Source organism: Gobio gobio (assembly GCF_949357685.1).
Source record: "Gobio gobio genome assembly, chromosome: 15".
Classification (NCBI taxonomy): domain Eukaryota; kingdom Metazoa; phylum Chordata; class Actinopteri; order Cypriniformes; family Gobionidae; genus Gobio; species Gobio gobio.
This window is the reverse complement of record NC_137108.1, coordinates 16,344,085-16,488,263: the sequence shown is the minus strand read 5'-3', so window position 1 is coordinate 16,488,263 and position 144,179 is coordinate 16,344,085. Positions and strand designations below refer to the sequence as shown.

At 37.6% G+C, this 144,179-nt stretch overlaps 4 protein-coding genes across 11 annotated transcripts; 1 reads left to right on the top strand and 3 right to left on the bottom strand.

Annotated features, from left to right (window-relative positions):
• Nucleotides 1-26,639: 26,639 nt before the first annotated feature.
• LOC307138282 (uncharacterized protein) lies at nt 26,640-30,279 on the bottom strand. The gene is made up of 2 exons (XM_079836504.1): nt 28,024-30,279; nt 26,640-27,926 (listed from the first exon to the last, which is right to left on the bottom strand). The coding sequence occupies exons 1-2, from the start codon at nt 28,221-28,223 to the stop codon at nt 26,933-26,935; spliced, it is 1,194 nt and encodes a 397-aa protein (XP_079692630.1). The 5' UTR covers nt 28,224-30,279; the 3' UTR covers nt 26,640-26,932.
• Nucleotides 30,280-31,234: 955 nt separating this feature from the next.
• LOC307138280 (putative ferric-chelate reductase 1) lies at nt 31,235-61,266 on the bottom strand. Of its 5 annotated transcripts, none has more exons than XM_079836499.1 (8): nt 60,920-61,266; nt 42,087-42,120; nt 40,403-40,497; nt 40,049-40,243; nt 36,173-36,268; nt 35,900-36,083; nt 32,011-32,232; nt 31,235-31,897 (listed from the first exon to the last, which is right to left on the bottom strand). In XM_079836499.1, exons 3-8 carry the CDS (start codon nt 40,493-40,495, stop codon nt 31,857-31,859), a joined length of 831 nt encoding a protein of 276 aa, XP_079692625.1. In that variant the 5' UTR covers nt 40,496-40,497; nt 42,087-42,120; nt 60,920-61,266; the 3' UTR covers nt 31,235-31,856. The 5 variants fall into 5 exon arrangements, with proteins under 5 accessions (XP_079692625.1, XP_079692624.1, XP_079692627.1 ...); XM_079836501.1 differs by having other exon boundaries at nt 31,454-31,878; XM_079836498.1 differs by lacking the exon at nt 60,920-61,266 and having other exon boundaries at nt 42,087-42,278.
• Nucleotides 61,267-62,142: 876 nt separating this feature from the next.
• On the top strand, nt 62,143-91,170 carry cnot10 (CCR4-NOT transcription complex, subunit 10). Of its 4 annotated transcripts, none has more exons than XM_079837478.1 (19): nt 62,143-62,386; nt 62,877-62,971; nt 63,070-63,231; nt 64,678-64,828; nt 64,995-65,134; nt 66,819-66,905; nt 67,463-67,546; nt 67,667-67,784; nt 68,100-68,249; nt 68,361-68,566; nt 71,404-71,525; nt 71,779-71,958; nt 72,123-72,203; nt 80,756-80,869; nt 89,017-89,147; nt 89,232-89,267; nt 90,291-90,418; nt 90,567-90,642; nt 90,804-91,170. In XM_079837478.1, the coding sequence occupies exons 1-19, from the start codon at nt 62,368-62,370 to the stop codon at nt 90,968-90,970; spliced, it is 2,247 nt and encodes a 748-aa protein (XP_079693604.1). In that variant the 5' UTR covers nt 62,143-62,367; the 3' UTR covers nt 90,971-91,170. The 4 variants fall into 4 exon arrangements, with proteins under 4 accessions (XP_079693604.1, XP_079693602.1, XP_079693603.1 ...); XM_079837476.1 differs by having other exon boundaries at nt 62,184-62,386; nt 72,084-72,203; XM_079837477.1 differs by having other exon boundaries at nt 62,197-62,386; nt 64,995-65,143.
• A 10,992-nt stretch (nt 91,171-102,162) lies between these two features.
• On the bottom strand, nt 102,163-138,643 carry trim71 (tripartite motif containing 71, E3 ubiquitin protein ligase). Its single transcript, XM_079837771.1, has 4 exons — nt 137,103-138,643; nt 114,867-115,034; nt 105,312-105,446; nt 102,163-105,199 (listed from the first exon to the last, which is right to left on the bottom strand). The coding sequence occupies exons 1-4, from the start codon at nt 137,823-137,825 to the stop codon at nt 103,748-103,750; spliced, it is 2,478 nt and encodes an 825-aa protein (XP_079693897.1). The 5' UTR covers nt 137,826-138,643; the 3' UTR covers nt 102,163-103,747.
• Between the last annotated feature and the right edge of the window lie 5,536 nt (nt 138,644-144,179).

Genomic DNA, 144,179 nt, shown 5'->3' with positions numbered 1-144,179 from the left:
TGCAAAATTAACCAGAATCACAAACAACGCAGTCATGGAAATAAAAATAATTAGCGCAAATCAAATATTTAAACAAGTTTAAAATTATATTGCTCAAAACTGAATCATGAATTCAAAATTATCCAAATCGCTCACAAAATCATGTTTTCTGCTCTTATTTAAATTTTTTGCATGTCCGTGCTCTTTTCTCCTTTGCTCTTGTTTCCACATTCTGTGCTTGCGGTTTCAAATGTTGCAGTTCAAGTTTCATGTAAATTAGGGGCGGGTCTTAGCATCACCATTGGTCCACTAGTTTTAGATTGACAGCTCATCCTCAAGCCAATCAATTGAAGAGAGAAGTTGACGTCACTCCAATGCGACTCATGCCGCAGTTCAGCCAGCCGCTGTTGAGCTATATAGGAGTATAACGTGTTCTATATCTGCAAGGAAATACATTATTGTATTGTTATAAATATAATCTTAGGACTCTCTCCTTTTGTATGATAGACGTTTTAGGGGGGTTTCCTCACAATTAAAGCAGTAAAATGAACATGATCACGACTGGGTGCTTAAAGCTTGGCTGTGAGCGAAACGCTTTCACTATCCGTGCGTCACTATGCACGGATGGGCTTTTATTTTATCCGCAACCTTATCACAAAATCCGTCGGCCCCAACGTTTTTTGACCAATGTTCAAAGCTGCACCCGCCCGCCATCCGCTGATTGTAGCTAAAGCCTTGTTGGGCGATGCAAGGCGATGCTGACGCCAGCAATCGTAATGCAAGGGACTGGCCTACATTAAACCTTTAACTAAAATAGTTATTGAGCTGTTTACACTGTCATATACAATAAAAGAGCCTGCACAGCGACAGGAAAGGAAAATAACGCAAAAAACCTGCCTACCATAGCCTATTAGAGCATTTGACTGAAGGAGCTCATGCACCGCTCACTGGTAACGACGTGCGCTCAAATCCCGCTCCAACATGACATTTCTCTGTAGGCTACTGTAGCCTACTTTACTTGTTTTAGTTTCATATGTTTAAATATTATAATGTTATTTTTTTCATTTCATTTAGCCTACGTTGATTATGAAATATTATTATGATATATGTGAGAAAACATGGGGGACAGAAATGATTTCGTTTTGTATAAATTGTTTCTTCATTTTAATCAACGTTTTGTCGACCAATTTCGAGGATTTAATAAATAATAAGCAAATATAGCAGACAATGGCATGGAGGCACCAGCGCAGCACGAACGGCTTAAATTAACAACTAGGAAAAATTAAAGCAGTAAAATTAACATTATCACTTACTGACGCTTGACTTACACTTACTGCAGCCTGTTGAGCTATAATGCGTTCGCTATCACCAGTGGTGGAAGTAATAGGCTACAAATAACCAGAGACATATTGACTTTAGTAAAAGTAGAAGTACCACAATGACAACCCTACTTAAGTAAAAGAGTACCTGATTTGAAAAGTAGCCTACTTTCATGACAATTTATTCTATTAATGTCTATTCTAATAATTTTAAAAAGTTTAATTAATTTAGTTTTGGGTTAATGTAATTGTGCTTACCATCTGTGGCCCAGTTTGCGTAGAAAGAGCGGTAATTTTCCTCCAGAGCGACTTTCTGAAGATTTATTTAATTTCTGAAGCTCATTCCGCTCGCAGCACCCTCAACCCAGAAAGCCCTTTGTGACATGCGCTGGTTCGAATATAGGCTATCTGAAATAGCTAGGACTGCCCCCAACTAAAAAAATAAATAAAATAAAAATTCTAGTAGCCTATTCATTCATTTAAGTCGTTGTTCACACAGCGCTGGCGCCTGTCATTGTCGGCTTACTCTGCTATATTTGCTTATTGTTTATTAAATCCAGGCAAATGGTTGATAAAACATTGATTAAAATTAAGATACAATTTATTTAAAACGAAATTCACTGAAAAGAAAGGCTTTCAACAAAACAAAACTTGTTTTGTCAAAAAAAAGTTGTGTCAAAATCAGTTCTGTCCCCCATGTCTTCTGACACATTGCGCATCTTATCCTGTTCACTTTCATAATCAACATAGATTAAATAAATAAAAAAAATTATAATATTTGAACATACGTGTTCTCGTTGTGCTTCATCGAGTTTTGACGTGTTTTATAGATCCGATAATGTTTATTATTCATATGTGGTTACATTCCACCACTGGCTGTGAAAAATATTTCTTTGGAATGAGAGTGGCACTAACCAACTATTTGGGGTCATGATTAACCCCTCTAAAATGTTGATTGTGTAAATTTATATATTTAATATATTCATGATTGTAAACAAATATATTTCCTTGAACAAACAGTGGGCCTTAGAGATGCGCGGTGGGTGGTTACAGCCGCGGACTCCGCGGATCGGGCGGATGACGTCACGAAAAATGATATTTTAATATTTTAAATTCGGGCGGGTGGTTCGACCATTCAAATTAATTATAAAAAAAAAACATAGGCCTACATTGTTAAATATTGTTGCAGCGCCTGGTAGGCCACTAAGCAAACCTGCAAGGGAGCCCGTACACTGCCTGGGTTTTGTTTCGATATTAGTTATATCTTAAAACAGCCAGTCATTGTAGTCACTCAGGGAATAGGCATTTAAAAGAGAGAACGCAAGAGCTAAACTTATACAAATTCAATAACATCCACAGCAGAAAACGAAAATATAGTCGGAAAACTTTGCCCATTAATTAGACGTGCAAGGCAAGCAGGCAAGTTTTGGAGTTGTTATGGACAATTAAAAATGTGAACATGCGTTGCACAGTTGTGCGGTGGACTTTCAGCGAATTTCAGTGAACGAATAGAGTCTGTTTTTTCTTTAATATCAAGGCTCCATTGTTTATTGATTGTTAGGCGAAGACGCGCTCTCTTCCCATGCAGTCAAAATAACGGTTTAATTTCTTCAGGCTCGTCCTACACTCTTAGAAGAAAAGGTTCTATATAGAACCTTAAAAGGTTCTATCAGGCGCTACGTATTTGGAACCCCTAAAAGGTTCTATATAGAACCCTTTTTAAGGGTTCAATCAAAAGAACCCTTTAGGGTTCTTTGTAACCAGGAAAAAGGTTCTATATGGAACCTTTTAGGGGTTCATTCATTATGGATTAAATATTTCCTATATTGACAAACATCAACCCCCTAAAATATAAAAATGTAATTCACATAAAAAAGTCACCCATGAATACTGAAAAAAACACACCCAAAGTGCATAGAACTAGTAATTTATTTATATTAACATAAATAATTATTACAGAAAAATGCTACTGTAATTTCAAGTATTCAAGGCTTTAAATGTACAAATCAACATTCAAACATCAACCATTTAAAAAAATTCATAAATAATGAAAATAGAGTTTCCTACATCTACATATTACAAAATAAGTAATAAAATGTACAAAATTACATTAATCTATCACTAAATAATGCAAATTTACAGATTCATCTAAGTTCCCATCAGTGTTAGAACAACATCAAGTCCCTCAAAACTACAAATCCATATTAATTTAACAATTCACAATGAAAATATACAGATATAGAAGTATTAAAAATCTACAAAATCATATTAATACCACTCATAAAGAATGTGAATACATAGATTAAAATTCAGATCAGCATTTCAAAACATCAAGTACTTAAAATCTACAAATTTACATTAATATCACTCATAAAGAATTGTAATTACAGATTCAAATTCAGATCAGCATTTCAGAATAACATCAATCGCCTCATATTTACAAATTTACATTAGCACTATTCATTACATATCAAAGTATTATGATAATTGATTGTACATTTTGAGCACTGGGACAGACAGTTTTTTTTGGCTGCTGGAGAGTTTAAACAGGTAGTGCTCAACAAAATTCATCGTGTGAGTGATGTGCTTGGGGTATTCCACACTGAATACGAAATAAGTAGCAAAGAGGCACTCCATTGCCTCCATCACATCCATTTCTGCGCTCACAATGTTGACACCCTCCATATTGATGCTGGCTCTTTTTGCATGGAGGGGGTTTGAAGCTTCATGAAAAACTATTGTCGGAGTTGACTTTACTGATTCCTGCAAGTTGGAAAAACATAAATTATTTGTGAAATAACTTAGACTAAATGATCATTTTTGATGGAATTTTAACTTTTGGGACTACTGTATTCTATGAAGGACGAGAAATTACTTAAGTATAAATAAATAAATATGTAAATGTATAATTAAATAAATCAAGAAATAAATTTATAAATAAATAATTAAATGCTGAAATAAATAAATACATGTATAAATAAATGTATAAATAAATAATTAAATGCTTAAACAATGTATCTGTTTTTGATTTAACTAAACGTGCAGCTTGATTATTGAAGAGACACTACACAAACATTATTCACACATGCAGTTTCTCACTTTCTCTCTGTTAATTTAAATAAATGCAATCTGTTCAAGCTACATCATTTCTGTATCTGATTCAAAGCATGCAGACTGCTAGAATGCTAGATCTAAAGGTCTGTTGCAAAAAAAAAATGCATCAGTGTTTTTTGCCTCCACGTCTTTCATTAAAATTGTGCAAATGTTTTTGTGAGAAACTGAGCAGCCCTCTCTCATTTTTAACATCTTTGTATTTCTCCTGATATTACAAAGCAACTGTCAATAAGAGTAAAACATTCTTTATTAATCTTCTACAAGAGCAAGACATTTTTATTTAACTTTGTTGTCACATTCACAGAGCTACATGCAATCAAGTGATCGTGGCTGTCACCCCCCACCAACACAAAAACATGACAAATCAAAACTTACATTGTCCAGACAGAAGAGAAACTTGCTGTTTTCTCTGAATAAAGATGGTAAGATTAGCAGTGCGGCATTTTTCTCCAGATCTGCAATATCAGTTTACACAAAAACAAAAAACAAAACAGGTTATTGGTACACACTCTATTTTAGCTGTGATGGTTGTCTCGGTTTACATTACATTCACAGTGTTTTTGGAAACCCCGTCAATTTGAATGTATAACAACATCTAAATAATAACATTATTATTTAGCTTATTTTTGAATTCAATTATTAATATAGAAAGACTGAAATATTACTGTAATTACTTTGTCAAATAAAATTTCTATAATTTATTTTACACTTCACTTTCAAACATTAATCATTAATTAGTATGTGAGCAGAGCAGCATCCAAAATCAAAGTACTTCTGCTGAGATTCTGAAGTATGCTTACAATGTATACTTTACTACTCCAGTAAACCACAGGAGAGGATTTATGAATGTCAGTGAAGCAATGCAACTGAGGTTGTAAAAAATGTAATGCAAAATGTCTCAGTTCACATTACTTTAATCTCCGACCTCTGCATGTATGTCATTGAAAAGCAGCACATTAAACTTTAATTGTAATTAAACGGACTGGAACTACCTGTGAAACAAATTATTTTAATGCACACCTTTTAGCCAATCAGAATCAAATATTCAGACAAACCATGGTATAAATAGATTTATTACAGTAACCGTTCAACAAACCAAGCAACTAATGGTAGTGTTAAGGAAAAAAAAGAACATACTTTTTGTGTTTGTGTCAATTTGCTGAAGTAAACTGTTCAGCACATCCCTCTGACTTCCATGTCTAGCCACATTTAAGATGTTTGGGGCCAGAACTTGAAGAGCAGTCTCTAGATTAAGATGAAGGTCCTTCCCAAACCGCATCTTCACTTCATGCAGCAGCTACCAAAAAAAGAAAGAAAGAAAGAAAGAAAGAAAGAAAGAAAGAAAAAAGAAAGAAAGACAAATTAATTAAAACAATTTTGACTGTTTTTATTCATACAAATTTTTGTTTAAATGCAGTGGAAATACTAAACTCAAAGGAAACAACACTAAAAACAAATACTCACAAGTTGTGGAACCCGAAGAAATGGGAACATGTCCATGACCTCTCGTGTTGATTTTGTCATTAAATCGACTCTTTTAAAAAGAGTGTATCTCATTCGATTTTTTATGTTGGTGTAGTCGGGTTGTCTTTTACGTAGTTCAGCATTTATCACAGTAATGTGCTCCTGAAAACTTAATTGATCTTCTCCAATATTTTCCAGGTTTAATATAATCTGAAAAAAATAGTAAATAACAAAATTCCTATTGTATATCTACCATCTCCTAGCATTACTGGTCAATAACCAAGCAATTTTAAGAAATTCTAGTGAATAAAGATAAAACAGACACACCTCCTGGGACTGGGTGGAAACTGGATTATCAGTACACAGGAGTACTGGAAAGGTTGCAGTCTTGCATCTTTTTGTTTGCTGAAATGAGCAAAAGACAGTTCATATAAGGAAAAATATATATATATTTTTTTGGTAAACTAAACCTTTAATTGTAAAGTGAAAGTTTAATGTATGCTTAGGAAATGACTGTTGTATACCTCCTCTTCAGAGACAAGGCCATCAGAGACTGCGAGATCCAGTGCATTTCTTTTAACACCAAATTTCTTCTTCATCTCTTGAACTGCTGATGAATGCACTAAAGGAATTCTCTCTTTTTTAAATTTGTTACGCAGACAATGCAGAAGGGTGTCCTGCAGACACATGCAAAAAAATTCAATTTATACCACAGTTCTGGTCCTCAAATATGTAATTCTAAAATTACATGTACACTTAAAGGGTTAGTTCACTCAAAAATGAAAATTCTGTCATTAATTACTCACCCTCATGTCGTTCGACACCCGTCAGACCTCCGTTCATCTTCGGAACACAAATGAAGATATTTTAGTGTAAAGCTGATGCTGAGAAAGGCTTCAGATAGGCCTCCATTGGCATTCAGCACATTCACACTCCCAAGACCCATAAAAGGCACTTAAAACGTCGTTACAAAGTCCATCTCACCACAGTGACTCTACAATAATTTTACGAAGCGACGACAATAGTTTTTGTGCACAAAAAAAAATCTAAATAACGACTTTATTCAACCTCTTCTTGTCTTCCGTGTGTGCCTCCACGACGCATGCACGAGAATATGACGTAGCGCCGGGGTTCGGGAATCCATTAAATGCACACTTTAGTCCCATTTTGAGCACTACGCTGAGACCTAAAGCACGATCAATGTAGAATTCAACAGCTGAGATACGCACGTCTTCCTCTGCTTGTACACAAATCTCTTCTGGGTCATGTGTCCGAACGCCGGATCTGCTCATATTCTCGCGCATGCGTCGTGGAGGCATACACGGAAGACAAGAACAAGCTGGATAAAGGTGTTATTTAGATTTTTTTTTTGCACACAAAAACTATTGTCGTCACATCGTAAAATGATTGTAGAGCCGCTGTGGTGAGATGGACTTTGTAACAACGTTTTTAGTGCCTTTTATGGGTCTTGGGAGTGTGAATGTGCTGAATGCCAATGGAGGCCTATCTGAAGCCTTTCTCAGCATCAGCTTTACACTAAAATATCTTCATTTGTGTCTGAAGATGAACGGAGGTCTGACGGGTGTCGAACGACATGAGGGTGAGGAATTAATGACAGAATTTTCATTTTTGGGTGAACTAACCCTTTAATAGATTTATTGCTGTCAATCTATTCAAAAATTAACTAATTAAATCACATTTTTCCATAATTATAACAAGTCACATTAATACATTTATATTGTCATAATTACCCATTATTTTCTAAATTAATGTAGAAAGATTATTAAGATGTTATGAATTATATTTGTTTTATCAAGCCAATTATTCACAATTACTACATTTATCTATATATTTATTTTTTATTACCTTTTGTTTGGGCTACCATAGAAAAGCACGGAGACTGTTTATTACCATGTTTCAGAAATTAACTTGCTCACTAATGAGGTGGAAATATGACAGAATCACAATGCAATAAAATTTGAAACCTGTGGACTTAAGCTTGTGAAATGTAACATTGTACTTACATGACCAGAGGGGCTAGTATCCTTCAGGAAAGGAAATCTTGTGATCAGACTTCCAAGAACATCCGTGTATATCTTATGGCTTGGATACCTAAGAAAAACGCATATATCAGTTAAGATGAACTATTTTGCTTATGCTTTTTAGGCAGTTTTTTTTTAATAATATGTATACCATGTGTACTTTGTGATGCTATCAAACAACACTTGAATTAGCAGAGATCGCAGATGTGATTTTTCCTTTTTCTTGAAAGATGGATCCTTCCTCTGTAATGATTCATTAAGTTCTGGTGGAAAATCAGGGAGGCTAAAAACTGCAGGCCACGGCTCACAGCACTTTTGCCTATACAAAACGGAAGTGTTAATTTTTCATCTAGGCCAAATGCATAAACTAATTTAAATTCAAGCCATTCTACTAACTGAGTGTGATGCATTTGAATCTCTGAAGAGGTTTCCACACCAGTTTCTTGTCTGTATTAAAAAAAAAAAAACATTATTTTGATTTTTGTATTTGCATACACATATTACAGCTGGGAGAATGGGTCCTGCTTACTCCATTGAAGACGATCTCTTCAGTCTTTCAAGTTCCTTTAAAAAGATCACTTGCTGTTTCATTGTGGGGAATAGTTTCTGCACCATCCTTTCTGTTAAGCCCAACAGGGTTTCTCCATCAATCTCTTGCTCTATTTAAAATAATCAGAACTGTTTTCAAACTTTGGTAATTCTGTCAGAAATAAGGACAAAGAAATTACAAAGAAAACTACCTTTATAAATTAACACTGTGATGGAGGGTGATAAATACGTCATCATCATGCTTATAGGTGTCCAGGGCATGATAGTCCTTTTCTTCCCCAGGGTGAATGACAACCCACTTTCTCTCCTCTTGTACAAGGAAGGCGTGATTATGATAATCAAACTTTTGGGGTATTAGGAGCTTTCCAAAAATCAACCAAATAGCCCTGAATTGGACAATTTTAGACACTTTCATGAAGACTGGAATGCCATCCTCGGCCACATCAATCACAAAGCTGTCTCCAATTTTGTATTTTTTGTCAAAAGAGAATTGACAACAGCCAGTGTCTCCTCGCTGGGGATGTCCTTAGTTCTACTTTTATTTCTGATGCCCTCTTTGAGATCACAAGGAAAGGACCTGAATGGAACTGAGCGTTCACCTTCAGTGTATGTCTTTTGTGGAAGTGCATCCAATGATGTTAACTCCCAACACTGCCTCAGCTGGTGTCTTTTAGAGAGGGTGTAACACAGGTTTCTAAAATTGCAAGTGTTGCGGGCTAGTCTTTTGAAATATTGGTGCTTGCCTTCAAACCTCATGCACCACAGGGACTTCAAAGGTCCAAAGTCTGAAATGAGGCGAGGATAGTGTGTGAGAAAGTGCAGTTTTGGTGGGAAAGTATCTGGAAACAGGGCTTGGAAATCTGAGATGAATTCTCCAATTAGAAGGCTGAGAAAAGGTATGACTGTTTTTTTTATGCGGGGGGACAAAATGATCTCACCAATTTCTCTGCACTTCAGATACACAGCCCAGTGTGCTTCGCCTTGTGGGATGTAATGTCCGATAAGGAATGGTAATATTCTGAAAAGGCACCAGTTTTGAGCTGCTGTTCCCAACAATCTGTTCTGTTTCAGAACACTTTGTGGTAACTTCTGTGGAATATTACGTTTGTCGTTCTTTCCAATCTGAAATGCTTCCAATTCAGCATTTATGTTACTGAGTGAAACTATTTCAGAAAAATGCAATGCTTTGATGACTTTGGTGATCACAAGGGGCACAATTCCCTCCAAGAAATCATGCATTAAGTCTGGAGGAAATGATTTGGTGACATCAAAGTACTCCAAGTCATTAAAGGGGCATTCATTTACTACACCGTATGTCTGTTTTGAGATCTCTCCAATCTCCCTGAGAGCACTTAGATGGTACTTGTGAACCTCTGAAGATCGAATGATGACGTTGTCTTCATTAACATGAGATTTTAAATCTTGGTAAGTGATCATACAAAATCTGCAAACTCGTCCACTGCTGAAACAGCAAGTAAATCCAGCCAATTTGTGAGCAGACAAATTATCAGCGGAGATTGTAGCCAAAGCACACTTTAAGTTGATTTCTTGTCCATTCACACTGACCAAAATTCCTTCTTTGACGAGTTTTCTCAGATCCTGAATGAGAGGATGCAGAATGTCCTTAAAACGATATCGTTGAAGAAGCTGATGTCTTACTAGTATACATAAATGTATGTGTCTCAATTGAGATTTGTAAGTTGGTTCAAGATTTCCAATAGTGAAATAGAATGCTGTGAGTTTATGCAAAGTCCGTTTGGAACCTAAAGGGTTAACCACTTCGAATTCGTCTGTGTAGAGATGTAACCTCACAACATTTGGATCACCAAAAAAGGGTTGTCCTTGGAAAATCTGTCCGTCTGAAAAATCTTCGAAAAATTCACTTGAAGCCTTTTCACTGCTTCTTTGAAAGGATTCAAAAATGTCTTGTTTCTCTAGCTGGACCTTTAATACATCAGAAATGGGTATATACAAAAATGTGTCCTCTTTCCCATTACTATTAACACCGAGCACATGTTGAACAGGCTCAACAAGATGCAGATGCTCTTTGCAGTATTGGGTTAGCTGATATTCTGTCAGTACAGACTCAAATACAGAGTCAAATAGGACCTCACTAGACAGCAAATTATTTAAATCCTCATTGTCTTCTAACCTAAATCCAGACTGGTCTAGATGGAATTTAATTATTTCAGCATACTCCTCTCGGACGAAATTAAGAATGAACTGAAGGCTGGCAATGACTGTGTCATGCGTAACTTTAGGGATGAGATGATTCTCCTGAAGATTCAAAATAAAAAGAGCAATATGATGTTTTAGACCACTCAATAGTGTATTCAGGTCGAAATGTGGGATGCAGTTATCATCGATGGGTGGCAAGCTCTCTGTCTCTGTGAGGTCGGGATCATTTATTTCAGATTCATGAGACCATCTTCCTGGATGGAGGGCAGTTGAATGTTTTCGGTAGATGTGGTTTCTAAAACTGGAGACATTCTTGTAGCTCCTCTTACAGCCCTCTATATTACATATTATTTTGAAGTCTCGCTGGTGTTGATGAAGTAGTTGCAGATGTTTAAGGTACTTGTGTATAGTAAACTTAATGACATCACAGAATGGGCATTTGTAGACATCCATTAAATACCTCTGAAGATTTCTTTGGAATCAATCAGGTTGATGGTTTGGAGCCATTTGCAGACATCATCTGTTGTCCATTTGTTTACCATTATGTAATCTTGAAAAGGAAAACAGAAAGTTACTATTAATTTCACATCATGCACATGTCACTACTTTATTAACCTCTTAGTCTACCATGAATAAAAGTAAAGTTGTATTCTGTAAGTGTAAATATTAATGTAAATATTAGTCGAATTTCTAAATAATTTATTGATGTTTCATATAAAAATCGCCTAAAACTTTAAAATGAACAATCATGATGCATATGTACATTTCTCAAAAACAAATCTTCTACAAAAAGCATTAAACAAATTTGCATTTGAACAGGCAATTTAAAAATGTCACAGAGGGAAAAAGGCTCCAGCCTCCCCACAACCCTGAAGAGGAAAAGTGATTTAGGTAATTAATGGAATTTAGGGGGATAAGAACAAGTGAACCTTTACCCGCCCTCAAGTTGTTTCAAACCTGTATGAATTTCTTTCTTGAGCTGAACACAAGGGAAGATTTTTTGAAGAATGTCAGTAACCAAACAGTTAACTGGAACCATTGACTTCCATAGTATTTTTTTGTCCTACTATGGAATGATTCCAGTTACGTTAACTGTTTGGTTACTGACATTCTTCAAAAAAAAATTCCCTTGTGTTCAGCTGAATAAATAAATTCATACAGGTTTGAAACAACTTGAGGGTGAGTAAAGGAAGACAGAATTTTCATTTTAAAGTGAACTATCCCTTTAAGCTGAGTGTGCTTTAGAAACAGCCCCCTGGCCTGCCTCCAGTTCCTTAGACACCACTTCACTTGACTTGAACATAAAATAATCATTCATAAAGTTTGAAAAGGTTGAAGTGAATCACAAGAGTGTTCACATTGGGCTGTTTACAATTATCTAGCATCATAAAAGCATTCTGAGCCGAAGTGCGAGTACATTTAACGTTAACCACTAACGCAGGGGCGGTTCTAGGATTTCACCTTTAGGGGGGTCGATCAGTAAACAAGAGAGAATGATAAACTTTACTGAAGAAGCTGCACTGGCCTGATCGTTCAGATAGATGATTATAGTTTTAGGGGGGCTGAGACGAAAAATATGGGGGTTGAAGCCCACCTAAACGGGTCTAGAACCGCCCCTAAGCTGAACGCAAAAGCGCTCCGTTCGGTTCTGTAACTTAGGGCTGTTCATCATGACCATTTGAGTGTGCGGTCAAAAACTAGCTTAGAGCACTATCTGCAGTTAAAAACTAAGCTTAGGATCAGAAAACACAAAATGTAACAGTTTGCAACAAGCACAACAAAACTTACCGATGTAACGTTAACGTTAAGGCAACTTGTGACACTGTCGCGGACTCGCGGCTCTTTCGTGTTAATGTAAATCCGCTGTAGAAACATTGACAACTTCATTACTAATGGGTTTAAAGCTTATAACAAGTAAATTACTTGAAAAAATCGATGTATTTCTATGACTTACCACAACAATATTTCCGTCAGACCATCAATTTAAATCAGCAGACGGGGATCAGTCTCTTCTCGACCGTTGGAATTCAAAAACATGCACTGCACTCGCGAGACAGCGCTGCGAGAATATGCTCGCGCAAATAAATTGTTTACTTGGTGAAATTAATGAAAATAATGAGTTTATTACTTCTTTTTGTTTATGTTTGCTGTTCAACAGATAAAAAATTAAAATCCATAATGCAAAATTGTTTAGTTGCGGTACAATAATTTCACATAAATGACAAAGAATGAAATGAAAGAGCAGCAAACAAGGCTAAGACAATACGAAAGCCTATTCAGCTATAAATGGCTTAGAATGAGCCCTTATGTTTGTTTTTGTACTGAGTGATTTCTTGTTATGATAATAATGATGATTATGATGATGATGACGACGATAAGGTCAGTAGGGCTCTCGTAAGATTTAGACATTCCCGCAACAACAACGTTTACATTCTGCCACCTACTTGTGGTTTAGTTTAATGTTTTCTTTCCAACATTTCTTATTTGTATATTCAAAAATATTTGAATATACAAAATGAAATAGAATTAGAAATGCAAGAATTAATACTATGCACACACACACACACACACACACACACACACACACACACACACACACACACACACACACACACACACACACACACACACACACACACACACACACACACACACAGAGAGAAATGTTGAATTAAATTAAAAAATATATATTATTTATTTCTTTATACACATTTTTCAGATCAGAACCTCATCCCCACCCAAACCCCTGCTGCCCTCGCCAAAATCTCACTCTGAACTCAGTTCAAAACTTGAGAGCCCTGTCAATATAGGGGTGTGCAATATAGCTAAATCGTCTGCGATAAAATCTTATTTTTTGTTTTAACGATGTGCGCTTTAACATTATCAAGTATATTTCAAAAACTAAACAAATCGTGCCTATAGAGTGGACGCATCTAGCTAATGTAAAGTTACATGATGAAGTCTAGTAATAGGCTAGGCTACTAGTGCGCGTGTGCATTTTGAGTGCGTTCTTTCACTGCATTATTCAGTGTATTCAAATGCATTTATGAATGCATGTGAATGATCACAAAATTCAAGATATGGGGTTTAGAAAATGTATATATTTATCTCATTTTATGTAGTTAATCAAAATCACACAAAGAGTGCCATTTCAGTTTTTTTCTTCCAAAAATCAGCACGATTAAAATGTGATATTAAGTTACTACACAGTTTAATAAACAATAAATTAATAACAACTACAAAATGTTGCAGAATAATGTAATATATGAATAAATAATAGCCTAAAGAACCTTTGTGCCAAAAGGGTTCTTTCTTGTCATTATAGAACCTTTTTAGCATAAAAGGTTCTTTGGAGTTGAGTAAAGAACCCTATGGTTCTATATAGAACCCCAATGAACCCTTTTTTCTAAGAGTGTAGTAGTCACCCTGACATGACAGTGCGTAGAGTTAATTAGCCTATAATGTGAATGACTTGTTATTTTATTCTTTTTGGAATAGGCATTAATTGGTAGTAGGATAAATAGCAGGATGTCGAAATGATGTGCCAAATTGCGTTTATTACAATGATAAAATTGTACAGTAACATTCAGGTAACGTCAGGTTTGCCGATGTGCGTTTTATTTATGGTGTCTATTTATTTTTGTCCCTGTGCGCCGATCGTTTCCCTGCTGATATTCTCTTGGCTATTCATTGGCTATTCATAGCCAATATAGGCTAGCAGCACGGGAAGTGGAGGTGCTGCAAATTTGAGTTAATTTACATGTATTTATTTTTAGCATTTAGTAATTTATTTGTTGGGGAGAGCGGGGCACAACCTAACGCTTTTTGACTTTCCCAGTTTGTGTAAATCCACTTGGGGTTCAGAGTAGGCTATTTATTTTTTCCCCACATTAATTGCAAACATGTCTAGTACAATTATGTGGTTTTGTTTCATTAATACAGTGTTTACTTTTTTCTTGATTTACCCCGAAAGAATGGAAGTGAAATGTGACAACATGCCCCATAGGTGGGGCACAATGTAACATGACCAAATAACTTCTTAAAATGTTACATGATCAAAAAAATATACAAGACAAACTAAAATATTTTGTCAACAAAATACAATTATTAACTTTTTAAAATAAAATAATGGCATTTTTTAATCATTAAAAATATAAGCATTTTTGAGTTTGACTATAAACACATCGCTAAATACAGCTATACAGCATAATTCAAAACAATAATAATGAATAATTTCTGAACATTAACTCTCAGACATTATTCACCCTTTTCTCATTCTCAAAAGAATTCATAAAAGTATATAATATATGGCATACTTCTAATAGGGGCTCATTGTAACGCAGTGTTAACACACACCCCATCTGCAACTGGATTTAAATCTTGGCTCGTGTCTTCTGCTGGTTAGATCAGCATTAAAGAACAATAGCAACTGTTAAATAACAGATAAGATTAAAATAATATCGGATTTGTCTTATTTTAAATAAACACAAAAAACAGAGATGAAAACTAAACTTAAGTAAGAAATGTACTTTTGCTATGGTTAAAAACATGTTCAGTAATATCTTCCAGAAATTTTTTAATTTTGGCGCTATTTTTTCTCTAAATAATGTTGATATGGCAACTAGTAAATACACTAAGTTTTGTAATTCTGGTATGTGTGGAAAGGGTTAAAACATGCGCGTTACAACTAACCCCGCATTAGGTTCTGCTCCCCTACACTTTACGTGGCCATTAAAAAAAGGCTTAATATTTATATGTTGAATTATGTTTTTAAAACATACATGAGGTCATATTGTGACCGTTGCGGTGTGCATACAGAATGCCTGAGCAGTAATATTTCCTATATATATATGAAATGTATAGCTAGGGCTGCCCCCAGCTAAAGTTTTTTTTCCTAGTTGTTAATTTAAGCCGTTCGTGCTGCGCTGGTGCCTCCATGCCATTGTCTGCTATATTTGCTTATTATTTATTAAATCCTCGAAATTGGTTGACAAAACGTTGATTAAAATGAAGAAACAATTTATACAAAACCAAATCATTTCTGTCCCCCATGTTCTCACATTTATCATAATAATATTTCATAATCAACGTAGGCTAAATGAAATGAAAAAAATAACATTATAATATTTAAACATATGAAACTAAAACAAGTAAAGTAGGCTACAGTAGCCTACAGAGAAATGTCATGTTGGAGCGGGTGTTATTGAATTTGTATAAGTTTAGCTCTTGCGTTCTCTCTTTTAAATGCCTATTCCCTGAGTGACTACAATGACTGGCTGTTTTAAGATATAACTAATATCGAAACAAAACCCAGGCAGTGTACGGGCTGGGCTCCCTTGCAGGTTTGCTTAGTGGCCTACCAGGCGCTGCAACAATATTTAACAATGTAGGCCTATGTTTTTTTTTTTATAATTAATTTGAATGGTCGAACCACCCGCCCGAATTTAAAATATTAAAATATCATTTTTCGTGACGTCATCCGCCCGATCCGCGGAGTCCGCGGCTGTAACCACCCACCGCGCATCTCTAAGGCCCACTGTTTGTTCAAGGAAATATATTTGTTTACAATCATGAATATATTAAATATATAAATTTACACAATCAACATTTTAGAGGGGTTAATCATGACCCCAAATAGTTGGTTAGTGCCACTCTCATTCCAAAGAAATATTTTTCACAGCCAGTGGTGGAATGTAACCACATATGAATAATAAACATTATCGGATCTATAAAACACGTCAAAACTCGATGAAGCACAACGAGAACACGTATGTTCAAATATTATACTTTTTTTTATTTATTTAATCTATGTTGATTATGAAAGTGAACAGGATAAGATGCGCAATGTGTCAGAAGACATGGGGGACAGAACTGATTTTGACACAACTTTTTTTTGACAAAACAAGTTTTGTTTTGTTGAAAGCCTTTCTTTTCAGTGAATTTCGTTTTAAATAAATTGTATCTTAATTTTAATCAATGTTTTATCAACCATTTGCCTGGATTTAATAAACAATAAGCAAATATAGCAGAGTAAGCCGACAATGACAGGCGCCAGCGCTGTGTGAACAACGACTTAAATGAATGAATAGGCTACTAGAATTTTTATTTTATTTATTTTTTTAGTTGGGAGCAGTCCTAGCTATTTCAGATAGCCTATATTCGAACCAGCGCATGTCACAAAGGGCTTTCTGGGTTGAGGGTGCTGCGAGCGGAATGAGCTTCAGAAATTAAATAAATCTTCAGAAAGTCGCTCTGGAGGAAAATTACCGCTCTTTCTACGCAAACTGGGCCACAGATGGTAAGCACAATTACATTAACCCAAAACTAAATTAATTAAACTTTTTAAAATTATTAGAATAGACATTAATAGAATAAATTGTCATGAAAGTAGGCTACTTTTCAAATCAGGTACTCTTTTACTTAAGTAGGGTTGTCATTGTGGTACTTCTACTTTTACTAAAGTCAATATGTCTCTGGTTATTTGTAGCCTATTACTTCCACCACTGGTGATAGCGAACGCATTATAGCTCAACAGGCTGCAGTAAGTGTAAGTCAAGCGTCAGTAAGTGATAATGTTAATTTTACTGCTTTAATTTTTCCTAGTTGTTAATTTAAGCCGTTCGTGCTGCGCTGGTGCCTCCATGCCATTGTCTGCTATATTTGCTTATTATTTATTAAATCCTCGAAATTGGTCGACAAAACGTTGATTAAAATGAAGAAACAATTTATACAAAACGAAATCATTTCTGTCCCCCATGTTTTCTCACATATATCATAATAATATTTCATAATCAACGTAGGCTAAATGAAATGAAAAAAATAACATTATAATATTTAAACATATGAAACTAAAACAAGTAAAGTAGGCTACAGTAGCCTACAGAGAAATGTCATGTTGGAGCGGGATTTGAGCGCACGTCGTTACCAGTGAGCGGTGCATGAGCTCCTTCAGTCAAATGCTCTAATAGGCTATGGTAGGCAGGTTTTTTGCGTTATTTTCCTTTCCTGTCGCTGTGCAGGCTCTTTTATTGTATATGACAGTGTAAACAGCTCAATAACTATTTTAGTTAAAGGTTTAATGTAGGCCAGTCCCTTGCATTACGATTGCTGGCGTCAGCATCGCCTTGCATCGCCCAACAAGGCTTTAGCTACAATCAGCGGATGGCGGGCGGGTGCAGCTTTGAACATTGGTCAAAAAACGTTGGAGCCGACGGATTTTGTGATAAGGTTGCGGATAAAATAAAAGCCCATCCGTGCATAGTGACGCACGGATAGTGAAAGCGTTTCGCTCACAGCCAAGCTTTAAGCACCCAGTCGTGATCATGTTCATTTTACTGCTTTAATTGTGAGGAAACCCCCCTAAAACGTCTATCATACAAAAGGAGAGAGTCCTAAGATTATATTTATAACAATACAATAATGTATTTCCTTGCAGATATAGAACACGTTATACTCCTATATAGCTCAACAGCGGCTGGCTGAACTGCGGCATGAGTCGCATTGGAGTGACGTCAACTTCTCTCTTCAATTGATTGGCTTGAGGATGAGCTGTCAATCTAAAACTAGTGGACCAATGGTGATGCTAAGACCCGCCCCTAATTTACATGAAACTTGAACTGCAACATTTGAAACCGCAAGCACAGAATGTGGAAACAAGAGCAAAGGAGAAAAGAGCACGGACATGCAAAAAATTTAAATAAGAGCAGAAAACATGATTTTGTGAGCGATTTGGATAATTTTGAATTCATGATTCAGTTTTGAGCAATATAATTTTAAACTTGTTTAAATATTTGATTTGCGCTTATTATTTTTATTTCCATGACTGCGTTGTTTGTGATTCTGGTTAATTTTGCATTGATTTTTCAGTTTTGTGCGTTATATTTTCACATGTGCTTTTAAATTTTTGATTCATGCTTATTATTTTTTTATGCGTGACTGCAATAAATTTGGCGGCATAGCTTTTATTTTGAAGTAAAAAGATAAAGTTAGACACTTGGGGTAAGATGACCCAGCCATATTTGGCACAGAAGGCCCCAAGTGGCTTGCAGTTACTGGTGTTATTGTTGTTAAAGCTACACTATGTAACTTTTCCGTCCACTAGAGGTCGCCTGTTCAAAACAAAGGCGTAGTTTGATGACGGCACGTTTGAGCGCAGAATCTCGGGACATGTGGTCTTCACTAGCCTGGGAAAACCCAGATAACTTCCGGCAAATTTAGATTTGCTCTGCAAGTAGTCTGGCAAAGAGCCCATTCAAACCCATTTCTAAGCCCCAGAAATCGAGGCACCAATCAGAAACGTTGAGGCGGGCTTTACACGATGACGACAGCGCAGCGACAGTGAAGCAGATTCTGTACACTGACTACAAAGATGGATGCAGCAGTGGAACATCACTATCAGCTATCGCGGCTGTTTTAAGCGATTTAAACTTTTCCATTCCGTTAAAACCAGAGCAAAGAACAACACAAGAAGCCTTCATATCTAAAAAAGATGTTATCGCTGTCTTACCGACTGGATTCGGCAAAAGTCTGATATACCAGCTTGCTTGTCTTAGCGAGAGCCCTCTGGTAGTGTTAATGTTTCACAAAATATAGTTTTAAGTCCTTTCAGGCGAGAATGTAGTTGTTTTTAAAGCCAAAATCTGTGGTTTATTTATGAAGAGAGTGCCTTTTTGAAAATTTGATCTGCCGTTTTTGGAGTTGTGATCTCCAGTGGACCAGCGGCGCTCAATTGCTCAACCTCACCGAGAGGCGCCTTTCCTCGGCCAGTCCTTCTGCCGTCTGCCGCTGGCTCTTATGTGAAGATATGATTCGTCTTGTGTAGATCTAACGGCTGATCTTTGCTCTCATTAATCTATAATTTGTTCCCTGACAGATCGTTTTGTCTGAGGGTAAAGTGAAGTTTCATAACTTTATATTTGTAAGCTATTAAACTTTACCGTTGTAGTCTCCTAGCGCTGACTTTCTTTGACTGAATTGCTTTATGTATTGTATAGCTTCTTATACCTTTTACTTATACTTTTAAAATGGATATTGATCACGCATTAAACTAACATTTAACAAAAAGAGACTGGGTTTTGTTTTATATCATATCTCATTGTATTACAGTGATAATCATAGGCTATATTATGAACACATGATATTACATGTTTTTATTTTTTAATGTAAACAAAAAGAGGCCGGGTTTTTTAAATATTTCGTTTTGTTATATACATGCATTGAAGATAATATGCATTGCCTTCACTACATTTGTGTGGCTATAATATGTTTAATATAATAACTATTACCGTCATCGGGAGTTCATTCTCCGGAGTCAAACTTGGTAAGTCACGGACGCAAGTTAGAAGTTCGCATACAAAATATGTCATAAAACACCACTGCCTCATTTCATAAAAAAAAAAAACTTAAACATATTAGCCACACACATGTGGTTCAGGCAACGCGTAGTTAGGCCTACATTCATTATCTTATATATTTATAATAAAACTAAGTATAAAACACCCTGCCTCTTTTTGTTTACATTTTAAAAATAATTAAACATTAATATGTGGTTTAGGTAAGGTGACCAGATTTCTGAAATGGAAACCGGGGACATTTCCTATTTGAGAACACAAGCACACACCATAGACAGTGGTACAGACAAGAACGCATATTGAGAAACGGCCAGAGTCTCAGATGTTTCTCCGTCGCTCTGCATACGTCATCTCCCTCATCGCTCTGATTGGTTTTAGGTCTATCCAATTGCGCCGAGAGGCATTTGAGCGACGCCCGTTGGTGACGCCCCTTTGGAAATGATTTGTCTATGAAGCTTTGCCAGACCATAACTCAGTTACTACTGAGAATGGTCTGGTTTTAACCAGGCTAGGTCTTCACCTCACAGCCGGTGGAAAACAGTCAGGATAGGACTTGGGCAGAAATCATGTTCATGGATGCGATTATTAACATTACTGTAGTGAAGCAGAGCAGGAGCGAGTGCTGTGGAGCTGAGCAAGGCCGCAGGAGCGATTGAAGAGCGGGACTGTTATTATGGCATAGTCGCTGGCGGGACTTTTATTATGACACAGTTGCCGGCGGCACTTCCTCTTCTCCAGTGCTGAGTGTGAGGTAACGCAGCTCTGTTTATCGTATTAGATATATCTGAGTGTGTTGAAAAGGAAGTTATGACGTTCGCTCGGCGGCTGCTTTGACACATGTTCTCACTGCAGTGAGAGTAAAGTGTTTCACTGAATAAAACCGGAGAGCGAGGGTGACGCAGATATGACGCAATCGACAGGCGACTCCCTCACACGCATAGCTCACACGTCCCGGCTCCTTGGTTAAAATAGCAATTTTCTCACGATTTACAAATAGTTGAAAACATTTGGGATATTCTAAGTACTCAACTGAACAAAATATATAATACTGGCCTAGTGGTTTCTGGATGTTTTACTGCAAAAATCCTACATAGTTCACCTTTAAATTTTAAATTGAAATTAACGGGTTTATTATTTAATATTTTCATGAATTAGATGTACATTTCAGGCATCTTCACTTTCATTCAAACCTATAGGATAATTGAGTGGATTCTATTATGACAAAATCTGTTATGTCTTTTTCTATGATGACATTTCTTCAATTAAAATATGGGCAATCAAATAAGTAAATATTCATATGCTTGTACATAAGTCATGAAACAATTTTACCTTTCAGATGAATCTCTTTTACTGGGATTCAGATTTTTCTGTTATCAGTTATTCAATTATTCTACTAAATTGTGAAATTAAAATGTAAGTAGAATATTTTATTTTGGATTTTACATTAATGACACACACACACACACACACACACACACATATATATATATATATATATATATATATATATATATATATATATATATATATATATATATATATATATATATATATATATATATATATATATATATATATATATATATATATAGTAATAAGAATTATATCAAAAGTAATTTATACATTCTGTAACAGTTTATGGGGTGGGGGTGGGGGATGGGTAAACATATGTGTTATTATATGAAATATATTTAAATATACAATTCTACAAAGTGTGCATCAACAGCAAATGTTGTGTTATTTATATTAGATCAGATCTAGTACAAAAATTTGATTAGACAAGAATTCTAGTTCTCTTTCAAACTTGAATTTTGTACAAGTTGTTAACACTATTAGAAGACCAGGAGCAAAATATTACAGACAGAAATACAAAAACAAACTAGTACAAAATTACTAATTCCACAGGGATCAACCACTGTCTGTAATGTGGATTCTAATGCATACTGTTAACGACATTCTGGAACTGTTGTCTCCGCTTTCCATATAGCGCATAGACTGAGTGAATCTTGAGGAGCGAGCGGGAAAACACGGAGCTGATTCACGGAATCGGCGGATTTTTAGCGGAGGAATAACAGAACGCTCGTATTTTGACCTCTCTTAGCAGAAGTTATGGCTGAGCTCAGAGATGATCACGTTTGTCTGATAAGAGGTAAAATAATAGCATAAATATTGAACCATTTGGAGCCCATTGAAGTCCATTATATGGAGAAAAATCCTTAATTTCTTTTCGACTGCAGAAAGAAAGACATGGACATCTTGGATGACATGGGGGTGAGTAAATTATCAGCAAAAGTTTATTTAAAAGTGAACTAATCCTTTTAAGAAAATCTAGTTCATTATTTTTCTATACATTGACTCACTAGGGGCACTAACCTGCAATATGCTCTTTAAATCTTAGATGGTGTCTGCATTTTTCTTTTCTTTTTTTCAGCCACAAGCCTCACAATGTTATCTTGCAACTTAGAGAGTGTTGGTTTAGCTTTCCCTTTCCCTTTCATTTTCACCTGCTTTAACAACTTCCATAACATCCTCAGTCAAATCTCTTTCTCCTGCAATGAATAAAAGCATCTTTGTCTTTTTACCTTGATCTATTGGTCATCTTTGATTTTTTTTTTAGCAATGTGTTTGAACATTTGGGGCCAGATTTACTAACAGGAAGTCAATTGGTGAGTTAAAAAACTACTGTTAGGATTTACTTTGCCCAGTTTAGTAAATCTGGCTCATAGTCTGTTCCATCAAAGGAAATATGCTGAAATATAATAAAATAATGGTTTATATTTTTAAAAACATATCGAGTTGCGTCACGTGATTTAAGTTTCACGTTTCAGAACTTAAAGCAGCACTAGGCAACTTTTCAACCTTTATAATATATTTTCAAGACTCTTGTGATGATACATCGACTTACAATAGGTTGAATGACACGTCTGCCATAGCCTGAATGGGTCTGTATCGTTTTTAATCGTACTTTTACACTTCGGGTTTCGGGTAGTAACCCGAGAAAAAAAAGAACTACAAAATTCAACTGCTTTACGGCATATACGTCACTTCCACCACCACCCCCACTTCCTTAAATTCGGACGTGCGAGCCCAACTATCATTTGTTTGCTGAATGTTATATTCATGGCCGAAGCAGCACAGAAAAATAAGAAAGCAAAGGTTTTGTCGGAGGAAAGCAAAAAGAGGAAACGAGAAAGTGATCGGATTAAAGGCAGGACGAGGATCAACATTGGGCCAGCGTTTCCTCGTTGGCGTGAGCTGAAGGAGGAGAGGCTACATTCTTACAAGTAAATAGATAAGACATACAAAATCATATTTTAGGACACCTAACATGTCTGTGATATTTGTTTATTTGTCTTGCCTCAAGCTATAATGCAAATCGATTTTTCAAATTTGCAGATTCATCTATGGTAGCTTGATATTATATAATATTGACGATATAAGGTTAGTACCTACCACTCAAACATTGAATTGAAGTATCATATAGATTCTGTAAAACGGGAACCAATAGACTAGGCTACTATAATGACGCTGGCTTGTAAACGTGAGCATCGCGATCATTTGGCATTTGAAAAAAAATAAAACCCATGGAATTATATTCATATGACATGCTGAAACATGTGCCACTGTAACGTTACCTGGGATGAAGACATTTCACACGCGACGCAAGCAGAACACCTGCATGTGAACTCCTCCTGCAGTGTTCAGGGCTATCATGGTTGTCATGTCAATAAATGCACGTGTGATGCATCCCCTGACGTAGAATGACAGAGTTTACGACAGTAGTAGAGGACAATACTGTTTCCCAACTGAAGGGGGACCCCGAGAGCAAAACCTACCTAGAGCTGCTTTAAGTGAAGGGAACATAGTGAGCATTGATGCACCCTGGGTTTTGCAGTGCACTGCTGAACAATTCAAGTCCACTGGAAGGATTCTGCGATTGAGACAGCCCTTAAAATGTCAGACTCCCTGATCACTTCCGTGTCGGAAACGAAACCCCCATTACCATAACTGAACTTCAGCTCTGATTGTACACACTGGAAAAGGCAGTAACAATGTTGTTGATGTTACCATATCAATCCGAGCGTGAGAACTAGTTATTCAACCCAGATGTTTCTCACAGACATTTCTCAGTAACACGCTACTCAGTTTGACGTACATTATGAGATGTTGCAACTGTAATTCTTCACCATCAGCATTAACAATAATATGTCCATCAACAAACCCATGTGTATATTTCTAATTTACTGAGGTGCACATGCGGGAACTGCATCATTACCTGTATCAATAACAGCGCATATACACTCTCAGAAAAAAAAGGTATAGCGGAGGTACAATTTTGTTCCTTGGGGAACAAAACGTATAACTGTACCTTTAAAGGTACACAATTGGTCCTTAGGGTATAATTACCCCTAATCATTGGCTGGCAAGTTCGGTCCTAGTGAGCCGCTGTCCAGCAGAGTTTGGCTCCAACCCTGAAAGACATCTATAGAAGCTCTAATGGGCTCCTTGCACATATCCGCATGACGTCATATCCGCAACGGGTAAATACGGCCCACCCTTTTCCGGTCTGGCGAAATATGGCGGCGTAAACAATGGAAAGTCATAGCGGAAAATGAGCCTTAAAAAAGATAGAGTTTTTTTCCAGAGGCAACAGAAAAAATATCATGAACATTGTTGTGTTCCCACATGCACGTCATCATCTAAATTCAATGGCGTTTTAAGCTACCACGGATTTCCCAGCGATGTTGAACTCAGAAAGCGGTGGCTGGTGAATATTCGTCGTGACAGGTTCGTTGTCACAGGACACAGCAAAGTCTGTAGTTTGCACTTCACACCGGAGCAGATCATTCAGCCGAAAACACCGGAGGGGAAAAGGCAACTAAAGAAAGGAGCTGTCCCGGTATTGTTCCAGTGGAATGATTACTCCATTCCATCACCAAGACTGAGCGTTTGGGACAGAGTAAGCAAACTTCAGCCGGAGCCGGCATCAGCAGAAGATGGGCAACATATGGACTACACTCCTGCTGCTGATCATGACTATTTATCTGTCCCAGAACCCGCTTTCGTGGACTCGGCAGTCGACGAAAACACGAAATTAAAAGAAGAAAATGACTCGTTAAAGAGAGAGATCCAGGAGCTGAAAATTAGCTGTACATTTGGATTACATAGATTTGCCCACTCTGACGACGATATTCGATTCTATACAAGGTAAGATACAAACAAGATACCCCTAACCTTAGTAACTTGGAGCATACGTGACCATATTGTAACGTTGTGTACTCTTTCTGTTATGTTTCTGTTCATAGATTTCCCAGTTACCATAATCTCATGCTTTTTTGGAGATTGATTGAACCATCGGTGCATAAAATGGTTCGTGCGTCGAGGGCCAAAGCTGCTGAAAAATTGAACGAGGCAGTAACATCTGTCCGTCCCACACACACGGTTGGTTTTTGCAGTTGTCATTACAGGTTTTTGGTATTACATTTTTAATACAGGCAATACATGGATGGATGTAGAAGGCTAGAGATAAGACAGTAAAGTAAGATCTACTCTAAATTCACAGTCTCAAGTGCCAGGTATAAATCAATAAATAAGGGGTCTGAATAGCCTATTGCAGTCATAGTACCAGGTATAAATAAATATTTAAATATATAAATACATTTTGTTGTTGTTGTATTTTTAATTATATAGTAATGATAATTTCACATCCTTTTATCTATTAGACTTGAGAGGTTACATTAGGTTTAAGGATATTTGTGTGTGTTTTCTCTCACCAGAGACAATCATTGCAACCCATCGATGAGCTACTCCTTTTCCTAATGTACTTGTCAGTTGGTTTAAAAGAGCAGGACTTGGCGAACCGTTTCAACATTCACATCTCTACTGTAAGCCGCATTATCACTTCATGGACCAACTACCTGTACACACTCTTGGGCTCGGTGTCTATCTGGATTGAGGCTGAACATGTTAAAGCTCACCTTCCTGATGATTTCAAAGACTTCCCCGATACTCAGATAATAGTTGACTGTACAGAGCTCAAGTGTCAGACGCCATCCTCGCCTCTCCTCCAAAGTGAGATGTTCTCAACATACAAATCTCACTGTACAATGAAAGGACTTATCGGGATTGCCCCCCATGGTCCAGTGACCTTCATTTCTTCACTCTATGATGGGTCAATAAGTGATAAAGAACTTTTTAGGCGGTCAGGGTTAGCTGACCTTTTAACTGATGACATGGCCGTGATGGTTGATAAAGGTTTCCTGATCAGTGACTGTGTGAAGTGTAAGGTGTACTGTCCACCTTTTCTCAAAAAGAAAAGCCAGATGCCAGCACCCAGTGTCCTCCAAACACAGAAAATTGCTCGTGTAAGAGTGCACGTTGAGCGAGTCATCCGAAGGGTGAAGGAGAATAAACTTTTTGATTCTGTTATACCGTTGTCAATTGCTGGAAGCATTAATGAAATTTTTGCTGTTGCTTGCCTGCTTAGCAATTATCAAAATAAACATCTTGTCACGGCATGGGCCAAGTAGTGCTGACAAGTTTACATCACAAAGTTGTAGGTTTCTGTAAGTATTAATCAATATTTATTTCTGAATTAATTCTGTTACAGTGACAACAGATGTGACCGCGCACAACAAACATTATAAACAATGATTTTTATTGTAAAATGATGCCATATTGTATGAAGTTCATGAATAAATCTGACATTACTTAATCAACCGGGTTTTTTTTTTTTTTTTTTTTTAAGCAACAAGCTAGAAGACTCATTTTATCACAATACATGTCATTTATCAATCATATTGAATTTCAGGCAAAAATATATATAGGTACGAGTAGGAAATGTAAAATAAAAGAAAAGCAGTGTACACAAAGTATGGTGTAATATTAAGTCAAAAACATATATTCCCATTTGAATTGAAATAAGAATAGGATTTCTTTACCTGCCAATCAGTTGTGATCTTCTCATTGAGAGATACTTTGGCATGTAAATGCTGAAGTAGAAATGATCACACTTCTGCCTAATTGTTTCTTGAACTTCTTTGTCTGAGTGCAGTCGCTGCACAAAGAAATCTTCCTCTGACCAGACAAAGAAGTCACACCACTGAAGTCCAGTAATTAAAAGCTGGCCTTGTATTTGCCAATAATAGGCATGGCTTTTCTTTAGTTTAAAAGCACCATTTGACATGTGTAAGTACTTGCAGTCAATGTAACTTTTAGCATTTGGACATTTAATTTCAACCAAACCGTAAGCAGGTGTTACACTGGAATCATAAACAAGGCCATCCGGCGAGGCCCCAAGCCATGGAGCCTGTGGGTGAACCACAAGTCCACAAGGGGAGTAATTTACATTGTTGTACTGGGCATATTCTTTTGCTGCCTCAAACTCCATTTCTGAACCTCTCCTCATTACCGCAGTTTGTCTGGTGCCTCTAATAATTCGCTCTGCAAGATGCTCAGCACTACTGTAACCTCTAACGTGGGAAACTTCCCTAAACCTTGAGGAGGTTATCCTCATTTGCCGCAGCATGTGCCACTCTGGATCTTTGCTCTGACCCCGTGTCGACGATTCAATTTTATGGGCCATCTCAATAGATAGCTGCAAACTTTGAATATGTAAATGTTCTTCCTCTGTGCATACCCACACACACTCTGTTGGTGACAGCTGATGAGTGATGAGGGGAAGACATGGAGGAACCGGGGCATTCTTATGCAGCTCTGTGCATTGTGTTAGAAGTTTCGGCTGCTGATAGGAGATTACACTTCCCCTCTGTACCAGTCCAAATTCAGAATCCACAAGGGGCTTGTCAATGCTCATCCCCATTGCTGTCACCAGGGGCATATCCAGTGGATCTAGGCCGTTGTACACCTCGGCCACACGAAGTACCGACAGGTCAGGAAGAGGGCCAGTCATTCCTCTGTAGAGGGTGCTCCTTGTATTAAAAAATATCATAAAGAGGTACTTAATTAATTAATTTGACATAATTATTTTCATGATTTGTTTTCCCCCATTGTTAAGTTAATATTTACCGTAATCCTCCTTTACCCATCCGACCCTGCACAGGTTTAACAACCACCATCTTCCCAACTGGACCTGGTTTTACACCCTGTGAAATTGTGACAAAATACAAAAGAGTCTCAGCTGTGATAAGGTTGTATGTGTAATGGTTAAGGTTGGATAGATTCCAGGTAAAGTTTGGGGAAAAACTCACTGAAAATACTACACTCATAATTTAAAAAATGTATTAAACAGGGGTTTAAGTTAGCAGCTACTGGTACATAATATTGCATGAAGTGAGCGGTCTGGAATAATAGGGCAACTGTGTGGTTGCATAGAGCTGTCCCCGCCACACACGAGCATTTGCACCGCACCATAATTACAGGAACGGTGTCCCTGAGGACCATCTGTTGATAGATCAGTCGTAATTACTCTATATGGTCATGGTAGACTTGTGAACTGTTGGCATGAATGTATCCTTTTAAACAAAAAAAACACAGAAATTGAGGTCTTTAAATGGGATTGAAATAAGTGGTGTGCAGCAAGTATGGCATTATATTAAGACATAAATAATGATATTTGACATCCAAAGCTGCACACTGTAAACACAATCCCATTCAAACACATCATAATAAAACAAACAGAAAGCAGTAACGAACAACTTAAGCAGCTTTTGGAAAAGTTAAGCACATGCAAGGCAGCAACAGTGGCCAGAGGCTTGAACAGCTTGAGCAGTTTTTTGGAAGTTGAGCACATACAAAGCGATAACAGAGGTCAAAATGTAACGTGACCATTTTAAGCGCAACACAAAATTTGAACTCGAACCTTTTGGAACTGCTGAACTCGGAACTCTGACATAAATTACAAGTGCAGCCCTACATTTACATAGTGAGGTTTTTCGTGCTTCTTCATGGATCTGAAACAGAAAGCCTGTACAGCGACTTCACTTGTGGCTCTGTCTTTGTTTGACACTAATGCCAATCACATATTAACACAATAATAAGTTAGGCACATACATGTAAGCGTACAGAACACAACGATAGAAATTTTCCGCCTAACACGAGAAAACCGTACTACATTACAACACGCATACTCTGTCAGACCGGGATTGTTTATTAGCCTAGCAAGCTAACGTAAGCCATAAAGTTTGAGAGATATAGACTTACCTTCATATCCGTGGATGTATGAAGATGCATACATCTTAAAGCCCTTCTCTAATTTGCTGGTAGGTGATTTGGAGGAGGACTTGCAAAGGCGATGTACGTCCGTTATCGAAAGTTTCGGCAACTCTTGTAAACATCTAGTGTAGAACAGCGCCATGTTTAGACCAGAAAAGACCAAGCCGCATTTCCGGTAAGGAAGTAGTTATGTGCAAAGAGCCCATTGAGAATTAACAGAGGTTTAGATGTTGGTTTTATTGAAAATATTTGGTCACCATTATGGGGATCGGTGTTTCCTTTAGTTGGGCAGTTTGACTCTTGGCTTTTTATGTGAGTTTGTGGTTTTTGTTACTGTGTTAACAAAACACATAATCTGTTTAAATCGAAAGAAGCCATAAACAAAAATTGTCATGAAGAAAAATGTTTGACTGAACTCATCACTGACTAAAACTATTAATAAATAATATTCACCAACAATACTTTCTTTCCACAGATCAGGCATTCTGAATTTAGATTTTTGAATACATCGTTAGGGGAAAAAAGTTTAGACGCACACAGATATCAAGAATCAGCATATGAATCTCAACAATGGTGACATACTTAATGCTACAATGCATGCTGGGAGCCATGCGTTTTATACTGTGGTGGCTTAATAAGGTTGGAGCTAAACTCAGCAGGACATCAGCTCTCTAGGGCCGAACTTGCCTACCCCTGACTTCCACCGAAATTACCCAGAACAATTTGTACCAGAAACTTTTTTTACAGGAACTTTTCCCCCCCAGACCTGCTACTGTCTGCATTTTCACTGCGGTCTAAAGTACCGTGAAGATTAGGCAAATTAAGCCGTGTTTCCACCGCAGGAACTTTCCCCAGGAACTAGGAACTTTGGGGTGGTACTCGGTATGTTTCGACCGCAGGAACCAGGGTCTAAATGAAGTGCCGGGTAAAAATTTCCCCCTCCAAACGGCCCTGCTCCCGAGGTAGTACTTTTTCAAAGTTCGAGAACTTGCAGGGGTGGGACATGCTGATTGGTTGAGCTCACGCAGCATTTTATTTAACATATACCGGCATTTTTAAAAGTCTTGCGAGGTTCGTTCTGCGTTCAGTAAATATCAGTCTTGCTCTTTCTATCCGATGGCACGCGTTCGTCTCAGCAATCGCACGGTCAATGTCCGTAATAGCTGATAATAACATTTGTTGTCTTATTTTAAATCTAGCTTTACGAGCTTTCAGAATACGCTTTAGTATCAGTGCTTGTCTCTTTTCCGCAGTTTTGTTAATGACCTCTTTAGTAAACCAATACATAAACAGTAAAAGCAGCGCTGCTTGCATCTCCTCCATACTTGTTATTGTTGCAGACAGTGTCGCGCAAAAATTATTACTGTCCGTCGCTGACTGGGAAGAGCAGCCGCGCGCAGTCCTACATCAGCCGTTTGGAGGGGGAAATATTTACCCGGAACTTCAAATGTACCCTTAAGGGTACCACCCCAGTGACGGCCACTTGTACCTTAAAAGGTACAATTTTGTACTCTTTTTTTTGAGAGTACATTAGCCGAGCATTAATGTGAGTGACTGATGAAACATGAAAGTTTGTAAAACAAATCTTGCTCAATCCTTTATCTTTACTCAAAGTAGTAAGAATGCATTAATGGACACAATTTTAGGGTGGCCCACAGCTGCTTAGCAGAACTATTTGAGTAAGACAGTAATAACGCGAGTTAGCTGGTTAGCCGGAAACTTACACAATATAAAAACACAAAACTACATATTTTGAACAGCCAGAAAATACATACATCAGTAATTAATAATACTTACAGGTTGTGATTCTGAGGAGCAAGGTCCTGACCCATCTTGAATGGATACGTTTACACCTCAGAGATTTGAAAAGCAATCATCAAAAGGTTGTACTGCTGTTGTGTCGCTTCACATCCTCACCCTTTGGAAGTGTTTACAAAAAGAGTTTGCTTTTCAAGAGCAGAAAACAGCGTCTTCGCTGCATGTACACAACATGAACCAGATACAGTGTTTGAGGGCAGGTCAAAGTAGACGTTGTTTGCGGGCAGCCAATGAAAACCATAGGCGGTCATTATAAGAATGTGTTTATCGTGTTACACAGGTCACGGAAGTTAGACAGGAATTCCTGACGACTCGTTTAGGTGGTTCAGAGTCGATTCTTTCTTTTGGGAGACAACTTTATTTATTGTGCACTTTTGACTTTGCAGACCGTTTACATTCACAGATGGTTATATTACACACTATGCACACTACAGGAGTACTTTAAAGAGACATCACAATAAACATACAAATTTCAAAGTTGTTTTTATTTATAGCAGGTACATATTAAGCCAAGATTAACTAACAAAAAATGTTAACATTTTAATAACATTGTATTTTAATTGTGTGTATAATATTTGTTATTCATGTATTATTTTAACAAACAATCTTTAATGTAACTACAAATCTCTTTCAAAATACAAGTGTACATTTTCATGATCATTCCTGCTGTCAGTAAATAATGTTAGAGGATCACTAAAACACATGTATACATCAAGCATACATGGGTTTCTTATATGTTGGTGAATAATCTTATAGAAAGAATCAGATAAAGAAAGAAGCCAATGGAAATAAGAGTATTTTTGGAAAACATGCCATATCCATATACTACTCTAAAGCATGATTAGTCCTCAGGTCTCTCTCGGGTCTCATCAAATCAGATGCAAGAAGATGCTGAAAAGGCAAATTGTAGCTGAAAAGAGAGAGTTATTTGAACTGTATGTATTGAGAAAAGAACATAAATGTTATTGTTGAATAAATTGTGATTTAACACGTCATTGGAGAACTTTTGAGAAATGTATTTACCGTGACTCAATAGGTTGGTGATTGAGATGCTGGCATTTGACTTAGCTGTGGTGCTAGCTGTGGTGCTAGCTGTGGTGCCAGCTGTGGTGCCAGCTGTGGTGTTAGCTGTGGTGCCAGCTGTGGTGTTAGCTGTGGTGCTTACAACATTAGTAGAATTGACATTCGCTAGATTAACCAGAGCAGAGGACTCGAGTACACTTGTTGGTGCTCCCAGCACAGTGCCTTTAAAACAAATTGCAAAATGGCAGTCTATAATCAGCACATAGTAGATGCATTGGGACTAAGGGCCCTACTTTAAACATCTACGGGCATGGTCTAAAGCGCATGGGGCAAGTGCACTTAGGGCGTGTTGCATCCGCTTTTGCTAGTTTAACGACAGGAAAAATGGTCACCCAGCGCAAGGTCTAAAATGGTAGTCCCTAGTCTCTTAATGAGTCATGAGTGTTTTTTGGGCATAACGTGCAATAAACCAATCAGAGTCTCATTTCCCATTCCCTTTAAAAGCCAGTTGCACTCTCGCCATGGTGGATTCGCTATTTACTAGTGGTGGACCGTTAACATGCTGCGTTAACGTGAGACTCTTATCGGGCAATACAATTTTTTTTGCCGTTAATCTATTCTCAAAGTTGGGTTGGGAGCTGGGTCTATACTACACAAGCTATGATGACTTTCACCTTTATATTTTAGCGCGGATACCTAGCCAAATTGCAATGTAGGGGCGAGAGAACGAGTCTTCGAACCTGTGTTTTGCCATAGGATAATCCAAATGGGCTTTTTTGATAGCATTTTTGTGCTCTGATACTCTCTCTTTAAGACGTCTCTTGGTCCGGCCTACATAAAATCTCATTGACCAAAGAGCTATATCTTGTAACAAAATAAGCCTGGTTTTGTATAGAAGATGATCGTTTTTTATTTTTCTGGAGTAGCTCTGATCTAGGAATGGACTGGGCTTTCCTATAGGCATTTCGTACAATTTCTGTGTGATAGCCCCTTTGTGAAAATCGATTGGCCATAACTTTTGCTTGAACTTCATATTCACTGTCGGTATTGCAAATACGTCTAAGACGTTGGAGTGGCCAAAAGGTATATTATTTTTGAGCCAATTTGGATGGAAGCTATCTGCTTTTAACATGGTGTTTCTATCTGTTGTTTTCTGATATACAGTAGTATGAAGTTTCCCATCTTTACTGTTAAAATGGTTAAGTCTAAAAAGTTAATGGTGGTTTTGGAGTGTTCCATGCACAGTTTTACATTCCTGTCATTGTTGTTCAAGTGATCATAAAACTGTATAAGTTCTTTATAAGAACCACTCCATATCAAGAAAATATCATCAATGTACCTCCTCTGCCAATCTTGTCACTGTAGTTGTTAGAATAGACAAAATCCTTCTCCCATAAACCTAATAAGAGGTTAGGGGCTAAGCATGCACCCATTGCAGGACCCCGAACCTGAATATACAATAGGTCTTGGAAAAGGAAGATCCTTTCTTGTGATCATTTTTTCTCTGTAAATGTATTGATTTGGGCTTGTAATGTAGCCACCTGGACTCTCTCTGTATGTGGACATTTCACGACATATGGCCACCTAGTGGATTGTTGTTCTTTATTTTCTTTATTTCTTTATTTGTTTTGCAACATTTACAGCCTGCCTCCTAGTGGATTGGTTTGGCATGATTCATATGGTAATTTACCATTTTACTATGTTTTTAATTAGTACACACAAAAGGGGAAATTGTTTGTTTGAGAAGCACACCCTGAAGAAGGCTGTCTGTGCCGCTATTGCGTGGGTTTTTCCCCCCATGTCTTTTAAATTTTCTATAATGAAATAGCCAGTAAAACAGGCACGTGCAGAGGGGGGGGCTTTGGGTGCTCGAGCCCCTGCCCTTTTTCAAAATGAATCAAAAGTGCCCCTCTCAGACAAATATCAATGATAATATCGTGGTCAATAAAACTAAATAAATGTGATTATTATAACATGACATTGATGACAATGTATACAATAGTAACGAACGGCTCAAAAGTCGGACAATTTCTGTTGAGGCGTTGCCATAACGCGTTGCTATGGGTTGCGTGCGTTTTGATTGACAGCTGATTTTCCTCTGTTCGGAAGCGGCTCTCGAGCCAAATATGGTCCTTTCAGAGAGTACGTGGCCTTACGGGAAAAATGTAAACCAATATTTTTTTTCAACCATAATCAGAGCTAATGTGTTGATTTAATTACAAATCTATATATTATATATTTTAAAGTATTACACAATTCACCAATGCCCGTTTGTCATGTATATACACCAACCAATCTGGCAAAGCAAGTTCAAATTCCATTGGGCATGTGAAGTGGAGCGGTAATTTTCTGTTCTTATTCATAAATCGGTTGAAAACTACATGGACAGACGAACTAACGTTTCGGGCTTTCGGTAGGGTGCGCGCGTGTACCGAACGGTTATGAATGTAATCTATAACAGTTAACAGTCGGCTTGTTTAAAGCGCGGAACACACTTCAATCCGAGTTCCCACACGAACATATTAAGTATTCAGTCCATTTTATCACGAAATTTAAACGATAAATGCCGTTTTAAAGCTCTATTTTGTGACGTGACAGATAGACGCGTATCAGTTCAACTTCAAGAGGCAGCGCGCGGCGCGCGAGTGAACGCGATCATCTCTTCCTAAAGAAATGAATATCTAAAGGTATGTTGAGGATACATTACAACTTACTGAAACGTATCATATGTTGTGTAATCGCTCCATCGGTGTTTCAACCGCGGAAAGACAATAAAACAGCTTGTAAACAAACAATGTCATGTAGAATCACATTTACCTCAGAAGTCATTCAGTGTCCACAGCTGTGAGTTCACTAGAGAGATTAACTCTTTCACTGAATACATGCACTATATTAGCCTATATATTCGTTATATTAGCCTATATATATTCATTATATACCACTTAGCCTCTTAGTGATGTCTTGTTTATTTAATGCATGTTTAAATAAACCGGTCATGAAAATTACAGCCACTAAATGATTATATTTCAACAAATAAATCAAAAAATAATAATTAGATTTACATATTAATGCAAAAACTGCTTTATGTGAAGCTTATGAGTGTTGATTATTATATCTAAAAATAAATAGCAAATTAATTTAGGCTAATAGTTTGGGCTCTGTTGTTAATCTTTAATAGCAATATGTAAGGGCTCCCTATATAGTTTACAGCATTATCTTTAAGAAACTTTTAGTTATAATTGAATTCATTTAAGGACAGACAAAATTTTTTGTATTAAACCACTGTTGAATAAAAATTAATAAAACGCAATTTTGTAAAACGTGACTTCAAAACCGAGATACGTACCGAACCGTCAGTTTTGTGTACCGTTACACCCCTAATATATATATATATATATATATATATATATATATATATATATATATATATATATATATATATATATATATATATATATATATATATATATATATATATATATATATTTACATATTGCCCCTTTTTTACATTTGAGCCCCTGCCTCTGAAGAACTCTCTGCACGGCCCTGCAGTAAAATAAAGGCTTTTTAATAATTTGAAGAAGAGTGCCTTGGATTTTCTTTTTTCCACATTCATTTGATTTCCCGACCCCAAAGAGCACCTTCAAACGACTTATTGAACTCCCTGAGCACCCTGGACTTCTTTGCCTTTTCATAACACCCAGATTGTTTTGCATTAGCCATAGCATATGGCCTAACTTGCTAACTAGAGACAGCTAGCATTTTCAGTGTCTTAGACATCTGGACCCCACTGTATTATTACAGATCTTTTTATGAGATATATTTCTTTCAGCATTAGCTACATATCCTATAACAACCTGTAATGTGTTTGAAAAATGAACAAACTCACCTTTGGTTGAACCCTTCAAGATGTCAAGGAATATGGAAATTTGGGAATTGGTATTGTTGCTGATGTTGAAATTTGTGCCGTTGACATTGCTTAGGAACCATGTGACGTTTCCATCAATGGGGATGCTGAAAACACACTGAATCAAGCTTGGTTGTATCAAACCCTGGATACTGCTTGCATTAAGCTGAAAAAAAGGATATTGATTCATATATCAAAATTATTTGATAAAAGAGTCAATATATCATACAATCTGCTCACAAATATTATCCTTACTATATCTGTGATCTCCAGTGTATTATTGTGGAGCATTGCAGTTCGGAAGAAAAATGTGGCATTATTATTGCCACACACAAAGATGAAATTAGGAGCCTGCAAAAAAAGGAGAAGGAGAAAATGGACGTAGCACCAAGCAAACTGTTGGTAATGTAAAAGCAGGATTAGGTGGTTGGCTTCCAGATAATCAGAAGAACTCTTCTCCATATGATACACACAAAAAAACAAAAACAAGATTGCAGCATAGTTTTATTAAAGTTGTGTTTCATAACTGGGTTGGACAAAACAAATAAACATGTTTTATTCACATGCAAATTTTCCCAACCAGCTTAGGGCAAACTAGTCCTGTCCGAATTGGTCTTAAAAAAGTAACTGGATTACGATCTTATAACTTCCTCTGTTAAAAATATTATAGCAAAAGGAGAAAACTTCACACTGTTACAGTTTACACCTTATTCTAGATAACTTTTATGACAGAAACAGGACACGTTATTTACAGACTACTCAATCTTAAAAACAGGCTGAATTGCCTGGTGATTACGTACACCGATCATATTATGACCACCTTCCTAATATTGTTTTTGCTGCCAAAACAGCCCTGATCTGTCAAGGCATGTGCTGTGGTATCTGGCACCAAGATGTTAGCAGCAGATCGTTTAAGTCCTGTAAGTTGCGAGGTGGGGCCTCAATGGATCGGACTTGTTTGTTCAGCACATCCCACAGATGCTCGATTGGATTGAGATCTGGGGAATTTGGAGGCCAAGTCAATACCTCAAACTCATTGTTGTGCTCCTCAAACCATTCCTCAACCATTTTTGATGTGTGGCAGGGCGCATTATCCTGCTGAAAGAGGCCACAGCCACTAGGGAATATCGTTTCCATGAAAGGGTGTAAATGGCCTGCAACAATGCTTAGGTTGGTGGTATGTGTCAAAGTAACATCCACATGGATGGCAGGACCCGAAGTTTCCCAGCAGAACATTGCCCAGAGCATCACACTGCCTCTGCCAGCTTGCCTTCTTCCCATAGTGCATCCTGTTGCCATGTGTTCCCCAGGTAAGTGACGCACCTGGCCATCCATGTGATGTAAAAGAAAATGTGATTCATCAGACCAGGACACCTTCTTCCATTGCACCGTGGTCCAGTTCTGATGCTCACATGCCCACTGTTGGCACTTTCAGCTGTGGACAGAGGTCAGCATGGGCAACCTGACTGGTCTGTGGCAATGCAACCCCATACGTAACAAACTTGCGATGTTTACACTGTGTATTTTGACACCTTTCTATTAGAACCAGCATTAAATTCTTGAGCAATTTGAGCTCGTCTGTTTAATCAGACCACACAGGCCAGCCTTCGCTCCCCACTTGCATCAATGAGCCTTGGCCGCCCATGACCCTGTCGTCGGTTCACCACTGTTCCTTCCTTGGACCACTTTTGATAGTTACTGACCACTGCAGACCGGGAACACCCCACAAGAGCAGCAGTTTTGGAGATGCTCTGAGCCAGTCGTCTAGCCATCACAATTGGCCTTTGTCAAACTGACTCAAATTCTTACTCTTGCCCATTTTTCCTGCTTTAGGGTTCCCGCCTTTTAGTTTTTCAAATCTCTAACTGTCAATGCCACCTCATTAGTGATTTTCTAGAGCTCAGCTATACAACTAAATAGACTGTCAACGCACTCTTGACAGGTAAATTAATTCTTTTTTAAAATGTCTATATATTTTATCTCTAAAATATTTTAACTGGTTTCTTACCAATCATGTCTTTTTCTCTTTTTAGCTTAACAGAATATGTAAGTGTGACTAGTTCTGTTCAGGTAAGGATACTTATCTTCTCTTCTCCACTACGCAAGTAATAGAGATATTGAATGTATGGTCCATATTGTTAGATTTTTTTTTTAATTACTTTATGCATAAACATACCCAGTCACAAAAAAAATAAAATAAAGCTATCCCATGCCTTTATCTCACTTTTTTCTTCTTCTCACTTTTAACATTTTAAACAGCTCACATACTGTCCCTTTTTTTCTAATTTTGGCCTTCCTAAATAATAGTTTTTACATAAACAACTGGAAAAGACGCACTGTAACTCTAAACTCAATTGCGTTGTCTGCAGAGAGAAAGTGCCACTCAGAATACACACACAATGAAGGACGTAAAGACACCATAGAGGATTAAGATATTTCACTCGAACTTGGTGTTCATTACATAGACCATATTCAACTTTGTATTGATAAGCCTGCCCCTCGAAGGCAAATCTCAAGAATGGCCTGTGGCGGGGTGCTATTTGAATGTGAAAGTAAGCATCTTTCAGATCCACTGAGAAAAACCAATCCCCTGGGCGAATTTGCACAAGGATTTGTTTCGTTGTCAGCATTCTGAACGAGCGCATCATAAGCGGTTTGTTCAGATCTAGGATGGGTCTGAGGCCGCCATCCTTCTCTGGAACAAGAAAGTAGCAACTGTAAAAGCCCAACTCGCTTATTGCTACGGGCACAGTTTCTACAGCCCCTTTTGCTAACAGTTTCGACACTTTGGTACGAAGCACATGACTCACATCGCTCTTCACCGATTCCTCGACCACGGCTTGAAAGCGCGGGGGTCTGCGAACAAACTGTAGCGAATAACCTCGTTTTATTATGTTCAACACCCTCTCTGATATACCGGGGATGGCCCGCATAGCAAGTGGTTGAGTTAAGTCTAGGAACGGGCCGCTTTGTAATAGGGACCCAGTCGCCCGGGGGTTTTGTGCTTGTGACACTATAGGGACAGCGCTTACACCACTGTGTAGTGGGCGCACGCTCTACATTTAGAACATGCTCGGCGCGAGCCAACAGGGCTCTGTGTGATTTTGTGGCGCAGTGTGAACAGGGCTTATGTGCAGGGGTGCATAATGTATAGTGGGCACACTGCCTACAGCCAGGACAGAGGAAAAACTCTTTTTGTGATTTATTAGGGTCGCTGTTAAAAGGGAGTTTGTGTGCTGGCGTGTGTGCTTTATAATCGGCTCGTTGACTGCAATATTGACATCTTGACATTCTTCCTGTGGTCAGGAAGGCTTTGGAGGCTCTGGGTTCAACACAATCTTGGGTCGAGGTCCCCCTCACTGCGGTCCATGGCGGCTCGCAGAACGTGAACGATGGTGATCTTCGCCACTGAGTGCAGCTGGAAGGTCAGCGGCGCTGTTTTTGAAGGCTGAGGGGGCGGCGCTGTCATGCGGGGGCCCGAGGCAGACGCCACCAGTGCTGTCTTGAACAGACCATTCCTCACTTCGGGATGCAGCGAGCAAAAGGCTGTCATCCTCGTCCTCCTCCGCTTCTGGTCCGCCGAAGGAAATAGGACCGGCCGCTAACTGAGAGGGGCGTTGGTCATCCTGGGTGAACAAGACCGGCGAAGGGGATTCTGAGAGCGAGACACGCGGGGAGTGCTCCGACATGGGCTCGCTCATCTGCTCTGATATTCTCTGTCCGTGGCGCCTCTTTCTGCGCGGCCCGAGCGAGAGAAGAGGGAGAGCAGAGGGAACAGCGTCCCCAAAATGCCCTTTAGACTGCCGTCTGCCAATTTATTGACGTGTGTTTATACGTTCTTCAGACACTGGTCACACTGATTGCGTCCCTATAGCGTCAAGTCCATGATGCCACGCTGAAGTTCTCCTTCAAAAGGGAACTTACTTACCCCAGACATACTGGTTTTCACAAAGACATTAAGCAGCAAAAACTGTTTTCAACATTGATAATAATAATAAATGTTTCTTGAACACCAAATCGGCTTTCAATTTTATGACTTTTGGTCAAAACAAGCTATCATCTTTGCTTTACAGTAGAATGGTCCACACAGAGGCATTAAAGTTTTTGTGTTGTAAAATGTGCTTTGTATACCTGAAACGTATTAGATGTCCCTCCAGCTGCTAAAGCGATGTAACCGGTAGAGTTGCCACTGAGCTCAACCGTGATGCTGATGTTGGATAAGGTAACTGAGGTGAAGTAACACTGAGAGCTACCCGAAGGATCACATCCTTTAGGGTTGTCCAAACATAGTTTGGTTTTTCCACACTCACTGTGGGTGATTTTTGACTATCAACAAGGAAAATCGGGGGGGAAAAAATTTGTTTCCTTTGTCAACATTAACAGCTCAAACAGCTTTCATAACAATAACATTTAGATTCTAAACAAATGATGATTGTTCTTTGTTCTTTGAACCAAATAATTGTGAAGCGTAAATGGTATTCTTACAGTCCGATCTGTTGGTGTTGATAGGTTGTCATCAGCCTGTGACACTGAACAGCAAATCACGCAAACCACCAAAAGCATCAGCTTACTCTCCATGTCTGAGGAATTATACAGTATATATTACATATATATATATATATATATATATATATATATATATATATATATATATATATATATATATATATATATATATATATATATATATATATATATATATATATATATATATATATATCTGTCAAGCATAGCGTTAGTTCTGGCGGGTCACGTTAGTCAAGCTTGCATCACCTGACTGTCAGACTGATCTATCAAAGCATACATATATAAGCTCCTTCAGTATTATCAGCAGTTATCGCGTTTCTCTGGAGCTAATTACCCTCCTCCATCCCCAGCTCCTCCTCTCATCAGTCAGGATTTAGCATTCTGATTCCCCTTCAATCAGACTAAATTCTCAAATTATGTTGAACTTTTAATATTGGTATTAATGATATATGCATTCATAATATATAATAATAATATATATTCAGAATAGAAGGGTTTGATTTAAAATATAATGTTTCTTTAATTTACATTTTTCAGAACCCTAAAACTTTAAAGTAAAATGAATAGTGCTGTCAAACGATTAATCGCATCCAAAATAAAAGATTGTGTTTACATAATGTGTGTGTGTACTGTGTATAATTATTATGTATTATGTAAATACACACACATGCATGTATATATTTAAGAAAACTTTTTTTATATAAAATATTTTTATTTTTATATATAAATGATATAAATATATATACCGTATACATACAAATATTTCTAAATACATGCATGTATGTGTATACATTCAAATATACATAATTATACACACACACACACACACATATATTATGTAAACACAAACTTTTATTTTGGATGCAATCAATCCTGATTAATCGTTTGACAGCCCTAAAAAAAATATATATATATATATATATAGGTTGTGCACTCTTTCTAGGAAACTAAGCTCTCAGATTTTGTTCCTTCCAATGACACAAGATCTTGCACAAGCATGTGGTATTCATGCCAAATTCTCTGAAGTTATAATCTTGTACACTTTCAGTTCAATACCTCAAATAATTTTTCTGTTTTTTTTGTTATGAAAAATATATTTATTACAATTATATATTATATAATCATATCACAGACAATGGCCTATTTTAATAAATATCGGTGCAAGTTGTTTTCATTTAAAATAGCTCAAAAATGCATTTTAGTCTATGACTAGCTTAAGCCCAATATAACTACACTTATATATTATTATTACAAACAAAAAAAATACATATATATATATATATATATATATATACATATTTTTACTATAGTAAAGTAAACTAGATTTTAATGTGTTCCAACTGATTTATCCAAAGCATTTTAATTTACAAATTTAAAAATAATCTTAACTTTTAGAGGTAAAATAATAAAAAAGCCCATGCAAAAAAAAAAAAAAAAAACAAAGGAAAAGGAAAAGAAAAAAGAAAGAAAGAAGAAGAGTTGAGTTAATTTACAGTGTGGTCGCAGACTTTTGAATCTATTAACTTGAATAATTGGCATGGATTAAACTAATGGGTTAAATAAACATCAAAATACAGACAAAATTAAATCAATTACAAATCCTTAATCAAAATCTTTGCATTAGATATGGTTCTTCTTCTACCTGTAGATGTCTTCACCACGTTGATCTTCCCACCCTTTGAAAATGAGTAAAGAATTATTTCATGTTTATACTTTAAATAGAAGTCAAAGCCAACAGAACCGGATTGGAAATGAACACTCCCAATTGAATGCATGAGGAAATACAATTCTGGTCAGATTATGTTTTTACATAATCTTGCTCATTTTGGTATGTAGCATATTGTGGTGTTGGTCAGTGGTTTTTATACCTACTTTAGAACGCTTATTGCCAAAAAAAGAAAAGAAAAGTTGAACAAGTCGAGGTTTAGTTGAGATTTTTTTTTTCACAGTGTATCGATCTCAGACTTTTGAATCTATTAACTTGAATAATTAGCATGGTTTAATTAATGGATTAAATAAACATTAAAATACAGACAAAAATCAATCAATCATGCAAACCTATCAAAATCATAATCTTTACATAATGCCCAGTGTTAAATGAACTCCCATCAGTGTACATATGTGGCCACACTATGGGTGTTAAAATGTTAATAAAAGTTAATGAGATAATTAAGTGATTAATCAAGTGAGGATTGACAATTAGTAGTGACACCTGATGCTAATAAGTAGAATCATTGAAGGAAAGAGAAACAAGAAGAACAGAAAAAGAGACACAGGGAAACAAAACCACTGCAACATGGCTTCCAGCCATTACACATTATTGCATTTATTATTATTAATATATATATTTTTTAACTTTATTTCTGTCATACATCTACCACCGCTCTTATTGAGAATTAACTGAAGTTTATATGTTAAGGAAATGTAATGAAAGTTTCACTTGAAGTTATCATTATGGTTATCAGTATTTGCTTCAGTTGCATTATTGACCCTTGACTTTTTAACATTAGTTTTTCTTTGGCTGCTGCAATTTTGTGTTTATAAAGCAAAGTTTGTTATGGCAAGAGAAATGATGTGTATTCTAGAAAGCAGTTTATGTGACACACCCGGGTATGTTTAAGGGTAAGTAAGCGGATGACCTCAACTTTCGGTTCTAAAAACTGAGGTTACTTTCAGGGTGTGTAATAGCCACTAACTCTCTGAACATAAGCAGGTTCTGATGGTCATAATGGTTCTAATGATTTGATGATGACATTATCATTACGTAGTAGCCTGATTCACTGATCTCATTCAGCGTTATTAGCTGGTTATATATAAATAATGTGTTATTAATGTTTTATAACAGTAAACGATGTTACAGCTTGAGATCCAGCAGTGCTGTAAAGTTTTTTTTAAAACACACACAGACATCAAGACTCAACATACAAACATCAACAATGGTGACAACCAAAATGCTTCATGTTGCAGTACATTATGGAAGCCTTAGCCACCAATCAAAACTCATCCATGGCTCCCATTGCAACATTAATATATGCAGCTGAATTGCCCTATTATTTTCATTAATTGTTCCTGTTTGCTTTTATTTTGCCATTGTTTTGTTGTGACTTTAGCTTGTTTTGTGATTCAGAGTTGATCTGTTTGTCAGTATTTTGTTTATTGTCACCATTGTTGAGATTTGTATGCTGATTTCTTGATGTCTGTGTATCTAAACACAGTAGCTTCAATATTAAAGTTACACATCAAGCATATAGTCAGAGATTTAAACTGACTTTCCACGGCAGTTTTTTTCCCCAGGAACTATGGACTTTAGGGGTGGTACTCGGTGTGTTTTAACCACAGGAACCAGGGTCTAAATGATGTTCTGGGGAAAATTTCCCACTCTAAAAGCCCCTGCTTGCAAAGTAGTACTTTTTCAAAGTTCAGGAACTTTCGGGGATGGGAATTGGGCGCTAAACATGCTCAGTGGTGGAGTTCACGTAGCATTTTGATTGGTTGACTTTTATTTCAACCGCCATTTTTAAAAGTCTGTTGCAGTGCGTGCAGTAAGAGTTGTTTGCTATTCGAATCAATGGAGTTTAAAAAATACAACCAATGGACCAACGATGAGATTCAGGCTTTATTAAGCTTATATGCCAACCCGTTTTCACTCCCACTGTGTAAAGGAAATCCCCAAAAGCGATCAGCGTCTCCATCCGCAGAAGATCACGAACACATTAAATTTCAAATATTGCCACCCGTTACGTCAGTTTTCATAGTGAAATTGCATTGGCTCTCGTAAGTCTCATGACCAATTGCGTCATTACGTCAGCTTTGATTGTAAAATGTCATTGGTTCTCGTGTGTCTTGTGACCGAATGCGTCATGCTAAAGAGGCGTGTGTATTATTTGAATGAGATATGAATGAGTGCGTTCACGGAGTGGCGGGATCATCATCTCAGCGATTAAAACATTAAGATCAACTCTGTTCTTTACATAAAGACATCGTGGGACTTCAGAAGACTTGGAATGCAACATGAGTTAATACTTTTATACTGTTTTGGGTCAGTTTTTGCAATAAATAGATGTGACTGTATTTGTATTTGCCTGTTATGTGTTTTATATTGTTTAGAAGTGGGTAGGTTTAGGGTAGGAGTTGGGTTAGCAGCTCCAAAATATAAAAGTAACCTTTAAAGGTGAACTATGTAGGATTTTTGCAGTAAAACATCCAGAAATCACTAGGCCAGTGTTATATATTTTGTTCAGTTGAGTACTTAGAATATCCCAAATGTTTTCAACTATTTGTAAATCGTGAGAAAATTGCTATTTTAACCAAGGAGCCGGGACGTGTGAGCTATGCGTGTGAGGGAGTCGCCTGTCGATTGCGTCATATCTGTGTCACCCTCGGTCTCCGGTTTTATTCAGTGAAACACTTTACTCTCACTGCATTGTGAACAAGTGTCATAGCAGCCGCCGAGCGAACGTCATAACTTCCTTTTCAACACACTCAGATATATCTAATACGATAAACAGAGCTGCGTTACCTCACACTCAGCACTGGAGAAGAGGAAGTGCCGCCGGCAACTGTGTCATAATAAAAGTCCCGCCGGCGACTATGCCATAATAACAGTCCCGCTCTTCAATCGCTCCTGCGGCCTTGCTCAGCTCCACAACACTCGGTCCTGCTCTGCTTCACTACAGTAATGTTAATAATCGCATCCATGAACATGATTTCTGCCCGAGTCCTATCCTGACTGTTTCCCACCGGCTGTGAGGTGAAGACCACATGTCCCGAGATTCTGCGCTCAAACGTGGCGTCATCAAACTACGCCTTTGTTTTGAACAGGCGACCTCTAGTGGACGGAAAAGTTACATAGTGTAGCTTTAAATATGAATAAAATATGAATAAAATCATGTCTGCTTTTACAAATGCAAAGAATAACATGCATCTTGATCTGACGCATTGGGTAAACAACTGAAATGAATGGAGCACCCAGCGCGTCGATATAGTGACGCCTAGGGGTGACTTTAGCGTCTTCGATGTGACGCGGAAGGCACTTGACCATGCTTCGGAATTTGACGCCTTGGGAGTGAGAATGGGTTGCATATGCAGAGGATGAAATCCAGCAGGAACTGGAGAGTCGTGCGCAGTCCTACGTCACTAGACTTTGCCTAATCTTCACAGTACTTCAGACTCGGATGGAAACACAGACATGCAGCAACAGGTCTGGGGGGAAAACGTTTCTGGGAAACAAGTTCCTGGGACAAATTGTCCTGGCTAATTTCGGTGAAAATGCTCTAAATGAATGACTTCAGAGTAAATCAGGTTATTACTTGATGATAATATCAACATCAAAAAAATAACCATTAAGGTCATATTTTCTCTTGCCATAACAAATGTGCTTCATAAACACATAGTTGGAACAGCCAGAGGAAAACTAATATTAAAAAAGTCAAGGGTCAAGAGTCCAACTAAGGCAAATACTGATCACTATCATGGTGGCTTGAAACGAAACATACCTCTGTTAATTATCAATAAGAACTTTTGTAGATGTATAACAGAAATAAAGTCAAACTTGTAGTTTTTGTGTCTCTTTTATATCGGTTCATTATGTTTCTCTTCCTTCAATGATTCTGCTTATTGGCATCAGGTGTTACCCCTAGTGGTCAATCATAAATTAATCACTTTATTATCTCACACTGCTTCACTGTTATTTTAACACAGTAGTGTGGACACATACACTATATTGCCAAAAGTTTTGGGACGCCTACTTTTACATGCACATGAACTCTAATGACATCCCATTCTTAATCCGTAGATACGTAGTTTAATATGGAGTTGGCCCACCCTTTGCAGCTATAACAGCTTTAACTCTTCTGGGAAGGCTCTCCACAAGGTTTAGGAGTGTGTTTATGGGAATTGTTTACCATTCTTCTAGAAGCGCATTTGTGAAGTCAGGCACTGATGTTGGATTAGAAGGCCTGGCTCACAGTCTCCGCTCAAATTCATCCCAAAGGTGTTCTGGTGGGTTAAGGTCAGGACTCTGTGCAGGCCAGTCAAGTTCCTCCACACCAAACTCGCTCATTAATGTCTTTATGGGCCTTGCTTTGTGCACTGGTGCGCAGTCATGTTGGAACAAACTGTTCCCGCAAAGTTGGGAGCATGAAATTGTCCAAAATGTCTTGGTATGCTGAAACATTAAGAGTTTATTTCACTGGAACTAAGGGGCCAAACCCAACCCCTAAAAAAACAACCCCACACCATAATCCCCCCTCCACCAAACTTTACACTTGGCTCAATGCAGTCAGACAAGTACCGTTCTCCTGGCAACTGCCAAACCCAGACTCATCCATCGGATTGCCAAACAGAGAAGTGTGATTGGTCACTCCAGAGAACACGTCTCCACTGCTCTAGAGTCCTGTGGCAGTATGCACCACTGCATCCGACACTTTTCATTGCACTTGGTGATGTAAGGCTTGGAATGGATGCAGATGCTCGGCCATGGAAACCCATTCCATGAAGCTCTCTACGCACTGTTCTTGAACTAATCTAAAGGCCACATGAAGTTTGGAGGTAGTTATTGACAGAAAGTTGGCAACTTCTGCACACAGTGCACCTCAGTACGGCTGACCCCGCTCTATGATTTTTACGTGGCCTACCACTTCGTGACTGAGTTGCTGTTGTTCCCAATTGCTTCCACTTTGTTATAATACCATAAAACGCACGAGGAGTCTCTGAGAGTTGTGGCAATGGAGATTCAGGAGCTTTAAAAAAGCAAATAAAACCCTGAAGGAAGAGGTCGGAGAGTGCAAACGTTACAGCTGGAAATGGACATTAAATCTACATGGTGTGAGAGAGAAAGATGGTGAGGATGTTCAGTTGTTATCGATGTTTAGGAGTGTGGAGCAACTTAGTGCCTGGTATCAGTGATGACCGTGGGGATGCCGTGGACATTGCACATCGTCTTGGCCCGCAAAGAAGGGATGGTTCCCACAGATCCATCATCATTCTGTTTTTGCTACACCATTTGGCTAGCTGCCAGAGGCTGTAAATTTCTTCTTGACAACAAGTGGAGATTCACGGAAGCCCTTTCACCAGAAGATAGGGTTGCCAGATAAAAACTTGTAAAAAAAAAAGCTCGGAATCAGGGCAAAAAGGATTGTTCGCCTTAATCGACGGGAAAAGATTCAGTTACGCTGATAGACCCGGGGTCCGTTCTTTGTACCTCGCTTAATACATCTGAGATGATTTGACAGATCCCAGATCTTCTAATCATTATAACTGCATGATCTTTGTCTAATTTTGGTTCTTCAAACGAATTTGCGGATTGGATTAAAATATCCAGATTAAATTGTCTTAGATTACTGCGCGTTCCTGTGTTCCCTGAAGAGGGCAGATGCATCAATCCTCGAAACCACGATCAGCAATGCAGCGATTGGCTGGCGGCAAGACAGCGACGTAATGACATTATATAATTAAAAAGACACCTAAATTCTGGACCTTATAAGGAAACACCATAAACGTTATAATAGATCAATTAAATTTCTATTATTAGCTCAGTTTTCCTCTGTTTTTAATCTAAATCGTGTCTCTCTTTGTCCCAACACTACTGTTGAAGATGTGTGGTGGTTTTAACGCTGCTTGCCAAGCAGCAGTAGACACTGTAGCCCCCGTAAAAACCAGGCTGTCCAAACCGAGACCTGATCCTTGGTTGAACGATGTTACCCGCGCTGCCAGACGCGAGTGCAGAAGGGCGGAAAGAAAATGGAAGAGGGATAAATTCGAAGTGTCTTTTCAGATACTTAGAGAGAGTTGGCGTTCTTATCAAAAAAATTGTAAAAGCTGAAAAGACCAAGCATGTTTCTAACATTATTTCTTCTAATGGTCACAATCCCCAAGTTCTTTTTAATACTCTCAAAACTGTTCTTAATGTCCCACAACTCCAGTGCCTGGAGAACCCATCAAAAGTGTGTGAGTGTCACGGATTTCTACTGACGAGGCAAGTTGTTGGACCCAAGTGCAGTTTAATCAAAAATATAAAAACATAAAACAAAGACTTGGCAATACTCAAAACAAAGACTTGACATGGCTAAACATAAACCTCACCTACACAGCAGGTAACGACATCATAACAGACAAGGACACACGGCAAACATGAGGGCTTAAATACACAGACTGAATGACAAGACAAGTGACACCTGTGAACAGTGATGAGACAATTAGCCAATGACATGACACAACACAACACATGAGGGCATAGGAATCACATGACAATGAAACACATGACAAAACCAGGAAACTGAAAGGACAAGACAAACTTAGAAACATGACAGTAAACGTGATGAACTAAACACATGAAAAATGAACCAACACCAAAACACCATGTGACAGTGAGGAGTTTCTTCACTTTTTTATTCACATGGTGGAGAGCATTAGGGCCCTTATCGGTCCACATTTGTATGACCCTGGCAGTTCTGTAACCTGTTCTGCTGTTTTGAACCAGTTTGAGCCTGTTAGCTTGCCTTTTTTAGAAAAGATTATCGGTTAAATGAAGATCACTGGCTCCCCAAATGATGTGATTCCCCCTCATCTTTTTAAAGAGGTTCTTCCTACAGTGGCGCCCTGCATACTTGATATTGTTAATGTCAGCTTAATTACTGGAGTTGTACCTATGAGTTTTAAACATGCAGTTGTTCAACCCTTGCTAAAGAAACCTGGTCTGGACCAACTTGAGCTCTCTAATTATCGGCCTATTTCTAAGCTTCCCCTGCTTTCCAAAATTATGGAGAAAGTTGTTTATCTGCAGCTGAGCACATTTTTGAATGAATATGGTATAACTGAAATTTTCCAGTCTGGGTTTAAGTCAGCCCACAGCACTGAGACAGCTCTGCTGAGGGTTTTTAATGAAATTCTTCTGGCTTCAGGCTCTGGTGATACTGTTGCTCTGCTGCTACTGGACCTTACGGCTGCATTCGATACAGTCGACCACAAAATTTTATTGTATCGACTGGAGAACTGTGTGGGCATTAAGGGGTTGGCCTTGGCCTGGATTATGTCCTATTTGCAAGACAGAAGTTTTTCAGTTCAGGTCAGTGATGCTGTGTCCTCTTCAGCTCCTCTGTCGTGCGGAGTTCCTTAAGGGTCTGTCCTTGGGCCGCTGCTCTTTTCAATGTACCTGCTGCCTCTTGGGTCAATCCTTAGAAGTCACAATGTTTCGTTCCATTTTTATGCCAACGACCAGTGTTGGGAATAACGGCGTTATAGATAAACGGCGTTACTAACGGAATTATTTTTTTCAGTAACGAATAATCAAACGAATTACTGTTTCTTCTGTTACAACGCCGTTAGCGTTACTGAGAAAAAAAAATGCGGCGTTACTATAATTGAGCTCACTGAAGCGTTTTTCATCCCAACAGGCTCTCTGTCAGTCGGACCTGCAACGTGTGTGTGTGTGTGTGTGTGTGTGTGTGCGTGTGCGCGCGCGCCAGCCGTTGGGGGTGGCAAGCGATGGCAAGTCCAACGACTTCAAAGGTAGTTTTCGCAAACTGGAAGTATAAGCGCTACTTTTCCCTCGTTGAGGTGAAAGGTAAGACTGTTTATGTAACCTGCAGCTTATGCCCAGGAAGAAAGAGTCTCTCCCCGTCGGTGGCCAGTAATTCTAATCTAATAAAGCCTCACATCATCACAGCCACAACATTAGTGGCTAAAAACCCAGGTGATAACGTGAGCTCCACTACCAGAGGAGTAGTAAAGAAGTACTGATACTATTTACACAATATTTACACTATAGTAGTGATACTACTGATAGGCCTAATATTTACAATAATATATTGAATTTGATAGGTGTCTCTCACATTGTCCCTCAGCAACATTACAATAGTGTACATTTAATGTACAATGTTTTATAATAGCAATTTATTCTATTTAGTGTCCAATTCATTAATTTAACATATTTAAAATTGGGAGCATCCAAGTTATTTGACATATTTGAACATTTGAAAAAAAATAAAAAAATAACACAGTAGTTACTTTCCCGGGTAATTAGTTACTTTTATAATGACGTAACTCAGTTACTAACTCAGTTACTATTTGTAAGAAGTAACTAGTAACTATAACTAATTACTTTTTTAAAGTAACGTGCCCAACACTGCCAACGACTGCCAAATATATGTGCCGCTAAGTCAGTCAAAAACCCTTTTAGAGTGTCTGAATGAAGTGAGAGCATGGATGGCTATGAATTTTTTGTTTTTAAATGAGAGCAAAACTGAGTTTGTGTTATTTGCTCCTAGTGACTCAGCTGCTGCGGTTCCTGTTGACCTGGGTTATCTAGCCCGAGCCATTAGCCCTGTGGTTACAAACGTGGGAGTCAAGTTGGACGGTCGTTTAAAACTTGATGCACAGATTAGTGCAGTGGTGAAGACCAGCTTCTTCCAGCTGAGGCAACTAGCCAAAGTAAAACCGTTTTTATCTCGACATGATTATGAAATTGTAATCCATGCTTTTAATCACCACTCGTTTAGATTATTGCAATGCACTTTACACTGGTCTTTGCAAATCACTTATGGCAAGATTAAAACTAGTCCAAAAATGCAGCTGCTCGTCTTTTAACTGGAACTCGAAAATTTGACCATATCTCACCCATCCTCCAATCCCTCCACTGGCTCCCTGTGCATTTTCGCACTGATTTTAAAAATCTTTTATTTGTTTTTAAATGTCTGCATGGCCTGGCCCCCCAGTACCTGTCTGATCTGCTTGTGCCCTACACCCCCTTACGTTCACTCCGGTCGGCTGACCAGGCTCTGCTGGTCGTCCCCAAGACCAAACGTAAATTCAGAGGTGACCGTGCGTTTGCCTCTGTAACGTACTGCTCCGAGACAGAGGTTGAGAATCCAAATGCAGCTTTATTTGTAAGGGGTAATCCACAATCGTAGTCAAAAACAGGCAACAGGTCATACACAGGCAAGCAGTCCAAACAGGCAAACAAGGCAGGAGAGACAGGCAAACGGGTAATCCATGGAAACCGGTAAGAAATCCAAAACCAGAGACATGAAACCAGGGAAACGCTCAGAAATGCAGTTTACAACAAAACAAGACTTCGCAGTTGATGATAGAGTGAACATGGTTTATATAGGCTGGGGTAATGGGGTAATGAGGTGATGAGACACAGGTGCAAACAATGAATGATGATGAGTCCGGGCACAGGATTATGGGTAATGTAGTTTGTGATGGAGTGACAGTCCGGGGTGGAGTGCCCTCAGGTGGTAATCAGGGGCACTCTCACTTGTGATTGTGACAGCCATGGCAGCTCCGAGACTCTGGAATGAGCTGCCTCTGCACATCAGACTGACTGAGTCTCTTCCTGTTTTTAAATCCCGTCTAAAAAAACTCATTTTCTTTGGCTTTTAACTCAGTCTGAGGGTTGACTTTTTAGTTTTATATTACTGTTGTATTTACTTTTATTGCTATTGATTGTTTTATTATTTTTTGTTGCGCCTTTGTTGTATGATATTGTTTATTTATAGATTGTGTTCTGGGGTCCGTTCTTCGTACCTCGCTTAATACATCTGAGATGATTTGACAGATCCCAGATCGTTTCATCGTGATAACTGATGTCTGGCTAATTTGGTTCTTCAAACTAATTTGCGGATTGGATTCAAATATCTGGATTAAATGATCTAAGATCACTGCGCGTTCTTGTTTCTCTTCTTTCACTATTGTAAGTTAATGTTGTTAAATAGAGTCAAAGTAGCCTAATGTGTAGCGTGTTTTTAACCTCATTATTGAAACGCAAAATAACAAATAAAGTCTCAAGCACCAAAATTTCATTTATTCATACATGGTTGCAACAACATTTAGTTCAAATGTTTTATTGGCTGAAATTTCCATGTTCAGTTATTATGCTTTCAAATGTTATGCCATCTATGTATCTTCCTGACAAACCTTCTAAGTTTATCATTTTTGAATAGAGGTTGATGATATTTAATATCCTTTGGTGTAGAAAATAAATAGTAATATATTTGAGCATGCAACATTATATCTATACGACTGAACCATAGGGCCTTTAAAATTAAGGTTACAAAAGAAGTTAATTAAGAATGAGAATATAGAAGGATATTGAGATATATTTAATACTTTTAGAGTTACAGGCACAATATGGGAAAAATAGCATTGATGGCACTCAGACAGGAATGTTCAAAAAAAATGTTTCAACATTATTTGTTGTTCAGAAAATGTGTGAACATTGAAAATGTGAACCAATTTACTCATGGAGCCACATTGAGATCCCTATATCTCTGTAAATTATTGGGCCTTAAAATATAAGAAACTAAAAGTATTTTTTTTTTTAAGAATTAGAATCTAAAAGGATATTGAGTTATCTTCAAAATGAGTTACAGGTGTGCAAACTTTGATCAAAAAACACAAGAAATGCTTTGTTCCAATTTTTGAACTGTCACCGTTGGCATTTAAAGCAACAAAGATAGCTAAAGTCAACCGATTTACCTAATAGACCTACCAATCTCAGTGTGAAAATAAAATAATGATGCTGCCATCTTTCTTTTTTCACACCCCTGTGAAAAATGTAATTCCGACCCCCACTGCAAAATATTGAAATACTCAGTAAATATGCATCCATCACATTTAATATTGTGTCTTTTTTCTTCATTTATGTTTGTCTTTCTTCAGAAACAAATTTAACAAAATCAAAAATTTGAGCCGGGAAAGTTTCTGATTGATTTTGACACAGAATGACCCAAGTGTTTGTCTGAGAAACTTTTATACACACACTTAACTGCCGATACTGAAATGACATACACTGTGTGGTACAGTACAAATATATTGAGAGTCCCTTATTTTCCTATAAAGAACTACGATTGTCCCTTATTTTATTTTCCAGAAGTTGGCAACCCTACGTGGTTATGATGCAATGGTTAGCCTATTTTTACAAAAACGGCTTCTAGGGCAATAGTGTAAGATACAAGGTAATGGAGCCTATTATACATTGTCGTGTTTCTTTAGAAATAAACAATGGACAAATGGAGTCTTTAAACGCCTCAGATGTAAAGTTATTCGCTGTCAAAGTGAGGCCAAAATGAATGGGAGTCAATGGAATGCTAACAGCAGGTACGCTATATGGAAGGTACGCTTTCCGGGTGTAGGATTACCCCCTTGGGTATACTAGGTCCTCGTCAGCGACTTCTGGAGAAGGAGGTACTTCGTCTACTGTGCTTCAGCACAGTGGACAGTGATGGAGCAATTCAACTTCTTTGATACTATCGACATCTAGTGGTTTCTACAAGAATTTCAGAAACATTCAGACTCTCTATCCATTTCAATGCTCATAACTGTTGTTGTCTTTTTTTCTTTACGGTTTTTGTCATGTGGTGCCCCTCAGATTGCATATCTGAATCACTAGATTGTATGCTAATAAGTAGAACTATGATTGTTCCTTAAAAATAATGAGTTGTCTTTGACACAATGCACATAAATATACAACCCCAAATCAGAAAAAGTTGGGACAGTATGGAAAGCGCAAAAAAAAAAAAAGAAGTGATTTCTAAATTTACTTTGACTTGTATTTCATTGCAGACAACATGAACACAAAATATTTAATGTTTTGTCTGGTCAACTTCATGTCATTTGTAAATATGCATCCTTTCCTGTCATTCAGACCTGCAACACATTTCAAAAAAAGTTGGGACAGGAGCCATTTAGGGCTAGTAATGAGGTAAAATGGTTAAATAATGATGTGATTTGAAACAGGTGATGTCAACAGGTGATTGTAATTATGATTTGGTACAAAAGCAGCATCCAAGAAAGGTCTAATCCTTTAGGAGCAAAGATGGGCCGAGGATCGCCAGTTTGCCAACAAATACGTGAGAAAATTATTGAAATGTTTAAAAACAATGTTCCTCAAAGAAAGATAGGAAGAGATTTGGATATTTCACATTCAGCAGTGCATAACATAATTTAAAGATTCAAGGAATCTGTAGGAATTTCAGTGCGTAAAGGACAAGGGCACAAGCCTAAGCTGAACAACTGTGATCTCCGATCCCTCAGGCGGCACTGCATCAAGAATCGTCATTCATCTATAAGCGATATCACCATATGGGCTCAGGACTACTTTGGCAAACCTTTGTCAAGTACCACAATACGTAGTTACATCCACAAATGCCAGTTAAAACTGTACTGTGCCAAAAGGAAGCCCTATGTTAACAGTGTCCAGAAGCGCCGTCGACTTCTCTGGGCTCGGAGGCATCTGGGATGGACCATCACACAGTGGAAACGTGTACTGTGGTCAGATGAATCAGTATTTGAGGTATTTTTTGGGAGGAATGGACGCCGTGTGCTCCGGACCAAAGAAGAAAAGGATCATCCAGACTGTTACCAGCAACAAGTCCAAAAGCCAGGGTCTGTCATGGTATGGGGTTGTGTCAGTGCCCTTGGCAAAGGTAACTTGCACTTCTGTGAAGGCACCATTAATGCTGAAAAGTACAGAGATTTTGGAGCATAATATGCTGCCTTCAAGAAGACATCTTTTCCAGGGACGTCCATGCATATTTCAACAAGACAATGCAAAACCACATTCTGCACACATTACAAAGTCCTGGCTGCGGAGGAAGAGGGTAAGGGTACTTGACTGGCCTGCCTGCAGTCCCGACCTGTCTCCAATAGAGAATGTGTGGCGCATTTTGAAGCGCAAAATGCGACAACGAAGACCCCGTACTGTTGCCCACCTTAAGACTTGTTTGCAGGAAGAATGGGACAAAATTACACCTGAAACACTTCATCACTTGGTGTCTTCAGTCCCTAAACATCTTTTAAGTGTTGTGAAAAGGAATGGCAACATTACAAAGTGGTAAATGCTTTACTGTCCCAACTTTTTTTTAAATGTGTTGCAGGTCTGAATGACAGGAAAGGATGCATATTTACAAATGACATGAAGTTGACCAGACAAAACATTAAATATTTTGTGTTCATATTGTCTGCAATGAAATACAAGTCAAAGTAAATTTAGAAATCACTTCTTTTTTTTTTTTTTGCGTTTTCCATACTGTCCCAACTTTTCTGATTTGGGGTTGTACTTCAAACAGATATGTATCTTAAAACTATACATAAATAATCCTTCCCTCCACTGGTTTTGAACATCATTATAATCTTCTCAAAATAACTTAATAACTTATAATTTAGGTTTTGAAGCCTAAATACAATTGCCAGAGGTAATAGCTAAATGTAGGCTATAAATGAACTACACCACAGTTGCATTACTTTAACATCTCCACCATTAAGCATCCGGCAACAATTTCAGTCTTTATTTTAAAAAAACATTTTCCCTGTCAGTTTGAGTTAGAATAGTTTGCAAGAGCACAATTATAAAGACAATAGGCTAATGTTGTGAAAGCGGACTAGTATGTGAGTTTATCCGTTTGGCATGCAGGACGTTTATATGTCCCCAACAACCGCTGTAGTCTTATTTAGCCAGTTTCAATAAATGCTTTAAAAAAAATCACAAGGGAGTATTATAATATATTTTATGTCGTAGAATAAAACATCAAAATATTTTGAGTTTGTGTTAACTACAGAGGCCCATTGCACAAAAGTAGAATTAAGACATCCAGGATAAATGACTGAGCTGAGCTCAATGAAGCCAAAACAAGTGCATCCAGGCTTAATTGGTTGCACAAAGACCAAGCCAGGATGAGCAGACACGGATTCATCAAGCCAGGTTAAACCAATCTTGGATAGGTGCGCGCTCACGGCTCACTCAAATAGACCCGCCGCCGATCACAGATTCACTGATTCACCATGGCAACTAGAGCGGCGTACTTTTCCCCGTTGGAGGCACAAATCCTCATGGAGGCATACGAGGAGGTAAAATACATAATTAAGAAGAAAGGCAACACCGACACAGTGATAAAGCAAAGAGAAAAAGCATGGCAAAGTATTGCAGACCTCCAGAATGCGAAAGTAGTGCACAATTACACACTCACCGCTCCGCTGAAACATCACAATTACAATCCAAATAGTTAATTCACATCTCCAAAAATGCAGTTGTACACTGATTATGAAACAGTTTAACTTTTAATTGAAATGGACAACAGATATGAGTGAAATTGTGTAAAGTAACCCCATCACACTGTATAAGGCTTTGATAAATTATTATCAAAGGCTTACATAATTACTACGCTTAGTAGTAGGCTACAGTTTAATCTTAGCCGTTGTACTCTGCTTCTTATGCTATCCACTGATTTTTTTTTTTTTTGGCCTCTTATGATGTTTGTGCTGTATACTGTGTGTAATACAAGCTTGCAGGGAGGCTACTGCATCCATTCATTTGTCTGTTCAGTTGATGTGTATGGATTTGTCCTGCATTTATTTCAGTGTGCAGACAAGCGGGGTGTGTTATATAATCTCTATATATTATATAATCTCTATCTTTGAATGTGTATTTATCCTTTTGTTGTATAATCCTTTTGTTGTATTGTTGAGTCACTGTGTGACTTCAGTTTCGAAAGGAGCTGATGGTTTACCTGCTTTGTTTTATCCTTATTCAATAAAGGAACCTAATGTTACACTTTGTGTTTTTATATTTATATGGAATGTGTATTTTATACGACCGAGTATTAGGGCCACACTGAGGAAGAAGGAAAAAGTCATACATTTATGAGGCTGGTTCTTTCTGCGGAAAAGATGCATATTCTTTTTACAGTCCTGATACTTATGACAATGTGACGCTGATGTGCCAAAAGATTAAGTATGTCCTTGTTTGTGAAACCATACTGAAGAACAATTCCACGAAATGCCCCACAGCTGTCATTTTAACAACCGTCCTCCTCTAAAACAACGGGTTACAATTTATGACTTAATTTATCGAAGTCTGTGACTTTTCTTTTTTTTCCTCTGTGGCCCTAATATTCTATCATGTTTATATATAGCCTTATAGTCTATAGGAAACCGTAAATTATCCAATGATAGCAACATCATCTAAAAATCATAATTTATCCAAAATGATTTTGAAATTATGATCACAAACGTTTAAATAATGACAGTGGGTCTAGTTATATGTGATAACAATGTATAGTGGGCAGTAGAATAACTATTGGTTTCCGTTTGTGGTGACTGCTGACTGACATAAGGGATGAGATTAAATAGATCCTGGAATTTAGCCTGGTCTGGAGCAGGCTAGCTCCACAGAATAAATCTCCATGGTAATTTATACCATAACATCCAACTGCCACCCTATCCAGCTTTAGTGCAACCGGATCACGGATAAATTGAGCCAGGATCACCAAGATATCCCGGCTTAATCCCTTATCCTAGTTTTGTGCAATAGGCCTCTGGTCTGGAGCAGGCTAGCTCCACAGAATAAATCTCCATGGTAATTTATACCATAACATCCAACTGCCACCCTATCCAGCTTTAGTGCAACCGGATCACGGATAAATTGAGCCAGGATCACCAAGATATCCCGGCTTAATCCCTTATCCTAGTTTTGTGCAATAGGCCTCTGACCTTATTTAAGCCATGTAACCAAAAATAAAAAATAAACCCATTGACAAACATACACCGATCAGGCATAACATTATGAACTGCCAGGTGAAGTGAATGACACTGATTATATCTTCATCATGGCACCTGCTAGTGGGTGGGATTAGGCATAAATTAGGCAGCGTAAGGATTTGAGCGAGTTTGACAAGGCCAAATTGTGATGGCTAGACGACTGGGTCAGAGCATCACCAAAATTGCAGCTCTTGTGGGGTGTTCCCGGTCTGCAGTGGTCAGTATCTATCAAAAGTGGTCTAGACAAGCTGTAGCTCAAATTGCTAAAGAAGTTAATGCTGGTTCTGATAGAAAGGTGTCAGAATACACAGTGCATCGCAGTTTGTTGCGTATGGGGCTGCATAGCCGCAAACCAGTCATGCTGACCCCTGTCCACCGCCGAAAGCGGCAACAGTGGGCATGTGAGCATCAAAACTGGACCACAGACAATGGAAGAAGGTGGCCTGGTCTGATGAATCACATTTCTTTTAAATCACGTGGATTTAAATGTGTGCCGGATGTGTGTGCGTCGCTTACCTGGGGAACACATGGCACCAGGATGCACTATGGGAAGAAGGCAAGCCGGCGGAGGCAGTGTGATGCTTTGGGCAATGTTCTGCTGGGAAACCTTGGGTCCTGCCATCCATGTGGATGTTACTTTGACACGTACCACCTACTTAAGCATTGCTGCAGACCATGTATGTACACCCTTTCATGGAAACAGTATTCCTTGGTGGCTGTGGCCTCTTTCAGCAGGATAATGCGCCCTGCCACAAAGCAAAAATGATTCAGGAATGGTTTGAGGAGCACAACAACGAGTTTGAGGTGTTGACTTGGTCTCCAAATTGAGCCCACATTATAGTGTAAAAAGAACTGGTGAGCTAACACAGCCTTGAGGAACACCAGTACTACAGTACTTTACTTGTGATAAACTTGTTTACTTTTACTCTCTGAGTTCTATTTGTTAAAAAGGAGTGATACCACTGTATAATTGTAGGATTTACATCTAACTGCTTTAACTTTTTAATTAAAACATGTGGTTGTATAGTATACTAAACTAAACTATACTAGTTTAGTATATAACTAAACTCAATAAAAAGTGCTCGTGCATAAGCATCTGAATCCTCCAGGTGATCTAAAACCAAATGCATCAAACTATTGATAGCATCACCTGTTCCTTTTCCTTTCTTATAAACAAACTGAAGTGGATCCAGGTGACTATGAACATTTTCTCTTAACATTTACACCATACATTTCTCAAAACATTTCATCACTATTGATGTAAGGGCAATTGGTCTAAAATCATTATTCTCAGCAGGACGGGCTATTTTTGGCTCAGGAATTATAATAGACTTTTCCCAAATTGCTGGGACTACCTTGGAGTCAATAGATCTTTGAAATATCGAGCACCATGCCGGAGATAATTCCTCTGCACAGTCTTTTAATAAAAAGGAAGAAATGCCATCAGGGCCAATGGATTTCTTTGGACACATTTGTTTAAATAACGATTGAACATAAGCGTGCATTTGGAATAAACGGTATTGTCCCTTGTTGGTGTGAATGGTATAGTTATCGTCATAGTTTTTAGTCTTGGTTGGAACGAGAGTAGAGATCCAGACCTTTGTTTGCTCATAAATCCAACATGCTATTCTAAAAACCCATAGGGAACTGACTAAGGAAACTCATGGCAAAATATAGCCTAAAGCTACACTGCAGATTTTCTTATTTCTCTCTTATCTAAAACACATATTTTTGAGGTCATGGAATCTATATTAGTGAACTGATGAGTTGAATCAGGTGTTTGATTAGGGAGACAATGTGCAGTGCTGGATGTACTCCAGGACTGGGAACCACTGAGATAAAAGCAATTTGGGTCAGAAAGGGTAAATTAACTATTAGCTGCAGTTCATCCTCCAAATCACTATACACAGATGATGGAGCTCTGTGAAAAAGAGGGAGGGACCAGCAGTATGTAGGGAGGAAAATGCAGAAGGCAGTAGATGTTGTTGAAAACTTTTGAAAAAATATATTTTTATTAAACCCATATTAACCCACTCCATATTAGACCATACGGATTAAGAATGGGATGTCATTAAAGTTCATGTGTATGTAAAGGCAGGCGTCCCAAAACATTTGGTAATATAGTGTATATTACCGGAAGTACTACAAAGTTTGTACAGAATATGCCAACTGAGAATTATAGCAGAATTTTGATGATGCCGGCTCATGTTGGAGTAGAGGGAAATGAGGAGGTGAACAAGATAGGATATTTAAACAGGCTCTTAAGCATACAAATATCGACATTCACATAGGCCTATGTAGAAATGAAAGAAATGAAAGGCTTAATAAAAGTAGCTGTCAGAAAGATGGGGCAAGAGAAATGGGATAGAGGACACAACGGGCCACATTTGTATAATATAGCTTACATAAACAGGGTAATATAAGGGATGATACAGTTATATCTCGATTGAGAATTGGACACTAGTCAATCCAGATGATAGGAAACTTGTATCCGGACTTCCAGAAACCGTGGAGCATGTTTGATCAAATATAGGGCATTTGAAAGGGAAAGACTCCAGTTAAAAGAGGAATTAAAATCGGATGCCATTAAAGGTGAACTATGTAGGATTTTTGCAGAAAAATATCCAGAAACCACTAGGCCAGTGTTATATATTTTGTTCAGTTGAGTACTTAGAATATCCCAAATGTTTTAAACTATTTGTAAATCGTGAGAAAATTGCTATTTTAACCGAGGAGCCGGGACGTGTGAGCTATGCGTGTGAGGGAGTCGCCTGTCGATTGCGTCATATCTGCGTCACCCTCGGTCTCCGGTTTTATTCAGTGAAACACTTTACTCTCACTGCAGTGTGAACAAGTGTCATAGCAGCCGCCGAGCGAACGTCATAACTTCCTTTTCAACACACTCAGATATATCTAATACGATAAACAGAGTTGGGTTACCTCAGACTCATGACTGGAGAAGAGGAAGTGCCGCCGGCAACCGTGTCATAATAAAAGTCCCGCCAGCGACTATGCCATAATAACAGTCCCGCTCTTCAATCGCTCCTGCGGCCTTGCTCAGCTCCACAACACTCGCTCCTGCTCTACTTCAGACTACAGTAATGCTAATAATCGCATCCATGAACATGATTTCTGCCCGAGTCCTATCCTGACTGTTTCCCACCGGCTGTGAGGTGAAAACCACATGTCCCGAGCATAGACCGTAAAAAAATATGGACGACGCGACTTCATTGACTTCCGCTGACCAAAGTTGAAGCTTTCATAGGCCCGCTCACGGCGCTGACATCTTGGGACCGAGTCTGCGCAGTAGCGATCTCGGGACCGGAGTTGCGCAGTAGAGAACAGGAAGTAGAGGCGCGATTATCAAAAGCCCGCCCACACTCTCGCAGATGCAGAACAATTCATTATTTTGGTGTGAAATAAACAGTTATGGAAGTGTAGAAATTAAAGCTAAAGCTCCAATCTCCTCCCAAAAATCCAGAAAAAAGTCCGTTAGTGCCTCAGTGACAAGTTCACTCAGAGAAGCCGTCAATCTCAGCTGTCAATCATGACGTCACACCCCTCGTTTTTATAGCATCAAATAACTCACTAAAACTAAACTTATTTAAAAAACGAACACTTGAAATGAAATTATTGTAATAAAAACTGCCTAAAATGACAGAAACCATCTTTAGGAAACAATTATTTGAAGTGTAATTAAATAGTTTAGTGTGTCTCGCGCCCATTCTAATACATGGGGAGGCGGGGTTTAGGAGCTATACTGGGACCGGCCACCGGGGGGCGATCGAGGCGCGAAAGCTTCAATTTCTGACTGAAGCACTACAGGCTTGGTCCCGAGATTCTGCGCTCAAACGTGCCGTCATCAAACTACGCCTTTGTTTTGAACAGGCGACCTCTAGTGGACGGAAAAGTTACATAGTGTAGCTTTAATTCTCCAACATTACAGAACATGCTAAACAGTTCTTGGTTATAAAGCTCTTATACATTTCCTTAAAATAATAATGTTATATAATAAAAATATAAGTAGTTTTCACTTGAATTCCTTTTTTATTGTATTATTATATTTTTCCCTCGATATGATAGCCTCACACTCCATCCCAGTAGGTGGCGGAATATGCACCATAAGCTGGTTTGCCAACCGCCATAAAACATCAAAAGAAGAAGAAGAAGAAGTTCATCCTCCAAAACAATAGGTGGCGATCGCGTACTTAAAGGCTGGTTTAAAAAAAAACGTCGCGCGGTGGTTGTGGGTAATATTCATGGCGGAGTTCTGAATCTGCTCTGGAGAGACACACCTTCCACTTTTTCTTTCTATATATTAAAATAGTGGAATTAACTTACATATTTACCCGTTGTAAAAGCGAATTAGTGTCCACGCATTTGAAGGAATGGCTGAAACAGGCTCAGGTAAGCGCCGTGTGTTATATTCAGACTGTCTGATAAACACTGCAGCTGTTCTTCAGCGCTGCCGTGAATGTAAACAGATCATTTTTTACAAACAAATTATTATTTTTATAACCGTGTACATCTAATTTAAAAGGTTTCAAATGTATAACGATGGTGTGTTAACGAGACCTAACCAGATAGTTAACTGCGTTGGTGAACTGGCCTAATACTGCTTGTTCATGCAATACAATGTCATTTATGTTTGTATAAGTTAATGATATTATAAATATATAAGAATACTAACGTTTTCGTTTTTTTGACCTTTAGGCTTTTGAATGTACCTTGTTTTGATAGCTTGCATTACAACGATCAAAGTTATTCTTGTTTTGAAAGTTTAAAGCAGTTGAAAGCGTAGTTTGCAGTCATATGCGATTGTAGTGAATGCTGTCAGTAGGTATTGCATCAGTTGATTCAAACATCTGTCACTTAACTGCATTTTTCCCCTCTCAAGATCAAGCTGGTGACATGAAACATGACAACATTTCGTCCCCTGGGATCTCAGATCAAGAGAAAGAGATGGCAACCAATGCTTTTGAGGCCTTTAATGTAAATAACTATAATTCAGTTGTCTGAGCAAGTGGTCGTATGCATGAATATTAGTTGACTAATATATATATATATATCTTATTGTGATGTCTCTTTAGGCTGGAGGCTATGATGAGTCCCTGAAAAACCTTGACAGCCTTCAGGAGCTGAACAAAGATGACTACAAGATAACAATGAATAAAGCAATCACTGAGTTTTATAAAAGTGGGCAGACAACAACTGGAACCCTAAAGCAGATGTTAATGACCTTGAAGAATCAGGTATGGTTTTGCATTAGTCTCTGTCTCATTGTTTCATCATGTTGCTCAATAAATCAATAATACTGGCATGCAATTATAATTATTAGGTATTATTAGGGCTGCCCTCGACTAAAGATTTTTCTAGTCAACTATTAGTTGTTCTTTTAAGTGATTAGTCAACTAATCACACGTGTATATAATAAGCCATATCATAATAATCAGCCTTTAATTGCCTATACATAGCCTAATAAGCGCTCAAACGCACGCATAAAGCTAGTCACAGCGCACCGGCAAAAGTAATGATTATGAATGTGTCGTGAAAAAAACAGCAAGGAGACTGTCTGAACATTTTAATAATTAATTGATATACTAGTGTTTTCTGTGTTTTCGGCTGCAGTGATGAAGTTGATAATGCTGACTCCCCATCTCCGCAGAATAGTGCACGCACCTATATGCACATTTCACAACAATCTTAGAATATTAGTTTTTTTGATTTGAATCTGTCCATTAAAAGATTTTTATATTTCAACATTTCGTAGGTGTATTTCTCATGTCTGAGGAAAGTTCATGCTGAGTTTCGGTTTATTTTTTACACGCTCAAGTTCATGGAGATCGAGATGGCAGAAAGCATCTTTTCTTTATTTTACAAAACCACAACATTTAGTTATTGTTAGTGCACACAAATAAAATTAGTCTGTTTCGAATGACATATTAGGCTAGAGTATTTTAAGTTAAATGCTAGTGAATTCCTCCATGTCATGCAGGAAAGGCCAGATTATACTTCACTTTTTAAGCGTACACAAGGCTCAGCGTACAGTGCGCGTGACGTGAATTTCGTCATCAGAAGAGTATGCGCGCGCGTACTGTGCGCACACCGGAAGATATTTGTAACCGTGCGTACTTTGTATGCACAGGTCGCACATGCACACTTAATTTTTTTGCAGTATTTACATGGGTTGTAACTCTTGGCGAGAGATTGCTCAAAACTGCGCATGCGTTGAACGCCAGTGTACGCGTACGAGTCAAAAAAAGTATACTTTGCAAGGCTTTGCATTTGACTGTGCGCATATGCGTAGTATACTTTCGGCTTAAGTGTGCGAATAGCTTCCACACTTCGCACAAACACTTGGATATGTGCCTAATAATAGGCTATCGCACATTTATCTAGGTTAATGTGAGAGCGAGTGGCCATGTAAAGTTGCTACCATATGTAAGTTCGATGGATGATAGACAAACGTTCAGATTTCCTGCCTGACATACTGAAATTACCACAAGGACACGGCGTTAACAATCTGCCCCACACGGACTGCGTGTCTTCGCCACACGGTTTTTTTCTTCTTCGACTAATCAACATTTTTGGACGACTAAGCCTCTTCTAGTTGACTAGCGATTAGTCGACTATTAGGGGGCAGCTCTAGTTGTTGTTATTATTATGGGTTATTACTGATATTCAATTGTTGTCTGCAGATGCACACAGCCGTGGAAGATATTGACGGTTTGGATGACGTCGAGAACAGTATCCTCTACTACAATCAAGCAGTGATCCATTACCACATGCGACAGTATTCAGAAGCTATATCCATTGGGGAGAAGCTCTACCAGTTTCTTGAACCTTTTGGTATGTTTAAGAATGCAAATAAAAACTGTTATAGTACTGCAGAGAGAGAGAGAGAGAGAGAGTTGAGTGGTACAACAGTGAGTTCTTGCACTAGCACCAGAAGTATTAGGGATTTTAGCTGGTGCAGTAGTGTGGCATGGCTTGATAGGTTTCTCTGTCCTAGAAGAAAGGTTTGCTCAGGCCGTATGTTTCCTGTTGGTGGATCTGTACCTGCTCACCTTCCAGCCAGAGAAGGCACTGCACCTGCTGGCCGTGCTGGAGAAGCTCACCGTGAAGGAAGGGAACAGCAAAAATGGCAAAGGAGAGGTGAGAGATGTACGGCTCCTTCCAAATAATTTGAGGTTTTGATTGTTTCTTCCTGTCTCACTAGTTCTTGTTGTTTTATTTAAAGTGATAACCTCTGTAAGAAAAACTTCCACAAAGAGCATTTTTCATATAACATTACTGATATTTGTCCGTCATTGTTGTTTTTTTCTTTTGATTGATAAGCTTAAGTTCAGAAAAAACTGATATGTTTTAATTTGAATCTTTATTGGCATAATGAGAATGCTATGTAATAGACCAAATTCACTTACTTTCAAAGGTTTGGGGTGATTTAGTAGTCCCTTTTGCTCACCAAGGCTGCATTTATTTGATAAGAAGTACAGTAAAACTAGTAATATTGCAGAATATTATTAAATAACCATTTTTTATTTTAATATTTTTAAAATTGTAATTGATTCCTTTGATGGCTAAACTGTATTTTCAGCAGTTTTCAGTGTCACGTGATCCTGCAGAAGTCTTTCTAATATGATAATTTGCTGCTAAAAAATAATTTCTTCTTCTTCTTATTATTATTATTATCAATGTTGTGCTGCTTAATATTCTTTGGGAAACCGTGATACGTCTTTTGAATAATAAAAGAACAGCACTTAATTGAAATAAAGGTAACACTTTAAAATAAGGTTCAGTTTGTCAACATTAGTTAACTATATTAATTAACATGAAATAACGATGAATAATACTTCTGAAGCATTTATTAATTTCAGTTAATGTTAATTTCTACATTTACTAATACATGTTTAATCAAAATCAAAAGTTGTATCTGTTAATATTATTTAATGGACCTTAGATAACATGAACTACCAATGAACAATTGTAATTTTTATTAAATAATGTTAACAAAGAATAATAAATACAAATGTATTGCTCATTGTCAATTAATGGTAATAAATGCATTAAAAAAAATTAACTAATGAGAACTGTAAAGTGTTACCAAAATAAAAAATATTTAACATGTCTTTAGTGTCACTTTTGATTAATTTAATGTGTCCTTGCTGAATGAAAGTATTTATTTATTTAAAAAATAAATCTTACTGCCCCCAACCTTTTGAACAGTAGTGTGTCTTATTATATTTTTATCGGTAACACTTTATTTTACAGTGTCCTTGTTACATATATTACATGTACTTACTATAGTAATAACAGTAAATTACATGCAACTAATCCTACCCTAATCCTATAGTAGGTGCATGTAGTTAATCAATATTACTCAGTATTGAAATATATAATTACACTGTAACAATGACACCTTAAAATAAAGTGTAACCCTTTATTTTAAGGTGACGTAGTTGCATTGTACTTACTCAAATAAGTACTGCGTAATATTAATTAACTGCATGTACTTACTATAGAGTTACTGTTAGGGTTAGTTACTTGTAATTATACATCATTTACTATGGTAAATGTAGCATGTAGTAATGTGTAACTGTCACCTTAAAATAAAGTGTTACTTTTTTATCTGACAAAGTAACAGAAAACATTTTAAATGATCAATGTTTGTAAAGGGGAACATTTTCACTTAACGAAACCTCTGGCTGTAGCTCACCAGGTCCTGCCCTAGAAAATAAAGAATGTGTTGAGAAAAAAAACCACTTTGTGAGATGCTAAATTGAGAGTTGTTGCTCCAGATTCTGCTCTCTCAACTTTTTGAATAATTTGTCATTTACAGAGCGCCAGCAGCACGAATAAGGAATCTACTGTCCTGAAAGCAGAGTTCACAGCTATGATTGAGGCAGCTAAATCAAAGATGCACCAGGTGAGAGCAGTGAGCATAATTAATATTACAGCTCTCAGATTAAACATAACCTGAAATAATAAAGGTTGCAATAGAGTTGCACTGTTTATTAGTTCTAAACTAATATATAAAACCATATAGGCCCCACTTTATATTAGGTGGCCTTAACTATTACGTACTTGCATCAAATAAGTACAACATTCTTATCTTGTGTATGTTGTATTGCAAAACACTTCTACTGATATCTAGGTGGGATACGGGTAAAGTTAGGGACAGGTGTGGTAGTACGGGTAAGTTTTAAGTGTAGGGTTTCAGCAGTGTAATTATAAACGTAACTACTGAAATTAATTACAGATGTAATTACATCCAGGTTATTTTTTTTAAATGTAAGTACAATTTAAAAACATGTATGTACACAATAAGTGCATTGTATCAAATGATTAATTAAAATGTTAGTACATAGTAGTTAAGGCCACCTTATATAAAGTGGGTCCACAATATATGCTGATCAGCTAGCAACCATGAACAACAACAACATTGTCTAAAAACCAAGCTGTTTTGGATATGTTTGTGTGCAGTATAAAGTACGAGCCTATATCCAGATGAAGTCACTGAAGGCCTGCAAACGGGAAATCAAATCCGTGATGAACACATCTGGAAATGTGAGGAGATTCACACAATACATGCAAATACTGTAAATATTAGTCAGGTACACCTGCACGGGTAATACACTTGTAATGTAACTATCGTTGACTGTCTGTATTTACACATTCCTCCCTCAGTCTGCGCCCTCTCTCTTCCTGAAGAGTAATTTTGAATATTTGAGGGGAAATTATCGTAAAGCTGTTAAACTGCTCAACAGTTCAAATATTGCAGAGCATCCAGGACCCTTGAAAACAGGTACATGAACTCCATAATGTGCACTATTGTTAAAAAACACCCATATGTGCTTCTACAAAGAAAAAATAGATCCCCCTTTCTATTTCTTCCATTCAATCTGAGATATTTGTACACAATAATCATTTAAATCTTTTCATTCAAAGAAGTGGTATCAGACATTTAAAATACACAATAGAAATTTCAGTAAATGTTTTGTTAAAAAAGTATCCATTAATCACAAATCACTTGAAATGTTCCAGTCAAAGGTTTTTCTTTTCTGCGATTTTTGTTTTTGCTCAGATTTGTTTTTTTTTTCTTCTTCTTCTTCCATTGAAGGTGAATGTGTGAGGTGTATGTTCTGGAATAATCTTGGTTGTATCCATTTTGCCATGGGGAAGCACAACCTGGGTCTGTTTTACTTTAAAAAAGCACTTCAAGAAAATGACAACACATGCGCCCAGCTTGGGGATGGCAGTAATGGGCAGTGTAAGAGAATTGAAAACCTCCTACATCCTTCATAATAGATCATAAGCAGATTTTTGAAAGAAAAAAAATGTAGCCTTGATAAATTAACGTATTTTAATTTTTTTTCCACAGCAGCTAAGATGTTCACAGGCATCCCCATGTGTGCTCTGTTAGCTAATAAGCGCTATGAGTTGCTGTATAACTGTGGGATTCAGTTACTTCATATCGGGCGACCGCTGGCAGCGTTTGAGTGTCTGATGGAGGCGGTGCAGGTGTATCACTCCAGCCCTCGACTCTGGCTCCGACTCGCAGAATGCTGCATCACAGCTAATAAAGGGGTACAGACATTAACCCACATGTGTTTTTAAAATTTTAAGTGAAAGAACCCCCTGCTTTTCAAAATGTGGCAGGAATATGTCTATACTTAAAGGGTTAGTTCACCAAAAAAGGAAAATTCTGTCATTAATTACTCACCCTCATGTCGTTCCAAGCCAGTAAGACTTTCATTCATCTTCGTAACACAAATGAAGATCTTTTTGATGAAATCTGAGAGCTTTCTGTCCCTCCATAGATGGCTACGCATCGGACACTTTGACTCTTCATAAAGAGATCATAAAACTAATCCATATGAATTGAGTGGTTTAGTCCACATTTTTCTGAAGAGACACAATCACTTTATATGATGAACAGATTTAAATTAGGCATTTAATTCAAAGATGAACGAAAGTCTTGCAGGTTTGGAACAACTGCTGTAATTAAAGACAACATTTATTTTTTTGGGTGAACTAACTCTTTAAACTACCATTCAAACGTTTCGGGTTGGTAAGATTGACAGGTGTAAAGAGTACCTGAAAACGAAACCAAAGTAAAAGTACAGATTCCTTACAGCGGAAATTATTTCATTAGAAGTCACCAATTCCAATATCACTTTTGAGTAAAAGTCTTAAGAGTATCTGATTTTAACAGTACTTAAAGGACAACTCCGGTGAAAAATGAACCTAGGGGTAATTAACACATGGTTACCGAGTAGATCGTTCTCTGGGATGCGTTTTCATGAAAATCGAATGTAAAGAGTTTTATCTCTAAAAACAGATTAGCTTATAACGCTAGTATATGGGGCACAGAATAAGTAAAATTAAATCGCTAGTTAATACCACTAACAAGGCTCAAAATAGCCTCACACTAACACGGTAGCATAATGAGGGTCCCTACATGCAAACCGAAGCATTGAGAACTTTGTAAGTGTACAAACAGTTTAATAAGTAGATACTTTATAAAGACAGTACATTACGTGTATACAGACAGGAGTCATCTTGGAAAACAGTCTTGACAAGCCGAGCCACGAACGCTGTGCTAAGTGATGAACTGTGACTTGGAATCTCATATGGTCCGTTGTTTCTGGAAGAAAGCACTGAACGCAACAGAGAAAATAAATAAATAAAAATATTATTTTTAAAAACTGCATAATGTACTGTCCTTATAAAGTATCTTCTTATTAAACTGTTTGTACACTTACAAAGTTCTCAATGCTTCGGTTTGCATGTAGGGACCCTCATTATGCTACCGTGTTAGTGCGAGGCTATTTTGAGCCTTGTTACTGGTATTAACTAGCGATTTAATATTACTTATTCTATGCCCCATATATGTAATGTAAAGCTAATCTGTTTTTAGAGATAAAACTCTTTACATTCGATTTTCATGAAAATGCATCCCGGAGAACGGTCTACTCGTTAACCATGTGTTAAGTACCCCTAGGTTCATTTTTCACCGGAGTTGTCCTTTAAGTATTTTACTCATACTGAATGTTGGCTCAAAGATGCACTAGTCCTCAACACTTAAGAGACATGGCAGTGAAAAACAAGAAACAGTTGATTTGTGAGGAGAGCAATCGCGTTTATTTTCTTAAAAAAAAAAAACAGCCTCTTAAACATCTACAAACCCTCAAGTCTCAGTTAAGCTCAAGTGCTCAGAAATAGCATAAGTCAACTAACATCCTTCAAAATGGTCTCTTTAATATAACAGATAAATAAAATAATATTAAGTAGGGGTGTAACGCTACACGTATTCAACAACAACCTTTATTTATAAAGCACATTTAAACACAATATGGATTGATCCAAAGTGCTGTACAGAGTACAAAGCTATATACAAAAATAATTACAGGTTTTCAAACGCTAAAGAATAAAAATACGATTTAAGAATAGATTTTAAAATGTCCAATGAAGGAGCAGACCTCACATTATTGGGGAGACCATTCCAAAGCTTGGGCCCAGCTACAGAAAAGGCCCGATCACCCTTTGATTTATAGCGACACCGAGGCACAGTATCACTTGTATACCTTGGTGCACGGACAGACAACACCTTATATATAAACATAAGGATTTTAAAATCAACTCTAAATTTAATGGGAAGCCAGTGAAGAGGTGCTAAAATAGGGGAGATGTGGTCCCTCTTTTTCAACCCAGTCAGCAGTCTAGCAACCGCATTTTGAACAACTTGCAATCGTGAGACTGAAGACTGAGGGAGACCGGAATAAAGAGAGTTGTAATAATCTAATCGTGATGTTACACAATCACAACTTCTAAATCTTTGCTTGAAAGGAGATGCTTCAGTTTTGCAATAGATCTTAAATGGAAAAAAACTTCCTCTAATAACAGCATTAATTTGTTTATCAAAAATAGTGAAGAGTCAAAGATCACTTCCAGGAAATGAATCCTGGAACTGGACATTACCTAGAAATTATTTCAAGGCTTTTCGATGTTTGAATAAAATCCTATTTGACAAAAACCTTTTATACATTTTAGCAACCCCACACTTTTGAACGGTACTGTACATTTGTTTTGCCTCGTTTAAAGGCCTGTTCACACCAAATGCTGAAATGACACCAAAGTATAAAAAAAATGCATACAATATTTTTCAGATGGTGGTGCATTTGTTTTGTTTTTGGCAGTTGAATCTGAAAACTTGGTATGACCAAGGCTGTTTCCCAAAAGCATATTACCACCAATATTCTCTTTTGAGAAACGCAGTCTTTAAGAAAGTCTTTAAGATCTTTTAAAGTAAGAAATGCTTCGGGTAATGAGTTAAGGATTTTTAGAACCATTTGAGGTTTTATATCCTTGACATATTGGAGTTGTTACTTGAATAAATAAACCTTTTTTTATTTTTCCTTCAGAGTTCGGAGCAGGAAACTAAAGGTTTACCCAGTAAAAAGGGGATTGTGCAGGCTGTTGTTGGGCAGGGCTACCATCGCAAAATTGTCCTAGCGTCACAGTCCACGCAAAACACCATCTACAGGTGAGGAAGATTGATTTTACTTCATGGGCCATTACATACTAATGGTTTCAAATTGGTGAAAGTACTGTAATGTCAGAGTTTCTCCAGAAGATGTCATCCTGTTGCACTTCTTCACAGAAGGAGCATTCAAAGACATTAAGTGACTCCATGCAAATGTATATCACGCCTTTTAGGTCTCCAGCTTATTAAATCCCCAGTCTTTCTGATGCACTTCTATGCTAAAATGGATTTGCACACCTGTATTTGTGTGCAGTGAAGGCCAGTCAGCAGCAATCCCAGTAGCCAGTATGGAGTTTGCAGCAATCTGTCTGCGTAACGCGTTGCTCCTGCTGCCCGAGCACCAGCAGCATGACAGCAAACCAGACAGTGGCTCCAAGAGTTGCAGTCAGTTGGGCAGCACAGAAAGCGGCAGCGAGACCAGCGATGCCTGCAGGTACATGCAACCCCAATGCCGACAATAACAGATCCCAGACTAGATTGAATACAGTTGAAGATTGAATTTGCTGAACACATTTCAGAACTTGTCAGATACTCTTCTCACCCTTTGATGCTGTTTAGCGATGATCTGGTGAATTGGATTTTTTCTTTGACTGACAGTGGGAAGACCCAAGAGGGAGATAAGTTCATTCCCGCTGCTCCCTCATCACCCTTGAGGAAACAGGAGGTGGAGAATCTCAGGTGAGGTTACAGGAGACTTTTCTTCATATAAAAAGAGCCTGTAGGATTATTTGAAAGACTGCTTTAACACATTTGATTTGGCTCAGCCCATTGTGTGCTGGTTCAAAAGAGATTATCCTACTAGGTTTTCCAGTACAAATATCTGAAAATTCCTAAATCAAGAAACATTTACTAAAGCAAAATTACTTCAGCTATTAAGTCTTATGTTAAATCAAAATTAAGAGTTTATGCTTCCAAGTAAACAAGAACATTGTCATACCCCACTTTTTTTCTTGTTTTAAGCTTCAAACCCTTAATTTTGATATTTAAATTTTATTTTTTTTAAGTAAAGTTAATATTTCTTGATTTATGAATGTTAAAGGTACATTTTTGCAATAAAAAAACTCTAGAACAATGTTTTGTTGAATTGCGTTCTTGTATTATCTCAAGTTTCCAACAATGTTTAAATCCAGAGAAATCCACAATTTTAATCAGTGACTCTGCCCGTGACATTGCTTCGCCTGTCCTTACCCTAAGCCTCTCTCTGGTAGTGTTTAGCAAGCCACTGTTGTTTTTCAGCATCATTTGCTGTGGGTTTTGTCGCCAAAGATATACCCTATAAAGCAAAAACAGCTGTGGAGGTGAAGACGACAACTCCCATGACTCCACTCTCTGTGCCCTATCATACACCCGGCTCAATGCGGGTGTGTTTTTTGCTAGTTTCATCCCGACTCAGTTATCATTATCATGTCCTGGTCTGAAAATGAGGTGTGTTCAGGCGCATTATCGCGTTATTTTGAGGCAAATGAAACTTCCCCATTAACCTACAAAAACCTGGTCTAAAGTCAATAGCACAATATTTTTTTGCTATTTAAAGAGCGCATTAGTAATATGTGCCTATAGGCTGGTGCACAACGCGCGTACACTCTGCTTTTTACACACACACACACACACACACACACACACACACACACACACACACACACACACACACACACACACACACACACACACACACATAGGGATGCACAGCAACACACAAACATTTTTAAATATGAAAAATTAAAGGATTAAAATGTAAAAGATTATTATTGTGTACATAAAGATAAAAGTGCCTACATGACATAATGGATAGTCATTGCATGTATCAGAATTGGCGTGAGCACAACTGGCTTTTAAAGGGAATGGGAAATGAGCCTCTTGGTTGGTTTGTTGCACGTTATGCCCAAAACAAACCCATTACTCATTAAGAGAATGGGGACAACCAGGGCTTAAAAACTGAAAAAAAATATCAATCGGTTCACTCCGAGCAGAATCGATATTTTAACGTTTCCGTTTTTGCGTTTCTCATTAAACATTACTGTTCCGAAAACGGTTTGATTTGAAAAAATAACGGTTAATAACGTTATTTTAATTTAGCCTATACTTTAAACAAATATGTATGAATAAAGACTTATTTTCACTCAATAATAATAGCCTATAACGCATGATAATTAAACTTGAATATTTATTTCATAACATTTTTAAAACCACAACAGAAATACATGCATTAATTACAAAGCATAAACAGCGGGACAAATATTGACCTGTTTTAATGGAGCGGAAAGTGGCCCTCTATATGCCTAATTCTTTTCAGAAGAGTGATAACATTCTTTGTACATAACTTTTTCAACACGACTTGTTTTAAAAAATGCATGAATAAAGAATAAATAAACTGGATAACCATTGCTCTTTTAATGCACCGTCAACTGGTAATTTCAAAGCAAACACTGCGCAACACGTCCTTGCATCACATAATCAAATTCAGTCAGCTAATAAAGCTTGATCATTTAATGCAATCTAACATACCATTTAATACGAAGCATCAACCGTCTATATAGAAAACATTGACCTGTATTGGCAATCTGAAAGACTATAGGAAAAATGTTCGATAGATGCTATAGCCTACTTGGATAGGCTTAAACGAAATCCACAAACTAGCCTAAATCAGACTATTTGAGCTTAAAGTCCGTACTACTTATTTAAACGTACGAAAAGAATGTCCTCCAATTCCTGCACATTCATTGTAGACCTCAGTGGGTAACGAAATGTACTTGAGGCATGAATGCGCGCTCTGCACTGACGGTAGATTCATAGATATCTGGTGCGCGGGCATTTCACTCACGCTTGATCCGTCAACGTCACACGCTGTACTACTCAATTCATGATTGGTCACTGCCAAATTAAAATATTAAAGAGAACGATAAAATAACATTATTAACCGGTTAATGGTCATTTCAAATTAACGTTTCTGTTCAGAACGATTCAAATTGATTTTGATTTTGTTTTCGTTTTTGTTCCTCTTAAAATTCCGTTCCTTTCCGGTTTTCGTTCCTTGAACCAGTTCAGAGCCCTGGGGACAACCCTTTTAGATCATGCGCCAGGTGCGCCGACCGTTTTTCCCGTCGTTAAACTAGCAAAAGTGGATTTGGACACGCCCTAACTGCACTTGCGCCATGCGCTTTAGACCATGCATTTAGATTGTTAAAATAGGGCCCTCTGTCACTGCGTCATCAAGCTATGTCTTTGTTATTGTTTTGAATAAGCGACCTCTAGCAGTAAAACTTGCATACTGTGCCTATTTAAGATATTTGTACTGGAAAGCAAGACAAAAATACTAAATAAGAAATGTTTACACTTTTTGCAGTGTAACTGTTTCAAGGGCACTTGTCAGTACAGAAGGCTGAATCCTTCATTGGGATTTAACCTCAATATTTTTGTCATATTTACACCAATTATGCATAATTTCATCATTTGTTCAGTATTTATTATATATAAAAATTAGTATTAGTAAAAATGTATCCTACATTTTATCACATGACCTCAACATTTTGCATGTTTAATTCTCTTGCTGGGTTTCTGTACGTCTTAAAAAGTTTTTAAAAAATCCACCTTACACATATTAAGGCCTTTATATATAAAAAAAGGCCTTAAGTGAGAGCAGAAAGACCATGCATTAAATGTTGCATGGATTGCAAAAAAGATTCTTTCTGTTTTCTAATACAGATATCTAAACATCTTTAAATAAAAATGTAAAATGCTGAAGAAAAAAATTCTTGAAAATTAACAATTATTTGCATTATGCTTAAAAAAAAGCAAATATATGTAAATGATTTATTTGATTGAATTCCTTTTAGTTAATTTTTCTGAGCCCATTAGCAGATATGTATTCTTTATTTTTTTTTTATAAATTTCATTTTGATAGAATATGAAGTCTTTTTTTTTCTGTAAAATTTATGAAATTTTTAGGGATGCACGATATTATCGGTATGACATTGGAATCTGCCAATAAACGCTTAAAATATAAAAAATATGAAAGATATGAAAATAGTATGCAGATATGCCTTGCCGATATGATAATGTGTTGATATGCGCCTGTAAATACATTGCATGTACAGTGATTTATATCAGGGGTTCTCAACCCTGGTCCTCGAGATCCAAAGTCCTTCAGAGTTTAGCTCCAACCCTAATCAAACACACCTGGAACAGCTAATTAAGCTCTTCAGGATTACAGGCAGGTGAGTTGAGGGTTGGAGCTAATCTCTGTAGGACTGTGGGCCTTGAGGACCAGGGTTGAGAAACCCTGATTTAAATTGACATTTGTGAATGCGCATACAGAAGTACGTGAGGACAGTAGGGTTGCCAGGTTTTCACAACAAAACAAGCCCAATCAGGTCTCCCTACTCTTTAGCGCATGCAGAGCCTCCACAGCAGCAGAAGCCTCCTCCAGGTCCTAGTGACCGCCCGGTAGAAAGTTTTATTTATATATATATATATATATATATATAATACAGTTAACCCTAACAGCATCAACTGATGTCATGCCACCCCCACTTGTGCACAAACGTTAAATCCAAAAATACAATATTTAGGTTACAACTGCATCTGACAAAATTACTGACTTTATTATCATCTTCAGAGCTTTTAATATACTCTTAATATAAAAAGAACATTATGAACATGTATTTATCTTTAACAAGTATCCTTTTAGTAAGGAGACCTCAGAAATCTGAAACCAGAATGAAAAAAAAGTTGTTGTTTCCAAACAACGTGTATCGGCATCGGCCAAAATGAGTTGGAAAAATATCGGCATATCGAATATCAGCAAAAATCCAATATTGTGCATCCCTAGTAATTTTGTATCTCCAATTAATCACCCTGATAAGAATCTTTAGACCATTGCACTGGAATATTTTTGCAGTGTCATCAGAAAGGACAGTAAAAGTTATTTCCATTTACTAGTGGTTGGGTTCAAGCTTTTTTTTGTGTGAAATAAATTAAAGTAATGGATATCTGTTGGAAGTAGTATTTTCAAACTCATTGTGTTTCTCCCTTGAGATTTACATTGAGGACACATTGATGTATTGAGCTCCCTTTTATTCCTTCAATTTTCTTTTTGTTCTTAAAAAGGTTTTGAAAAGTCTTAAATTTACCTTGAAATAACCATTATAAACAGTTACATTGTATGTCCAATTTTGAGAAATAACATAAATTATGAGCCTAGAAAAATCTTAAAAAAAACAACAAAATGACAGCTGATGATTCTTCCGGTTCATTCATCACTTCCAGTTCAAGATCATAGTGGGATGTTATTCCATGCAGATTTAGTCACAAATGGTAGTATGCTATTCCAAACATAGCTAAAAAAAAGTATAAAACCAAACATTACACATTGTTGTCTTCTATTGTGTGCTCATAATGGTTTCATAAATTTGGTACTTTTACAATACTTTAAATGGTCTTGGCAAACCCCATTCAAATTTTTTTGTTCACAAATAACATAAAATGCAACAATTGCCAATTACATTAGTAACTGCAGTAAAGCCAGTTAACCTCCATTATTTTAACCAACACTGTCTCTGTTATTCTCCTCTGGCTAGCCCACAATGCACCTCTCTCTTATTTTACACCCCCACTTCACCGTTCACTCTCGCATTACTCAGTTTTTTTACCTCGGGAATTGATTAGCCCCTCAACCCCACCTCCATCCCACAATCTCCCCTTCCCCCTCATCTTTGATCCAGCGGGACAGTCTGCTCCAGAGGGCTGGCCGGACGTGGTTTTCTGTGAGGGGAAGGGGTGTGGTGTGTGGATTGTGTTGACCCTGCACTGACACCCTGATACACTGACACTTTTATGAGCCCGGGCACCATTTACTCAAAGGGCTCTTCCTGGAATCCTGCAGGCTATTGTGTCACAGAAAGCCACTCAGAGCGTCGAGCATTTCTCTTGTTTCCCCCCTGTCAGCGAAGCTTGGTGTTTAGGAAGCTAAACCAAGATTATATTCAAATCATTTTTCATTGAAGTAACTGTTAATGTACACTAGTTCATGTGCACCCACAATTTTGTGGCCTGTTCACATCAAGTCTTAATTTAAAAAAGGTAAGCGAATTGCAAACAAAAGGAGTTTTATGGAAAATAAAACTCATTGGATTCTTCTTTAAGCAAAATGGCCTAAAACTCACCAGGCAGTAAAGACCTCACTCACTTTAATTCAAAAGCTGATATAAATTTGACCGGTTTAAATGTACAGTTAATTTAAGCCATAATAGGACAGCTGTTAAAATTAAATAAATTACTGCTTAATATAGTTAGGATGGATTTTAGTGGAGCACCTGGTCACCCCTAGGTACCATAAACATTTCCATTGGAAAACAATTGTAATCCTGTCAATGGATGCAGTTTTGTCCCTGGTTTTTGGAATGCTTTGTTTTTATGCAAATTTTTGTTTACAGCAAATATTGATCATTAGCTATGTTTGCTTGCGATTTAGATAATGATATATTGCATTGATGGCTCAATCAGATTGAAAAGCCATCATGTAAACAATTGATCTGACTAAGCTCAATCCGAATTAAATTTGATGGTGGTCCTTAAAAAGTCTTACCCCTGATTTCACAGACAATGCTTAAAGGTCCCATGGCATTACATTTTCATTTTATGAGGTTTTTCAACATTAATATGAGTTCCCCTAGCCTGAATATTGTCCCCAAGTGGCTAGAAATTTTGATCGGTGTAAACTCAGACGAGCTGATCTTGAATTTTCCTGTTATGATGTCATAACAGGAACGGTTACCTCCCTTTCCTCCGCCCAGAGAATTTGGCACGCCCATGCGAGTGCCATATTTGTTTCCCCTCGAGAGATCATGGCTTGTGAACGAGTGAATGCTGGCAGTTTCTCAGTGTTTGGATGTACAAATGAAAACAGAAGTCTTTTTTCAGTTCCTTCTGATCTGTGATCAGTGATTTCTGATGTGTAGCTAATTTCTCAAGGGGGGTAAGCGTGGGGTATCCGGGCTAGGCTAGCCAGCTATCCCCACAATAAACTGGATTACATTCGATTACTGCGCTGTTGTGTCTTTGTTTGCGCTGTGTACTCAATGAGCGTCACTGAGACTTTTCATATGATAGGAAAATATCTTAAAATAATAGTACATTACATGTGTTACAAAGTTGGTAGAATAAGGAGGAAGACGGGCTCTGCGTGACTGGGAGTCTTTTTTTTTTGTATCTTCAGACCTGTCATACAAACAAAATAAACTTGCGCTGACAGCGCTCTCACAACTCAGTAGTTACCATATAACTTTGTTAGCAATCGCTCCGTCTCTGGTCTGTGATGTCCGTTTCGCGATCGAATATTTCTTTTGAACCGGTTCTTTTTAGTCAACCGGTCGAACCAGTTTATCAAATCGGACTGAATCGTTCTAAACCGTTCGCGTCTCGAGTCAGCGCTGATCCATAATTTACTAAAGTTACTAACTTTCTGACATGAGTGACAGTCCCTCCGACTAGAAATAAACAAATAACCTGAAGTATATGCTAGTAACTACAACAGTTCACTGAATTGAGACGTGCTGAGAGAACTGAGAAGTGAACATCCGTCTCTCTGGCAGGCTCGTGCCTGCTCGTAGACCTCGTTAAACCACGCCCCCTCCGCTACAAGATCTGATACTCATTTCAAATGCAAAGATGTCAGCCCATCACAACAGTGGACGTTTTTACTGAAGTCTCACAGCAGACACGCCCCTTGAAACAGGGCATTCAGCCAGAGGGCAAACATCAGTATAGAAAAAATGCCTTTTATTTCTAAATTATGACATTTTATGATGTAAAAAACATACTAACAATATAAGTACACCTCAGAATACATTATAAAATAAAATAAAAAATCCATGCCATGGGACCTTTAAGCGTATCCCAGGCTAAATGTTAAAGCTGTTTTAACTGAAAGCAACTTGCACTGGCATATCTTAAAATATGTCACTGCCATTGTTTTGTCTCGAGTGCACACAAGTAATGTTTTTTAAGATGTGTTTATAAAAGCTACTTAAAGGGATAGTTCACCCAAAAATTCTGTCTTCATTTACTCGCCCTCAAGTTGTTTCAAACCTGTATGAGTTTGTTCTGCTGAACACAAAAGAAGATATTTTGAAGAATGTTTGTAACAAAGCAGATCGAGCAACCATTGACTACCATAGTATTTTTTTCCCTACTGTGGTAGTCAATGGTTGCTCTGTCTGCTTAAATGATGACAGAATTTTCATTTTTGGGTGAACTATCCCTTTAAATGTCCTAATTGAACTAAGGCCTAATCCTAGCTTAATATAAGCCCTGTCTGTGAAACCAGGCCATAATGTCTTAAATTTAGTTTATCAAATTTAAGGTCTTAAATGGTATAACACAAATCTTATTTATCATTTTAATCTTTTCTGGTTGTTATTGGTATCTTGAGTTTACAATAAGCTGTATTTGGTATTTAATTAAATGTAAACTCACAGAAGACACAAAGACTGCATTGCATTGAGAGGAAAAAAAAAACTGAATATGCATCAGGTGTAAGTCATGTTTGTTTTATTTATTTATTTTTTAACGTAGCTGTTGTATAGCATATGTATTTAAAGTGAAACTGAAACTGCCAGTGTGTTGGAAATGCGCTATACAAATAAACTTGGATTCGCGTACCTCTTTCAATTAAACACAAATCCAAGTGTGTGTGTTTCACGTTGCGTTAGTTGCATGATATAATTCACTTTGGAATGCTAGTCACATCATGCTTCGGATGATAAAACAAAATGTAAGATATTCCGGAAAATACGTTTAGTGCATTTGTATGTTTGAGATGCATCATTTATTTTTAGATCCTATATGGAAATGTAGGCCCAGTTTCACAGACAGGTCTTAGATTAAGCCAGGTTTAGGCCTTAGTTTAATTAGGGCATTTAAGTAGCCTTTATAAATGTGCCTTAGAAAAAAAACAAAACTTTACTGGTATGCATCTTGAGACAAAACAATGGCACTGACATATTTTAAGATATACAAGTTGCTTTCAGTTAAAACAGCTCAAACATGCATTTTAGTCTGAATGTGTTTTACTGATCTCATCGCTAAATGATTTTGACCCTGTTTACACCATTCGTGAGGCAGACCACACATTTGGGTTGGGTTAGTTGTGACTTCTGTACACTGACTCATGCAAAGAATGTTTCTCTCTTTTTTCACCTGCTTACTTCTCTTTGGTCTGTCTCTCTTCACAGGTGCTCAATTCTAGCCTGCAGCGCATATGTGGCTCTTGCTCTTGGGGACAACTTAATGGCTCTTAACCACGCAGAAAAACTCTTGCATCAGACGAAGCTTTCAGGATCGCTCAAGTGAGTCTGTCTCTCTTCTTCTGGCTGATTTACATCTTTTATGGGTCCTGCACTCACAGCATTCAGCAAATATTTACCCTCCTAAAATGGCCAGTCCTGAGTGATGGGATGCTTGATGTATGGTACAACCTGTTTTTTTTTTTTTTATTATTATTTATTTTTCTTTCCTTTCCTGCGGGAAAAAGTTACAAAATCAATGCCTTATTCTTTGCAGTGCTATTTTAGTATCATTGACATGCTATTATGTTTTTTTTTCTTACGTTTTTTTTATTAGTATTTATTAGTGCTGTGAATCGTTTAAAAGAAATTACGAATTAATCACATTTTCTTTCTGTAATTAATCATGATATATCGCAATTTAAAAGTTTTTAATATTTTGATATTGTAGTAATTTCAGTTGCACTCCAAATTAATGAAGAAACCATTTAAAGGCAGCCTATTTTAAATATTTGTTGTAATGGCATCTTTTTATAAATGAAGGCCAGTATCACTGACGCGAATGTCTCTATGAAACATTAATGACGTTGCATTACAGTATAACTAAAAGCTACCAATTTCAACATTTATTAGGCTTTAAAAAATAACTTTTATTTTAATTGAACTTAAAACAATCTTTACATAAACCCATTATAATAAATTTAATATTTACCCATGGCCTTCCTTGTTAGACATAGCCTACACAGAAATTGAATAAAGTTCAACACCTTTCTTAACTCCATAAATAATAAATTAGATTTTTTTGCTTTAATGATGATCAATCTATATCTGTTTCCGTTGTTCTTTGATGAACATAAAGTGACAGCAGCACTGATGATGTCTGTCATTAAAGATCGGCCGCTGCCGAACATAAAGCAGATCTGACACACATCTCATTTTCTCCCAAGTTCATTTAAGACATTATTTAAAGAGCACCTATCATGGCATTTAAAATGTTCCAAATATTGTTTTAGAAGTCCCCAACAACAGTTTTGCATGCATGCAATGACAAAAAAGACTTTAGTTTTCTTATCATATGCATTTATTTTTACCTGTTTTGACAGCGATTCTCAAATGATTCCTTTAGTGATTCACTTTTCAAAACCCCGCCTTTACGTGAAGCTAATCTGCGGTGATTGGTCCGATGACCCAGTCAGTTGTGATTGGTATAGTCTGTGCAGATATTTTCGGAAACGGAACGCCCATCAAAGTTCTTATTGTGACAGTAATTTGTTAATATGTGTCAGGAGTTATGAATATGAAAACCGCGTCTGTACCGTTTGATTGTAATGTGAGCCTCAGCTGATCTCATTCATAAAAAAACTCCTCTATTCTCCTCACGAAGACTCGCGACAAATCAACATCCCTCAGGGCTTTTAGTTCAAAAGTGTGCAGATGAGGAGACATATTGATAGATTCTCATATGTCTGTGTCAAATTTCTAAACAGAGGAGTATTTTTTATTCAATACTTCCTCAAAATGCGCAGATATAGCCTAATCATGAGCGATTGAGTCTCTTATGTGTTGTTTTCAATTCATACTGGCAGCCGGAGGGCGCTCTGTGCACATGTAGTCCATGTACAGACAGACGAAGAAGATACCATGTGCCATAATAAAAGTCCAAAATAAAAGCTTCCTGAGATCGCGAAACATACATTTGACGACTAATAAACACTCAATCGCGACGATGTATGGTTTGTCTTCAAGCCACTTAGTCTTCAAATGCTCATCCTTGGGCAGATGAAAAAAGTTTGCTTTTGAGTCGCACTTCAGAACACAGCGTCTCGTCGCCATGATGTTTTCTAGTTTTCACTGGCGTCTTGGAGCGCAATAAGTGGGCGTATCGTATTCAAATAACTTGACAAGTTGACGTCATCTAGTCAGAGAAAAAGCTTCGGTCTTCTAACGATTCTTAAAAATGACTCCGAGTCGACTCTTACTTTTGAAAGAAAATAACTATATATACGGTGTACTGTCATATTTCAAACTATGCAGGATGTTTTTGTTCACTTAGATCTATGTTACACACTACATGAAAGGTAAATTTCAAAATTCCATGATAGGTGCTCTTTAACTAATTTAAGACTTCTATTATGAGAATACTCTACACAAGTGGCATTTTGGCAACATTCTCTGTATTGTTGTTATTTTTTGATCAAGAGCGAAAGAGAACTCGATGTGTGCACGAGACTGGCGCGTGTGTGTGTGTCAGGGACAGGGTGTCCCTCTATCAGCTCCCTAGCTTCCTAGGTGGTGAGTCCGTATATCGTGTAGCCTACATGAATGTGGCCGACTCCCTTATCAGTGCCCTGACTACTGAACTGGGGATCTGATTGAGATGCACCCACACAGACAGGACATTAGGGGTGTTCGATTCCAGGTTTTTTGGAGGCGACTCCGATTCCCGACTCCCGACTCTATGGAATCGACTCCATTTACTTTACATCAAAACAGAGTCAGAAATGAGACAAAATTGCAGTTGTTACACACTTAAATTATTTCTCCCCGACACAAAGCCTTAAAATCCCCTTATTAAAACCTCACACTTATAGCGTGATCGTCCAAATTAGTCCAATTCAGCGATGACTTGATGAGTGGCTATCAACGTTTCTACCTAGCTGTTGCCGATACCTAATTTTACAGAGGAAAAAAAAAGTAATGAAAAAAGCTGTTGTCAAGTGATGGGGCTAAACCCACATGATCATTGTATTAAAAGGTGAGTTATAGATACTAAATGCTAAAATAAATATAATAATGTACACTTAGGCTGCGTTCACACTGCAGGCTGAAACGACCCAATTCCGATTTTTTTGCCCTTATGCGACCTGTATCTGATCTTTTCATGACAGTCTGAACGACACAGATCCGATCTTTTCAAATGCGACCCAGGCCACTTGGGTATGTGGTCCAAATCCGATACATATCCGATCTTTTGAAATGCGTCTTCAGTCTGAACTGCCAGGTCACATGTATCCGACCCGCACGTCGTTGATACGCGACAAACGTCATCATTGTAACTCCCGTTCCTTACTCCAGTCCAGTGGTGGCGGTAATGCACAAGAAATAGTTGCTAACCGCCAATAAAAGAAGAAGTACGCACCTGTTGCTAGCCAATACACTCCAACTCCAACGCGTTTCTGCACTGTTATGGGCCGCCGCAGACGTGTCTCTTCCCGTGACAAAGTTAGTTGAAGGCGCTCGCAAACATAATTGAAGGTGGATCTGGTCATTCTGAAGTTACTGACGAATTCGGTATCAGTAAAGCCACTCACATCAGTATCCACCACTCCTGGCTGCGACTCCGCACACACACGTTTCTCTGTACCGACGTTGCTACCACTGCTCCACAAAACGCCATGGCCAAAAACCTTGCTCTCCTCCTCTTTTTTAATTTTCTTCTTAACATGAGAAGGTTGTAATGGTGCTGGCTCCGTTGCGAAAATAACTTTAATAAAGCTAAACGAACTCCAATGCTGACACCCATATTTGGCTACTTCCGTAAACAACAAGTGACGTCGTTGACCGTTGAGTACTCTTCTGCGCATGCGGGTCACTTCTGGGTCATTTCACGTTCACACAGGAGATCACAAAAGGTCGCATTTAATTGGAAATGTGAACGGCCTTGCAAAAAAATAGCATTTTTTCAAAAAATCGGAATTGAGCATTAAGCCCTGCAGTGTGAACACAGCCTTATTCATGCGTTTCTTCTTGATGTGAGTTTTTGTATGATTTAGTTTAATGCTTATGAACACAAGGTTAACCATTTATATTTATTGCATATAAATAAAGGAAGCCTATGTATAATTACAAACTAAAGTCGCTTTGAATGTTTTCTATTTCTAAATTAAGCACTCAAATAAATGTGTGTGAAAGTTTCTGCGCCCGCGTTAATTTGCCCAGCACTAGTATTTGTTTTATTTTATTTTCATTTTCATTTTAGTTAAAGTTTTATATATATATATATATAAAAGTCTACTTCAACTAAATAAAAATGAGAAATGTTTCCTTGGCAACTAGCTTATTTAAAAAAAAAAAAAAAAATGATACACATTTGTGTCAGTTCAAAAGTAAAAGTGGCAGCTTTTTTATGGTTTCAAATGTTTTGAGTTTTATTTTTTAAATGTGAGATGCGATAACTTGTTAGTTAATGCGATATTCAATATGTGATACGATATTGCGTTGTGTGTAAAATAATTTTAATTATATTTAAATAAATGTATATTGTTTATATCAGGGGTTTTCAAATTGTGTGAATGTGAGCCTCCCCTTAGAGTAGGTAAGGACAGCCGAGCCCCCCCTTCCCCAAAATCCTGTCCGCCTCTTAGATTAGATTAGATTCAACTTTATTGTCATTACACAAGTACAAGTACAAGGCAACGAAATGCAGTTTAGGTCTAACCAGAAGTGCAATAGCAGCAAGTGCAGGATATACAATGGATGCGTGAATATGTATAAATATGTATAAATAGAGAGACGTTATTACTATAAACAGAACTGAATTTACAGGTGAATATGTACAGTGAATAAATATACAGATGGCTATTACTATAAACAGAATTTACAGGTGAATATGTACTATGAATACAATATACAGATGGCTATTACTATAAACAGAATTTTACAGATAGAGGTATACAATAATATGCTAGGCTAATATGAGGAATAGCAGTGGACCCACGCTCTTCTAACCCACACACGCCTCGGCAGTAAATGCCATCTTCTGTGTGTTCCTGGCAATGATGAGTTTCAATAACAACTAATAAAATGTAAATATTTTTTCATATTGTATTTTATTTCCTTTTTTTTTTTAAGAAGTGCATTCATAAATCTTTGCAACAGCAAATAACTTCCAACTTTATGCAGGCCTATTTGAGGCTACTTTTAAAAATCACAGAACATCAGTAGGCCTAACCATAACAAAACATGCTTAACATGTGAATGTTACAAGTGTGAAACTTGTGTCTGGGTCTTAAAGGGATAGTTCACTTTAAAATGAAAATTCTGTCATCATATACTCACCCTCAATTTGTTTCAAGCCTGTATGAATTTCTTCTGCTGCACACAAAGCAAGATATTTTGAAGAATGTCAGTAACCAAACAGTTAACTGGTCCCATTGACTTCCATAGTAAGAAAAAATATATATACTATGGAGGTCAATGGGACCAGTTAACTGTTTGGTTACTGACATTCTTCAAAATATCTTGCTTTGTGTTTATGTGTTTATTAATGCACAGCAGAAGAAAGAAATTCATACAGGCTTGAAACAAATTGAGGGTGAGTATATGATGACAGAATTTTCATTTTAAAGTGAACTATCTCTTTAAGCGCACATTTTAATGCACATCTTCTCGAACAAAATCAGCACAATGGACAGCTCTCTGATCAATGAACGACAACGCTTTTTGTTCACAGCGCATAACACATAACAGTCAACTGCATTGAAGGCATGTTCAAAAAGATTTGCATTACAATGTTTTTTGGCTAAAATTATTTATAATCATACATTCAGATTTAAACAATAAACAAAATGAACCATTCACGTCATTTGCACGTGTCATTCACGTCATTTGAATTTTAATTTTGAACTTTGAATAACCGCCCATATCAGTGGGAACAATGAGGACGCGCTTTTGACGCGCAGAGGTGTTCGATGCGGGGCTGCACTGCAGAGAGAAATAAACGCAAGTCGTCCTCCACCAGCAGCCTTGATCTGTATTTATTTTTAATCATGGCCAGTGCGGAAAACCCACACTCACACAAGTAAGTGGAGGTGAAGGGGATTAGGACTTGCATAGCCTTAGTGGAGATCTGAGGGAACTCGCTCTCCACAGACAACCAGAAACGCGTGATCGGCATTTAGTCTCTGCTTCAAATCCCCATTCGAGCTGAATAAAATAAAAATTTAAAATAAAAAAGTTCGATTTCGTGCATTGATTTGTATTAGGCCTACACTAGTCTTTTCTGTCTGTGTCAGCTGCAAAAATTAAGTTGAAGATCGCCATCTCCGTATTGAAGAAGCCAAGCCTACAGAGAGAAATGCACATCATGGATTACATTGAGTAACGTTAGCTAGCCTATTTCTTTTCGTTTTGAATAGTTTCGTTTAAAGAAATGTAAAGCTTTCTTAAATATTTTTCATGTCTATGAGGCATAAACTGAGTTTCGATTAATTTATAATAAAAAATTAAAGAGATATGAGATATGAATTTATGATGCTCTCCAGTTCACGCGTGCAATGCAATTGATCGCGGCTATATTTGCTTCTTATTTATTAAATCCAGGCAATTTGTTGAATAAACATTTATTAAAATTAAGATACAATTTATACAAAACGAAATTCACTTTAAGCTAAAGAAAGTCTTTCTACAAAACGAAACTTAATGAAGTGGTCATGTCTGACCCACTCCATGTCCCCGATGTATCCTATCTTACTCATGGTGTTCAGTTTTCATAATCAACATATAGATGGAAAAAAAATAACATATAATATTTTAACATATGAAACTAAATGCGCTTATTTAATGGCTACAACACATAGGCTATTAGGCACATTCAAGTTAATTCTCCAATTAATTTTAAAATGATTGAAAAAAATAAACATAGCCTACCCCTTAAAAAAATAATTGTATTGCAGTTTTTTGAGCACCTGTGCACACGTTGAGCCAGAAGGAGCCATTGCTTAATCTGTCAGCATTACTACTTGTCAGTAATCAGTCAACTCGTTTGTACCACGACGCGAGTATCCCGCGTAGCTTTTACCCAGTATACCGCGACGCGAGTATATGGTTTATTTTTATTTTTTCTTCACGTCGCGCCTCCCCTGTGGCTCTTTGGCGCCCCCCATGGGAGGCGCGCCTCACCTATTGAAAACCGCTGGTTTATATCATTTTCAGTTTTTAAATCAGAATCTGTCTTTATTGTAAGTATAAGTACACATGTACAAGGAATTTGTTGTGGCAGGCAGGTGTCTTTCTGGTGGGGAAAGCGTCACTAGAACTTCTGAAAGTGTCAGATTTTTTTGACATTACATTTATGTATGCTCAATTTGGTGATTATATAGTCATATCAACCTGAAAACTTAAAATCATGAACATCCAGGTAAACAAAAACACCTGAAAATAGGGGTTACGTTATTTTATTTGAATTTATCTTTATTAAAAGTAAGAACAAGGAGGCAAATTACAAACAATAGGTAGGCCTACAGTACATTAGATCTATGTAACAGTACATTAGATCTATTTAACGGTAGCATTCAAGTAAGAAACAATACAGAAACTGAATAATCAAATGTAAAAATAAAACACTGTAAAGTCTTCACATTACTAAACGCATCACTAAACAAAACCAAAGGTTCAAAAACCAAAATATAAAAGTGAGATTATGTTGCCTTCTCCTGTATTGTCATTACCAAGCAACAGGGATCAACAGCTGCTGCTTTAATGATGCAAACACACTGGTTCAGATCCAAATAATATAATGTGTGAAACAATCCAGTAGGGGATGGGGGGTGCAGTCAGACTTCGGTTTGGACCATGCAATTGAAGCAAGTGTGAACACACCCTTAGTTAAAGGGATAGTTCACCCAAAAATGAAAATTATGTAATAATTTACTCAACCTCAAGTTGTTCCAAGCCTTTATGAGTTTTTGTTCCGCTGAACACAAAAGAAGATATTTTGAAGAATGTTTGTAACCAAGCAGATAGAGCAACTATTGACTACCATAGTAGGGAAAAAAATACTATGGTAGTTAATGGTTGCTCTCTCTACTTGGTTACAAACATTCTTCAAAATATCTTCTTTTGTGTTCAGCGGAACAAAGAAACTCATAAAGGCTTGGAACAACTTGAGGTTGAGTAAATTATTACATAATTTTCATTTTTGGGTGAACTATCCCTTTAACTATATAATAACCCTGTTCTCTTGACGTGCTATTTTGTAAATGTCCTGGAATGTCTGGATTTATTGTTATCATTTTAAAACATCAGTATCTGGTTTAGTTTGTTCCAGCTTGATTTCCCAGACACAGATGAAGCTGAGACTAAGTGGAGAAATCAGCACTCATAATGTAAAGCAGTCAGTTTAGCTTTAGTCTTGAGAAGTGGCTTTAAATAATGTATTCAGCTGATCAATAATACATTTTTGATGAGTTGTGTGGTGCGTGTGTTCTCAGGTTCCTGGGTCACCTATATGCTGCTGAAGCCCTGATCTCTCTGGACCGAATCTCCGACGCCATTGCACATCTCAACCCAGAGAACGTTACTGACGTCTCGTTAGGTGTGTCATCCAGCGAACAAGACCAAGGTATAAAAACATACACATAATCAAAATATACAAATGTCAAAGGATGTGACGTGAGGTTACTGACATGTGTGCTGTTAATGACAGGTTCTGATAAAGGAGATCTGGAGCCTGTGGAGTCCTGTAAGTTTTTTTTTTTTTCTTTTTTTTATGGATTTAGTTTTTTGGTGTATTAATTTATTTAAAAAATAATTGATTATCCCTTATATGATAAACATGGTTTTAATTTCTGAATTAAATATCATGTTGATATTTTTGGGGGGTATAAAGTAAAAAGTATCTTTTTTGTACAGCTTTCCTGATATCATAAAACAGAATAAAGCCTAATTTAAAAATATACAATTCTTTAGACAGCCTTAAGTAGTTTGGCATGATCTTTTATTATTACTATTTCTTAAGAAAATTAAGAGAATTATTATTACTATTTCTTAAGAAAATTAAGAGAATTATTTCTATGTATGGTAAATCGGTCAAAACTAATTTGTTAACATTATAAATATTTGATTAAACATATATTTGGTTAAAACATATATCATGGTAAAATGTTTTAAGACATTTTGATGCTAAAAAATTAAATGTATTCAAGGTTCAATATATTATTACCGTTTTTCCAAAACCGAAATATTAGAAATCGGAAAGTTTTGTTATCTTTTTAAGAAGTTAAAGTAGACTTTTAGAAAAGAATTCCAGTACACTTTATTTTAATGTGTCCTTGTTACAGTGTAACTATACATTTAACTGCCAAGTAATAATTAACAACATGTTGTTACTATATAATTAGTGTTTAGTTTAGGATTAGTTCAATTTAATTATGTATAATTTACTGTTACAGTACGTATATGTAATGGGGACATTTTAAAATCGTGTTACCAATAATTCCTTTGTACTTTTGTAGATTTTTTTCTACTTCACATAGCAGGGGAAAATAACCATTTAACTGTATACTATACTTATAATAATAATAATAATAATAATAATAATAATAATAGTTAAGTTTTGTTTTATAAATATGATTAAAAAAAACATAATTTTAATCAGAATTACATGCACTGGTTAGACCCAAGGCCATTAAGACAGTGGGTCAGACAGTCTATACTGTCATTTATAATGTACTGTATGTATTTCTTTATTTTTGGTGTGTTGCAGCAGGGAAACAGACGCCTTTATGTTACCCCAGCTCAGTAAGTTCTGCCCGGGCCACAATGCTGTTCAACCTGGGCAGTGCGTATTGCTTGAGAAGCGAGTACGAGAAAGCCCGCAAGTGCCTCCATCAGGTAAACACTCATCTCATGTGAAGCTCTCACATTCGTGTAATTTACCACAATTAAAAAACACAATTATGCAATTATCCTTTGAGGACACTAGATACATACACTTTAAGCAGTCTCCAACCCCTTTCTTTTCTGATTTCCTGCTATGTAGGCTGCTTCAATGGTAAACACTAAAGAGATTCCTCCGGAAGCCATTTTACTGGGCGTCTACTTGGAACTGCAGAACGGTGAGTCACACACACACAGATTTTAATTACACAGTGCCTGTTGAGAAATGTCCCTATATTTCCAGAGGGTTTCCAGTCACCTTTCCTCACCTGGAATCATTTGTCACTTCAAACTGATTTTTTTTTATGATCGTTTAAAGCCGTGATTGTTTCTTCCACAGGAAACACACAGCTGGCCCTACAGATCATCAAACGGAACCAGCTCCTCCCCTCCGTCAAGCCCATCTCCTCCCCTGACCTCCGCAAGAAACCACTTCCCTTCCAGTCATCACAGCCTGTACAGCCCATACAGACCCCCTCCTCATTTACACAAGTACAGCGCAAGTGATTCCACTTACACAAACCCCTTAAAACATGCACAAACACATCTTTTTAAATTTTATTTATAAGGCTGCAGCAACCAAGATGGATGATGGGGGGAAAAAAAACGAGCAAGAGAATTGTAGACTGGTTGTCTGTTGCAGTCTGTTAGAAATATGTACGTGTTTTGGGGTCTATGAAATTATAAATAAATTTTATTTACACTTATTAGTGGTGTGACATTTATGGGGTCAGTGACAAACTGCCATATATGAAATTATACAGATTATGAGTAAATTATTTCTGGAAAATCTGCATGGAGCCCTTATATTGCGAGATCACGTGGATGTTAAAAATCGATGGACCAAAGGTCACTGTTAAGATGTAATTAGCATACTATCATGGACACTTGTCTGACATCAGTCATGGCAAATAAAAAACAGCCCTTAATGTAGAAGCTTTTAAATATCTCAATTGTATAACTTGATTCCTTCTCTATTGCTGCATAAGACTCAAATAAATGTCCTGATTTCTAAAAGCTCGTCCCTGGCGTGGGTGGACAGATGTCGGTTTTCTTTCATGTGTGGTCTCTCCTTTTTTGCCCTTTTTTCCTGAGGGTGGCCCATCACCTTTCTCATGCAGGGTCTTTCTTATGCTAAATCCTTCTGCCCCCACACCCTCTCTTTTTCCACCCACAGCTCTCCCTTTCCACCCACAGCTCTCCCCATTGTTTCCCCGATCTGACATTCTGTCAATGATGCTTTGGAGAAAGAGCTCTTCTTTAAGCCTTTTATGGGGGTTTTTCCCAGCCAGATGCTAGTGCCAAAACGCAGCTCATTAGATTGTACCCAAGAGGCTTGTCATGTTTGTCAAATCGCATTTTGTCTATTTTTAGAGCATCATGGGTATGTAAACTATGCAATGCAAATTCAGGCAAATTTCAGGTCAACGGTTAGTTTCTTATAATAAATACAGCTGAGCAAGCTTTCTTATTTATAGCCATGCTGTTTTATGCATTCTTAAAGGATAAACTGGGATTTGTAGGTGGGTGACCCCTAGGAGCGGCCAAGGATGAAAGATGTGAAGCGTGCATCTGAGCTATGTGTGCGGGTGTGGCAACACATGACACCCTATAGGCCAAGGTTTCCTAAATGGGGGTTTGTGAGTTGATTTTTCCACTTGAATTGCAAGTTAGTCTACATACATGTTTCAACCGGCTGGATGGGCTACAACTCCTCTCCCACAAAATGCCTGCATGGCATATCTTCAAGCAGAAGTTGGAATAAAAAATGCTACCTATCCACTGACTTGTAATGTTAAATCACACCGCTTATTCATTTGGCCAGAGAAGAACGAGCCTGGTTTCTCCCAAGGTTTTTTTTTCCCCCTCCATTTCTGTCACCTGGTGGAGTTTAGGTCCATGTAGCATCCTATCATTTTATTTCATTCAGTCTGGCAAATAAAAGTCATTTTGTTTTCTTGTACTGTATGTTTTGACTATTCTACTTCCTATTTGAAAAGGAATGAGAAATGGAAACATGGCTCTTTTTTTATTTAGTTTGACAAAACAAAGCAAGATGATTTTTTTTTATGTGTGGCTTACAAATCAGATTATGACTTTAATATTTAATTTGCACACAAAAAAAAAATGGCCAACTTGATTGGTCAAACCACCACGTCTTCTGAAAAATATTAGACAGTATGGCACTGCCAATTTAATAAAATGTGCGTTACCACTCACTGCTAACTGTGCATGCCATTTTAAGCAGAAATCTGTTGCTGGGCATGTAAATTATGCTACCTTCGTGTGCTATCGGAGTTATTGTAAATATGAGATCCTTAATTAAAAATTGGACATGAACACCCTCTCAAGTCGTGTTTACCACTGGGAAGTTTGGGGGGATAATTTTGATACCCAAGTTCCCAAGATGGACGGGCAACAAACTTTGGCGGAGGGGAGAACACTTGCTGCTGTGACTGGTATTATTTATTTGTTTTTCCACAACACCTTGTCATTAAAGTAGAGCATATTTAAATTACTATATTATTTGAAGCATTTTGTGTCATGAACTGGCTATTTTCTTCCCTGGTTTTGTGCCTGGCTCTTGAAATGCTCAGTTTTTATGGGCGTGCCGCATTGAAGACTTGCAAGTAAATGCCCACTGATATGATTGGATAACAGTTTTGCATATTATAATGAGCTTCGGCTCCCCAGACATTACACGTGAGGAATTGTTTTCAAAACTTCCAATGTGGAGAAACTGCAACTGGAATTATTCACCCAGAGGGCTCGCAAAATGTCTTTATCAAACAAACCCAATGATATATCTCTCATCCACCCGCAATTAATTTGAATGTTATTTATTACTTGGTCGGTGGATATAACCGCGAACCGCGCATAACACACACATGCATGTATTTCACTATTTAAGAGAGTGCGAGCCCTGGCATGTTCAAGTCTGATCACGAATCACAGGACAGTGAAAGAACAACACCTCAAATACAAACTCTAGCCTGTGATGGCGTGGAAGTTGTTTAGTTAGACGCGAACACAATCACATAAAAAAATGTACTCCCATAATTGTGATGCATCAGTCCTGTCAGATCCAGAAGCCAGTCAAGTCAACTTTTTTTTATATAACGCTTTTAACAATGCAGATTGTTTCAAAGCAGCTTTACAGAAAATAATGCAACATAACTTTATTCAGCAGTTAGATCAGTAATTAGTTCAGTAATTTAGTTTATATGGTTAATTTAGTTTAATAATTAGATTTATTTGAATATTTAGTTGAAAAATGTAGTGAAGAAGCCACAACATTGTTTTTTAATCTCATCCTGTCTGCAAATCCAGTCTCTTGTTCACAAATGAATCCGGTGAAATGAAGCGAACAAATGCAATGTCTTCCCCACGTGAGCTGGAACTTCATTCAAAATAAAGTTCAACCAAGCATTTTGGAATCTGAAGGAAGCTTGAAATATGCCATAAGCTTTATTGCTTGGAATTTCGATCCGGTTTAGCTCCACGTAGGCCTATGTTATTTATCTAACAAGCCAGGCACAAATCGGTGGGCGGGGCTACAGAAGTAGGCGTTTTTTTTTGCTTCGGTTAAGGTGGCATTTCACTGAACTCTGACATCACAGGTAAGCACATTCGCAGATCGATCGTTTGCTGAGCCAGCTGTCAATAAACGCTTTTCTTTGACTAACAAGGCAGTTTTTCAGCTCTGAAACTGAAATTAGTTTTATAATTTTTTCTATAACCTTTTATGTATCAAAAGCTCAATTCATGACCCCTTTAAACACAGGGAAAATAGCCAGTATTTGACCAAAAATCGCCAGCAAGCTGATTATAGATAGCGTGGTGAATATGGTTGTCAATGAATGGGATGCTAAAAATCATTTTGGCTTTAAGATTTTCACAATAAATAGGTAAGATATATATATATATATATATATATAAACTATATAATTATATATAAACATCTAAGGGGTTCAGCTGACAAAAAAAGTTGAAAGGAACCCCTGCCCAAGCAAATGCCTGTTGGTTATCTCTGGTCTGTGGCTGACTAAAGGGAAGAACAATAATTTGTGAATTTAAAATCTTTAAAAGTTTAAAGCGGTTTCACTCACTAAAGTCTGGCAGAATGTTTGCGAATCAAACAAAAAATAGTTTGACAAATTTATTTGAATTAAACAATCCAGCCCAATTTAACCCCTTCTTATCATGATTCACAACTGGGATGGTCCCATCTGCCAGACAACAAACATTTTCTTGCAGGCTCAAGCTGACCTTCTGGGCTGGGCCCCACCCCGTTCTGACCTTTTGGTATGCAGGGACGCCCATTGCTCAAACAGCACTGGTGGCCTTACGAGGCTTTTGTAAAGTAATTTAGACAAAACAAAGACTCCTTGTGATAGTACTCTTTAAACAAGATGACAAATATTTCACAGAGCGATTTAAGGTGTAGTTACCTTTACCTTGTCTTTAAATGCTATCAGAGAAAAGATTATTTTTCGCAGTCTCTTTCATTAAGGTAAACAAATGAAAGCTCTGCTATGGGCTCAAATACCTCCCCTCCAGTCGTCAAATGTCCGTATATAGCATCCCGAGGTTGCTTACATCAATCACGAGCAGGAGGGGCGCTCCTTTGCTGTCAGTGAAATGCTCCACCGTCTTTCAGAACAAAGAAAGCTCCTCAGATTACACATTTCTAGACTACATTGAAATGGGTTTATTTGTATTTGTCACTATATCTACAATGATATCTACAGGAATATAATCAGTTTATTGCTTTGTTCCCTTTTGACACCCATTTTAGTTGTCAAAATCTGAATATCCCTACTATATAAAAGCTTTACATGTGAAAAAGTAGGGAAAAAGTCCCACATGACCTACTAATTCCTCTGAGGTTCTTAAGTGCACATCCAAAGAGCACTTTACTATCCCATAAGGGCTGCGTATAACTCCACTTTTAGATATACACTCGCAAACTTCCCCAAGCACTTCCCCTCGGTGGGATCCCCATTGCCATTTTGAAGTGCCTTCAAGCTGACAAGGGAATTTTATTCGGACAGACCCCTCGATTTTCAAATCAATTCACATTTATTTGCATAGCACTTTCACAATACATATAGTTTCAAAGCAGCTTTACAGAAAATGCATGTGTCTACATTAGCATTTAGAGTGATCTGTTATCAGAGGTGATTGTGTCCAAGTAATGTATTTCAGAAATGTGCATATAGGCTACAAATCATGCAGTTAGTTAAAAATGTATTAATTTAAAGGGTTAGTTCACCCAAAAATGAAAATTCTGTCATTAATTACTTACCCTCATGTCGTTCGACACCCGTAAGACCTCCGTTCATCTTTGGAAAACAAATTAAGATATTTTAGTTGAAATCTGATGGCTCTGAAAGGCCTCCATTGGCACAATGCACGGTTCACTCTCAAGACCCTTAAAAGGTACTAAAGACGTCGTTACAAAGTCCATCTCACTACAGTGGTTCTAAAATAACTTTATGAATCGGCGACAATAGTTTTTGTGTGCAAAAAAACCCTAAATAACGACTTATATAGTGATGACGATTTCAAAACACGGCCTCATGAAGCTTTGAAGCGTTATGAATCAGTGAGTCGAATCATGATTCGGATCGTGTGTCAAACCGCCAAACTGCTCATTCGGCGATCTTACCAATCGACTTTGCCCACGGCCCGCGACTGGAAGACTTGGAGTTAAGCTTTTCTTTGAGAAAAGAACGGCACTGAAGTCATGTTCTACCAGTAGTGGGCACTTGTGCAATGAAAGCAATGACGTACATTTGAGTAAATGAGACGGACGCTAGTGAGGGAAGGGCATAAAAAGTTAGAATTCTCAAACGCAGCCCAGGTCTCGGGAGAGGATTCGTAAGTGGCGGGGATATGTCGCAACTGAAACCGTAGATTACGTTTTTTTTTTCTTTTCCCTGAACAAAACTCCACCCACAGCCAATTTGAAATATTTCATTTGGTCACATCCAATCACAGTGAGTCAGCCTACAGAGAGGTGGTGCACACTTTGACATACTGGTGCCATTAAAACAACCTCTCTCTGAACATTAGTGAGACCAAGGAGCTGGTGGTGGACTTCAGAAAACAGAACAGTGTTGACCCCTCCCTTATCATTGAAGGGACGCCAGTGCAGCAGGTCGATAGTTTTAAGTTCCTTGGTGTTCATATCACCAATGACATCACCTGGTCAGTTCATACTGATTTAGTTGTGAGGAAAGCCCATCAGCGTATCTTCTTCCTCAGGCAGCTGAAGAAATTTGGTATGGGACAAAAAAATTCTCAGACAATTTTACAGCAGCACTGTGGAGAGCATCCTCACTGGTTGTATTATCGCCTGGTATGGAAACTGTACCGGTCTCAACCGGAAAGCCCTGCACAGAGTGCTCCGGACGGCTCAGCAGTTGGAGGTGAGCTTCCCTCCCTCCAGGATATTTACACCCAGCGATGTGTTAGAAAAGCAAAAAAGATCATCAGAGACTCCAGCCATCCGAGCTGCCGTCTGGTAGACGGTATCGGATTATTAGGGCCCGGACCAGCAGACTACGAGAGTTTTTTTGCTTAGGCGATTAGACTTCTGAATTGTAGCAACACATTGCAGCACAACTCACTCATCCTTGCACTGCACTTTAATAAATGTGGTTATTGTTATTTATGTATATTGTTAAGCAATCATACTGCCAGGTAAAAAGAGACTTGCACCTAGGCATTTCACTGCCAGTACACTCGTGTACATGATATGTGACAAAAGAGAATTGAATTGAATTAATTGAATTAGAATTGCAGATTGCCTACACAACTCTGAAACCTATACTATCCCCGTACCTTAACTATAGTAAGCCATTGGTAGAACATCCTGGCAGATAACGTTTCTCTTTGTCATGAGCAGATCCATTCATAATTTTTCAAAAATCTAAAACGGAGTCCATGAAATCTGACCTTTTGTTGACAATTGACTGCTCGATTTTTGTTTACGCCAATGCTTCTCAAGCCCGTTTTTATTTTTTTTTCCTTACAAAATTGTTTAATGCAGCATTCTATATACATATAGGTGTGTTTGGGTCGTTTAAATTGTTGTTTGTGATGGGGTAAATTAAATCTGAAGTGTAAATATGAAGTAGACAAAATCAAGGTAGCGAGGGTCTGTCCACATAAACTTCACGAAGTGGAAACGCACTTCAAAATGGCGGCAGGGATTCCCCCGAGGGGAAGAGCTTAGGGAAGTTCACAAGTGTGTGTCTAAAAGTGGAGTGGAACGCAGCCCAAATAGGCTAAAATTGCCCACAACCCATTGTGCTTTGGAGGATTTGGTTCAGAACTACAAAAAACACAAGTAAAAAAAAACATGACCGACGGTGAGAGATAAAGGGGTTGAGTGAATAATAATCTAAATTTAACCTTATAAAATATTTATTTAATGTTATCCATGTTATATTTCATCCGCAATAACAGTGGACTTTTATAAAGATCCGTTTGGACATTAACTTTTAAATGCATCTATGCATTAATGAGTTCTCCGCATGAAACACCCGCGACTGCAGATCAACGTGCTACTGCATTTCTCTCCGATACGGTAGGGAATGAAATTAAATGATGTTAAAGACGCAATTGTATGTGATTTTGTGTCCCAAAGCTTGTCTACTCTTTTGCTACACACTCAAAAGTATTTACTTTTTCCTTCTCGAAAATAGTACATACTTTTAGGGCGTAGTATAAGTCAGCGAATTGGGACGCAGCACAAAATTGGATGCTTTTGATAAGGGAGTGCAATGGTGGGGTGTCCCCTGAACATGTTTGGGAAGCACTGGTTTACTCAATGTAACAAACGTAGTCTCTGCGTGAATGTGCTGCTTCATTTTCAAACGTTGCATCAATAAAATGTGCCACACTTAACATTTACAAACAAATAATAATGTAACTAATTAAACTTGCACTGAAAAGTTTTCAGACATAAAATCAGGGTATGTACGTTCCTGAATGGCGGGATGCAGGTCTTAGTCCCATGTCTGAAAAATGCCAGTTTTGTGCACTTTCTTCCTGTCACGAGTACGTGCTCTCAAGTGGCTAAGGCTGCAAATGTGGGTATTTGGACAGGCCCATTATGTACGTATTGTATTCAGAATACACGCTTGCATAATTTACAGAATGTACTTTATTATTGGTCACCAAGTAAGCACTTAGTCGAATGTAGTGCCTACAAACTGTTGAATCAACTGTTTAAGGAGACAAACAAAATATATGTTAAAATAATAAAATAATAGTTAAGGCCCTTGTGGTCTTACTGTGACTTTGGAAAACAAACAGGTTTGATGTTATCTGGCCAAAATGAAGGCGTTTGAGTGTATTTCAGTGGTTTGAAACGACTCACCAATGTGACCTTTCCTGAAATTCTGTTAGCTTGTAACATAAATCAAGACCATTATTGCAGACTTGAGACTTGACTTTTTTTTTGGGGGGGGGGGGTATGTGAATCATATTAAAATGCTTAGTTTTATGATCAAAGCTTTGTAGTTTTTATTGTTGGCAATGCAGTGCAATACAATAAGTTCTTCTTATGTTTACTTCATATCTAAAATAGCATGATAAAGTAGGTTTCATGGGATTTAAAAAGCAGAGTTTAATATTCAATAGCTACTTCAATAAAGAAAAAACACTCACCACAAATACAGGATCCAAAGAGGTACAACTTTATTTTATTGTAAACAACCAAACATTAAAAAAAAAAAAACTGCATAGGAAATGTTTAAAGTCCACAAAGACAAAAGAATAAGACTGCAGACTACTAAATATTTCATATAGTCTCACCAGTCTTACTCAGAGTAATAAATGATGTTCTGTTGCTTTGGTTGAGAGGGTGACCGATGGTGGGATGGCGAGTTATGAAACAGAAAGAGAAAGAGATGGAGAGAGTGGTGGGCCTCTTAGAGGGCTCCTAAGCCAATATCATCCACCTGAGAGGACAACTGACCTGGAATCAGCATTTGCTACTTTGATTCTACCCTAATCATTGTATTTTAAAAGGCAAAACGGATTCCAGGTGAGGGCTTTGGGGCAGAATCTCCCCACACCTCTTTGCTTTAGCCTGTCTCACAGCCAAGCCTCTTAAAAGCACTGTGAATTTAGAGGTTTAGAAAGTATTGATGTACGCATCAAATTTCAGTGCCAGGGACACGGGGTCTAAATGTCTATCTTCACTTTAAATCGAATTCTGAGACAAGACTGTTGCCCTCAAAGTTCTTGAAAACCAATAGTTCAAGCTTTAAGGCATTTCTGATCATCTCAAGGCAATGGATTTTGTAGCAGCCTTTGAATGCAAACACATTTAATCGTAGTATATCCATCCATCAATTAAAGAGGTAAATTATGTTGTTTTTTAGTTACATGGGGTTATAAAGTTATACAAAATAATATCAAGATAGGACCGTGTGAAGAACACAAAACTGAGACACATGCTGGTATTAAGGTTATGAATTGTTCACCCCCTCATTGACGGTTAACTGTGACATGGTTGAAAAGGATCCCATGGAATTCAACAACAGCATTTTTTACCATCAAAACAACACACAAAAAGCTCATGAGGTACTAACAAAGGATTCACTATCAAACTGTAAGAAACAAATATTGAATTTTAATCAAATCTCAAATCTCTACAAAGCTACCTGAGTTGTTTTAATGTGTGTATACACATATTTTTTTTCTCTCCATAAGATAATACAATCATAAAAGGGTCTATGACCACACAATTCTGAACTTACATTTTCTGTTTTTCCCCAGTAAGGAAGAAGTCATAAGCTGGAATACACCAGAAATGGTGACAAAACCCGTACAATTAGAGACCAGAGGTCCAAAAAAAGAAAAGAAAACAAAAACAGCAATGATCTGAAATTCAAAGACACAGACTGAGTTTGAGAACAGCGACTTTCATGTCCATTGAGGCAGAAAGTATGCAAGATGACACATCAGTCCTAAAAAGTGAATTGTCTCTCAAAGTAGAACTTACACTTTGAATAGTGTCCTAATCAATGCTAAAGGGGTTTTAAATAGTGGCTTACTGATCTCGCGTCGATCATCTCAACCCACAAAACGGCTGCCTGATTCCTTCGCCGAATATAACGCTACCACCACACAGTTGAAGATCAGTTTTCATTGGGAACTGTGGGAGCTGGATTCAAACATTTTCCCATCTTTGGTCCTATAGGGCACCTGCTCAAAAACTCGTGTTACACACAAAAGCCAACATCCAGGGACGTGTTCTGCGAGCGCTTTGCCTCCATGTTAAGATATCGACAGCGTGTTTAAATACAAGAAAGGTCGATGCTAAACATATTAATCTTTGGGAAAACGTGAAAAATCGATTTATAAATACATCCACGCACTGAGGTTTCATTTGAACGAGGTCTTTGGCAGTTTTCCAGTTCTGATTCGATTCCAAATGCTAAAGCTAAGAAGCTGTGGTAAGGCATCTGAATGGAGTTCAATGAGGTACCTTACTCTGTAAAGCTATCTAGAAATAGTACAATCATATAGTCAACCACTCACCACAACCCAACAAATGATATCCATTTTTTGGTACATTATAAAAGTGTCCATGTTTTCTTCCTCCCTCCCCTTGTTTTCCAACATCCACCTGTCTTCGAGGACCTTTACAGCATGCAAATAAAAAGTTCCCTCATAAAGAGAGCAGGGATTCAGGGAGAAAACTTTGCAGCTAAATACTAATCAGATCAAATGTGATATTAATACTGTAAGACAGGCAAGATCCATGTCGGCGGAAGCAGCAAATCTTTCATTCTTTATTGCATAAGCTTCTTACATCCATCAAACGGGCTTCCGTTACCCACGGCTGGTCCTTCTATTCCTTTTTTGTGGTCTACTGTGCAGATGTCTATCAATTTTCATAAATCTAACAGACTACTTTTCACTCTTACCATGCGTAAAAAGCAACATTACCATATAATTCACATCTCTCCTTTAAATTGCAACATAAATATGTCCGATGATCCACAATTTGAAGTCAATATTGTTTATAATGAGGTAATATACAAAGAAAAGATCCACTTTATAAATGAAATGCAATCTTGACCTTCAGAATCATTTTTGGCACATGCCTATTTCCTATAGTCACCCTTTGGCAAAAACATTCAATTTCGATTTATCTAGCATCACGAAAGGCACAGGTAACTACATGCAAGCACGTTAATACTTATGACAGGACACAAGATAACTGCAGCCTACAGGAAACGCAGGGGCAAAACATCATGACCACTTCCCAATGGGTCATCCAGCTCTCCCACAATTTCTCATTTTAAATGTTACCTCAAGTGTAAACCGGAAAGCATCATGCAAATTAACCCCAAAGGTTAGGTTCTGTAAGTGGGCCTGCCATGTATGTATGGTCCAGACAACAAGTACCACACTCGGTCTCAAAATTCACCCACTTCAAAATATCCAGCACACACGCACATGATGCCCGCAAGGACAGGAACATACAAATTAACACTCGGAATTTAGTGGTTGATTCTCATTGCCTCTTTGCAAACTTCATATAACAAGAAACTTGTGATAACTGAGGTTTGACAACATTGGTCAGATACTTTCCTGTCGTCATAAATAAACTTCCATAAGAAGTTCAGGCAGACTATAACGGGAGAGCCATGTGCTTTTGTTCTGCTGTATACCAGTGCTATATATTTATATATTATTTTTCTCTCCCCCGAATGCTCGCTTTCTTTTTTTTCTTTTCCTTTTAATCAATTGAACACAGAAGCAAACAACACTTTAAAGTGGTTACCCACAAGTCAGGCACAAACTATCCGATTTCAAACTGGGTTCAATTGATTCTAAGTGTTTTCAAATGATGTTACACTGACTGAGTGAATGGTCTCCCTGGAGATCTTTCTTTAAACTGGCACAGGAAGCACTGTAGGCCATGCTGTAATCAATAGAACAACAAAAAACAATGTGTGATCTAATGCAGCCGTTTGTAATGAGCCTCTTAAGAACTTGGCCTCAAAATACATCCAACATTGAAAAAAACACTATAAAAAGCTTGCCAAGTATGAGAGGAACTGGATTATATCCTTGTTTGCCAGTTACGTCAATCATGTGCCTCTAACTATACAAATTTTTACCTTGCCTAAATTGTTCATATGAAAAGACAAAAAAAAAACAACAACAACATTATAGAAACACAAAGATAAGGGCTAGGCCATTTTTACATTTAGATATTCCATTTGGTGACTACATTCTTTAAATTTGTCCCACCCCCGAAAATAAAATAGATCTGAAGATCTTCTTTAAAGAACATCCTCCATTTCACTTTTCTTTTTTCTTTTTTCTTTTTTATCATAACACATTTAAAATAATCATGGGTATCTGTTCTTCTGCAGTTGCATTTCTCTTGTTGCAAACTCTTGATTACATCATGAGGGTCCTATTAAATTACTAAATTCAGATAATTTGCCTAGTTTAGCAGTCTCTTTCATTAGTTATACAAAATTTTGGTAACTGCTTGCATAATTTTCCAATGGAAAAGACCGTAAAGTGAGGTAAATGTGTAATGAGGCTCATGGACCCAGAGGTATAATACGGTAAATGAGGTAAGAGGTTTAGATGAGGTACAAGATAAAGATGAATTCTGATTTAAAATGCACACGAAAATTCACAAAAGAAAACATAGCAGTAGATATATCAAAATGTTCTCCTAATGTTTCTGCCAAAACATGCAGCTCTGTTTTTGTCCATCGCTATGAGAAACATTCAGGGATATAACTTGCGTTCTTTTGCACAGTAACAATCAGGAAAAAAATTGTGCGAACTGTGCAAATATCCAAACATTGCTTCATTTTGTTTTGTCCTCACATTTTACAAAAAAAAAACAAAAAAACACTGAGGTAGACGTTTCTTTAGAACTTCACGGACTAGGTCTCTGCACAAACGCGAGTACATTCATACACAAGCTAGATGAGGTAGGTGAGATGCAGAGAGAAAATATTTCAAGAATGCAAGAAATTCCCTGAGAAAAAAAAAAGAAACAAGATTTGAAGACACATACCAAGAGCAAAAGACTCTCAGCTTGCAGCAGTCAAAACTGTGTGCAGTAACGGCAAGCATTTGGTGTTACACGATCACCGAGAATCAAAACTATCCACAACTGTTGTCACCTCGCTAAGATCAAACTGCATTTGCTCATGATAGATGTGCAAAATCTCCTTTTCCATTTGTCCACAGCTACAGTTTTGTATTTCAAAAGATAAAAGGTCAGAACATGAGGATTCGGTTGTTTCCAAAGTCCACCGCCACAATCATTCCATCTGGGGTAACTGCTATACCAGAGGGGCGATCCATTTGGCCGAATCCACTTCCGGGAGTCCCAAACTTGCATAAAAAGTTGCCATTGGGTTCGAACACCTGAATGCGATGGTTGCGGGAGTCAGCCACGATAATACGATCCTCCTGGTCCACAGCTACGCCTTGTGGCCGCAAGAACTGGCCATTTCCGGTTCCCTCGGACCCAAGGAAGCGTGCTGACTGGCAATCGGGCCTGATGACAAGCAGCCGATGATTGTTGAAGTCGGTCACGACGAGGTGGCCTTCCTGATTAAAGGCCACACCGCGAGGGGAGTCAAAATGTTTCCAGAGGGCACCTTCGAATCCGTATTTGTTAAGGAAAGTCCCATCAGGCCCAAAGAGTTGCACGCGGTGGTTGCGTGTATCCGAAACCAGGATCTTTCCCTCAGAGTTGACGGCAACATCCCAAGGGTAGTTGAACTGCCCATTTTTGGTTCCCTTCTCGCCAAATTTGAGAAGAAACTGGCCATCGAATGTAAAAATCTGGATGCGGTGATTGTCCTTATCTGCCACAATGATTCTCCTCTGGCTGTCACAGGCGACCCCAGCCGGGCGGTCAAACTGGCCCGGTCGTGAGCCCAAAGTGCCAAACTTATGGTGGAACGTGCCGCAAGGCTTGAAAATCTGCACGCGGTTGTTGCTTCTGTCAGCAACCACCACGTAGCCCTCCTTATCCACGCAGATGCCCCAAGGCCGACACAGCTGCCCGTCCCCATCGCCCTCTCCTCCGAAGGTTGTAATGGGCAAGCCAACACCGCCGTAACTGCGACCGGACTTGACCATCACTTTGAAGGGACTTCCCTCAATGTGCTGATTGCATACGAGCACCGAGAGCAAATGCTCACCCTCGCTCTTGGGCAGATAGCTGACTGTGTATGTTCCATCTTGGTGGTCAGAAACATCTGCGCTGGACAGATTACCATCCGGACTCATAAGCACAACTGATGCGCTGTCACCACCGGACAACCGAGGTTCACCATCATGATCGTACCCTACGACAGTAAAGGTAGCCAGCTTTCCTTGCAGCGCTCTCTTGAGGCCTTCACCGTGAGCTTTGGAAGCTGTGGCGAAGGCTCCACTGCTGATGAGGCCCATGGACTTGATTGCGATCAGAAGAGCCTGGTCTGGAGGGGTGAACATGATGCGATCATCTTCTTGGGGCTGTAGGAAGCAGCGGAGGGATTTAAGCTCCTGCAGCTGATTTAACATGTGCTCGCGTGCTAGCAGGACGTCTATGCTGCGGCCTTCTTCTAAAACCTGCGCCACTGTAGCGATGGTACTATCCAGCTTGGTGAGATTCTGGTGTAGTTTCTCAACCTGCAGGTAAAGTGATTTTGCCTTCACCTGGCGGATCTTCTCCACCTGTGCAGGAAACAAAATTGGTTGCTGATGCTTCAAAAGTATTTAAATGATTGTATTTTATACTTAAATATGAAGACAGACTTTCAAAAAGGTAAGGATTATACTCATTCACCTTCCAGAGCAGCTCACACTCGCGTTCCTCCAGAGCTTTCTTATGGCGTAGAGTGATCGTTTTCACTTCTGACTGCACAACCTTAGCCTTCATCTCCACCTGTTCAGCAATGGCTTGGGCTTTCTCGATGCTCAGCTGAAAGAAAATTCAAAGAAAGTGCTTAGAGAGGAAGGACATTGTAATTCACTGAAAAACAGAGTTATTCCATTTTGGGCTATTTGTAATGGTCATGAGAGGAAGAAAAAACCCCAGATATATTAGGACTGCTGATTGTACAATATCACTGCTCCTATGAACAGCTCCAAAAATCTGCAATAATTTAAACACAGTAGCAAGAGAGCCCCAAACTTTGTGATTATTTGTGTATTCATTAAATGTATTCAGGTAAATTAGCTGTTAGTTGATTACATCTTTAGAATGTCCATCTTCACCAGTTTTCGACACACAGCGGCCAAGGAGCTATGAAGAAAGAACTAAGCTGGACGATGGTGAACCTTAATGCCTAAATCAGGGGTTTTCAACTCTGGCCCTCGATGTCAAGGTTCGCTCCAACCTTGATCAAACCTGCATGTACCTTTCTAATAATCCTGAAGACCTTAGCTGAATCCAAAATTTCCCCCTATTTCCTCATATAGGGAACTGTTTGAGGGGACAGCCATTTGTAGTGGTGTCCGAAACCATAGTGGACATTATCGAGTGCACTCATTCAATCCCACATTGCACCGCAATAACGAGTCGAGTGAATTCGCTCACTCATTTTCAATCATTCTTTCAAGTGAACTGTATTAGTGGACTAATGGAATAATGATTGAAGGGAATAATGATTGAAGGTTTAGGGGGCGATTTCGGATTCAGCCTTTGATTAACTTGTTCATGTGTATTTGATTAGGGTTAGAGCAAAACTTTGCAAGAAAGTAGATCTTGAGGGCCTGGTCAAAAATCAATGAATTAATAAATCCATCAACATGTTTGAACGGCATTTCAGAAGTTTGCGTTCTTTAGGTTGTCATGGTTTACAAACTGCAACATTTGAATTTGGATCTGGACAACTGAAATGATTTAACCTCTTTTTTGGAGCCAATGGCTCCCAAGTCACTTCTTTATTCTGCAATTTAATTATTCACCACCTAAAATAACTACTAGATATAAAATTACTGCAAAAAGGTCTAAATCAAACTAATAAATAAATACAAATAAATCAATTAAATTACAAACTCTCCTCTACCAAACTAAAAATCTAAAAATGTCTTCATTTGAAAGGCTCCTAGAAAGAATGAAGGCTCCCTTTGTGATATCACACAAAAGAGGGATAAAAGGGTATCCTGGGTACAATGACCTCCAACATCTGCTTAAACAGCAATCTGCGCACAGTCCTACCTATGCATGTCAGCTAACATCTAAACTGACTACCAATCTAACATATCAGAATCTTAATTCACATCTAAATCTGATTGAGCTTTCAGGGATTCCACTTTAACCTAAGGGAGCTTTCACACTGGGCACGTTTGCTGCGGTCCGAGTGTGATTGTTCCCAGTGTCCACTGCAGTGTTGGTCTTGTTCCACAGTCACTTGATTCCATCAAACCCTGTAGCATTTGTCTTCAATCTTACGTCATTACAAACATGCACAACGCATGATAGAAAACAGAACGCGGGTGAAAATATTGTGGGGCTTGTTTTTTATTAATTTGTGAATAACAGTAGGGCTGCAACAACTAATCGATAAAAATCGATTATTAAAAGAGTTGGCAACGAATTTCAATATCGATTTGTTGTGTCGCGCGACTATTATGCCCGCAATAAGACGAGATGTTTGAGTATAAAAAAAAAGCATGGATGAGCGCAAAGCAGAGTGGAAGCAAACCGAGCCGAGCGTACCAGTCGAAAAGCGCCATTAATAAATCGAAAAAGTGTGTTAATTGCAGCAAAAGCGACATGGCATGGGAGCTCCACGGTGGTGATTCAGCACCTAAAACCAAAACATCTTGGGGTCCTTGATGAGGAGGAAGGGAGATCAACAGCAGGGGAACGTTAAGTCACTACAAAATCCCACTTTTGTTCCGCTTGGAAGTGAGGAGCGTGATGTCTCTCCAGTAGCTCTTCTGGTGCTGGTTTACTCTTATCCAGCTTGACAAGATAGCGTTAGCTTGTTAATAACAGTAGTAAAGCAGGGGTGGTATAGTTTGCAAGACTAAAGACACGTTTTTATTCACTTGCCTTTTTTGGCCCTATGTTATCGCTATGTTAATTTCGTTGACAAATAATTTGTCAGTATTTTAAATCAACAACATTTTTCACAGACAAAAACGAGACGAAAATCAAAACCAGCTTTGAATGACAAAAACTATGACTAATATCTAGTCATTTTCGGTCAGCATTTGGTCTTAAAGTGACAGCAGTCCATTAACCTGCTTCCATTTGTGCTCTTAATATTAATCAAACAACAAAAGACAGATAAAAATCACCTATTTAGTTTTAATAAGGATTCATTATATTTATTATACATTAATTATTTAATCCATATTTAATCTATAAGGAATGTTGTATGCAAGTGGTTATAAAGAATGCATATCATTCATTGAAAATAAGACTTTGTTCTTCTTTAGGAGGAGTAGTTTTATTTAATTGTTACATAATATTTTTTAATATGTCATAGCCATTAAAATATTTTTTTAATATGTCACAGCAGTTAAATCTGTGTCTGGATTTAATATCATTCATAATAATAGGTTAATACAGTAGATGTTTTCTCCAGGAGTATATAATGGGTTTGGACATTTTAGAGAAATTCTTAATGCATTACAATTTAACTAAACCCATTAATTTTGTTTGTGAGTGTGTGCGTCTGAGTGTAGTGTAGAGAACAAAGTTCTAACATCCTGTTAAGTTTTCTGATTAGTATTTTTCTTTATAAAAAAGAAAAAGATTTATAGATTTATTGTAGCAACCTGTGCACTTTCTGAAGATTTTTTGCACTGTGAATTTGCACTGTCAGTTCTTTTCTTGAATAAAGGATGGGAAATTAATGTTTTTTTTTTTAATCCGATTCATCGATTGATCGAAGAAACAATCGACAGATTAATCGATTATTAAAATAATCATTAGTTGCAGCCCTAAATAACAGTGAATGACACTGTAGGTGCATCACAAGAAGGCTTGCAAACGGTCTCTTTTGAGGAGAAAGCTGATTGCGAGCCATTAACTTGCCGCTCTGATTGCACTCACTCTGCACGATTACACTGCACACTCACTCTTGCTCGTATCCAAGGTAAATCATCGCCACCGTCATCCCCTACAAGCATTTTGTTGAATTACTGACATGGTTAATCGCCTAAAACACATGCTCAGGCTACTTTACTTCCTGAACAAGTGTGCAGTCCGAGTTGCTTTTTACATTCAAGCAAATAGAGCTGCAGTTCCATTGCGACCCGTTTTTATGTGAACTTCGTCCTGTTTTTAACTAAACTGCCAATGTGAAAGCACCCTAAATGATCCCGAAAGCTGTGCCCTCTTATCTGGGAAGTTTCTATTTCTTTTTATTTTGGTCACCATCAGCTTTCATGCATCGTACCATTTCAAAGATGATGGATGATTGATCATACAGGGTTTACAAGAGGGCTTCTTATTAAGAGAAAAAAAAAGTGTGGGAAAGAATGTAATTTTGTGTGGAGCAGAAGACCAAATCACCTGTCTGAACCAAACCTAAGGTTCAAAGAGGGTCCCGAGGTCTAATACATACAGCAAAAACATAACAGCTTTACACAAATGCATTCACAACAAAGCAAAATCATTCAATAAATACATTTTCCAGGCTTTCTGGACACAAATGTGATTTTGACCTGAACAACAAATAATAATGCACTGAATAATTCCTCTGAAAGTCCTTGCTCTGAAATCTTGGTCTGGCAAAAAAAAAAAGGTAAATGCTGCAGCGTTATGCATTCAATTATCTGATATTGTAAATACTTTAGTCCTTGATGAAGAATGAAAATAATTTTTTTGATACTGTGCACTGTTAAGGGTTTATCCCCTATTCCATATTTGCAATTGCCCTCTAACTACGATATTATTATTAAGATTGAGCTGTCAAATCACAGAATGCAAGCCAATCAAAGGTCAAATACGGAATGGGGGAGAAAAGGAATAAGCAGCTGCAAAATGACAGGCTAAAATCCAGTAAATGAGATTATGCAGTGCTAAGGAAGACTAAGCTGTCAGGGGTCTGTTATGGAGTGGGCCCTTCATGGGCAGCGTGCTCCCAGAATAGAGATTACGGCCTCGGGCTGAAGCCATTGTTAAACTCTGCATGCGCTTTGAAACCTATAAACGTTTAGAGGCTTCCTATTTAACACCATCCAGTAACAGGATTAGAGGCACACTAGAACAAGCAGCCAATCAAGCGCATGAAAACACAGGTCGGGCTCTTTCAGCTGATGCTATGGGGCTGCGCCTGATGAAGCTTTAGCAGAGGTTTAGATAATTGCTGTGCAAACGCATGGGATATGTTCTGAATGGAATACTAGCTTAATACTTACCAAATATACTACTAAAGCCGCGTTTCCACCGCAGGAACCTTCCCCAGGAACTAGGAACTTTGGGGTGGTACTCTGTGTGTTTCGACCACAGGAACCAGGGTCTAAATAAATATTTCCCCCTCCGAAAGTCCCTGCTTGCGAGGTAGTACTTTTTCAAAGTTCAGGAACTTTCGGGGGTGGGACTTGGGCGCTGAACATGCTGATTGGTTGAGCTCACGCAGCATTTTATTTCAACCGGCATTTTTAAACGTCTTTTGCGAGGTTCGTTCTGCGTTCAGTACAATATCAGTCTTGCTCTTTCTGTCCAATGGCACGCGTTCTTCTCAGCAATCGCACGGTCAATGTCCGTAATAGCTGATAACATATGTTGTCTTATTTTAAATCTAGCTTTATAAGCAGACTATGCTTTAGTATCAGTGCTCGTCTCTTTTCTGCCGTTTTGTTATTTACCTCTTTAATAAACCAATACATAACCAGCAAAAGCAGCGCTGCTTGAATCTCCTCCATACTTTGTTATTGTTGCAGACAGTGTCGCACAAAAATTATTACTGTCCGTCGCTGACTGGGAGGAGCAGCCGCGCGCAGTTTTACGTCACTGGATTAATTTGCCTAATATTCACGGTACTTTAGACTGCAGTGGAAACGCAGACAGTAGCAGGTCTGGGGGGAAAAAAAAGTTCCTGGTACAAATTGTTCCGAGTAATTTCGGTGGAAACGGGGCTTAAGGGTGGCACAAATATCTCTAAATTTTTTCCAGGCAAAAACCACAATCCATGATCATCTTCTGCACGTTGGTTTTTAAGACTATTTTGCATGTCAATGAGCAGTACAGTTAAACTAATTTAAAACGGAATATATCAACATTCTTCAAAATATCTTTTGTGCTCCTACATTTTTTAAATGATGTGATGGTGAGTAAAGACCATTTTCATCGTAAGTAAAGTAAGTTTCATTTTTTGGAACTCTCTCTTTTAAGTTGCATGTGATTGGCGACCAGTTATCATTGAAATCAAAATCTGTTATTTTGCATTTTGAAATTATATCGTGTCAAAATGTATTAATGATGTAATATCAGCTGTGTTTGTAATTCGGTCATGTGACGTTGAAAATGAAAAGTCAAGTTGAGCACTGCATTGCGGGAGACTATTCTGTGTAGTGTTTGTACTTTGTTGTACATACTGAATACTAAAAACAAAAAAAGTGGTTATATTACCACAGGACATGGTGAATATTTCCCAACTGCCTGTTCACAACTTGACGGACCCAAAATAGGTGATATTTTGTATAAACTAGGGTTTGTGTATCGGCAATAATCTGACGATACGATACGTATCACGATAGAGGGGTTACGATACAATATATTGCGATACTGTAAGAAAGGCCATATATAGCGATATTTCTCTGGGTTTTTTTAGGAAAAGGGTCTCATTTTAGAAAAACTCATGAATACATCAACGTATGCATAAAAACGGAGCAATTTTTTAAAATTATTATTTAAATCGGAATAGTGGGATTTGCATTTATATCAATCACTAATCACTATTTTGTTCAATCTAAGTAAAGGGAAAATCGTAAAGTGCTTGCAGGATTGTATATGCTGTCATTTTTATTGTGTGTTTATTTTGTTATTGAGAGGAAAGCGTGCAGCACATATTTACATATTCTATCAAAACGCCACTCTCAGCAGAAAGGATGTAAAATGAGCTCTCAGATTAAATGGGTTTCCCCCAGTACTGGATTTTAACATGACTCTTGTCAATCTCCTTAGTGGTTTCTTTATAGTGGAAGCCCAAATGTGTGCACACTTCAGCTCTGGACACCGTGGTGGGAGCCTGAATAATCGTATCGTCTTGTGAGACAGCTTTGCTAATGCTAGTGATGCACCCTTGCGCATCTCCGCGTCAGTGTTTACTTTCTGAAATAACACTGCCAATCTTGCGGTCGGTTTTAAATCGAACACAAATCCACTGGCACGAATCTTGGATGTAAACAAACACAGTATCACCAAACATAATTTTGCGATATTCACATGTTTCAATATTTTCTTTTACCCCTAGTATAAACTAGAGAAAGGGAGGGGGAAAAAAACTATCACGTGTGGGTAAACTGTGTGGGTGTGGGTATTCAAATGTAACTGGCAAGTTTGAAAAGCATAAACTGCCATTGGAATTCATTCTCATTCTTTAACTGAAACCCATCCCTTCTGCTTTTCACTTTCAAATTCACTTTTTGGTTTCCTTGCCAACCGACTCCATGTCACTGGAGAAGGATGGATTTGAACAGTCCTAATGGGTGCTGTTCTCTCCCCCCACCCCTCACCCGTAGTGCTTCTTTTGAAGAGTGACAGAGAAATAGAAACATTTCCTCTGTGTGCGACTAATGATCCGCCCTGCTAGGGCCATCAGGATGCTGAATAGAGGCGGTGACCGAGCACTGGGCCAGTGTCCCTCCCTCTCTTCTATTCTCTTCATTCAGGCAGAGTGGGGGTGACACGCACAGTGATGCTAATAGAAAGTCAGCTTGATTCAACAGCCTCTTTTTAAAAATCCCTTTACTTCTACAAAGCAGAGGGAAGGACCCCCGCTCGCGGTCATGTAGTTGCAAGTGTGTTTATGTGTGTCCAGAATCACACAGTGGCAATGAAACAACGATCACTATCATTGAATATAATGAGATAATTAATACTGAATGGAATATAAGAGACTAAATACATCTTATATAAAATAAAAATGAACAAAACATTTACAATAATTAATTTACAATTGACATCTATAGGGAAATTGCACTGGAAGGCCTTAAAGCAGAAATAAATTGTATTAATGTTAATGTATATTTAAAATAAAGAGTGTATTGGTCAGTAAATTTAATTTGTTTTTGAATTAATTTTATATTTATTTCAGTGATGATAAAAACTAAATTTTCAGCATCATCACTCCAGTCTTCAGTGTCACATGACCCTTTAGAAATCATTCTAATATAGTGATTTGGTAGCATGTTTCAACCGAACCAGGAAAGACCTCAATTGGATAGACCTACAACCAATCAGAACAACGGAGCAATGCATATTGTTCGTTGTCAAATGTCAAACAGAACTCAACTGCACACAGTGTTGCCAAGTCTGCGGTTTTCCCGCTGGCTGTTTTTCCATGTCCGCGGGTTGAAGCGACACCAATTATGTGATATTCAGACTAGGGCTGTGCAATTAATCGAATTTCGATTTCGATTTCGATTTTGCCTCCCAACGATCACCAAAATAGTACAATCGAGAAAAAACGATTATTTTGCCTTGCGTTCTGAATGAAACGAGCATTCGCTCATCCGCCCCTCCCGAAGCCACAATCTCTCTCAGATCGGGAGTCTCGTGTGCATATCATCCGCTGGAATTTAAAAACTCTGCGCGAGTAAAGATGGCAGAAGGAGGGCAGTTACAGCAGCGTTTGGTGAGCAAAATAGGCAAAACCAACTCCGTTGTCTGGGAACAGTTTGGCTTCGAGGAATCAGACGACGAGCAAAAACATGTTACGTGCAAGATTTGCTACAAGTAGTGTCTGCAACGCAAGAGAACACCACGAATTTGTTTAACCACTTGAAAATTAAACAGAGTGACCTATGATAATCTAATAAAGAAACAAAAACTGACGAGAGCAGGGGTGCCGTGTAAACGTCCTTTTTCCCCCTCATATTTTTCAAATAATTCTCTCTTTGTAAACTTTGTGCAATGCATGCAAGTGCTGCCGTATGTTAGAATATGACCAGTCGTTTTCACCGTCGTCACCCGGGTTTAGTGCCAGAAGACGCGAATGAGAAGCCGCGCGCTGTGAGAAAATGTATCTATCTGATAATGTATCATCCGAGAGCGCGCACACGTCTCTCAGCGCGCAAATATTGAGTTCTCTTTCAAGTCTTGCTCTTGAACGGACAAACTCACACAAAACGTATGTCAACATGTCCATCTTGATGAGTATCCTAGCAGACATAGTCTGTATATGCCTTAAGTGAACTTTATACAGTCGAGAAAGACGACGCATATCCGATCCGGATTGAATAGCTTTTGTAAGTTTAATAGGATTAATCTTTTATTTATGCTCTCAAATATGCAATGTTATTTTACATTTGAGACATTTCTGTACCTGAAAACTAATGTTCTACGTACCTGAAAAGCATATCTAGCCGAACCATATTGTTTATCTTATTTATTTGTGATTATCATTTTTACGTGAATACTTTTATACTTTGATTTGAATATATGTTATATTATTTATTTTAATAGTTCAAAAAGTACAACAAATGTTACAATTTCAATTGAATTGTTGAAAGGTGTATTTTTAATAAATACAACACATTCCCAAAGTCATGTGAAATAATCGTGTTACATAATCGTGATTTCAATATTGACCAAAATAATCGTGATTATGATTTTTTCCATAATCGAGCAGCCCTAATTCAGACCCAGGAATGCGAATTTTTTTTCTTTCGGAGAACCCCCCCGGGAAGCTATTGGGCTCGTTTTGGGCTAGTTTTGAGTAGCAATTGGGCGGATTTTGCAGTGAAAACTTGGCAACCCTGTCTGCACGCACGCTGGAAGAAGCAGAATCTTTACGATCTTTGCCGGTGTTGTAAAAAAGAATTTAAGGATACTTTTCCTTGTTGAATAAAAGTTTAATATTCTATCTTTAAAAAAAAAAATTACTGACCCCAGATTTTTGAGTGCATTATACCAAAGACAACAGCTCAACATGACACTGAAGCAATGACAATGACAGCGGACTGTAAAGGCACCACACTAAACAGCACACAATTAATTCTATTTGTCAATCTATTTATTGCCCTTATTTATTACGTTTGGTAATCAGAGTAAAGAAAATGAAGCGAGTGGAAGTCTTGTTGCACCTGGTAAATCACCCTGGAGGCTCAAGTAAAACAGCAGGAAGGATAAACAAAAAGAAAAACCTGGGGAAAAAATACCCAGCACGTATTTGTGCTGATGTCTGTTTATTAGAGATTGTATTTGTTCACCAACCTGTATGGCCTGTCTGCCCTGCTGTGCGTCTGCGAGCAGCTGGATTGTCAGTGCTCTGGAGTCCTGCAATGCTTCCTGCAGGTAGGTGAAACTGTGACCTGCATGTCTGCCCAAGCTGCACTCCCTACAGATCGGCACAGCACAGCTGTCGCAGAAAAAACGCAGCACCTGTGAACGAAAACAACAGAAATTAACGGATTTGCAGCACAATGTATGAGTTATTGACTGTGCAGTACATTGCATGAGAATTTCTTTGCATCCTCAGAGACTCAAGCTTTGATAGTGTTTTTGGGAAATAACTCATAACTCCACCCAGCCTCTATCGTGAATGAAGTGCCACACATTTTGGACCTGCTTGTTTTGCAATGTAAGGGTATAATATATAAATATATATAAAAAGGCTAACTCTTCATGTCTTTGAGGAGTGGAGAAGAGGATCTTAAGCCAGGTACACGCTGCGATTTATAATAGTCCTTTATGATTGTTCCTTGTCAGACTGTACGAACATGATCCCCACTGTAAGATCTAAGTTGTCATTAATGTCAGACTGTACGTTAGTCATAGGCACGTTAAAATGGACACGCAAGAAAACTTGCCCAGAGTTTTATATAATCAATGACTCATTCGGCGACAGCTGCATACACGCGGGACTGAAATGGTGGCTACAAAGATATCTCTAGCGCTCATTTTGGTCTTGGTTTGTCTTGAAAAATGAAGACAATTTGACGGCCGTCCTAGGAGAAGTCACACTGCAGGACTGTGCGCCAAATCTTCTGACACTGCCAGAATTTCGTCTGAGGTAAAACAGTCATGAATTGTCGGTGAACAATTGTCGGTGAACATGTCAAACTAACGAACAAAGACTTCAGATTTTAGACTAGGATCAGAGGAATCTTTTAGGATTTTTCTCAGACGGCCAAAATCGCACACGCTTTAGTCTAGCATTTGTCAAAGCATAAGAAATACTGTCTGAAATGGCCTGTGTGAAACACTTCATCTTTAACAACATGAGATACTTGAAAAGGCAGTATCCTCACAACTATGTTCCTTTTTTAGAAAGAAATGGTATCTGTGGATTTCCAGTCAGGATTTTCGGTCAGTGCTAGGACCGTTGCTTTTCATCATGTACATTAGCCTGGATGCCAGCCGAATTTAGCCCCGCACACAACATTTGAGTTGGAAATTCAGTCTGGACTTCATCCGTTGTGGAGCAGCTATGCCCAAACAGAAGCTGTTTGAAATAATGGAATTGTCAGAGCGGGCTTTATACGATGATGGACAGATGATAAACAGTAACGTAAGCATTCATGTCACCAAAGTGCGCTTGGGTTGAATTCATTCTAATCCTAAACGGAGAACTTGTTCATATATGCATTCACCTTTACTATTTCTCTCAAAAATGATGATCACGTTGTTAAGTACTCTGTGTACCCATAAATCATTTTTTACAACAGCGGCAAAGATCGTTTACACATCTTCCAGCGTGTGTGCAGTTGAGTTCTGTTGACAACTATGCGTCGCTCCATTGCTCTGATTGGTTGTAGGTCTATCCAATTGAGGACTTTCCTGGTTCGGTTGAAACATGCCCTATAATCACAGCCCAGTAGTATCAGAGCGAGTCATATTCTGACTAGAATTGAGTATGATGACGTCAGGCTACATGTACATGCTTCCCTTGGGAGATACCATTAAGAAGAATGGCATTAGTTTTCACTGTTGTGCTGATGATCCTATATCGCTCTATATTTCTTTGCGCCCTAGCGAAACTTACCAATTCACAAAATTAATGGAATGCATAGTTGATTTAAAAAATGTGATTGCTAGAAATGTCCTACTACTTAAATCTGACAAAAAAGTAAGTTAGTTCATGCATTCTTGACCTCATGGCTAGATTATTGTAGTGATCAACTGGGTGGTTGCCCTGCACACTTAATCCAAAATGCATTTTAAGTACTGACAAATATATGACTGTACTGACACACTTGTATGAAAACTGAACTAAGCGGGAAGATTACTTTTTGTGCAGAAATGCTTTATAGATTAAATTAACCAATTTAATAATTGATGATCTTTACAATGGAACCGAATCAACACTGAAATGACTGGCTACTATAAAGCGTTTTATAAATAAAAGTGACTTGACTTGCATGCATAATACATCATTTTTGTGTATTCATGTGAACAGGGATTGTTTTGACAATGTTGTCATCTGTATGTGAAAAAAAATGCAAAAGGAAAAATGTTTCCGTTTTCAGTACATCGTTGTAATGTAAACGTACCCTTAATTTGAATCCAAATTGGTTAGCAATGGATTCAGCAGGCTCTGATGATGCTAGGCGACACTGACATGCAGGGTGATCCAAACTGTAAATCTGTTCCTCTAGTTTTATAGTACAAATTAAAATATATTTAAATAAAAAATTAAGTTAATTCAACAAGCGTGAAAAGGAAGCAGGCAGATTGAGATAAATGCAAAGACTACGCTTACACTTAAACAACTCTATAACAGAGCTCATAAACATTTACATTGGTCAACTGCCAAGACCATAAATGTTTACAGTAACATGTAATAGGGAGATGTGTTTATCATGTATATGGTCTTGCGTCCAGCACATTTATCTGATGAGCAAAATAACAAACATGCATTAAATGTATTTTATATCTACTAACGATGCATCACAATTGTCCAACAACCAAGCAGTCGATTTTTTAAAAAGTGTATTTTAATGACCACTCTAAAATTGGCCTGTTCATGTGCTGTGCTTTAGCTGTTTACATTGGGTTTTTGTCAAGGTTTTGCCATCCAATCGTTCAGAAAGCTAGTCAATAAGTATAAAATATGTAGAGAATCTCAAAATGCTTCTTCCATTCAAGTATAGTTACAATAATCAACAGACTAGTTTAATTATGCCACAAACTGAACATTTTATTTAAATAGTAAGAATATATGCAATGACACACACAACAAAGAATCTGAAGTATTTCAAATAACTTGACAAAAAGTAAAAGATCTCCCCCAAAACAGGAATTCACCCCTGCTTTGGGTTTCCTGTGTTCCGACAGTCTGCTGATGGATTGCTTGAAGTCTATTGTTCTGTCAATCCTCTGACCCATTCAGGAGTCACTTAATTGTTGTTTTAAGATATTTTGTCACAGCAGATAAACAAGACTTTCAATGAACACACAAACCCTCTAATTAAATATAGGAAAATTAATGAATAAAAAAAAAAAATCTCAAATCTCTCTATCCATTTATAAAAAATTATAAATCATATATATATATATATATATATATATAAATAATCACGTGTGTGTGTGTGTGTTTAAGATAATGCATTGGTAAAACCAAAAGCTAATCGGATCCATTCAGGATAATTATCCTGAGATTAATAACTTAAAGCCAAACCTGTGTAATTGGCCTGAACTCCATCTCACCCAAACAAATTCTCCACCTTCCTTAGAGTCAAGCTCAATGTCAGGTACAGTATTTCTTTTCAAACCCCACTAGGCCGCCTTCCTGCAACCTAATGACTTTACCAAAGACCAGATCAAACGCTAATTATATCTCACTTGGCTATACGGCTGCAGCAGCTGCATGTAAATCTAGAGTCGTGATTCCACTCGAGTTACCTGCTCGTAAAAAAGCCGGTCCCCTCTCTGTGGACCAGATGCTACAACTGCGCTAGTGCGTACAGGGGTCACATGGAAGCACTTTTTGGGAAGCAGCTTTTCGGAGTGAATGGAATTAGCAGGAAGCAACAGAGGGAGGAAACTTACCACCCAGGATTCCCATTCTTAACAGTTAAAAAAGCATTTAAAAAAAGCCTCGGATCATAGTGATGTGGATATGTTGGACGAGCTCTGTAATTTGGCACTCCAGTCAAGCCATGTCACATTTATTTACATAGCACTTTACACAATATATTGCTTTAAAGCAAGCAGCTTTACAGTATTAAACATGACATAACAGTTTTAATCCTAGTGCTTAACGTGGCATGAGACATATTTTGCCATATTGGGGAAATTGTTGTTCCCAGTGATGTAGAAAAAAAGCATTAGGGAAGGGGATTTTCATTGGCTATGTGGCTGATACATTTTTTCCTCTAGTGTGCTAGCTAAATATATTATATTTATTTTTATAATATAAATATATATAATATATATACATCTTACCTGTTGGCTGCTTCTCATTTATGCTAAAGCGTCACTGGTAAGAACTGGTATATTAATCTTTGACAAAGTATTCTTTCAATGCATATGCTTCTATTCCTGCATATGCATTGACATCTATTGTCTTCCATACTGGTCTGGACTCAACTTTCAATCTTCCCCACCCCCATCGACCTCTCTCTCTCTCTCTCTCTCTCTCTTTCAGGATTAGGGCCTCTTGTTGTGCCTGTGGCATCCACCAGTTTTTCTTTAAAAACAGGTGTGGAAAGATAGAGTTTCCCCTCTTGGAGGTAAAAAAAGAGCTAGTTAAATCCTCAGAAACAGAGAAGTGTCCTGATGAATGTAGGCTCTGATGAAGCTTCAATTTATTTAAAATCAAGATGTAAAATTAAAATTAGATATATTTTCTTCTCCCTCAATAACTACTAAGGATCACAAAACCCAGGGTTTGGATCATATTAAGTTTTTTCAGTCACGGATCAGATCATTTTTCGGATCAGCAAGTCAAAAATATATTCATTTTTGTGGGTGGGGGTACCTTTGCTTTCCATTTATTACTTAAAGCACACTTTAAGTACTCCGATACCAATAAAGTTCAAACTATATTAAAAGGCAAGTGAAGAGTCAGTAAAAAACAAATACACTAATTTCAAGCATAGATAAATACAATATAAAGTTAAAAATAAAGTAAGGTCTAACTAGTATTCATTTCAGGTACAGAAATGTAATAAATGTAAAATAACACTATAGTGTTCACTGTATACGTTTAATATAAAGTATACCCGGTTAAAGTGGTGTTGATTAACATTAATGACAGACAACAGCAGGTATTTAAAGGCTACTGTCACTTCAAGACCTAATGCACGGATCCAATATAAATGATACACATCCGATTTCTTTCTCAACTGTTTACATTCACTTAAGACATAACCAACTGCGTTTACGAGAATACTTGCCAAGACGGGTATTTTGATCATTTTTGTGTCTGTGTGTCCATCCAAGTGCAAGGAGATGCGAAAGAGGAATCAGTTTCAAAAAATAATTTCTCTCTGTATTTGTGACCTTTGGTTGTGTGCAGCTGCGCCCACAGATAACAGCATGCGAGTACCGAATTAAGTTCTCTTTTGCCTCTTCTAGCGCCGGAATGATTGAAAATCTATGGAATGCGTAAACTGGCAAGACAAAACACGTGCAAATTATAAACTGTCACTCCATGGTGGTTAAACTTGCAATTTCTCCGTGAATCACATGCTGGTCCATACAGATCATGGAACGACTACGATCCGTTAAACCTCTATTGTGGAAAATATAGAATCAGGACCTTCTGAAATTGCAAAATGTAAATAAATAAAATAAAATTTTACAAACGTTTTCATGGTTGCAGCAGAAAAACCAGAGGAAATAACTTAATGGGGGGCCTTCAAAGATTATGTTGGATAGCGGTGGGGGCCAGGTCAAAAAGACTCACCACCACATCTCCAGTTGAGACATTCTAGTCCTTAGATATGGGGCTGCTCGATTATGGAAAAAATCATAATCACGATTATTTTGGTCAATATTGAAATCACGATTATGTAACACGATTATTTCACATGACTTTGGGAATGTGTTGTATTTATTAAAAATACACCTTTCAACAATTCAATTGAAATTGTAACATTTGTTGTACTTTTTGAACTATTAAAATAAATAACATAACATATATTCAAATCAAAGTATAAAAGTATTCACGTAAAAATGATAACCACAAATAAATAAGATCAACAATATGGTTCGGCTAGATATGCTTTTCAGGTACGTAGAACATTAGTTTTCAGGTACAGAAATGTATCAAATGTAAAATAACATTGCATATTTGAGTGCATAAATTAAAGATTAATCCTATTAAACTTACAAAAGCTATTCAATCAAGAGCGGTGAGTGATGTCCTTGTCTTTTGTTGTTTGACATTAAACAGACAGCAGTAAAGGCTACTGCCTCTTTAAGACCTAATGATCGGATATGCGTCGTCTTTATCGACTGTATAAAGTTCACTTAAGGCATATACAGACTATGTCTGCTAGGATACTCATCAAGATGGACATGTTGACATACATTTTTTGTGTGAGTTTGTCCGTTCAAGAGCAAGACTTGAAAGAGAACTCAATATTTGCACGCTGAGAGACGTGTGCGCGCTCTCGGATGAGCGCACAGAGATACATTTTCTCACAGCGCGCTGCTTCTAATTCGCGTCTTCTGGCACTAAACCCGGGTGATGACGGTGAAAACGACTGGTCATATTCGAAAATATGGCAGCACTCGCATGCATTGAACAAAGTTTACAAAGAGAGAATTATTTGAAAAATATGAGGGGGAAAAAAGGACGTTTACACGACACCCCTGCTCTCGTCAGTTTTTGTTTCTTTATTAGATTGTCATAGGTCACTCTGTTTAATTTTCAAGTGTTTAAACAAATTTGTGGTGTTCCCTTGCGTTGCAGCCACTACCATGTAGCAAATCTTGCACGTAGCATGTTTCTGCTCGTCGTCTGATTCCTCGAAGCCAAACTGTTCCCAGACAACGGAGTTGGTTTTGCCTCTTTTGCTCACCAAACGCTGCTGTAACTGCCCTCCTTCTGCCATCTTTAGTTTACTCGCGCCGAGTTTTTAAATTCCACTCGCGACCTGAGAGAGTTTGTGGCTTCGGGAGGGGCGGATGAGCGCGTGCGCGTTTCATTCAGAACGCAAGACAAATTAAGAGTGTTCTTGCAAAACTGTACATGGCGAAATAATCGTTTTTTCTCGATTGTACTATTTTGGTGATCGTTGGGAGGCAAAATCGAAATCAAAATTCGATTAATTGCACAGCCCTACTTAGATATGGCTACGGCCCCTCCTTCAAAGTAATTTGTCTCCAGTTGTCATTCCAACTGAAAGAAATGTCAAGATCAACAATTTTCTAATATTGCATTTTCAAATTATAACCACGTTTCCTATCTAAATTACTTATTTAAATGATCTACACAAGCATTAAATCTAGAATGACAGGCAATGGTTTAAAGTCAAGGGTAAAGGGCAAAACTTTGTTTAAAGACCACAGAGTACCACGCTAATTTAAGCACTATGAAGTAACCGACAGGCAAACTTAAACTGCCCTCTGCTTCCTGATCTTTTTTTTTCTTCTGGGAAGTCACACATCCCCTTTGAGGTTTTCTCTCTTCCCAAAACACACATGGACAACATTTTCTCTCTCTCCCTCTCTACACAGAACCACATGGCCCTCCACCCTTCCACCCGCTGTGGGAGGTGTCTGCCCATTTAAATGACCTTATTGGCTGCTCATGAGGGGCAAAAACAAAATCAGCTGGGCCTCTTGCACATTGAATTCCAGAGTGCACGTGTGTGAGTGTTTTAGTGAAGCGTGAATGAGTTTGTACAGACATGCCATGCAGGTGGCTGAGGTTTGGTCTGGTTTCACTAAATGAAGAGATGCATTTCCATTGCACTTTTAATTGCCCACCTAAGAGAGGCTGGTACACCCCTACATATGACATTAGCATTGACTGAGTCAACAGCCAAACTTAGCCAACACGTAACCTCACATATAAACTAAATGGAAGCTTTGTATCAGGAATAGTGGTTGCGATATAATGGCATTGCAATTGGATTATATCAGTGAGATCATACTTTGAGTGACAGGCCTCAATCCTTTGTTGATGTTGGCCTTTCCACTTGTTTAGGTTAAGAGTGAAGTATTAAACTGCAAATAACTGACCGCCAAACCATAACAGATCTGAACCGAGAGTCTCATTCACTAAGAGTGCGGTATGCACAGATTTTTACATAAACAAATCTGTATACGAAAGTACAGTCTGTATAAAAGGCATTATGAAGATGGCTCAGGTTCTTGATGCTGTCCGTTCCTGTCATGTTTGTCAGCTCAATGACAAAACTGTCAAGTTACATCCTGCTCCTCTCTCCATATGGTGCCAGAAAGTGGTTGTGAATATAGAAAGTGGTTGTGAATACAGGCGTGCCATTTGACACTGCATCCGACTGCAGGTTTGCTATAGCATTAACTGATTATTACAGCAAATGGCCTGAGGTCTCCTTTACCCACAGTGTCACTACAGATTCTGTGGTATCGTTTCTGTCATCAGTGTTCAGCCGTCACGGAAATCCATTGAGTATTGTTACTGATAACGGCGTTCAGTTTATGTCTGCTGCTTTCGCTGCTTTTCTGGAAGGAATATTCATCACCATCATTCCGGTCTCTGCCCAGAAGGTAATGGTGCTGTAGAGAGGTTCAACCGGGTGCATAAACAAACTGTCCAAATGGCCATCCAGCAACACCACAGGTAACTGACTTCTTGCAGGCCCCCTTTTAGAACTGATACTTCACTGTTTCAGCTCCTCTGTGGCAGGCAAATGCACACAAGGCTATCATATTGTGCCATTTGCTCCCATGTACCCGGCAACTGACATGGCTGTCGGCCAAAGGGTTACACAGGTGCAACAAAATAAAAGCGTACACTGATGCCAAGTAGGGTGCTCGCACTCCTCGTTTCCAGGAGGGGGATAAAGTGAGGGGAATGGACCCCCTTGAATGTTCCTAAGAAACACACAAAGTTTACCGATCCACTCACGGTTGCCAAAAGACTAGGCGCACATGGTGCTTTTTTTGCTGTCATACAAGCTTGCAGGCATTATTTTTTTACTCTCTGGAAAAATTGTGAAAATCATTGATGCTGGTATGGTCCGTTTACATTTTGTGAGCGGAATTACGTGCTGAGTCGAGTACCTTACAAATATCTCCCGAGCTCCCAATTTTTTTATTTTTTATTTGGGGAGTCGGCCTGATTTTGCCCAGTGTATAGGCTGTCCTTTATTGCCAAATCATACATGCTAGATCTAAGAATATTATTATAGCCCAGTGGCTGCGTGCATAAACACTCTCTCTCTAGTCTCTGTGCTGTTCTCTGCTTTTCACCAAATCATTTGCACACTAGTCTTTTTATTTGCTTTCTTTTTTCTATACGAACCAACAGAAGCAACATTGAAAGTTCCAGTTTCCGTGATTGGCGCGAAAGCTTATGCGATTGCCGCCAGCTCGCCATTCCATGTACCAGATGCTTCGACATTATTAGACGATTATCAGGTTAACTGACGCGTAACGTGTTCAGTGGCTCACGGCATCCCGGGTGTCCGCACAGTGTATGTCACTTACGCCCGTTTCACACATACTCCATCTGCAGTGCGTATGCAGTGCGTGTGAGCAGCACGCCCTGTTGTGCTTTCATATATGCTGCGTTTTCAGCGTGCAAGTGACCTGCGGTTGTATACCACAAACACACCATTTATTATTATTAATTTTTTTTTTTTTCAAATCCAAAAGTGGTTACTGAACATGGGTTGTCAGAATTGCAATTCTCTTTGTTTACACTTTCATAGATGTCACGTTTTAATGTAGTACATTTAAACAACGTTTTATTAAATTCATTACTTTATATTTATTAACCTACTTTAGATTTAGCTCACACAAGTGGCAAAACATTTAAACATAGGTTATAGCCTATAAACATTTTAAATTAGAAACTTACAATAGGCTATACAAAAACAGCCGACTCGTCTTTTCTTTCGTTTTTAAACCCTTTTAAAAGCAGGTCATAAAGACCTTTGTTTTTCCACCTCCAAGAACGTACGAGTGCTATCCATTATTTCACATTTTTTATCTAAATGCCAGGTAAGGTGTCGTTGTCTTGCTTTACCCGAAAAAAAAGCCACGTGTTGACTTTGAAACTTCTTTTTATGGACTTCAAAAACAGAGCAACTATTATTGCAATTATAATGCTTGGATTAGCCTGGACTTTTGTAATATAACTCTGATTGTGCTCGTCTGAAAGAAGAATGTCATATACACCTAGGATGACTTGAGGGTGAGTAAATCATGGGCTAATTTTCATTTTTGGGTGAACCATCCCTTTAAGCCTTTGGGGCGAAGACACTGTACAATGTAATCATTTCGTCTGCGTACATTGCATACCGCGCCGTTTTACTTCCTTTTCCGGGTCAGAACGTCTTGGGCTGTTTCGCCAGTGTATTGTGTAAATGCCAATATCAGATACGGGTCGCTTTTAAAAGATGATGCAAGTGGGTCGTCGAACAAATTGGATACAGTCACCAAATCGGAATTGTGTAAATGCGGCCTTAGATATGATGTGCTGTACTGGATCTGATGCGTGGATGTGTTTGCATTGTCGATGTAACTTTTTTTTTTTTTTAAAGGGGAAAATGTTGTATTCATGAGTGAATTGTATTGTTAACTAGCATTTTGAAACGGGAAGTATGAACTGTTTAAGTGTTGTGTAATGACGTCATGTGAATGAGTTAAGTGAATGAGACCCAATGTCCTATTTTCAAATGCTGGATTGTTGTGCATGCAATTATTAGGTTTGATTTACTTATTACATTTCTTGGTTACACTTTAGAATAATGGTCATTAGTTAATGTATTAACTAACATGAACTAAACATGAGCAGTACATTTGTTACTGTATTTGTTCATCTTTGTTAACGTTAGTTAATAAAAATACAGCTGTTCATGGTTTGTTCATGTTAGTTCACAGTGCATTAACTAATGTTAACAAGATTTTGATAATGCATTAGTAAATGCTGAAATTAACATTAACAAAGATTAATAAACGCTTTACAAGTGCAGTTCATTATTAGTTAATGTTAAATAATGTAGTTAACTAATGTTAACTAATGACCATTATTCTAAGTGTTACCCATTTCTTTATTGAAAACAATCAATTATATTTTTCTTTGTCTTTTGCCAATATTATGACACGACAGTATGACAGTACACAACTGGATAAACATTCTCAGACGGACCAGCTTTAAGCTGCTAAGCAATTCAAATCTAAATGTGTATGTGCAAAATGAAAGTGAAAAACCATTAAAACATCTCAAAACAGTTCCAGACAATCAGAAACTGTTTTATAAACATGTTATTTGTTCTCCCTGTGGCAGTATGATGATCATAAGATATGAAGTTAGTACTGCACCCACAAAGAAAAAAAAAGCCTCTAGACCCATCACTATCTCAAAACATTGTCTGCATACCATAACAGCTTCTTTGATAAACTGCCAGAGGTTTCATACTTAGAATTATGAAAGTGCTTCCATGTGACATTTCTGTATGTATTCTATGGAAATGGGGAGAAAAATAAAACTCCATCTGGTTTGCCGCCTAACCCTTCAAAGCTCATGCAACCACACACACAAATCCAAGCAGATCTACTTTCCACATACGCCAGTAGAAATGTCAGAGTTGAAGGGTGAACAGCTGTAATGATGAAGTCAGACTTGGAAAGGGCTTGAATTGCTTTCATTAGAATGCACCACTGTCCAGTGCCACACGCTACTGTATTTCAGGATGGCATTTCCAGCATCTCCATGAATGAAGCTGTAAATTTAGCGAGCTCACATACAGACTAATATCATCTCAGGCTCATAAAATTCATCGGCTTCCCAATGGATGGACTGGCCATGACACCAAAAGGTCTGTTTGTTGTCTCAATGTGACAAATGGCCTGCTACATAACTCTTAATAAAAATCTTGCTGTTCGAGCCTTGAAATAAAACAGCTGAAGTCTAGACGGAGAAGTGGGACGCCTGGTAAAATTCGCTGTGGCGTGTTTTGACTGGTGGAATTACTCAAACTTTCCACTGTGAGTCCTACTGAGTGCACTCCCTTTCTCCATCCTGACTGGCTACATCTGTCTTTCTTCCTTTAACAGCATTAAATGTTCAGACATATGTTGCTCTTTCACTGCATCCTGCTTTACAGCTCCGGGCAGAGCCTCTGGCCAGACACTTTTAAAATGCTTTCATGAAGGGCTTGGGGGAGGATGGAACATAGTAAGCCATGTTAAAACCATGTGTGAAGCTCTTTCTCTTAAAGATACTATAGATATAAAACTGTATGGACTAGAAACGCGAGTGTGTTTTTGACTACAAATAGGGAAATATCTAGAGGAAGTCTTATAGATAGCTAGACGTTGTATTAGTGAGGGATTTATTACATAATGGGCTGAAGTGATCACATTCCTTTTAAATGTTGCCTCAAAATGAGGAAAACCCACTCTGCAAACTCCTGTTAACCCCTGAGAGACTCTCTTGCATATGGCTTGCGTCTTGGTTCCTGGGAGTTCAGTTTATTTAAGTATGGACCACCAGATTCTGAGAAGAGTTCAAATGAAAATGATTCAAACAAAGAGCCACAGGGTAATGGAGTTCCAGAGACCGGAATTAAACACTCAATGTGTTATAGATCAGTGCAATAAAACGTTGATGGGTTACTTATGGGCCTTTCCAGATCACGGTTTACTTTGTTCATATTACAGCTGAGAGACTAACCTCAAACTTTTGAACAGTAGTGTTTAGCATATGGCAAAAAAAAGAAAAAAGATTGAAGCGTGTTGCTCAGCTCAAGAGACAAGTTAGTTTTAAGCAAACAGACTTTGAATTTAATATTTTATTATAAGGCTCAAAAGAAAGGATGATCACATATTATGAAAACATGGAAGATGTCCAGCCAGCCAACCAACCCTTCCATCCTTAGCCTCAGTAACTCGTTGTGTTAGTTCCCAACTCCAAGTGTTGGGAACTAAACTAAAGGGAAAGGAATCTGCATTCATGTCACAAAAAATGATGGATAGCTCACATAAGAGAGCAAGGAAGGGGTTGGTCTCTATGGTACTTCATTGACCCAACTAATCCCACATAGAATCCATTTTGGCTGTTTAGGATGACCCCTAACCTAAAGCCTTAAGCAAAAGAAGACTACAAGCTTTTAGATATTATTCTTTCCCATGCTTCACCACTAACCAAGAGCAGGCATTAGACATATGGTACAAACTAAGTACTATTCTGAACATCCAATGATTTAAAGCCTCAATTTTCGCCCTGACAACGTGAAAATGTCAATGAGGGAAGTCAAACAAAAAGCATCAGTACTTTAGCAACCAGTGCAGTGAATGTTTCAGACCCAAATGAAAAGAAGCTTCTTTTGAATGCTTTCACACCAGCAGCACCACTACGGCACTATCTACGGATTTGGATACCTACTGCTGCTTCTCGTCCAATGTGCGACTAGATCCCCATGAGACAAGGCCATTTTTTTTAATGGATGTCAATGAGGAGAGGCTTCAATACGCTGAATTCTGTACACTGACTTTCGTGAGAAAACAGCTGATGGTTTTATGAAATGACAGTGTCCAGATCTTCAATGCGTTTACCATTAAACATTCACGTTGGAGTGAGCTACAATTCAGAAATTACAATGAAGAGAAGTCACAAGAAATAGTTTTTATAACAATTCTTTCAAAGTCTTTCAAATGCTTCAGATTCAGCTTTAATACAACAATTATTTAAATCCAAGCAGCAATTTTGATAATCTGGTTTATTTCTGATATTTTTTGTTTTGGCTAGTTAAAAGTCCGGTATGGCCAGTAACTTACTGGCTGGTGAGTGAAACAGTTAATTTAACCCCTTGATAAGAACTGTAATGGGCATTTAATTATTGGATCATAGTTTTCATGAAAAATGATCAGAAAGAAATACCAAAATTTAAAATGCACATATTTTCACTTCTTAAAGGATTAGTTCACTTCAGAATTAAAATTCTGATATTTTACTCAACTCCATATCATCAATGTCTTTCTTCTGTTAAAAAATAAATTACGTTTTTTCGAGGAAAACATTCCACGATTTTTCTCCATATAGTGGACTCAACTAACGAATAGATCCAAATTGCAGTCCCAATGCAGCTTCAAAGAGCACTACATGATTCCAGCCGATGAATAAGGGTCTTATCTAGCGACACGAATCTGTCATTTTCGAAATAAAATAAAAATGGATATACTTTAACCACAACGGCTCGTCTTGCACTGCTCCGCGATGTGCCACGCATGCCGTAATCACGTCGGAAAGGTCACGCACATGGGCGTCGGAAGCAAAAAAAATGTGGGTGGGTGCTCCCCTAAATAAAGCGTCTAATGTGTGTTTAATAATTAGTGCTGGTCCGAATACCTTTTTTTTTTTTCAGAAAGAGGGGGCTGAACATTCTTCTCTCTAATAAAGGCAGGAATCTCGAGAAGCGGCACGCCTCACGCAGGCAGGGCTTATATGCTCCGAGAACGGACACTGCACTACTGATGCAAAACACACAGGTCTATTACGTTCAGTAACAAGCTCCTATATTTCACAGTATATTCATTTAGATTGATAATAATGGGTAATATTAGGCTTGCTGCGATAGTCTGTGTTACCAGTGTTCAGGCATAACACCGGTTACATTACTTGTTCACCGCGCCACCGTCCCCGTCATTTTGATATTTTATAGCAAAAATGTGTTCAGTTAGAGATCAGATTAACTACAATTAAAAACTGAACGTGCAGCGTGAGCCGAACGAGAGTCGCAGCACAAACCAGCAGCAGGAGTCAGATCTCATTCATCACGAGAGTGAGGAGCTGAATTACAAGATGATCACGGAAGATTTTGTTTCAAAGCGAAATGTAAAAGCGCCTATTTAAGGGAGTTTATCATAGGGCTGTGCAATTAATTGAATTGACTTGATTGGGTCTTGTCCCACCCACATACAATGGTTCAGACGCCCATGGTAACACGTGACATAGGTGCACTGTAAAAAAATATTTAAAAAGTAAGTTACCTGGTTGCCTTAAAGGGTAACTAAACCCTAAACCAACTTTTTTTAGTTAATGATCTGTAATACTGGGGCTTTATTAATGCTGTTCATTGATTCGAGTAAATGTTTTGACATTTGAGTATAAAGTGTTTTAATTCTATAAAATATGGTGTAAAACCGCCAAAGTGCTGCCCTCTTAAGGTTGAACGGTGGCTACTGCAGTTGAATTTTCCTATTGGATGTTGTGGTACATCGTGACGTAGGATGGTACTTCCAACGGCTCACTATCCGCGCCCCTAGCACGAGCTCACCACGCCCTCAGAAATGTTTCCTCCAATCACATGATGAGAACGGCTTCACTCCAGTATGAACTGTCATATTACATGAAGTAGAAACATTATGAATGAAACTGACTTGACACTTGCTTTAACATTGTATTGAAGAAAATACGGTTAAATAATGCAGTTGTCAGTACACGTCAGGCTTTTCTTGCGATATTATTGCCGCCCGTCATGTATACAGATAATTTCTAGGGATGCACCGAATATTCGGCCACCGAAAATTTTCGGCCGAAAATGCCCCAAAAGTGCATTTTCGGTTTTCGGCCGAAAGACTTTTATCACCAAAACAACATGGCCGAAATGTTGTGATGACGCAAACAGAAACCGCGACCTGCACGTGCTTATCTGAAGCAACATGTTTGCGGTGTGGACGTATTTCAGTATATTTGAGAAACACCCACGTCTGCTCCATGCACACGAGAGCTCATGTTCTCGATGAGAAGAGGACCAGACTTCACTGTGAAACCGAACGCAATCTTTAACAGTGGGCATGTTTTAAGCGCGGAACACACTTCAATCTGGCGGCAGCGCGCGCGCGTGAACGCGATCATCTGTGAGCGCGATCGATCATCTCTTCCTTAAGAATAAACATGAATGAACATCTAAGGTGTGTTGAGGATACATTACAACTTACTGTCACGTATCATATGTGGTGTAATCGCTCAGTCAGTGTTTCAACGGCAGAAAGACCTCAATATAACTGCTGTAAACTAAACAGTCATGTAGCAGCACATTTACCTCAGGCACCTCAGTGTCCACAGCTGTTAGTTCACTAGAAAAATCAACTCTTTCACTAAATATATGCTCTATATTAGCCGTTATATTCATTATATTCTACTTAACCTGTTAATGATATCTTGATTATTTCATGTATGTTTAAATAAAATGACAGACACTGTGTTTAAATGATTATATTTCAACAACGAATTGGATAAAAAACTATTTTATAATTAGATTTAGAAGGTATTGCAAAAACTGCCTTATGTGAAGTGTACATGTTTGTGTACTATGTTATTTGAGTGTTGATTATTAGACCTAAAAATAAATAGCAACTGAATTTAGGCTAATAGTTTGGGCTCTGTTTTTAACCTTTAATATTAATGTGCAAGTAAGGGCTCCCTATATAGTTTAGAGCAATATATGCAATAAACTTTTAGTTATAATTTAATTCATTTAAGGACAGATACTTTTTTTTCTTCAGTAAACCAATAAAAATAAATAAAAAGCCATTTTGTAAAACTGCTGTACCGAACCGTCAGTTTTGTGTACCGCTACACCCCTATTCTACAGTTAACATATGGGCTATGGCAGTCTTTGCTTTGATACACTATTATGTTGAAGGCCTACAGAGAAAATAGTTGTATCTTTAAGCAGTTGCACTTGTTCTGAATGCACTTTCTTGTAGTAACGTTAGTCCTACAGAGAAAATTTTTAAATGCACTAGACCTAAATGCACTTTGTTTTTATGAGAGAACATTTAATTTAAAAACCTTTCAGTAGGCCTGTACATTATTATTTAATGTACAAATGAGTGGGGTCAAGTTAAACATTTTAGTTTGAATTTTATTTTATACTGTGCATTGTTGCAATGTGCTAAATAAATATTGGCATAACTTGTAATTGATTTATTCTTTGAAACTTTAATATTAATGTATGCAATTGCAATGCCTTGATTTTAGTAAAGTTAGTACACAGTCATAGCCATAAATGCAATGGTACTAATAATTGGCATAATTTCTGTCGGTGTTTCGGTTTTCGGCTTTCGGCCTTGGTTTCCTCTTTTTCGGTTTTCGGTTTCGGCCAAGAATTTTCATTTCGGTGCATCCCTAATAATTTCATACATGAGACGCGCTTTCAAACCCTGACACGCAAGTGGTTGCCGCGGACGCAGTAATGAACAACAATACCGTAACATGCTGGCGTATATAGTCTTAACTTATTTGAGGAAATCTGTTTATAATAGGCTTTTAAGTCTGAACTTATTGGTCCTGCGCGGATTCAGTTAATTTGAATGAAAATACATCGTATGTATATCAGATATCTGATCTATTTTTAGTGGCATTTAGTGTAAGGATTTAACTGTTCATAGATTAGGTCAGTTCTCTTGCGCTGCTGCTTCACTAGCATCGTCTGCATCGGATGTTAACGCAGTTTGAGCCAGCGGCTCGCATTGATAAGGCTCCAGGTTTGTGTCTACAGACAATCCACCCTCCTCCACTTCAGGTGATAGTAGGAGAAATGACCGCTCTGTTGCAAAGCTGGCGTCACTCCAGCCATTCTCCATCTTTGCGACTCGCGAGTCAGACAGCTGTCAATCAATCCGTCACTGCGGGTCTCAGGTGCACGCCCTCCGCTCAGCCCCACCCTTGGTTCGTCCCCTCTGTCTCCGCTGGGCTCTGCCCACTTTTCCAGCATTTTTCAAAATTTGCCAGTGGGTGGAGTTAAGCTCTAAGCAGGGGTTTAGTTACCCTTTAAAATGTAGTTCATTGAAATAAAAAAATGTTGTTAATGCAATGAACATTTGAGAATCGACATCACCCTTTATTCAAATATTATTAAAAGATTTTGTAAGCATATTTTCTAATTGTGTGTTTTATTTGTAATAATGAAGTGCTATTTTAATGATTTATCACAACATTTAATAGATAATATTTTGAGTTTCTATTTATTAAACCAATTTCCTTCATTGTATGAACTCAAATATTTAATTTCAATGAACTCAAAAATCAGGTTACTTACTTTTTTAAGTTAAACCAACAATATTCTTTTACAGTGTGGAAGTACCGTAAGCAGGATAAAAATTCTGAATGTTTTCCTCAAACTTATTTTCTTTTCAACTGAAGAAAGAAAGACAAACATCTTGGATGACATGGGGGTGAGTAAAATATCAGGAACTATTCATTCTGAAGTGAACTACTCCTTTAAATCATTTTTATCTGATTGAGATGAATAGGACATGCTGACAGCTTTCTCCAGATATATTAGACCTTGTCGATGTAAACAGTCATTTAAGTCTTAAGTGAATGTAAACGGGTGACACAAAAAAGAAAAGACATGAAAAATATTGCATCTGGGCATTAGGCTTGCAGTGTAAATGCATCCTAATAGACCAGTCCTTTACGCAACAAAAGGAGTCGATAGTGCTGGGACAGTGTGGACAGTGCATGAATAATGCAAAGGCAATTACTTTCAAACAAAGAGATGGACACCATTAGTCCTTCCATTAATTAAAGAAGAGAACATGAAGATTTTAGATCGGGATTCAGCGTTTTCAGGCTTATGAGTGCAAAATGTTTCACATCTGAAGACTTACAATTCCAAAATAATAATAATAAGCTTTCCTATTGTATTGTTTAAATGGGTCTAAGTAAAGGAGCAGATGTCATGAAGGCTGAAAGCACTGTTGAATGTACAACTCTAAGTCGCTTTAGGGGGAGGATGGGGCTGGGTGTTACTCGCCAACCCAGTGCGCTTACACACACACACACACACACACACACACTACTGTTTGACCTTTCACCAGGAGGATTTCTTCACCTTTAACAAACACACACACACACACACACACACACAGAAACAGGAATGTAAAAAGCATCTAATGGCCAGGTCGGCTCACTCCAACCAAACTAACCAGACAGAGATGTAGACAATGATTAAGAATCCCACTGGTCTCCCAGGTGGCTTCTGGGAACTGATGTCATAGCATTCCATAGACACAGCCTCCGAGCAAGAGCTTCCTGTTTCCCCCCCTACTGAGGTTTAACTCCACTCTCTATAGAAATCATTACTACACACTTTTCTTCATTCTTCTTCCATAAACACAGCACATACGCATCTATGAAGCCAACAACATGACACATAAATCTAGCTTAAATCTCAATTTTGCAATTAAATGTACCCTGGGAGAAAATATCGCTGGAAAATATGGCCTTGGCAACTGATATCACGTCATGCTCGGTAGGCTACAGATACGACACTGAATTATGTCATGTTATTAGTCATGACACGAGTTAGGCCCTAAGTCACAGTTAATTTCTTCATAATGTCAGAGGAACATGAATAAGCTATTCTGTTTATGACAGTAGCCCTGAAAAACACGAGGGCTCAGCGAAAAGTCCCTCTGTGTGGATATGGAGGCTGACGGATGGTGTGGAGTGTTTCTGGCTGGTGCAGTGCATTGTGGACTATATGTGAGGCAAGCAGGATGAGTGCTCACAGCACACAGCTGGTGCCACCAGCATACAGACATTAACATGCCCACTGTACTATAAAAACTCCTGGCACACGGAGAAAATATACAAATAGCCTATGTGACGAATTTATGTAGGCTTATTTTGCAGACAAAAAAAAAAACCTGAAAAATGATATATTTTCAAAATATATTCAATGAGAAACATGGCATTTTTAATACTAATACTACTTAGTTGTTAATGTTAAAATAAAATATTGATGAACTGAAGTTATATCAGCTTTATTGATTAAAAAGGGAGAGCTCTTTGCTTGCTTTCTGTACATAATGTCCGTAATGCGCTTCCTTTTCATTAGATATTCTGGTAACACTTCTTTAGGTATGCACATTTACTAACATATTGGCTGTTTATTAGTACTTATAAAGCACATATTAATGCCTTATTCAGCATGACCCTATTCTACATCCCTAATCCAACCCGATACCTACACCTAACCACTACCTTACTAACTATTAATAAGCAGTAATTAGGAGACAAAAGTCGTAGTTAATAGTGAGAATTGGACCCTAATCTAAAGTGTGACCGATATTTTTAATGCAATGTTTATGTGAACAATATTTGAAGGCTACATGCTATGTGTTAATGTATCATTTACTAATAATCATTAACACCATTAAAAAAAAAAATAATTTACCTAATGTTTTATTTTTCAGAGTAGTTAAATAAAAACATTAAAACAAAATGGCTACAAATCTATACCAAAATTGGTGCAGAAAATGAAATTATACACACATACATACGTCTACACACATTAATTTGAGCTCATTTAGATCAGAAAATAACTTTGCAATAATAAATATAATAGCATGTATTAATCATTAAAATTCATAATGATTGTGTTTTTATTATTGTAAAATGATTCCAGTTTTTTTAGCTGAAATTATGAACAAAAAAAATCTAAAGTTAAAACCGATTTAAAATCAATTCCGGTCTTCATACTGGAAACACTTAAATATTTATCAGTGGTAGAAAATAAAATATCATTAATAATACTTTGGAACATGAAACTTTAGCAACAATCACCACAAAATATAAATACATTCAAATAAATCAGTACATAAAATTATATATAAAAACAGTACATTTACATTAATATACGTTAATTGTTAAATTATACAAGTACGCTAAATTACCACTACATACCTTCATTGACATCACCTGTATTAACAGTATTAACTAAATACCTGTGAAAAAAAGCTATTTTAAATTATTTCCGAATTCAAAAAAGTATGTTTCTCATTAAATTTTGTTGACAACAACGTTAGGGCTCTACCAGCTAAACATATTCCAACGTGAAGTACAGTGCAAAGGTGAAATCACAGTGAGAATTTATATATGAATGTTTATGTAACAATGCTCAAACAGAGAACAGCATGTCCCAGATGAAGACCTGGATGAAAAAAAAAACTATGAAACAGCAGCAAGAGCTCTCACATCAATCTAGAAAACATATGGACGCCTGAAGCTATACTATACGCAGCTGCTCTACGTATTGCTTTGGAATCCATAACACTGGTAAAAATATAAAGTGCTGCGATTTCTAGAAAGCATCATGACAGGGTGATCAAAGTCTGAAAGAATAACTTCCAACATGAAAAGGGCCTGTTATTTAAAACCCTCAAACAGATGAATGGTCAGGAACACTTTTTTTAAAAACAGATATGAACCATCTGAACTGATAAATGGAGATGATCAGTGTTTGAAGTGATATTCACGATTGTGTACTTCAATACTGTTATGACTCATGGTTTGCATAAATTAAGTTAATTATAAGTAACTAATGATACAAAAGTTAATCACTGTCAAGTTAGAAATACACATTTTATGCTAAACACCCAAAATAACCCTACACACACATTTGAGACCATTTAGATAGGAAAATAGCTTTACATAAATAAATTTAACAGTATTAACATTAGTTAATGTATTAACGTGAACTAACAATGAGCTACACATTTGTTACAGTATTTATTCATCTTAACAAACAGTTCACAAAAATACAGCTGATCATTGTTTGTTCATGTTAGTTTAGTGCATTAACTTAAATACAACTTTTGTTATTAAATATGTACTAGTAAATGTTGAAATTAACATTAACTAAGATTAATAAAAGCTGTACTAATTCTTAGTTCATGTTAACTAATGAAACCTTAATGTTACCAATGAATCATTTACATTCACTTTAAATCATTAAAATTCATAATGATTATGTTTTTATTATTGAAATCTAATTGCATATTCAAAAAACTGAAATTATACCTAAAAAATAAACATCTAAAATATATTTATCTCCCTCTCTATCTATATCTATAATAAATGTAAACGTAAACTGATTTAAATTCATTTCTGCATACAGGAAACAAAATAATTGGCTGCTCTCTATGATCTTTATTTTCAGTCTTCAGCATGAAATGTAAGCTCCACAAAACCACCAAAGAAATTTTAGATGACATCCTCCCAGATTAGTGGCGAACCAATATGGGTTTTTAACGGTTCACTTTAAATTATTCCACATGTTCCCCTAAATCTTGAATAAATCCTTAACCACAAGGTTGTGCATCTATGACAACCTTTTAGTAGATCTGAATGTTAATAACGAGGACCAATTTAGCAGATGTTTTATCCAAAGCACTTACTACAGTTTGCAGTGAACGTGTGAATACACCAGTAATGGTTCTCGGTCAAACCCGGTCGAGGTTCGAACCTACAACCTTCCAGAGAGCGGATCAGATCTTTAACCACTAGACAAAATTATTGAAACACGAATGACTGCAGATCCAACTCACCGCGTTATCATGCTGCTGGCAGAACTCCATCCTCTCCTGGAAAACATTCAGCATGGAGAAGCTGCTATGGAAGGACTGGGAGATGTTGACCGGGGTGTTGGAGTTGTTGGTGCGGTTGGCCAGGTGTAAGCTCTCCATCAGCCCCTCGATGAAGTGGTCTTTGGTGAGTCGGACCCTCTGGTGGGCGCGCACGCAGTTATCGCACAGGTACTCCTGGCAGTCCAGGCAGTGGGAGGTAGCGGGGTTGCCCTCGTCACAAGAGCTGCACTGGGGGTCTGAGAGGTGCTGGGGTCTCAGAAGCCCACCGTGATGGACCACCGATGAAGACGACCGACCGTTCTTGCACTGTTCCTCAGCAGAGACCACCACATCCAGCAGGTTGCTGAAGAGAAAGTTGGAGGAGGGCAGCGCGTCCACGCCTGATTCCGACAAAGACACTTTTTGGTCGCATGTGGGGCATCTGAGCTTCAGAGGGTCACCGGGGCTGCGGTGGCCCTCCAGGCATTGCCTGCAGAAGGCGTGCAGACAGGGCAGGACGTGCAGCCTCCTGGTGGATGAGGTAGATGAGGAGTTGGAGGTCTGGGAGGACGAGGAGGAGGTAGATGAATTGGAGGAGATCGGAGCAGAGCAGCCGCACAGCTCCTTGCACAGCGGACATGTTTGCAGGTCGGAGTCTGGGAAAGACGCCATTTGCGCAGAGGACCACAGAATAACTTCACACATAAAGACGCGTTAAGATACACGAAGGCTGCCGAAATGGTTCCCTGATCAATTTAAGCAGATCATAGAGTGTACATGATCCTACTGTGAGCTACATTCAAAGATGCGCGATATATCTACATTCCCGTTTAATAAGTTTAGACTGAATTTGGCTCTCTGGTTGCGTTACCTTTATTAGCTGATTCGCAGAACAAACTCTATACGCAACTTCTCGAGTGCACTTTAACCATTTGGAGACCAAGTGTCATTTTGAGGCCTTATAATCCCTCGTTGTGGGGCATTAACATTGTTGCGAAACATGAAATCCGCTGCGAGGTCCCTGCTCCGATCCTCCCCCACCGCCGCATGACGAGAGGGGCCAAACGCGCTCGGTACAGTGTCAGTTTTGTCCTTTCCAAACGCAAATATGTCCGTTTTCCATGAAGGCGCTTTAGTCTACCATCAGCGCGTCATTATTCTCAATTCGCGCTTGCGCGAGCCGAAATTAAATAATTCAAAGTATGTCCCATGTAGCTCGTTAGCACGCAGGGCCCCTCAAGATCCTGTTACTGTGATGAGGCTGAAAAGCCCCTTTAACTTCTCTGAGTCCGCTTACAGTAACAGTTTCGCGAGGGGAATAAAGTAACCATTCAACATTTCGTTTCCACTCGTTCCCGAGGTTTCAGCTGCCCATATTCGTCTCGCGTTCACAGCGCAAAACAAACGCTCTCCCCGCTTCAATCCGCATTCATTTTCATTGGGAATGACGCTCGCGCGTACGCGTGACCATCAAGAGAACGCGTCCATACTAAAAAATGCCCAGAGAGCGCACTTCCGCCTGTGAACACTCTACAGGGGCGGGGTTTGTGTTACGAGGGGGCGGGGTTAGGCATGGCATTGACTAATAAAATAGCTAGTAGCTAACATATTCAGTGACCAAAAATTGATTTTTTTTTAATGAGCAGCAGAATATCAGGGTTATAACTAAAACTAAAATGTAACACTATAAAAACATTTCTGTTTAATAAAATAAATGTTAACTGAAATTAATTAAAATATAAAAAACGTTTTATTTCAGCTAGTTGTCAAGTTGTTTACTTTATATAGGCTACTAAAATATCTAAATATATGTATATAATATTATATAAAAATACATACATATTATTAAAAAGGCAACTACTAAAAATGACAATAAACACAACAAAATTACTGAAACATAATAGTTATAATAATTCATATAAAATAATTAAAATAAAAAAAATATTTAATGTTTTAAATATTAATAAAAACTATAGGCTATAGTATCTTAATGAATCTAAAATAACACTGGTTAGTTGATCTAAAGGCTAGATGAAAGTTTATTTTATTTTATTACTTTCCATATTTTATTTTTTTACTAACATTACTGTCGTATATCTTTTTATTTTAATATTATCTTTTTTGGTTTAAATAAAACAATTATTCATAATTTTTTCAGCTCCATTTTGAGGAAAATATACTTTAAAATGATAATGTTAAATGATATCAAGTATCATTTTCTTTTTTGTTTAAATAAAACAATGATTCATGATTTTCCAGCTCCATTTTGAGGAAAATATAGGTACTTTATAATGATAATGCTAAAGTATATCAAGCATCATTTTCTTTTTCATTTAAATAAAACAATGTTTAATGATTTTTTAGCTATTTATGGTGATATCACTAAATGAAATGGAGCATAATATTATTTAGTTTTATTTTATTTATTTTTATTAGCATCACTGGTATAGTAGGCTATATTTTTTTATTATTATTTTAATATTATCTTCTTTATTTGAATAAAACAATGATTCATGATTTTTCAGCTCCATTTTGAGGGAAAATATACTTTATAATGATAATGGTAAATGATATCAAGCATTATTTTCTTTTTTGTTTAAATAAAACAATTATTCATGATTTCCAGCTCCATTTTGAGGAAAATATAGGTACTTTATAATGATAATGCTAAAGTATATCAAGCATCATTTTCTTTTTTGTTTAAATAAAACAATGTTTAATGATTTTTTTAGCTATTTATGGTGATATCACTAAATTAAATGGAGCATAATAATATTTAGTTTTATTTTATTTATTTTATTAGCATCACTGGTATAGTAGGCTATATGTTTTTTATTATTATTTTAATATTATCTTCTTTATTTGAATAAAACAATGATTCATGATTTTTCAGCTCCATTTTGAGGGAAAATATACTTTTTAAGGATCATGCTAAATTATATCAAGCATAATTTTCTTTTTTGTTTAAATAAAACAATGATTAATTACTATTTGATAACTTATGGTGATAGCACTAAATGAAATGGAGCATAATGTTATTTCAAAGGAACACAGTTCTGGTTTGGTGTGGATGAAGGGGTGATTGAGCATTATTGATGGGGCCGTGGGGTTACATAAGACAAAAAGGTTGGTAAACATGTTCTAGGACATGAAGATCCTTTTGTTCTCTCATTATTTCTCATTAATTCTCCCAGCCGTCATCTCTCAACAGTACATGCTAATTTCCCACCCACACCTGAACCAATGAAATCAATCTCAACCTTTTGGTAATCGATGCTATACGCCTCCTGAGGGCCCCTCCTGTAATAGATAGCTACCACATGTAGGACTGGCTTTTGTGCGCATTTATGGGCACTTAGGACGGGGTGCTGGGGTGGCTCTTGTGACAAGGGAGGAAGCTTCTCGGTGGGGCTTAGGCTCCAGATGCAGGCTGCCCAATAAAGCAGTGGGATGCCAGGCTGAAAGACAGGGCTTTGGGAGGGACCTTTTGACCCCATTATTATGGCTGGGATTAGGGGTAGTAGAGGCTGCCCACACTCAGCTGCAGAGCTCTGGCCATCCCAAGGACATTCCATTGATCTACATGAGGAAAAGGCCAGAATGGGGGGTTGGGTGAGGGCAGAGGCTCAGCGAAACCAAGCAAAGCAAGGAAGGGTCATGTCACATGGTGGAAATGACCACAGGCAATGTGGCCAGGGGTTATGCGTACGTGTGGATCTGCGTGTGCGCAATGAAGCACTGATTCTTTCTCAGGCCCAGGAAACAGCTAGTCCCATTAACCCTAACACTAATGTCTAAGGCCTCCAAATTATTAACATGATCAATACCTTTGCTGAGAACCCTGCACAATCTACCGCATGCCTTCTTTTGTTTGTGCTTTTTAGCAAGTAAAGGGCTTTTTAGTATAATTCTAAAAACGTTATAAGAACTACAGCGCTTTGATCATAAAACTAAGCATTTAAATATAATCTTACTTAGACATATCACTCAAAGATATAGCGTGACAACTGATATTTATATGCATTTTATGTAAAGAGCCCACTGATTTACATTATAAGCCATCAGAATTTCTTCAAGCTTTTTTGCCCATATAAATATCAGCAACTGCATCAAATTGCATATTATTGCTCAATTTGGGAGGGTTTCTTTTCCCCCTTCTCAAGTTTGAGTTCCTATATAGGCCATAAAAGCCTGATGTATCAAATATGATACTCAAAAAAAACACATATATGCTTTTTTAGATGAAAAAAAAATGGACGAAAGTAATATTATATATATATATATATATATATATATATATATATATATATATATATATATATATATATATATATATATATATATATATAGATATAGATATATATATATATATATATATATATATATATATATATATATATATATATATATATATATATATATAGATATAGATATATATATATATATATATATATAGATATAGATATATATATATATATATTCAAATATATATATATATATTTGACTGCACTGACTGTCGGATAAGAACAAAGCTTAAACAGAATTATAGCTGAATTAAACTTGAACTGTACATTGATCTGAATTGAATCAACACTGAGCTGAATAATGTTATGTAATATAATATGTTATATTACAATATGTAATATAATAATTTACAGCAGAATTTGAATGTCTCCTTTTTGATACCGTTTGTAATCATAATTGTGTTATTTTCCTGTTGATTACTGTTAAGCTGTTGTCCCCATATATATATATATATATATATATATATATATATATATATATATATATATATATATATATATATATATATATATATATATATATATATATATATATATATATACGATTGGCTTTATCACTTTGTCTCCTCTCCACCAATCAGCTGGTGTGTGGTGGGCGTTCTGGCGCAATATGACTGTCGTCGCATCATCCAGGTGGATGTCGCACATTGGTGGTGGTTGTGGAGATTTCCTCCTTCTATGTAAAGCGCTTTGAGTGCCTAGAAAGCGCTATATAAATGTAACAAATCTTTATTATTATTATTAGCTACTTTGAAACATTATAAAGTGCTATAAACATAAAGGTGACTTGACTTAAAAGTTCAAACTGTACAAATTTCAAAGATTTTGAATTTTCTGACTATTAATTCGCAGTGTTGCGGAAAGTTACTTTGAAAAGTAATGCATTACAATATTGCGTTACTCCCTTAAAAAGTAACTAATTGAGCTACTTAGTTACTTTTTAAGAAAAGTAATGCGTTACTTTTGCGTTACTTTTTCTCACCTGGGCTGGGCTCTTGTTTTGTTTTTTATAACAAAAAAGTGATATTTTTGTGCAACGGTAAAGACCTCTTCATACCAAAATTTAAATAATAAAAATGGTAAAAATGCAAATTCACGCATGAACAGTAGAGGGCGCAGCTCTGCTGTGCTTCCATTCTGGATAATGGTAGAATAGGATGCAGGAGAAAAAAGTTTTACCAATAAAAACAAAAAATCTAGTAATTTTCATCATTAAAAGGTCAGCAGCAAGACATTGGTAAATTAAATATAAAGGTAGATTATGCATAAAAAATAGTTGTTTTATTTAACATTTAATTATTGGAGGTTTGCATAGTACTCTGATTTTGCATTTGACTGATTTTATTCATTTTGAGGAGTACAGAATCTTTATTGTGCAAGTGAGTTAAATAAATGCTCACATTTAGTCTGGAACTACAATAACCATCATGTTTACACACAACGCCTGCACTTATTTTTCTCAACATGGGGGCAGGAGAGCTGTCAGTCAAATTAATGTGAAAAAGTAACTTGCGTTACTTTTTTTAAAAAGTAACTCAGATATTTTGTAGTAAATTTGAAAAGTAATGCGTTACTTTACTAGTTACTTGGAAAAAGTAATATTATTACGTAACTCAAGTTACTTGTAATGAGGTACCCCCAACACTGTTAATTCGTATCACCATCTAATTGATGGTTTTATTAAAGTCCAAATCATGTGGTCAGAAGTTAATGTTCCTTTGTGACTTTATTGTGTCTAGTGACGTGGCCCAATTAAACTATATCTGTAAGCGATTGTCCATTTTTGAGTGGCTTAATGTGCTTAAACCTCAACAATGCAATTGATAGATTCGTTATCAGCAGGGGTTTCCTGCAGGCCCCGTCTTAATCACAGGATTACATTTATATCCACTTACCTAACAAAGGGTCTTGGCCTGCCGTACCTTGTCGTATCACTGTTGTCCCGGCTAATTGATAATTTGTCTCTTGTTTAGCTTGTGACAGAAGATAGCTTTCACTGAAATTGCATTGAAATATACACTGCTGAAAATGCATGGAATGTTGGCAGAAAAACCATATTATTGCATATATTTAATTCACAAGACTCTTCTGCCATAGTTATGACCTTTGGGGAAAAGTATTGGCACTGAATACAAAAACACATGAAGCCTTCAATAAAGACCCTAGTAAATTGGTTAAAAGTTTGAAATGATATAATTATTAATTCATAATTCATGTTTTTGAATTTTGAATTCTCTTATGCTCACCAAGGCTGCATTTATTTGATCAAGTAAAAACAGTAATACTGTGAAATATTATTACAATTTAAAATAACTTACATTTTTTAAAATAATTTATCCCTGTGATGGCAAAGCTGAATTTTCAGCATCATTACTCCAGTCTTCAGTGTCACATGATCCTTTAGAAATCATTCTATATATTTGTTATTGATTATTATTGGTGATCAAGTATTAATAATAGTTGTTATTATTATCAATGTTGATAGCAGTTTTGCTGCATAATATTTCTGTGGAAATCTTTTTTTCAGGATTCTTCGACGAATAGAAAGTTCAAAAGAACAACCTTTATTCGAATTTGAAACTATAAATATCTTTTGAATTTGAAACTATAAACTGTTTCTTTTTATCTATGTAATGCATCCTTGCTGAACATAAGTATTAATTACAACAACAACAAAAAATATATATAGACCCCAAACTGTTGAATGGTAGTGTCTCACACAAATATTAATCAGCAAAAACAGTTTCAGAATGAT

What these genes read in the sequence shown, in the direction of transcription:
- LOC307138282 (XM_079836504.1), bottom strand. Translation starts at nt 28,223, where the DNA reads ATGAGTGTAGTATTTTCAGTGAGTTTTTCCCCAAACTTTACCTGGAAT. An exon ending in ATGGGTAAAGGAGGATTACG is followed by an intron (nt 27,927 to 28,023) that starts GTAAATATTAAC and finishes TTTTAATACAAG; the next exon opens with GAGCACCCTCTACAGAGGAA.
- LOC307138280 (XM_079836498.1), bottom strand. Translation starts at nt 42,219, where the DNA reads ATGCATTCAATTGGGAGTGTTCATTTCCAATCCGGTTCTGTTGGCTTT. An exon ending in CGTGGTGAAGACATCTACAG is followed by an intron (nt 40,498 to 42,086) that starts GTAGAAGAAGAA and finishes ATAATTCCTCAG; the next exon opens with ACATGGAGAGTAAGCTGATG. An exon ending in CACTGGAGATCACAGATATA is followed by an intron (nt 36,084 to 36,172) that starts GTAAGGATAATA and finishes CCTTTTTTTCAG; the next exon opens with CTTAATGCAAGCAGTATCCA.
- cnot10 (XM_079837475.1), top strand. An exon ending in TAATGACCTTGAAGAATCAG is followed by an intron (nt 63,232 to 64,677) that starts GTATGGTTTTGC and finishes TGTTGTCTGCAG; the next exon opens with ATGCACACAGCCGTGGAAGA. An exon ending in GCATCACAGCTAATAAAGGG is followed by an intron (nt 68,567 to 71,403) that starts GTACAGACATTA and finishes TTTTTCCTTCAG; the next exon opens with AGTTCGGAGCAGGAAACTAA.
- trim71 (XM_079837771.1), bottom strand. Translation starts at nt 137,825, where the DNA reads ATGTGTGAAGTTATTCTGTGGTCCTCTGCGCAAATGGCGTCTTTCCCA. An exon ending in GCCAGCAGCATGATAACGCG is followed by an intron (nt 115,035 to 137,102) that starts GTGAGTTGGATC and finishes TTTCGTTCACAG; the next exon opens with GTGCTGCGTTTTTTCTGCGA. An exon ending in AGGGCAGACAGGCCATACAG is followed by an intron (nt 105,447 to 114,866) that starts GTTGGTGAACAA and finishes ATTTTCTTTCAG; the next exon opens with CTGAGCATCGAGAAAGCCCA.